We start from the raw sequence: 144,179 nt of genomic DNA on the forward strand, positions 1-144,179 counted from the left end.
AGAGAAACTGTGATCCTGTTGATTGGAGAATAGATTCAACTGAAGCGGTAGCTGAAGCGGTAGCTGAAGCCAGGCGGGCTACATGTTTGGTTCTGTTAAAAAAAAAAAAAAAAAAAAAAGAAGATGAAGAAGAAAAAAACAGTTTCATAAAAGCTTGCGGAGTAATGTTTGCATTTACCACAGAATCTTTTCCCAACTTGTATTAACACATCTCATATTGTATTTGATTACATTTTCTCTCTGTTTGGGTGTCAATTGACATTAATTTTAAATCTTTGCAAAAAAAAGTGCTCTCTGAATGTTTAAAATCATTATGTTCTCATATGAGAACAGTACACAAACAAATTTGTCCAAACTCACCCCAGGCATAATCTTTTATGGTGCCCCCATGAGTGATCTTGCAGGAGAACTTTTGTCCAGTCATGGGTGTGAAAGCCACACTTTTGGTCAGATGGAATTGCCAGTTCTGTCTGAAGGCCAGGTCAGTCTGCTTAGCACCAGGAAGTTCTTCTCCATTCTTTAAAAGCTGGATGCTGATGTCAGGGGGGTGGAATCCAGTCGCATGGCAAATCAGGGTGTTGTCGTCCCCAAACTTTCCTGGGTTACGGCTGTACACCTGAACCTTGGGTGGTGCTAGAAATAGCATAGAAGAAATGATGTTAAACTACTATGAGACAGTGTGCCTTGTTACATGCAGCTTACTGGGGGAAAGAATAAAATGCTCCTTAATATCTTTATGAGCAGCAGCCTGAGGAGGATGCTGTCACAACACTAGCCTTTTCTACAAATCTCTGATTTTCTCAAATGAACACTGAAAGGACATGGCATTGGAACACTATAGCTTGTTGTTGATACAGAAACACAACAAAAATCATACTGATTTACAATTAGTGCATTTTTTTTTGCTATTTCCTTGCATCTATAAATTGCACATTACATCACCTCAAAATATTTAATACACAATGACTCAAATTTGTTTTGGTTAAATACTAATAACCATAGTTAACTGCTCAGTAATCTTGGAAATAAGCTAAGGATAGGATAAAAACTAAGCAAATCCCAAAAATAAAATGGATAAATGAAAATGAAACTCTCAAGAAGGGGGGGGGGGGGGGGGCTCTTGACTCAGAGCAACAGAAGAAATGCTCCAAAGTATTACCTTCTTTTGCAAAACACATGATTTTATCAGTACCTCTTCCATGAAATTCAATGGATGGAGTTAATTTACTAAGCAGGAATCCTCAATACACAATTCAGTATCTCTATGTACTACGCTGAAGTCAGTGCAGTGTGCTGTAGAGCAGAGTTGGCATTGCATCAAACTGAAACTGAAATCCAGACTATTAAAGGGGAATTCCATTCAATTAAGGATATAGCAAATATGTTGTATAATGTTTCTCTTTTGTATTTGTCTCTTGGGCTTTTTAACAAACCACAAGCAAAGAACCTAAGTATTCCGTGATGTAGCCATCAAAGGATAAAGGCCAATTTACTTGAGATACAATTTTTGGTAATTCTTCAAGAGCAGGTAGATCAAAAAATAGTACTTACTGTGTTTGAGGCTGTCTGAGCAGTAGACAGCTGTGAGAGCTGCTAGACACAAAACGATCCTCATGTTTGAGTAATTCTTTTGTAGTTTCACAGAAAATCGAATGACACAGAGAACCAACCACTTCCTTTGCTGAGCTAAACTAAAGTGAAAGCATAGGGCAGAGAAGAAAAATAAGGCGCTGTAAGACAGCCTACTGCATGACACTAGCCAATCATTAATTTCCATCACACTGTTACCAGGTAAAATACAACCAAACAGGTTTGGTTCATGGCAGATATGGAAGGTTTGTGGAAAGTCCCTGAAGATCCATGTAAAAACTGCATTTGTCTTTGATATTTCTTTGTATAACAACAGTAAGAACAAGTCAATATGACTGAGATACTACTCATCTGCCCTCCTTTTTTCTTCCCAGTCTCTAGCCCCCTTCTTTCTTACAATCTTGTATTGTTTGCAAGGACGAAATTTTTATGTCAGAGGTCGGGGGACACACAAGTATTTTTAATAAAACTCTAATCATTAAAACTAATACAGTTTACAAGATTATTGAGAGCTTTGTAAACGATGAGGAGGATCTTGAAGTGAATATGCTGCTTTATTGGAGCCAGTGAAGGTGTTGCGGGATGGGTGTAACGCATTTATTTGAGTAACTTACACTGTGACTTCTAAAGAAGTCTCTTATGTCCACTTTTCTTTTTTTAGACATCCTGGCTGCGCCTAATTAACAAACACACACGCACGCACATGGACACCAATTCAAACGTTAACGTAAATGAAACCTCTGATATTACAATCCTTCTAGCTGACATGACCCAGGCCAGGCAGAACAAACTCCCAATTTACAGTAGCAGATTAACAAGGACCCCTGACCGTAGACTAACAGACCGGTGTGCAAGCAGGGTGGAGTGACAGCGGGGGCGGCCAATCACACAAGAAACAGCAGAGCCAATCGAGGAGCTTGTGGGCGGTCTAAACTAAGGGAAACAGGCTTCAGCTTGAGCGTTCGTTTTCCGCTTGGTCCTAGCGCTTGACGCGTCTCTGTTTACTATAGCGTAAAATTGTTTTTGGACGGTAAAAGTGTAAAAGTGTAGGGGACATGTCCTGCCCCCCCCCAGATTTCGTCCGTGATTGTATGTGATTGAAGTTGCCCATATTCCACATGTGTTTACATCTTTTGTAAAATCAAGTCAACGGGGCAGCATTTTTTCATGATACAAGAGGAGCGGCACGAGCGCTTAAAAAACAAAAAAACTGCGCCGCTACATGGTTTTCTATTATCTGTGATATCACTGTGTGGAGAATCGGCAAATTGGCGCCCCCTGCAGCTGCAGGCGCACCTGGTTGCTGAAAAGGTTTTATTTTTCTGATTTGTGTGAAATGACCAAATAAAAATAGGTAATACAAAACGATGATGTGGTCACCAAGGTGAATTGGTTTAGTGAGTGACAGCATTGAGAAATTTGTTGATTGTCTAGTGCCAAGTAAACGCAGAGATGGACAGAAAGGTCCAGAAAGGTCAAAGCCATCAGTTGCCCAGAAAAAAAGAAAAGAAGAAGAGGTAAAATGAGCAAAAGATAAAGGTATGCTATGTTCACTCATGTCATGAATGAAGGGCTAATGTCAAGTGGTAGTATATGTTTGTTAGCCTTCTTGATGATGCTTGCTATGCTTATACAACAGTAATCCATCTTAAAAAACACCAGATCTAATTTCACCATAAGGTTGTGCTTTGCAACAAAACTGTTACAAGTTCAGTTATTATTTATTCCCATCACGTTGGGTCCTGTAATTAGCCAACGGAATTTTCATATGTGTAGGTAGTTTCAAAGATGAACATTTGCCATTTGCTACAACTCTATTTTGTGAGAAAACATAATTTAACCAGTCATAACTAAAAGTGTGCCAAGCATAGAATTGGAGGATTGGAGAATTGGATTTTGCGTCAAGGAAGGCCAGAAAGGTCAGCTTTTAGTTTTAGTTTGTGTTTTCTGTTCTTAGTGCAATAGTGTAATGATTAGATTTTCTTTAGTGTGTTATTTGTGTGATGAAGGATTTATGCTATTTAGAATATTTATTCTATATTTTATTTGTATATTATTCTTAATATTTTATATTATTGTTTCTTTTATAGGGCTCCAGCCCCCCATGACCCTGACGGATAAGCGGTATAGAAAACTGATGGATGGATGTTTGTTTTATATATCTGATTGTATATATTTTTTGCCACATTTATGTATATAGAGTATATTTTTTTAAGTTCTGATAACTTATACTGTTTTGTGCAGAATTATGTTAATTGTCTTTTGTTTCCTGTTGTAATTGCAATAGTTGAATAACTGGACTCTCTTAAGTTTGATTTGCAGATGTTCTATTTAATTTGTGGGATTTGTGCAATTGAGATATATCCATCCATCCATCCATCCATCTTCTTCCGCTTCATTCGGGACTGGGTCGTGGGGGTAGCAGCCTGAGCAGGGATGCCCAGACTTCCCTCTCCCCAGACACTTTCTCCAGCTCTTCCGGGCAGACCCCAAGGCGTTCCCAGGCCAGCCGAGTGACATAGTCCCTCCAGCGTGTCCTGGGTGTTCCTCGGGGCCTCCTCCTGGTGGGGCATGCCCGGAACACCTCCCCAGGAAGGCGTCCAGGGGGCATCCGAAACAAATGCCCGAGCCACCTCAGCTGGCTCCTTTTGATGTGGAGGAGCAGTGGCTCTACTCTGAGCTCCTCCCGATAGACAGAGCTCCTCACCCTATCCCTAAGGGAGCGCCCCGCCACCCAGCGAAGAAAGTTCATTTCAGCCGCTTGTATCTGAGATCTCGTTCTTTCAGTCATGACCCAAAGTTCATGACCATAGGTGAGGGTAGGAACGTAGATTGACTGGTAAATTGAGATCTTCACCTTACGGCTCAGCTCTCTCTTTCCACAACCAGTGTTCCACAACCAGGACAAAAACCGCATTGTTCCTCTTGGATCTGAGGTTCGACTATCGTCCGGATTCTCCTCTCCAGTACCCTAGCATTGACTTTCCCGGGGAGGCTGAGGAGTGTGATCCCTCTGTAATTGGAGCACACCCTGAATTCAGTGTGAATGAAACTGAAACCACATTGTCACAAAACTGCTTAACAAGCTTTCACAACAGAAATAAATGAGCTCATACACAATCAGTGGTAAACTACTCTGTCTGACACAGCACTCATTGTTTTCCTATGGGGAGAGAGGTCACACCCCACACGAAGGTATTTGTTTTGACTATCAAGTAGCATACACTGTGTCAAGCTCAGCTCGAAGAAGAAGAATCAGCTTTATTGACAGTATACAGTATATATTTTTACATACACACACTGAATTCATCTTCTGCATTTGACCCATCCTTAGTTGAACACACTTGCAACACCCGGCAAATTACATGCAGTGAAACACACACAGGAGCAGTGGGCAGCATCAAGCGCCCGGGGAGCATATTGGGGGATTAAATGCCTTGCTCAAGGGCACATCAGCCAGCTAATGGAGGGGGGGAGCATTTTTCGCATTAATCACTCCATCACATCCAAATTTTTCCTGCCCGTCCGGTGGGGGAATTGAACTGGTGACCCTCCGATCACAAGCCGCTTCTCCAACCTCTAGGCCATGGCTGCCCCCAAACCAGAGTAAAAGTGCAGAAAAGTTGCATAGTTAGTTTCCACAAAATCTGGAATATTTTCCCATCAGTATGGCTTTTAACGGTCCAAGAACTACTGGAACACATTTCTATACATACAGGAGAAGCCAACAGACTTACATCAGTCACCACTTCAATCAAATGAATCGATTTGAAAGACCCAGAAAGACACTGATAACCCAAACAAAGGGAAAAAGACATCCTCCACAGACATGATGAAAAAATGGACTTGGCCATAAATACAAAACAAAACAAAACTTGATTTACAAACCAGATGAACAAGACAGGAGGAACGAAATGGTAATTAATTGGTCACAATCATATATAATATTCGCTCCACATTCATTTTCATTGTATAATTCTGTTAGTAATATGCCCAGCTTGACTGACGAGGTTTTGATGTGTAACTCTCCTTCGTTTTAGCTTTTACCTCTAGTGGACTGTGTGAAGAAATTCGCTGGACAGACTGAAGCCAAGATCGAGGAGTGCATAGAAATTAAACTTCTGCTGTCTCTATTTGTCTCAGTTGGTGAATGTTCAAAATAATTAAATGAACTGGAAATCTTTCAATCGCTTGAGGTGATCAGAAATTTCTGGGTTGATAGCAGTGTGGTTTCTCATGCTTTTGTAAACTTGTGTTCATTCTTCTTGTGTTTAAACTTTTGTTTCTTATTCTTTTTAGGTCAGCTTGTTAGCAAGAATCAAGATGCTGGACCAGCCATGAAGAAGCTCTCCGCCAGTGTTGATGAGGACAGCGCGTCTCAACAGGCACACTAAAAACAACCATTTTACACCCAACTAACCTTTGCACCATTTTTTACCCTTGTTTTATATTTATTTATTATTACCTGCTATAGTTTTTCTATTTTGCTGTTTGCATTTTGTTATATTTTATATTAAACTTTCAAGTCCTGCCAAATTTGCCTGTTCATTCATCACGAATGACCACATTCTCAGGTAAAAACCAAAAAATATCATTCTACAGAGACGCAACATTAGGGGACCATTAGGGTAATGTTCAGGGAACCAAACATGAAACCAACAAGACTAGGGGAACGTTGAGGGAACCAAACGTGTAACCAACAACATTAGGGGAACGTTGGGGGAACCAAACATGTAACTAACAACGTTAGAGGAATGTTCAGGGAATCAAACAGATAACCAACATGCAATGTTCTGAGAATGGAAACTTTCATCTGCAACCTGGCAACCAAAACCTAACCAAAAGTAATGTTCAGGGAACGCAACTGCAACTTGAAGCTAACGTTCTAACGTTAGGGTACTTTTGTCTGATTCATACATATATGAATACTTAACCAATGATGTAACGGCTTGGCTTTGGGTCTCGAGGAAAACAAAAATCAAACAAACAAACCTAATTTGACGCACATTTTAAATATTCACGAAATGTCTTATGTTCCTTCTGCACAGTGAAATCTGAAATGGTTTTTTCTTTGTTTTTCTTTGCTTTGTTTCCACTAAGAGACTGTTAGGGGTTACAGCAAGCTCAGTAAGGAAGCACATTTTATGCCTTTAATTTGTTGAAGCACACTTGCTTCCCCGAGTGGGTTTATGTGAGAGAGTTAAAACAGAGTCGTTGAATAGCCTTAAACCAAAGTTATTTATTTAGAAACAAAGACCTTTGGAGATCCCACCACAGAGTACAAGTCTGTTTCAGCCAAACGCCAAGTGGGATCTGAAGCACTTAAGGAAGTACATCATTATATATACCTTAAGATAACACTGGTTGTTCGTCTCAGCACCTTTCCACTCAAGCCAGAGGGGAGGAGTGGTGTATCTGTGTCCTCGCCTGTCAGTCAGAGTGACTGAGTTATGGTGTCCTTCTCCAGCTATGTATGATGCACCTCCCTCGGAGTGTGCAGTAGTGAGACAAACAACCAGTTTTACCTGATTATAACATTGTGAATTAGACTAAAGCATATAACAGAATAAGGCACAGTAAATGTTTATTAATTCACAAATTTAAATGGTCATATAGCTTTATTTCATGAATATGCAATTTATATGAATTATTTACCAAATAATTCATATAAAAATATATAAACAGTTGAATAAATTCAACAATTTTTTGTCATAATACATTTTTAGCAATATATTTTAAGACTCTTAAGTAACGATAAGAAAGTTGCAAATACAGTAAATTAGTGATGTCCTCTGTTATTTTAGTTAGCTTTATTATATATAGTCAATGGTTTATTCACTATGTTCTCAGCATTGTCCATTGTACCTATTCAATAAAGATTTTTTGGGAAAAAAAAGAGTAGCTTGATGACGTCAAACCTGAGCACTGTGAGCGTCCTGTCGTAGATGTGCTTCCTCTTTCAGTACCACCTAGAACCCCAGGTAGCTACATTTAAGTAACTGGCTGAGAAAACATTACAGTTACACTATGAGTAGTCAAAAATACCCCAAGTCATCTATTGAAGACGACTTTAGTTATGGCACAAATGTTGCTACAGCCAGTGTCCAGATACGTATGGGTGAGTCATTTTAATATTTCGGTCGTCTTGTTCGCAGCACCTTGCCATGTAACGTTAAGCTGTCGCTAGTTAGATAGTTAGACTGTAGTTAACATCAATTATTGTTGAAAGATAATACAGACTGAGGCAATTGTACTGATGTTAATACAGTTATCGTCAATAACTGCTTATTACACTCCCTTTACAACATTGGCTGGATAGCACTGGTTAAATCATAACATTAGGTAATAGTTGGCTCAACCTTACCGTGCTAGCATTGTTTGCTTATGGCTTAAAGATAACTTATTTGAAAAACTACCTGACGTTTAGGCTTGAAGTACCACCTATAACGGCCCTGCAACGATAAGAAGTAGTCCAAACCCGGCATTACCATGACCGGAACATATTGAGTAACCCAGCCATTACATCTCTGTTTTAGATTGAACTAGATGTTACAGTAAATGCTGGTTTATTTTCTAACACATAAATACACATTTGGTTGGTTGTGGTTTAAAAAAATGTACAAGACATCCTGCTGAAGGTTAAGCTACTGTAATGTTGTGTCTCCATTGCTGTCTTTGCTGATTAGATTTCCTAAGGAAGGTGTACACCCTTCTGAGCTTGCAGATAAGTTTGACCACAGCCACCTCTGCCATCTTCATGTTCTCTCATACCATCAAGGAGTTTGTCCTCTCCAGGTGAGGATGGTCTGATTATTGATCAAGTGTGAATGGCTAGATGTCAACATGTAAAATTATACTCTAATGACTCACTTTGCATTGAAAGCCTAGAAAACCTTAAGCTATACTTATATGAACACTTGTCCTTCAGTTTCCATACCCACCCGCCTGCCCCAAAAAAGGTGACTCTGTTTGAGCCATTGAGGAAACCACTCTATTTGTTTGTACATTTTCGACTGCTTTGTTCGGATGACTGTGAGAACTGACAGCAAATTGCATAATCTACTAGCTTGATGAATATACAACTGCAGCCAAAGGACATTTCACCCAAATCACAAAAAATATCTCCTCACTTACTACCACTGAAATCAAACAGAGACCGTGAGATATCTTAGCTAGACTACCACCCTATACTAGGGGTAAATTTTGTACTAGGGGTGAATGAAAGTATGTCCCCAAAAATAGAGACTAATATGTATGTTTTTTGGATAGTTGTATTTTGACTGTCTGATTTCTTCCTCAGCCCTGCTGTGGTTTTGATTTCGGCTCTGGGTTCTCTGGTTCTTCTTCTGGCCCTGGCCATGTACAGACACCAACATCCAGTCAACCTCTACCTGCTGCTTGTATTTGTAAGCCTTAGTTCTTGGGGTGTCACAATATACTGGAATTGGTGTTATTTTAAAGGTAAAGATTGATATTACAACCCCAATTGTAAAAAAAAGGTGGGATCCTGTGTAAAATGTAAATAAAATAGAATGCAATGATTTGCAAATCCCATAAACCCATATTTTATTCACAGTAGGACATGGAAAACATATCAAATGAGAAAAGAAAGAGGGAGACATTTTACCATTTCATGAAAAATAGCTCAAAAAAAGCTCATTTGGAATTTAATGCCAGCAACACATCTCAAAAAAGTTGGGACGGGGCAACAAAAGGCTGGAAAAATAAATGGCACTAACAAGGGACAGCTGGAAAAACATTTTGCAATTAATTAGGTTAACTGGCAACAGGTCAGTAACATGTTTGGGTATTAAAAGAGCATCTTGGAGAGTCAGAGTTTCTCAGAAGTAAAGATAGCCAGAGGTGGGCCACCTGGCTTGTTATCAGGGTTCAGTTCAAAAGCCTGCATTTTTGATGTTATGGGGGTGCATTAGAAATGGACAGCTTGTACATCTGGAAAGGCACCATCAATGCTGAAAGGCATATACAAGTTTTAGAGCAGCTTGTACATCTAGAAAGGCACCATCAATGCTGAAAGGTATATACAAGTTTTAGAGCAGCATATGCTCCCATCCAGACATTTTTTTCAGTGAAGGCCATGCATAATTCAGCAGGACAATGTTAAACAGCACATTGCCTCAGTGACAACAGCATGGCTTTGTAGTAAAAGAGTCTGGGTGCTGAACTGGCCTGCCTGCAGTCCAAGCCTTCCACCTAGTGAAAACATTTGCCTCATCCTAAAACAAGAAATACAACAAAGAAGACCTAGGACTATTGAGCAGTTAGAATCCTATATCAGACAAGAATGGGACATAAAACTCCAGCAACTGGTCTCCTCAGTTCCCAGACATTTACAAATTGTTGATAAAAGAAGATGGGATGCTAGACCGTGGTAAACATGACCCTGTCCCAACTTTTTTGAGACATGTTGCTGCTATCAAATTCAAAATGAGCTAATATTTTTCATGAACTAGTAAAATGTCTCACTCTCAACATTTGATTTGTTTTCTATGTTCCACTGTGAATAAAATATGGGTTTATGAGATTTGCAAATCATTTAATTCTAGTTACATTTGACACAGCGTTCCAATTCTTCTGGAATTGGGGATGTACAGTATATCACAAAAGTGAGTACACCCTTCACCCTTCACCCTTGGGGCAGTCGTGGATCAGCGGTTAGGGTGTCGGACCCGTAACCGGTGGATCGCTGGTTCGATTCCCCGTCCCGGTGTCCATGGCTGAGGTACCCCTGAGCAAGGTACCTAACCCCCACTGCTCCCCGGGCGCTGCACGCGGTCGCCCACTGCCCCGGGTTTGCTGTGTGTGTGTGCACGTCACTTGGGTGGGTTAAATGCAGAGAACAAATTTCGTTGGAGTGAGTTCCCTCCAATGACAAAATATGTCACTTTCTTCTTTCTTCTTCTTCTTCACATTTTTGTAAATATTTTATGATATCTTTTCATGGGAGAGCACTAAAGAAGTGAAACTTTGCTACAATGTTAAGTAATCCATGTACAGCTTGTATAACAGTGAAAATTCGCTGTCCCTTCAAAATAACTCAACACACAGCCATTAATGTCTAAACCGCTGGCAACAAAAGTGAGTACACACCTAAGTGAAAGTGTCCAAATTGGACCCAATTAGCCATTTTTCATCCCTGGTGTCATGTGACTCGTTAGTGTTGCAAGGTCTCGGGTGTAAATGGGGAATAGATGGGAAATAAATTTGGTCTTATCACTCACACTCCTCATACTGGTCAATGAAAGTTCAACATGGCACCTTGAGGTCAAGCATGGTGGTGGAAGTGTCATGGTTTGGGGCTGCATGAGTGCTGCTGGCACTGGGGAGCTACAGTTCATCGAGGGAAACATGACATAACATATACTGTGAAATACTCAAGCAAAGCATGATCTCCTCTCTTCGGAAACTGGGCCGCAGGGCAGTATTCCAGCATGATAACGACCCCAAGCACACCTCCAAGACAACCACTGCCTTGCTAAAAAGGCTGAGGGTAAAGGTGAAGGACTGGCCGAGCATGTCTCCTGACCTAAACCCTATAGAGCATCTGTGGGGCATCCTCAAACGGAAGGTGGACCAGTGCAAGGTCTCTAACATCCACCAGCTCCCTGATGTCATCATGGAGGAGTTGAAGAGGATTCCAGTGGCATCCTATGCAGCTCTGGTGAACTCCATGCCCAAGAGGGTTAAGGTGTCACGTGACACCAGGGATGAAAAATGGCTAATTGGGTCCAATTTGGACACTTTCATTTAGGGGTGTACTTGTATTTGTTGCCAGCGGTTTAGACATTAATGGCTATGCGTTGAGTTATTTTGAAGGGACAGCAAATTTTCATTATTATACAAGCTATACACAAACTACTTAACATTGTAGCAAAGTTTAATTTCTTTAGTGCTCTCCCATGAAAAGATATCATAAAATATTTACAAAAATGTGAAGGGTGTACTCACTTTTCTGACATACTATATGTTAATTATACACATTATAATATTGTGTAAATAATCCAGCACATATGTTAGACCTTGTGGACCTTTTGATTATTAATTCAGATGTTTTCCTTTTTACTATTCATTAGGTACAATTGATCTTTTTTTGTACATGATTGTACTGTTGTGGTCACCACCCTGTGCTTTCATTTCGAGTTTAATTATTTTGCCAATAAAAGAGACAAAACATATAGTAAACAAAGTTAAAGACAGACTGATATAATGTCTTTTCCAGCTTGTTAATTAGTTTACTGTTTTATTTTACCAGCTCAGTGTTTGTGAATATAACATTTAGAGTAACTGGTTGGTAGCTGTTAAGCTGGAGCCCAACAAAAAATATACTGTTCAGAACTGTACAGATGAGGAACAGTGTTTTATGTTTTCCATTTATTTCCATATTTACCATTTTGATTTTGTGATGCAAGACAAGCTGCTCAGTGACCTTAATAGTAGATGGTTATTTAATAATTCTAAGCCATTTGGAATGTAAGTGTCACTAATGTGTGTTGTTTTCAGACTGTGCTGGAAGCAGTTTCTGTGGCTACAGCTTGTAAGTAGTTTATGAAGGAGTCTGTCACTTTCCATCCTTTGATGCTTTTTGCAGATTGTCCTGACTGCAGAGTTTTTCTCTTCACAGTGACCTTCTATGAATACTCTACTGTATTACAAGCCTTATTCTTGACTTGTGCTGTGTTTGCTGGACTGACTGCCTACACCTTCCAATCCAAGAAAGACTTCAGCAAAATGGGTGCAGGGTGAGTGTTCCATGGCCATGGGTGTAAAGATACACAAAATCCACAGTTCAGTTATCAGGACTTTATATCAAGCAGGCCGGGTTTCATAATTCCCTCTGTTTGATAGTATAATTGATCATATGTTTGATCCCCTTCTCTTTGTCCTGTGCAAGTTATTGTATTACACTGAGAATTCAAACTTAGTATTAGTTACAAATAAAAAGTCCTCTAGCATTTCAGTGGACAGAAGCCATAATTTCTTAACAGGGCTTTTATTGTGAAAAAATCACCAGGTACACCATATGCATAATTTAGGAGGACTGCCACTCGGGTCTATGATATACTAGATCTATATGATGGTGCTGGAAAGCCTAAGTAAATCCAACCTGAAAGAAGAGATTTATGGACACTTAGCTCCATGGAGTGTTTCATGTTCTTCTAAAGCGAGCTTTCAGTCTATCAGACTTTCATCAAAGCATACACATCTCAACAATGAACAGGCAGGCAAGCAAAACCTATTTTGTTCCAATCATTGGCAGTATACAATACACCAATACTCACCCTGGTGATAGAAGCTTCACCTCTTGGGAATTTTTAACTACAGAATGAGTCATACAAATGAAAGCCACACTTGCAATGAAATACAACAAAGGGGTGGAACACAGTGAAAATGGAAAAAAAAAAACATATACAACCAGGAAGCACCTTCAACTACTACAAAGCAATTTTGTTACACAGTAAACTGGACTTTCTGGGGAAATAGGATTGAGCCATCATTAATCAGCGATCCCCAGATCTATGAGAAAACAAGCATCTCAAAGTAAAAATAGAACAAAGAACTAAGGAGCTGGGTGTATTGCCATATGCTACAACAACCAGATGGGGTTAAAGGACAAGAAAGCAAAACAAAATATTAAATTAAGAGTACCATCATTTTTGTCAAGGCCTGTTTCATTAGTTTGTTTTTTTAAATTATTATGTTGCATATGTCTGCATTACATTGGTTAATTTTCAGTACATTTTTAGTTATTGTTACTTTAGTCAGGTTAAAGTTATTTCAGTGACCATTGTGGGTTTTTCTTTCATTAAAAGAGGGGTACCAACAATTTTGTCCACATGTGTAGGTAGGCCTATTCCATATGGACCGATTATTTTATTCTTTTTGGAGGTCAGCCTACTAAGCTGTGAATCTTAAAGACAAATGATATTAATGTTCCATATTATTTGGATAGGATTCCTTTCATGCAGTGATTTTCAACTGGGCCTGCAGATTATTAGTGAAGGTAAATAATGTGTACATCAAATGTTCCTCACAATTGAGGCCCAGTCCGTCCTGATGGTCATCTCCACTGAGGATACTAAATTTGTGGAATAATCTTGGATGCCCATCTTGACACTGTGGTAATTGTATAGATTGTCTTTGCTGCCAGGTTGAAGATGTGTGTGAAGGTTCTGTGTTTGAGAATGTTTGTGGCAGCATACATATTTGCTGCACTGTAGTCTACCACAAGATCATTTGTATTGCTGATATTGAGATTCAGGTGATTGGTGCTGCACCGTGTGCCTAAGCCACTGTACTGTGTATGCCATCATCAGAGTTATCTATCTGTCTATGTGTTTTGTCCTTACAGACTGTTTGCGTGCCTGTGGATCCTCATCACTGCAAGCTTCATGAGGGTGAAGTAAAACTTCCTGACATTAACAGACATCATCATCAGAACTTCATTTATGTACCCCTTTTAAAGACAGAATTCAAAGTGCTTTGGCGGACAAAGTAGAAGCAGGATACTCAGGAAGACAGTATAACAACAGCCCACACTCAAGTTACAACAACTTTCTTTCATGGTGAACAATATGTTTGTTGAAAATTTACAAGCATTACTATCTAGCCTCACCAAGGTCTCTACATTTTGCTAACGACATATGAATTTCACCTGCCAGATGTAATTTGTAAAAGCAGAAGGATGGACAGTGGATTTTTAAGTTATAACAATTTCCTGTTTCAGGGCCACACCTTAAAATTTGTTGTGCCTCCATGCCAATACTGTTTAATCTAAAACACATCATTAAGGTTGTGAGGCTCTTCTGAGGTGTATTTGGTCAACCCAAGAGAAAAGAGTACACCAAAGTATTAAAAAATATAATTTCCTGTCACCAGTTGGTGGTTCTATGTGTATAAATGAATATTGATACAATATTGGGATATATATTATAGTATAAAATCGTAAAAAAAAATCGTATTAGGTATAGGTTTAATACCTATACCTAATACGATTTTTTTCACATGCACACATATCGGTGATTTGATAAAATATTTGTGAACGAGATTTTACAAGCTCAAAATCATAATGACTTTAATTTGGCTTTATGCTCTACCCTGGTCCCACTACACATTGCTCACATTGCACACACCAGTAAAGTTGCATCCTCACTCTCGTCTCTCTACAGTTCTTCTTCAACCGTGACAGCATAGAGCTGCTCATGGCTGGAGCCGGAGCTCTGGTCTTCTGTGGTTTCATCATCTATGATACCAATCTGCTGATGAAGCAGCTCTCCCATGAGGAGCATATCCTGGCCTCCATTAACCTATACCTGGACACTGTCAACCTCTTCCTGCACATCCTGCGTCTCCTTGGCTCGATGAAAAAGCACTGAAAGTTTCTGCACCACTTGAAATTGCTCCCTTCAGCTGTTACAGATTGTGGTCCTAACAGCCTCACTGTAAACCCACAGATATGATGTGATTATCCTGTGTTCATGTGAGTAAGTCCACAGATACAACTGCTGTGATTACCCTGTGTTCATGTGAGTGCTGTTGTCCTGAAGTTCACCAAAAATTATATTTTGGAGCAGAATCTTTATAAACGGAAAAAAAATGCCTGCCCAGTGAACTCTCTATACGACTAGCTGTACTGTGTGCTTGTGTTTACTTAACATAACTATTTTGTGCTTTTCTATTTACTAGTGCAGTGCCAGGTTCTTGGCCTATGCTGCTTGCAGCTTTCCCAAGAACTGACAATCCAAACTACTTTGCACTCGACACTGGCTATTTAAAGTCTTAACTGTATTAACACTTAAGTTAAAGTGTTAACACTGTAACTCAAGTTAGCTGACACCTTGTAGTTTTAACCAGCTCTGTTGAGGGAGAGGGTTTAATTGACCCTCTCTGGTTCTGGGCATAATTTAGTAGAGAGCTGCAGCTAACACTTGTTTTTTTGATCACTTGATTAAAAACTAATGAGTAATTTATTTGTTATTCTAAACATTGTTTATTACTCCATTAATATAAAAAAAATAATTTACTAAAATTAATAAATAAATAAATAATAGTATTTCATTATTTTATTCAGTCATGATCTAATTTCCATGTCACTGCTGTATTCTGATATTAATAGCAATAGACCTGATTTGTCAAATGTCTGCTCAGAAAAATAATGGCCCTCAAATTCAAAAGAATTGTGTGAAAGTGTGAAATTGATTGGGTGAATGGTTCTTGAGATATATGGAGGATATACAGAAAGATAGACAGTATGTTTTGTGTACAGAAAGATAGACAATATGTTTTGTGTATTCTGAAACCAAAATGTACTTATCAGAGTATGAAGCAGCTCAGTTAGTTAAAAGTGCAGTAAGCAGTTTTTGTGAAAGGCAGTTGATTGTTGAGTCTTAGTTTAATCTGATGCTGAAGTATCAGAATTTGACAACCTGGAATAAGACTGAACAAACAACTACCCTAAAGGATTGGTATTCGACACCTGGGAATGAGACTGAGTCAAAGTGTGACTGTGTCAAAATGAACTATAATGGAGCTCTATTGCACAAAGAAATCACATATATCAGCTTAGGTTTTTATCTTTTCACATACACACACATAAATGTTTGTATGTTTGTGTGTGTATGTATAGTATTACAGTGATACTCATACTTGTTAAAAAACATGAACTAACAATAAGAGTGAGCCTGTCAGACATGATTTGAGGCACTATTGTAAACTGTAGATATGTTTCAGATCTGTAACTCTACTAATTTATTCTCAGAATGCATTTATCTTTGAATGTATTCCATGTTATCAAAAATTAGTCCACCAGTGAGCTGTCCTAAGATGTTTTGTGATTGATGAACTATAGCAAGATTACACATTTTGTGCTAATTTTATTAAAGTTAAAGTGCATGCCTGGTTTTATTAATATATATGGCTGTATATGTTTTAGTGTGTAAATCTAACAGTCTACAGTTTATTATTTGGATTAAGAACTGAAATTATGAAACCTGCTGCAGTTAGATGAGTTGACCCTGAAAGTTTTAGAGAAGAACTATGTGGTTCTATACTCTGGGTAATCACAAGCATCAGGATGTTTAAGGCATTTGCTTTAACTGTTCTTAATTGTTTAATGAAAAGACCATATATAATGTTTTTCATTTTCAAACATCAGTGGTGCATGTCTGAAATCATATTAAACTGACGCTGGTTTTGTACTAGACTTCTAGTCTAGTAGTCTAGTCTTCTTTTGCTCTGTAACCGCTGTAAGCCGTTTTTAAGCATTCTCCATGAAGCTCCATGAAATAAAGATTTCCATAGTTTCCAAATGAAAAGGTATCAGGTGAAGGAGGTTTTGGATACATGCTTTTTTCTTTTTAGACTGTTTGTCGGAGTTCTGCTGCATCCTTTAGCTTTATACAGATTATTTTCTATGGCTGCACAATGAAGAAACAAATGACTTTATTATCAGAATTATATCATGTACATATTTAGAAATGTTAGTGTATCTCAATGCTTACTTACATTAGAAAAAATGCATAACTGGACACGTTTGAATTTTGAAATCTGTAATGACTTAAAACAATGTTGAAAAATCCAACGCACAGTACATCAGAATACCCACACTTTATGCGGACAACCCTCATCCAGAGATTTTATACAGTGTTACACTTAGAATACTTCACTAACAGACTTGTTAAATTCATTAATTTTGAATTTTTTCTATTTCAAAAAGGCTATCACAAACCCAGAAGCATAATTTCTGAAAATGTTATTAGAGTTGAACCTAGACAATTTCATTTGTGATGGTGTGGTTAAATTCATAAAAGACACTCAACAGAAGAAAAACCTTGCACAAGGAGGTTCTAAGAATCTTGAAATGAAAGAAAGATGAAAGTGACATATTTTGTCATTGGAGGGACTCCAACGAAATTCGTGCTCTGCATTTAACCCACCCAAGTGATGTGCACACACACAAAGCAAACCCGGGGCAGTGGGCGACCGGAGCAGTGGGGGTTAGGTACCTTGCTCAAGGGTACCTCAGCCATGGACACCGGGACGGGGAATCGAACCAGCGAACCACCGTTTACGGGTCCGACACCCTAACCGCTGATCCACGACTTATGCACCTTTGTAAATCTCAAATCAACTTATTGACAATACTTGCCTTGTGATTGTGATTTCCCATTATATAATCTCAATACAAATGAGGGTTTAGTTAGGAATAGAAATTAGTTAGTCTACTTAGGTCACATATATATAGATAGATAGATATATGTGTGTGTGTGTGTGTGTGTGTGTGTGTGTGAGTGTTATTTTAAGTTCATTTTATTAATACAGCCCTTGGTCTTTGATAAAGGGTCATTTCTCCATAGGTGTTTGTAAAATGGGTCACAATAAAAGTCAAAAATAATATTTTTCACCACCCCGTTTTATTTCACAGGTTTCTTCTGCCGTGTGCCATCTTGTGCTTTAGAGAAACAGCCATACTACAAGAAAATATCAGGGATAACATTAGTTCATTTCCTCAAAGAGAACAGTGTTATGTTTAGTACAAAGATTGAACCACAAATGAGCAGATATGAACAACAGAAAATGATCAAGAGTCTTAACCAGCAGGTATATGCAATATTTACAAAGTGTTCAAAAGGTAAGTTTTAAATTTAAAAGAGTCTCCAGAAAAAGCAACTAAAAGAGGGCAAGAAGGCAGATGAGCACTGTGGTCAATAAAACAGGGAAATAAAGGTCAAAATTCCAATAAAGTGTCCTTCAACAAACAAAAGGTAAATCCTGAGCAGTGACTGGATGAAACTGGCAGAGGCAGGACAGCAAACCTAAGCACAAGGAGGAAAAAGACAGGAACATTACTTGCAGCAAATAACGAGAGGGCCTGATGTACACCTCACTGAGGACGGAATAATCTGGTGAAGATATGGCTGGTATTCAGCTGCAGCAGATCAATGCCACACTCTTCCTGTTGCCATTTCACCATTGCCACATTGTCCCTACTGATTAGTGGTATCATGATTGACCTCTGAGCTTTGAAAATATCTTTCATTATCTGTTTTTTCCCTAGGTGTACCCTCTCCAACCTTACTTTTATAATTTCATACTGCAGGTGCATTAACCTTCAAGGTGAACTTTCCTGTTGTATCAAGTAGCGTATCATCATTATTGTAATGTTAATGTAATCTTAAAACAAGAAAGAGTTTTTTCATAATCTGTTGACTCTGACTTCGACTTAGGAGAAGAAATGGATGGTCTCCATCAGATATGTCATCTGTGAAAATACACTACAAAATAACAAATGTCTTTAATTGATCTCTAAACCACAGCTTAACTGTCATGCCATTCAAACTGCATTTAAGACATGTATACCCAATTCATGACACTGAAAATAATATTTTTGTATACAATTTTGAGTAGAGACCTAGTAATAGAAAAGTATTTGGAGAATATCTAGACTACCATGTAAAGCTTGGGAGGCCACTTATCTATGTTTAACACATCTTTTTTTTGTGTCCATGTTTCCCTCATAAATATGTTCCATATGCGTCAGTTGTGATGTAGTAATTGTGCAGTTAAAAGGGGTTGCGACATCCAGTCCCGCAAGAAACTTTACAGAGGAACAGATCCTGGAGTGTATGGCAAACCTGCAAGATTTAACAGTACAGTAAGATTCTGGGCTCGTGACTGAATGGAGTGAATGGAGCTAAGCGGCTTTTACACCTACTTCTGGATAAAACACCCTAATTTTATTTTAGTTATAGCTAATATAGTACCGATTATATATCAGAATTGAAAAGATAATGATAATAATGCCCATTCAGTTTTCTTACAGGGCAGAAGGTTTTGTCCATAAAGGGCTGACATTCTACTAATATATGCTGATTGGGCGGTTAAAAATTTACGATAAGCAACGCGGCACGGCGTGTAAAGCACTGTCGCCTCACAGCAACAGGGTTTCAGGTTCGAATCCCGGTCCTGGGCCTTTCTGTGTGGAGTTTGCATGTTCTCCCTGTCCCTGCGTGGGTTTTCTACCGGTACTCCAGCTTCCTCCAACAATCCCAAAAACATCCACATTAGCCTGTCTGGCTATTCTACAGTGCCCCTAGGTGTGAGTGTGTGCGGGTGTGGTTGTGTGTCTTAGTGTGTCAGTCTGCGATTGACTGGCGACCAGTCCAGGGTGTGCCCCGCCTCTCGCCCGTAGTCAGCTGAAATAAACTCAAGACCCCTCACCCCCGTTACCCTAACGGATAAGCGTATTACATTACGGTAGGCTAACTTATCATGACGTGAACATAATCACAATAAAACGTGCGTATCATAGTCGTCATGCATTTTCCTAACGATAGCAACAGCAAATATTAGAAGCGTGGTTAAAAAAACAAAAAAAACTTGGTACTTGACTAATGTGTGAAACCAAAATGGCGAATGCCGTTAGCTAATGGAACTAAATCTATTCTCGCCCATACTGAAAACATTGGCAGAAAACCCTAGCCATAAAGGTTACATTTTGGGGCTACACCAGCATAAGCCCCCGTTCATTTTGGACTACCTCGCGACCGTTCCCTAAATAACCGGAAATTCCAGAGAGTGGGAATTCTTCCTACATTACAGTTTCTTTGGTTCTACTGTAGAAAACATTGATTTTGAACGCAGCTCAGATGGTCTATTGCCACTTCACCTCTACGTCATTTCCGTTACACAACCTTCTTCGAGAGTTTTGTCCAAGATGGCGTCAACGCAGTTAACGGACGAGGAGCTTTTCTCTGAATTAAAGCGTTTTGGTTTCACTCCAGGCCCGGTAACCGAAAACACTCGCCCGGTGTATTTGAAGAAATTGAAGAAGCTTCGTGAGGAGCAACAACAGCGAAGCTCCAGACCAAGTAAAACCCGTAGCAGCGGAGCCATCAACAACACCACTGGCGGCGGCAACACTACGGGTTCCAGGCCAGTCAAGTATGACGTCACGCACCTGAGCTCTAGCAGAAGACCGGGCCGGAAGTCCTCCGTCCTCAGCTTCAGCTCTGACGAGTCTGACGCTGAATCTCCATTGAAAAGAAAGGGGTCCAATCACAGCAGCAGGACAGACCGAAGCTCTGGTTTGCAGCAACAACTAAAGATAAGTTCAGTTACGGCACCAAGTGTAGCTATCAAGAGGAAAGAGTATGGCGTTACGAGTGCGCTGAATAGCAACAATTCTTCCCCGGATCTGGACGGACAGAGAAGCGTCTCGTTGGTCTGGGGAGTTCGTGCCAGATCCAACCCTGAAGCGGAAGGGAGGGATTATGACGAATCGGGAGACGAGGGCGATTATGAGGGGGGAACTGACAAGAATTCTCACTCTTTAAATGGTCGTGGGGCGTCTCACTTGAACATTAGCGAGCTAGCTAGGGATTATTCGGATTCGGACGAGGAAGAGATTGGGGGCCTTGGTGCCGGAGACCGACAGCGGGATAGGTTGCAAACTAAACGGAGCCTCCATCACGCAACGCTTCCTTCCTACGGAGACGTCCGAGAGTCTCAGACGGTTGGGGCAGCCAGAGAGGTTAACCCGCTTGAGAGTCTCAACATGGTGGGAAGCCGGAGGGAGGAGGTGGGAGAAGACGAAGAAAAGAGAAGTAAGTTGGGCTCATCGGAAAGCTTGCGGGGCTGTAACATTCACAGGAAGTCCACCAGCGTGCCCCTTGTCGAGCACCATGGGCGAGAGGCCGACAAAAACAACCACGTCGACGAAGATCACGAAGTCTCCAGAAACAGCAGTGTGAGTGGGTTCAGCGTCGGGTTGAGACCGCGCTTTTCCAACTACAGCAGCCTGTGCCAGACCTACAGGGGCAACCACTCCAATCATGCCGCTCCCAACCATTCATACAGCCAAGCAGTTCCGAAGCAGAAAGCATCTGTCCCGGAAGATGAGCTGCTCCAGCAGTTTAAAAGAGAAGAGATGGCCTCATCTGGTAGCTTTAGCGCTAACTACCTGTCCATGCTCCTGCTCACGGCTGCCTGCCTCTTCTTTCTGCTGCTGGGTCTAATTTACCTTAGGATGAGGGGCACTGGATCGTCAGATATAAATGGAGTCAGTAAGTATCTAACAACATGCTCTTGAAGTTTTTGATTTATTATCTCCGTGGAGTGTAAAATATGTCCAGTGGCAATTTAAAACCAGTGTTTTGTGAAATTCTATCCTTTTTTTTCTTCGAACAATTTGACATCCTACCAACAGGGATTTGAAAGAGTTCTGTGTTTCATGCAAGGTGAAAAATTGATTTTTTTGTCTTTATGCCCATGCCTGGTAAATCTAAAAGAAATTACTGGCCAAATAATTTCAACCTGTCATAAAACTGGAGTGTCACAGATGTGAGCATGTGTTGCTTTTCTGTGTAATTGCTTTAGTAAGTTTAATGAATTTTTAATAATTTTGGTGTTTGGACTGTTGGTAGGGCATGCTAAATATTGTGAAGTGTCACTCTGGTCTGGTAATTATGGTGGCTTTTTTCAGTTCATCAGTTGATAGAATAACCGCCAGTTTAATCCATACTGAAACAGATACAAAATCTTGCTTTTATGAATAATGATAATCTAGTTTTATCTAATGTAATATATAAAACTAGCAGTCAGGGGATACATTTATCTCCATTGAGCGCCTGTACTTACAATCTTTGAAGTAAATTTCTCTGATTCTATTTATAAACCTTTTACATAAAAATTACATTAATTAAATTATAATTTTTTACTTTTACGTAAAAACTTTCAGTGCAGGGCTCCTTTCAGTGCAGTTGAGCATTTTTAGAATGTGGTACTTAAGGATCTGAGTACTTCTCACTGCCCCCTTTTGTCTAAGAAAGATGGCATTATAGTTAATGTGTATGTGACATAGCTCGTGGGTTTGTCGCAGGAAGTGCCTTGCCTGGTCTATGAGAGAAGCACCAACATGTTGCTGCAGTCATAGAGTGCTTCAGTTTCTTCAGTCAGCCAGAATAGGGTTTGATAATCATAATAATTACTGAAAGTGTTGTGTTCACTGCCATAGAAGAAAAATAAAAAGTCCCTGTTCATGCAGCTACTTTACTCTATTTTGGTGTCCTTCTGCATTCTTCTTAGCAGAGTTCTGTGAAAGTTGACCATGGACATGGTATATATTGCATGCTGGTAGACAGTCTACTTAAATGTTCTCGTAATGAGAGTTAAGACCTATCAGAACAAATATTACTGTTGCACACAGCCTGTTATAATTACGCATATCTAAAAAACAGCTATGAGCTGTACAAACTAAGAAGAGCTCAGATATCAACTGCAATTATTAGTTTCAGCACACTGAGGACAAAAGTATAAGAAAACAGCAGACTAACTGATCTGCTCCCGTGGCTTGTGTTCTTAACAAGACAACAATACATTTAATGGTACTTGCCCTCTAGTACTTTAACAGAAACTGCTTTTTTGTAAATCTTGTAAATGTTATTTTTTAATTGATTTCTTCCGTCCGTGTACTTTGTTTTGAACTAGCACCACTCCTTGCTGTTGTTTGCTGTGTTGTTCTTGTTTCGCATGGAGGCGGTGCACCTAAACAACACACTTGTTAAAAGACTGACCGTTTGTCATTCATACCACTCTCCATTATCAAGGCCTATTAGGTGAGGACTGCAGGAGACAGCAAATGGAAAGTACACTATGGCTAATTTTCTCCTTAAATAAATCAGCTTTTAATTTATGGGGAATTAAAAGAAGTCCTCTCACCCACTTGTGTTAGCTTCAATGCAAAGTTTTTAGATCTAGTCAATACAATGCATCTTAAAGGCTTATCCAAGGGACTCACATGCACTAACATGCAGTTAAAGCCAGACTGGCTACCAAAACGAAGACCAGAGACGCTCATATTAAAACACAACCAGAGGAAGCACAATTTTATACATTAGCTTATTCGTATGATATCTTTATATAGCTAATAGTTGTTTCCCGCTTTTGATTTGATGTTCAAAATGTAATTTTGTGGCAACCCAGGGGACTTAAAGTCAAGCCTCATAATAAATTAGGAGACTGCCTTTAAGTGTCTTTACTAAAATGATTTTAGGGGAAACGAGAAGGAAAACTTCAACTGGTGATTTCCCTTTTCCCAGTCTTTGGCTTTTAGCCTTCTTTCAGCAAAGGGCTGTTTCACTGTTCAGCCTTTTACTGGAAGTCAGAGCAATGTTAGTTACTCGCTCCTCTGTTTGAAACCAATTCACCATGCTGTTTGAAAGCTGGATGAATTCCTCCCTTGATTACCTTATGGGATGCAGGTGTGCACCTGTCACATCCCCTAACCAGTTTGGAGACGTGCCCCTCCTTGCTGGATTGGCCTTGCTATTTCATTTAACCTTTAAATTATACAAGACTTTCTATTTTTGTAGTCACTTGCTATATACCCTGTAGTATTATTCTTCACTTAAGGTCATGAACGTTGTATGTACTAGTGTCCATCACATTGAAAAGTTCAAGTTTTCTTGAATATTGTGTATGAGATATCTGTGGAGATTCTCAGTCATCCAGGTCATATTCACGCAAAGAGTTAAAGCAAGGCGTCACTTAGTCACTCCCACTGAGGGGTATATATTGGTTCCTCACCAGTCAGTTTTCAGAACTGATGAAGCTGCTTGGATTAGCAGCGAAACATCTTCAAGCCTATCTACACAGTCCAGATGCCTTGCTTTAACTCTTTGCCTGATTGTGCATGAGTAAGTCAGAATCTGAATGCTTTATTGTCATTGCATCAAAAGAAAGTATAAGATTTGTTGTGCACACCTGAAACAACAAAGTTAACATGCACACACACACACGCTCTACGTAGCAGCATGTAGATACACACACCTCTACCCACATTCAAACAAAATATAGTGATAAATAAAAATAATAAGACCATGATGTCAGGCATCATAACTGTAAAATATTGCACAGCTGTTCATAAGCATAACCAGTGTAGTGTATGAGTAAGTAGCTAACGGTTCAGTCTTTATTTTGATGCAGGTAGTTATTTCCCAGTCTGGGATCAATAAAGTATATCTATCTATCTATCTAGTGGCAGTAAAATGGGAATCTTTATTAGAGTTAAGCTAGTTGACTGCTCTGGGGAGGACGCTGTTTTCAGTGCAATGTTAGCAGCGAAAAGAGCTGATGAGAGGGGTGGGTTACATCTTTCATAATGCTACTGGCTTTGTGGAGGCAGTGTGTTCTGAAGATGTCATGAAGATGGATTTTCATGCAAGTGTTTTGTTTTCTATTGGACAGAAAACAGAATCATAGTGTGAAAACATCTTTTAACTTAAAAAAATGTGATTAGGGTCAATGTAGTGAGTGTGTGGTTGAGGTAATGAGGTTATAAGAGTTGAGTTTCTTATGCTCTGACTCACATATTATGTACTCTCCAAAATGCATTCACATCCCACAGTCTCTAAACATGCCACTGTAAAAGACCACAAGTTTTCCCTTTTGCCAATCCAGCTTGTTCCTTTTGCATATTTTTGCTTTAGGTTACAATCAAGCTCAGAGGAAGAGCACCATCCTCTGAAGCCAATTTGACATAGTGGCCAAAGCAGTCACTAGTGCACATGCTTAATGTACTTCACAGTACAAAAGCTATGTGGAGGATAGAGTTAATTTTATTCCTGGCAAGTCAGATGTTTTAGGCTTCATTTGTCACTGAGCAAATTTTATAGGAATGAAACTGGCCTTGCCATTTACACTTTTTGCAGATTTTCCCTTCATAGATCCATTGTTACAGTGGGGTTTTAGTGAGTGTGTTCTTGTTTGAATCTCCTGACTGTATCTCTTTCTTTGTTGCAGTTAAGAGTCATCCATTTGGCAGCGAGTTTGATTCTTCTTATGTAAGTATATTTTCCTCTTATCCTACCTTTACGCAGAAAGTGCAATATTGTTGACTTAACCTGGAATTAGATTGGGAACATAATGGTAAGCAGTGAACATAAAGGTGAGCTGTGAATACAGCTGAAGAGCTGTCATGGTAATGGATCGAACTCTCAGGTGTGGTGAACCGTTGCAGAGGCAGTGCTACCCTCAGGCTTCTGCTGTGATTTGTATATTGCCATGAGCTAGAGAGTACCACTTGTATTGCTTGGAAGTGTTTCAGTTAAAAGGTCCAAAAATTTGTGCGCAAAGACGGTAAGATCTGTACATGCACTGGTTGGAATTGGACTGGGCCCGTCCATTACTTGAAAGTAAGGTTGAATTGTTGTAAAATTTTCAAATTTGTTTGATGTTAAGCCACAGCCACACAGTTAATGACTGTCTCACATTTAACTCAGCAGTAACTTCCACTGAGCCAGTCAACAATAGTGTCACTGCACCACAACCCATCAGGACAGCTGTGACACATTGTTCTTTTATTTCTAACATTCATCTAAACTTTTCTTGTTGTGAAGGCTAACATCTCATTAACACTTTAGTGAGTAGCAACTTGAGTAAAGATGGCAGAATCTAATTGTTGATTGCTGAAGTTAAATGTTAAAAGTAAGAACAAAGTAAAATGTCGTTTTACAAGTTGTCAAAACAGATATTTTTGTTGTAACATTGGTAGCCTTCTGCCCTGTTCCTGACCGTGACGCATGTAATCCATCCTCCTTGTCAAGAATGTTGGTAAAGTACATCAATGATATTCCTCTCTTACTGGTTGAAAAAACATGGTATAATCTAATCCATGTTTGTGTAGATTCTCAGTCATCCAGGTCATCTTGCATAGAAGAGTTGGGGCAACTGGACTTCAGTTTAAAAGCGAAGATGTTCCACCTCTCATTCAAAAGGCTTGTTCAGCTGTGATTAACTGGTCACGAGTCCCAGGTATTAAAGCTATATGGTTGGCTCAGCCAACATATTGTTGCAAGGGAGTTGAATGGGTTGTTGTCACACACAGCCATCATGTGACTCGTTAGGCTCATGTGTCCAGGTGTGAATGACTCGCCAACCCCCCCCATAACCATAGTGTGGCTCGTTAGTAGGTCGTCAGCCCGCCCTTTCATCGTGCGATTTGTAAGGGTCACATCGTTCCTTGGGGGAATGAGGTGTAAGTTGTGGGAGGGATCTCAGGGCTGCACTGTAGGTGGTGAACAGACCACCGCCTCTATTAAGGGAAGGTTGTTCCAGGTGGACATACATGGCTTCCTTCACCCCTCTCTTAAACCCTCTGTCTTCCCTGTTCAAGATGTCAACATTATTGTCTTGAAATGAATGTCCCTTCTCCTTAAGATGTAAATAGACCACAGAATCCTGGCCAGTTGGGTTGTCCCTCCTGTTTTGTGCCATGCACTTGTGGAGTGGTTGTTTGGTCTCCCAATGTATAGATCATTGCATTCCTGGATCACATATACGACATTGCTTGGTTTGGCTTTAGGAGTTTTGTCCTTGGGAAGAACCAGTTTCTATCTGAGGGTGCTGACAGCTTTGAAGTGTGTCATGTCCTCCGTAGTCTTTCAGGCACTCCAGCCACATATGAGACAGCAATGTTTGATCAGAACTGAAGAAGTCTTTTGGATGAGAGGTGAAATATCTTTGCTTTTAAACTGAAGTCCAGTTGCCCCAATTTAAGCTCTTCTGCCCAATCTAATCTAGTTATTTAATTTAAAAAAAAACATTTCTTATCATGGTTATCAGAGTCACCTTTGCAGGGTTCTTTTGCATCTAGCATAATAGCATAGCACATAACATAATAACTACAATTATTACTTGTTTGTTACCATGGCTGATAACATTAGCAGTGCTAATTTGCTGTCATTTCTGATCTATGAGATGAGTTGAACTCTGTTCTCAGACTCTTAACCTTTCTGACTAATGGCACTCGCTTGTGCAGATCATTTGGTACGTTGTGGCCATAGATACACTCTGGATTTTGCTTGCAGTTTGTATTCTGTTACATGATCATCACCATCAGGCCATCTCGATGCAGCAGATGTTAAATAGACCCAGGACCAGCAGTAATAAAACGGGGGCTTAGGTGCTACAGTACATATTTAAATTATATACTGACATAATTTGTTCTTATACTGTCATGTCTTCAGATAGGATATTAGATAATCATTAGGAACATCCTTACTCCCTGTATACGTTTTGCTCTGCTGACGTTCTTTGTCAGCAGTATGTTCAATGAATTTGCCCAAAAAGCACAACTTGTGTTTTAGATTTTCTGATCAACAATTCTGTTTTCATGACAGCAGATGAATCACATGTGAAGCAGGCTTCATGTTAATGACTTAGCCTATCAAAAAAAAACAAAAAATAACAACAACGTGGCACTGAAATCGGCCATAAGTAGACCTGGAAGAGATGTCAATGAATTTACATGAGGGAAGTAATATCAGGGAACCTGTTGGATATACAGTGTGTTTATGTTCTGCTTTTAGTAGTTAATACATTTTATTCTACTTGTGTGTCTGTGTTGTGTTTTTAGTATTTATTCCTGTACTTATCCTGTCCTGAGTTGCTGAAATACTTGAATTTCCCCTTTGGGGATCAGTGAAGGATTATTTTATATAATCTGACTTGGTTTCAATAGATATCCAGTTTAAAAGAAGTCAGACCAGTAAAATTCCAGCTAAATTGCAATGTTCTACTTCCCTTCAGGTTTTTAATTTGTTTTTTCATACATTGCTGTAAGGGTCTACAAATGAAATAATAAATAATTGTGGTTTTGTTGATGGAGTATGTCCAATAAATATTTATTGTCTGCAGGACAAGGTGGAGAAGGACCTGATCCTAAAGTTGCTGCTCAATCTGCACAATCACCTGGCCCAGATCGCTGGTAGCTATTAACTCTCTGCAATGCACTCTGGCCACTGACTGACTGACAGACTGACTGAGAAGTGACATTTTCCTGTTAATACAGTTGCTTGCATTGTTCAGTTACATTTAGTACAGTTCAGCAGTCATTCTTTTATCTTTATTGATTATGTTTACAATCACAATTGTTTTGATGCCGTTAACATGTCTTTAGACAACATGTTGCGTATTTGTTAAGCTACTTCTACTTTTGGTTCCAGTATCAAAATACAATCCATTTTCATGGGCATTCAGATCAAACTACCTATCAAGCTAGTGGGATCAGCTGATGTAGGTTACAATATAGGTTATGATGTAGATATTAGGTCATGTCAATCGGCTGAGTGTCTCCTCTTTGGTTGGGTGAGAGTAGCACTTACGCAGCTTGAAGGCATGTTAGGCCTAGGCTATATACGGGGGTCGCAGGTCAGATGGTTGTACTTAAGATGATACAAACTAATGCACGATGTAGAGCTAAATTACCGGGCTTCCTGGCACATCTCACTGTATATTCATAAGTGCACACAATTAAGTTGGACAATATTATACATTTAAATCAGTTCATTAGGCCTAATGCCTTTGTCAAAGCTTTTAGTGATTGCTAAACAAACAGTGCATCGCCACCTAAGGTAATAATTTGCTAATGCTTATTAACATATACTCAGTTGAATACAACACAAAGACAAAATGTTTTTTACTTTATCAACTTCATTGATTTTTGACAAATATATACTTGTTGTTAATGTGATACCAGCAACACATTTAAAAAAAGTGGTGTTAGGGGCAACAAAAGACTTGGAAAATTGTGAGATGCTTAAAAATACATGTTTGGAGGATTCCTCAAAGGATGGGGCATGGTTCACCACTTTGTGAAACAGACAGTTAGTGAGGATATTACAACATGGACTCAGGAAAATTTAAATTTTTGTGTTTACCAATACATGAAAAACAGTTTGTTTGCAGATGTTTTCATTATGATTTTATTATTTTGTTATTAGTTTTTTTTAAATCGGAGTTGTACTTGGCTCTAGGCACAGATGAAATTAATGTGTGGCACCAAGATACCATATGGCTATGCGGAGTGTAGGAGTGGCAAAGTTTTACATATATAGTGTTGGGGTTAAAATATATAAAAACTATTTCCAGATCATATGTTACCAGTCTGTTATGGCTTGTTTCCATCGAGCAGTACAGTTCCGTTCGTTTCGTAACGGTTTAGTACAGTTTGTGTACCCGCTGCCAATGGTACCCTACTTGATAGGTGGGGTGATTGCTGCATCAGTTAGATAAGTAGCGTGACATAATTTAAGTGCACAAAGAACACAGTAAACAAGAAGAAGAAGGAGAACAGCATGTGAACAACAGTGAAGAATTTCATCCTGTTTTATCTTCTCGGATTGTAGGTGTTTATCACAGCAAGAAGACAGGCTTGGTTTGAGAAAAGGCTGCAGTGTATTTGTATTGTATTATTGAATGTTGTCGCACTAAAGTGACGACTCATTATTGACCAAACAGTGGATGGCAGTGGATGTGGCTTAAACCGTACCATACCGTACCACCGTACTTGGTACCCCAACAGAAGGATGCCAAAAACCAGTACGGTACCTTACACCTTATTTTGGTACACTTCGCAACTTTTCATAGTGGAAACAGAAATAATTGCAGACCGTACCGTTCAGAACTGTACAGTACTGCTTGGTGGAAACCCAGCTTTAGTTCTTTGGAATTACAGTGACAATGACTCATTTGTCTTTTATATGCATAGATTAAGCAAGGATGACATGTTCAAATGGACATGAGAGATCCTCAGACAGCTGGTGAAAGTAGCTTTTATATTGTAATAGAAACTAAAGTAATTGACTAATACCTGAGTGACATCTTTAGAGTTTCTAATCCACTCCACCCTAGTATATCCTACTGAAATCATCTAATATGTTCACTGGTTATTGCCCAGTATTTAAATCTCCTTTGATATAGACATTCATACCACCCAGTGTCTTTCTGCATGTTAAGTGAATATTAGTGGTGCAGCGGATCACCATCCGGTTCACCCTCAATGGATTGTTTGCTCGTGTACCACGAATTGCCGTGTTTTAGTCTGAAACGTTTATTGATTTATTGTACAAAAAATCTTCTTATATGTGTGTGTTCACATGAAAGGAGCATGTTTACACTGTATTCAAGTGCTCCTCGGATAATCTTAGTTTCTTAGAACTCGAAAAGTCTCCTGCATCATGTAAGTCGCTTGCATTTTCGCTTCCCTGTAAACTATAATAATGAAAGAAGGGTGGTGCACCAAACTGTTACGGTGTGTCGGCACTGTGGCGCCAGAAAGTGACATGAGCACGGTAATATTCAAATATGGCAACTTCACCCGCTGTGTCACAGAGCGAAAAAAAAAAAGAACAACAACCCTGCAACATTTAAGCAGCCCTTTTTGCAGACCCAGACCAGGCTAAAGCTGTTACTGAATCTGTTCGGATAATTGTAGCTGCAGACATGAGGCCATACTCCTTTGTGGAGAACAAAGGGTTTAAAAATATGGTGAAAGTGCTTGAGCCATGGTATGAAAATAAATCTACAAACTCATATATATCTTTTTATCTTTGCCTTATTTGTTGTTGTAGAAAGGAAAAATGAGCAGAACTGCTACTCAAAAGCCGCAATATAGTCTGAACTGTGAGTTTTGTGATCTGTTGCACCACTAGTAAATATGAGTACTAATCAATAGTTAAAAGTAGTTAGGATGTGAAGACACAGTGTGTTGATACAAGCCCTTTGCATGTTCCTCTGCATTATCCTCTTTTTCGTTGGTGATGGTTTGATATTGTGATTGCAGGCCAGCATGACTGCGGAGATCAGCAGCATCCAAACAGGAGTCTGTCCATGGATGAAGTCTCTGCATATTTGCTGGTATGCCCACACAACATCATTGCTCATTGAACAAAGCTTGTATTGGGCCCTTTCCTTGATAGTCTGCCATCTCTCTGTTGTAGTTAATACACTTACCCGACCCGACCCTTAACTTGTGCTAATACAAAATGTACTTAATACACTTAACTGGTAAACCAGATAATTGTGGTGTAACCTGGGGCTTAGAAAAATGTTTGTACAATCTTTTTATTCTTTTATTCTATTATTGTTTTTAAGCTTTTCCATTATGTAGTCTACATTGTTATACTCCTTCATACTTAATATTTTTGTACTATTTTTTTTTTTTAACTTTAATGCTTTGTAAAAGGTTGTCACTGAAATTCACCCTGCTTTATTTTCCTGAATATGTACAGTAGTTTCTTAGCTTTCTTTACCAGGGCGGAGATGTGTGAAGTCAAGGACAGGTTCTCTTTGATGTCTTTTCCCGGGAAGCTAATCTTTCCATTATGGACAGGGGTGTGTCCCCTAGCCTCCATTTTTCTAAAATCAGCATCTTGGTTTTATTTAGGCCAAGCAGTGATTTGTTCTCTGTGCACCAGAGAACAACTAACTCTGTTTTCTTCCAGATATGAACTCGAATTATTGTTGGTAAGCTGGTTGATAATGGTGATGTTGTCTGCATACTTCACAATAGCATTCTGTCAAAAGCCCCTCACAATGGCAGCTAGTGGGAATTATTTATATTTAGCACATATGTGAAATATGAGAAAACTAAACAATGTTAAGTCTGTCCTTATTTTCTTTGTTTCTTTCTCACATCACATCACTTGCTTTATCAGTTCACAGTACATGTATATGTATGTATGAGAGCGAGAAAGGGAGTTAGTTTAAATGTTTACCTCATGAACGAAAATATTGTAGATCATGTTTTAACCTAGAATTTTTTTAAAGATACAGATATAAAGTTAAAGATAGGCTTTTATTAGTCCTGCACTGGGGACATTGTCACAGCAGCACAAGGATAGCAAAATGAATGTGCAGGTCAGCCAAGTAAAAAAGATATACAAAGATACTTATACCCTTTTTTAAAGAAACTATCAAAAACATATGATACACCCACACAATATTTCCAGAACTTTTGAATAGTTAGCAGTAAAAGAAATTACTGTATTGCTCTAGGAGATGGGGGATTATTGCACAGTGATTTACTGAGATTTAGTTTGTTGTGGAGTGCATGAGGTCTGCCCGGAGCAGTGCTGGTTGTGTAGTCTCACAGCAGCACGTAGGAAAGACCTGCAGTAATGCTCCTTCACACCCTTGGGATGAAGCAGCCTTCCACTGAAGGAGCTGCCCAGTGCTGCTAGAGTCCCATGTAGAGGGTGGGAGTCATTCTCCATCAGAGAGGATAACTTGGCTATCCTCCTCCTTCACCTGCATGTGTGCTCCTTGCACTCCAAAGGACCTCAGTCTCCTCAGTGGAGTTGTCTGTATGGTCTAATTTGCTGTTGGGGTGAACATCCAGGTACTTACAGGAGTCCACTATCTCATTGTCCTTTCCCTGGATGTTCACCGGTGTTGGGGTGAGTTTCCGCGCCGGCGTAAAGTCACCTTCAGCTTTTTTTTGTTCCCCCATGTTGGTCTGGAGTTGGTTTCATTGGCACCAATCTACAAAGTCCTGGATCTGCATCATTCTCCTCAGTTATGAGGCTTACAGTTGCAGAGTCATCACAGAACTTGTAACTGTAGGTGACAGTCCGTTGAGTTGTGTCTGAAGTCCACAATGTGGAGGGTGAAAAGGAAGGGGGTCAGGACTGGTCTCCGTGGGGCCCCGTGCTGAAGACCACCATGTCACATACACAGTTCCTTTCCTCCTGTACTGTGGGCGGTTGGTGAGGTAGCCAAATACATATTTATATGTAATAATTACAATAACAACAAACATCAACAATAAACAAGTTATTCCTTACGTTTTTTTTACTCTGTGTCAGTTTACTCATTCATAAACTAATGGCCACCTTGGGCCTGCATACCTTTGACCAGGGATGTGATGTCAGGTGTGATGGTTGTGACAGCCAATCTGGTGGACATCAGGTCTGTTTCTGGCTTTTGCTTTTATTGTCACAAGGGCACTGAATGCTGAATAGGAGAATAACACTTGTTACTGGCCAGTTTGGGAGCATCAGCTTGTACTTTGACAATCCAAAAGTTTTTGTATCTGTTCTCCTGGAAATATTTTTTTGGCACAGAATCAGCTTGAAGGTCACAAAGCTCATCTTCACAGCCCAGATATTCCAAATCCTTGAGGATGGAAATGTATGTCCATCACCCATGCTTCCTTTGATAAGTACTCACCGATGTCTGCGAAGCGGTTCTTAATCTCCTCATGGAGCAGGTTCATGTGCCAGGTAAATTCGGTGCGTAAAGACGCTTGCACAGTGCCAGCAGACTGCTTCAGCAGCAGTGGAAACTGCTGTAATTCCCCCTTTGACATTTTTTCAACTCTGTAATCCAGTTTGCACACAAAAGCATCCAAGGTGTCTTTGCACTGCATGACGTTTGAGTCAGGTCCTTGCATCCACTTGTTTGGCAGAGCGTGTCTGCCAGGTATGCCGTTTTGATCCAAAATGCTTCAGTCAGCTGTTCATACAGTGGTCGATTGTGAACTTGCAAGTAGATTTTTTTTTTCCTAGCAGTTCCATAAAATGCACTTCCATAAAGTGCACACAACAACCACCGCACCTCTGTGTGTAGCAGCAGTGTTTGATGCGGTTCATCCTCACACAGTTGGGCAAAAAATCTCTTGTTAAATGGGTGAGCTTTGATGAAGTTTACAACTTTAACAACAGTTGACAGGGTGTTACTAACGTCTTCTGAAAGTTTTTTACTTGCTAGTGTCTGCTAATGTAGCATGCAGTGGAAAATCAGGCACCATGGGGCTTTTTCCTTCAGGCGGCTGTTAAACCCCCTTATTTTGCCTATCATTGGGCCGGCCCCGTCAGTGCAACATGTGGGCAGATTTTCACAGGGCAGATTGTTGGATGAGAGATATGAGGCCACAGCCATAGATATATCCTGGCCGGTTGTTGTTGTTGCTAGATTTGTAGACTTAAGAATGTATTGTTTCAGGTCCTCACCATCAATATACTGCACATAAACAATGAGCATGGACTCGTCTGACACTGTTGTTGTTTCGTCCAGCTGAATTGCAAAGTTAACATTCCACAGCTTCTCGTGCAGCTGGTTTTGGCAGTCTGCAGCCATTTTATCAATTCTGGCTTTCACACTGTTGTCAAAGAGTGGAACAGTTTTCAACTGGCAATTAATAGTGCACAGTCAAATGAGGCCTTCATGACTCTGTGTAAATTAATACCTGCTCTCTCAAAAGCTTTTCTGATGTCCTTGGATCTTCTTGACAGTGCCAATTGCTTCTTCCTCTCAAAGTATTCTCGACTTTCTCCAATAGTCTCGTGTTTGGTCTCCTGGTGTCGTTTCAGTTTGCATAGTTTCATGCTGTCATTAGCTAGCTTCTCACCACAAATAATGCATATCCTTCAACAAAGCCAAAATCAAGGTAACTCTTATTTTGCCTTGTTTTCTTCTTTGATGCAGATTAACCATCAATACTTTTACTTTTCTCAGACATTGTGTTTTATTCATAAAGTGATGCTGACAGCAGGAAAACAATGAGGGATGAGTTACCCAGGTCTAGCCTAACCTAGCTAGCTGTTTATGCATGGTCAGAGGTCAGCACGGATAAAGTTGTGCGCACCTCGTGCAATCTATGGCGCCCCCCAGTGGGTGATGTTGACCCCAGGTTGGGAATCACTGTTATAGAGGGTGGAGCACTATCTTTTTTCTGGTTTGGAGATTTGATTATGTAGCCAATACATATTCCACACATAAAACTTAAATATCCACATAGTATTATATGAAATATGCATTTTGTCACATCTGTACCTGTACATCCATGCTTTGTTTGTAAATTACTTTACATGTCTCATACTCAAGGAGGACGTTTTTACACTGTAAGATGAAGGTAAGAGAAAAGATTGCAGGAAAGCAGGGCCCTTATAAGTGGGAACTCATGGACGCTTGATATTAAGTGCCATGGTGGAAAATGATTTGTGATTTGTTCCTCTCATCAATGCCATGTGTCTTTTGTTCAGGCTCAGAATCAGGAATTTGAAGGCTTCATCCATACTTCTCTGGAGTGGATCATCCGAACAGGCCAGGACGTTGGAATAAGGTAATACGCAATAATAATGTTGATCACAAGCCTCACATGTAACGTCTGTAGTCACTGTGCATGTGTGTTTGTGTGTGTGCACAGGCTGACTGGACAGGTAGCTGATGATCCAGTGACTGACGTGTCGGAGATCTCTCGGCTGGAGTCTACACATCCCAAAATGCCCTTCACATGCCGCTTCCGCCGAGCTTTCCTTACTGTCATCAGCAGAATCTTCTTTATCACAGTTGGTGAGATAAGCCAGACCACATAAAAAAACAGGACGGCCTGAAATGTGTGATTAGTATAATAAAATATAATATGGTATCATTTTATGGATCATATAATATGATAATTATCTAATAATAATATGATTAATATCCCCCACCTATTTATAGTTGTACTGTCAGTGTTGTAATAATAACTAAAGGTAATTAACCAGAAGATAGTGTCAACCAATATACACAACATATTTTCCCTCCCAGGTTTCTCAAAAAATTTCTTGCCAGTCCGTTTGTGGTAGAACACAAGCACTTCTCTATTTTAATTAATCCAGCTGTCTAGATAGATTTGCCTCATGACTTGTATCACTAGTGCTATTTGCGTTAGCACAACATGAAACACATTGTTGTGTTCCATGTATGTAACAACAGTGATTGTGCATTGGGTTCTTTTTCTAACTTCACTCAGTGTTTAACTATGGGAAATTGCCTTGGGCATGATGAACTACAGAAGCTCCAATGACATCACAGCTGTCTGCGACAGACTTTCCCCGCCCTCTTTTATTAACATGACCAACCGACCCCTCCTACTTATTCTTGCTTTATTCCTGTGAAAAACTACTTGACTCCCTTCAGCACTTTCCAGGCTATTTGGCTAGCTGCATAACAGTTCTCAGACGTCCTGTCAAGGAGTACGTTGCAGAATGGGGTTTCCAACCTAGTCTGTACTCGGAGTAGCTGCGCAGTTGGGAGCAGTGTCCATGTCAGGACAAACTGTTCCTGTAGTTAACCAGTGTAATTACTCAGTTGTACTAGCTGTACCTGTGTAGCTGAAGCTAATGCGTCAAGGCGAGCTTATGTGGTGCCAGTTGGGTAACATTAGGTTGTTACTTAGACTGTTTACCCGAGTTAAGCTAACGTGTCACGACAAGCTAACTTGTACAGCGGCTAATAGCTAGGTTAAGCCTCACTGCTAGTGTTAACGTGGATAAAGGCTAACGTGCTGTGACAAGTGTAGTCCAATAACCTGTAGTGGCCTAACTTTCCTTTCAACTAGTATGTCTACGGCCATCACCCCCGCCAAAGGGTCGGAGCCGAAGGCTAAGGAGGTTGCATCCTGCACGTGTTCTGCGTCATGCGGTGCGACCAACTCAGGCAGGGACCAATGTGCATAGCATGCGTGGGCCCTAAACACGCTCAGTGTTCTCGGACTTGTCAGTGATATCGGTGGTGCACGTAGGGCTGCTTAAGATGTGGGATTTTCAGCGATGGTTGGCATCTGTGCATCTCTGCTTGCAGCGTCATTTGCATCACAGAGTGATGGGGGCAGTCGTGGATCAGCGGTTAGGGTGTCGGACCCGTAACCGGTGGATCGCTGGTTCGATTCCCCGTACCGGTGTCCATGGCTGAGGTACCCTTGAGCAAGGTACCTAACCCCCACTGCTCCCCGGGCGCTGCACGCAGTTGCCCACTGCCCCGGGTTTGCTGTGTGTGTGTGTGCACGTCACTTGGGTGGGTTAAATGCAGAGCACGAATTTCGTTGGAGTGAGTTCCCTCCAATGACAAAATATGTCACTTATAAAAAAAAAAAAAAAAAATAACGGCGCGGTGCATTGCGGCTCTCCAGCCGTGGAGAAACCTGACAGTGCTGACTTCTGGCGTACATCTGGGGGTGGTGTCATCCAGGTCGTGGTGTCGACCATGTCAACGGACGCCTCTCTTTCGGGTTGAGGTGCGACATTTTTGGGCAGGGCAGCTAACGGTGTGTGGTCTCAGAGGATGGTGTGACTTCCCATAAATGTGCTGGAGATGCATGCAGTGTTTTTAGCACTCAGACATTTTCTGCCTCACCTATATTGCTATCATGTGTTAGTGAAGGCAGACAACTCCACTGTTGTAGCTTATATCAACCGACAGGGTGACACTCGCTCTCTGCAGCCGCACTGGCTGACTCAGAGGTTAATTGTGTGGAGCCGTACACGGTTCCTGTCCCTCAGAGCAACTCATGTAGTGAGGACTGTGAGAAACAGTGGATAGCAGAGACAATACAGCTTCTGGCAGACAAACCATGGCCACTCCCCATACGCAGGGATCTTCTTTCCTAGGCTCGGGGTGAGATTTTTCACCCTCTCTTTGGGCTTGGCCAGTGAGAGGTGGAACTTGAATGCAGCAGGTCTGCCTCTTGAGATAACTGACACTATTCAGAATGCCAGAGCCTCCTCTACCCGCTCACTTTACAGTGGTAAGTGGTGCATTTTTGAGGAATGGTGCCAGGATAGGGTCACTATACCTTTTCAGTGTTCAGTGATGGAGGTGCTTTGTTTTCTACAGGAGTTGTTGAATAAAGGAAAGGCGTTCTCCACAATTAAGGTTTATCTGACAGCAATTTTGGCTTGTCATGTGGGTTTTGGTGGTAAGTCAGTGGGATAGCACGCGTTTTGCGTCCACTAGATGGAGCTGCGCTAAAGGGAATGTCAACAAAACAGTCAGATAAGTCAGTCAAACTTTATTAATAGAATACAAACCAGCGTTCTGACAACTCCGTTCACTCCCAAAATGAATAAACAGCTGTGTTATTATTTTTCCCGAGGTAATGTCGGCGACGTAGTATTTTCGCAACACAGTTTGTCCTTTAACAACAGCAAGGTATAACAGGTAGTGCAACATTTTTAACACGTAGTGGACAGGAACTTTTCCTCGATTCAGTAAACACGTAAAAGAGTCTGATACCGTTACGGTAACTCAAACGTAAGTGCAATAACAATATAGTAACTCTCGAAATAGTGCAAAGCAATAACCATGTAACAATAACTCAACGTTGCTTAAACGTTAATGTCCATATTCACAATATGACCAACCTTGTTCAGTTGTGAACACACAAAAGAAACACGTAAAGCTCACTTTATCGGTTCATTCCTCATCCACGAATCCCTCGAATTCTTCTTCTTCAGTGTCCGAATTGAACAGTTGGGCGAATACGGCATCCAACATGCCCGGCTCCATCTCGTCAACGTCGTCATTATCCGAGTCCGCGTCGCTGCTGTTGTCTGGTAGTTCAGCGACGATTCCAGCCTTCCTGAAAGCTCGGACCACAGTTGAGACTGATATATCAGCCCAGGCATTTACGATCCACTGGCAGATAGTGGCGTATGTCGTTCGGCGCTGTCTCCCTGTCTTGGTGAACGTGTGTTCGCCTTCCATCATCCACTGCTCCCATGCAGTTCGCAGTCTCGCTTTGAACGCCCTGTTGACACCAATATCTAGCGGCTGGAGTTCTTTTGTCAATCCACCCGGAATGACGGCAAGCACTGAATTAGTGTGCTGGAGGCAGGTGTTACTGATCTAAGGTAAAGGTCTCTCTTTAGTTGTCAAGGGTCACGGCATCAGGAAGCTGGTGCAATTCGGGAATGGGCTATATCTCCCATAGTGAAACACTGAGCAAAAGCAAAGTAAACTCTGTTATCAAAGAACCAGTGGTTACGCAAGTAACCCTACATTCTGAGTCCTGGCAAAACACGGATTATTTATAATTAATTCAAGTCTTTCAATACTGAATGCATCTTATGTCAATACTGAACAATACTGAAGTGGCTGTTCTGCTAAAGTTCTGCTTTCACTATGCAGGCTGTCCATTTTCTGAAGCGTTTGTCCTGATCAAGGTCTATGGGTCAAATGCTTCAAAAAATGGATAATGGAGAGAATTTTTTTAATAGTACCACTATGATCCATCTTGTTGAAATCCTGGGGATTTTACATAAAAACATATTTGTGTTTTGTCAAAACAGTTTTTAAGTTGTTTTTTTTAATCTGTGAATCCTGTGTATACTGCTGTGTGCAGTGGTATGCTGTGTGTGGAGTGTGGTCTGCTACATGAAGTATCGTTGGAGGAAAGAAGAAGAGGAGACCAGGCAGATGTATGACATGGTGGAGAGGATTGTTGGTAAGGATGTAGTTTTGTGTGCCCAGCATCTACATGATCCCCAGTAGGCTTGCAAACAGAATACAGCAGCAGCAGATGCAGCTCAGTCTGTATAACCTATGTCTTATAAACACAAGAAGAATTTTAAGAGCCTTTATCACATACAGTGCAACTCTGTACAACCTGAATCTTGTTCTCTGCATAGAACCCATCTATGAGGAGCCACCATATGACACCCATGTTCATACTGACTGGAGAATTTACCTGATGTTGTGCCTCACCAACAGTCCTAAAACAAAGGAGGCCTACTCTTGCCTGTATTCAGAAAACAAAGCCTGGGAAGCCATGTTTTGTCTGCCAAAACAGACAAAGTTTGAAATTACTTCCCAGTGTGCCCCCCCGCCAGCTAACTTGCTGAGCCACCTCAGATTCACAGCTGCCATTGGGAGATCTGTCAAAGCCAATCCTTCACTATGAAGACACCCAAGGTGATAAAAATTTGTATTAATGTGCATAAAGAAGCCAAGGAAAGGTGGAAAAATCTCCAAAAGGCATCAAATTACAGATGAGACATTCTTATAATATGTCAAAAAAAAGTTAGATTTTATTTCCAGCATTTACACTTTCAAAATAACAGAAAACAAAATAATGGCGTTGGCAAAAGTTTGGGCACCCTGCAGAGTTAATACCTTGTACTGCCCCCTTTGGCAAGTATTACAGCTTGTAAACGCTTTTTTTTAAGCCAGCCAAGAGTATTCCAATTCTTGTTTGAGGTATCTTCGCCCATTCTTCCTTACAAAAGTTTTCCAGTTCTTTGAGATTTCTGGGCTGTCTGTCACGCACTGCTCTTTTAAGGTCTATCCATAGATTTTCAATTGTGTTGAGGTCAGGAGATTGTGAAGGCCATGGCAAAACCTTCAGTTTACACCTCTTGATGTAATCCACCATGGATTTTGAGGTGTGTTTAGGATCATTATCCATTTGTAGAAGCCATCCTCTCTTTAACTTCAGCTTTTTCACAGAAGGCATCAAGTTAGCATCCAAAATTTGCTGAAATTTTTTTGAATCCATTTTTCCTTCTACTCGTGAAATGTTCCCTGTGCCACTGGCTGCAATACAACCCCAAAGTTTGATTGATCCACCTCCATGCTTAACAGTTGGACAGAGGTTCTTTTCATTAAATTCTGTGCCCTTTCTTCTCCAGACGTACCTTTGCTCATTCCGGCCAAAAAGTTCTATTTTAACCTCATCGGTCCACGGAACTTGTTTCCAAAATGCATCATGTTCATTTGCAACATATAGACAAGCATGGATGTAGAAGAGGTTTTCTTCTGATGACTCTTCCATGAAGACCATATTTGTAAAAGTGTCTCTTTATAGTGGAATAGTGTACCACAACTCCAGTGTCTGGCAGGTCTTTCTGGATAGATTGTCCAGTCAAACGTGGGCTTTCACTTGCTTTTCTCACAATCCTGTTCTGTCTGATACTTTTCTTGGTCTTCCAGATCTTGCTTTAACTTCCACTGTACCTGATGACTGCCATTTCTTAATTACATTCCGGATGGAGGATATTGGCATCTGAAAATGCTTTGCTATCTTCTTATAGCCTTATCCTGCTTTGTGAGCGTTAAGTATTTTCAGTTTCAGTGTTCTAGACAACTGCTTAGAAGAACCCATGGTGCTGATTGTTGGGGCAAGGTCAGATGAGTCTGGGGCATTTAAAACCTATGAGATTGACATCACCTGATCTTTCCAGACGATGATTGTGAACAATCCATGAAACTGTCAGGTCTCAGCTTTGGAAAGGGGGCGATGCATGCTATAAACTCTGCAGGGTGCCCAAACTTTTACAGATGCTTTTTTCCCTTTTCTGTTATTTTCAGAGTGTAAACAAATGAGAGAAGATCTGCCTTTTTTTAATGTTATAAGAATGTTTAATCTGTAATTTCATGCCTTTTAGAGATATTTTCCATCTTTCCTTGCCTTCTTTTTGCACATTAAAATAAATTTTAACCAGGGGTGCCCAAACTTTCGATCCCCACTGTATTTAAAGTATCAAGTGCTAAAAGGTAGAGTACAAAGAAGTATAAAAATACAGAATATGGAAAGAATTGAAGACAACACTGTATTTAAAGAATAAAACAGTCCAGTGGTGTGCAAAGCAATTAAAGTTGAGCTAAATAACTTCTACGTCTAGTCATACTGACCACTCAGCGGTTTTACACTATTGTCGCGTTGACCCATCAAAAAGCATTGCTCTAACCATTTGCACGCATTCATATGCCGATGGCGCAGCATCGGGAACAATTCAGGGTACAGTGTCTTGCTCAAGGACCAGGGCAATATTTCCTGTCTGTATTTTGTGCCCATTTATGCACATAATATTAATAATAATAATTGTTGTTGTTATTACTATTTTTATCATTATTATTATCTCCTCATATTTAAATTCTTGTTCATTTCATTCTTGTCAATTGTCTTATTATTCAGATGTGTTGAGGAGCCACTCTGAGGCTTGCCAAGAGAACCAGGACCTGCAGCCCTACCTGCCCATTCCCCATGTTAGAGACTCCTTGGTGCTGCCTCAGGACCGGTCAGTACAAAAAATGTTGTCACAGCTTATTTTCCTTTCCATTCAAGTGGCTGCATTAATGTTGCAAGTCAGATTGCTGTTGTGACTTCTATGGAGAAGTCACTGAGCTCAAACCTAAAACTGTGAACTGTAAAATTACTAGCACTTTGACAGATGTCTGAAAGAGGCTTTGGATACTGTGTCCATTTATGGTGTGTTTGCGGTGCAACATGTTTTTTAAGGTAAATTTAGATGTACTGGCAAACTAGAGGAACTGTACATCTGTTAATCTGTCAGTTGAGGGACCTGTGTCAGTAGTTGTGATATTTTACAGGAAGAAAATGAAGAACATTTGGGAGCGGGCTGTGAGTTTCCTCTCTGCCAATGAGTCCAGGATTCGAACAGAGACTCAGAGGATTGGTGGAGCGGACTTTCTGGTCTGGAGGTGGATCCAGCCGTCTCTCAGTTGTGACAAGACCTCTTTGATGCCCTCCAAAGTCTGGCAGGGAAAAGGTAACATACACTAAAAATATTTTTGTGCTTCCAGATAGATTTCGCACAAACGGTAACAATGACTATTTCCAAAACCAAAGGAGCATGTTAACATTGACAAACAAACATTTATAGCTGATACACAACAACACAAAGCTGCCACACCAAATTTCCCGGAAGCGAATCTCAGTATGCTCCGTCTGGTGACCAAAGCGTGACCTTCCCTGTGTATGTGTGTACAATGTCCACAACCTGTGCAGCACATACATGCCCGCTAGAATCAACCTCTTGTCCATGTGCAAACCTCAAGAAGAAGAAGAAGCATGAAGCACAAGAAGCATGCAGCCAGCTTGGGTCCACATATCTTATTGCTCGTCATCATGTAGTGTAAACTTAAACAAAACTTGTTCAGATTGGAAAAAAAAACATGCTCTCCCTGTGATTCCACCATAACTGCCAGTTAACACAGGCTGTACTGAAAAAACTGTGTTGAGTTTTTGTCTCTCCTCTTCAGCTTTCCCTTTAGACCGGAGGAATTCACCTCCTAACAGCCTCACTCCATGTCTGAAGATCAGAAACATGTTTGACCCAGTAATGTGAGTACCTTTCTCTGCTGCAATGTCATGGGCTACCATATTTAATTTTTCCCCTGGTATGACTTTCTGGTTGTAACTTCTTAGTATCTATATGTTCAGGGAGGTTGGGGAGAACTGGGATTTAGCCATTCATGAGGCCATCCTGGAGAAGTGCAGTGACAACGACGGCATCGTCCACATTGCTGTTGACAAGAACTCTCGCGAGGTATGTACTGACCTGTGAGTGAGGAGCAAACTTAGCTGCAGTGATATAACATTATGACTCCTGCTCTCTCCACAGGGCTGTGTCTATGTGAAGTGTCTCTCTGCAGAGCACTCAGGAAAAGCCTTCAAGGCACTTCATGGCTCCTGGTTTGATGGTAAATTACACATTTAATAATGCTTATGTTTAGAGCAAATCAGAAGTCACAAAAAGAAAAAAATCAAGATTTACAGGTGTGTTGCTGCAAGTATGGATGAAAATATTATGTACCATCTTGGAGGTCCAGTTCAATTCCAGTTCAGTTTATATAACGCCATCACAACAGAAGCTATCTTGTGACTCTGCAAATAGGGAGGACTAGTCCATATTCTTTAATATAGTCTATAATATACAGAGACCCAACATTCTCCTGTGAGCAAGAACTTGGTGACGGTGATGAGGAAAAACTCTCTTTTAGCAAACAGAAACCCCAGAGCAGACCCAGGTTCCGGGTGTATGGCAAAAACAACAATAATAATAATGATAATCAGAACCAAAACAGGATCAACCTGTTTTCAACCTACTTTTTCATAGTACAAAGACTCTGGGAAAGATGCCGAGTTAGTAACACTCATTAAACAACCTTTGTAGGAGAAACCAATATGAGAGAGATATGATCTCTTATACTAGATCTTGTCAGTACACGTGCAGCAGCATTCTAGATTAGCTGGAGAATCTTTAGAGACTTACTGATAAGTATAATTATGTGTCATCTGCATAGCAATAAAAATGTGTGGATTGTTTCCTCTTAAGGGGACGTTTGGGTTGAACACAAAAAAAAGAGTTGGTGACGAATGTCAGCATTCTGCCTGTAGTTTTTGCCTGAGATCTGAAGTTTTCCTGAATGGCAGGGGAAACTGTAAGACTTAAAGAATAGCACTAGTTAATGCTCAGGTATAGGCTTTTGTTTTGACAGGTAAGCTGGTGACTGTGAAGTATCTGCGTTTGGACCGATACCACCAGCGCTTCCCACAGGCTCAGGGTTGCTGCACACCCCTGAAGGCCTCCAGCCTCCACCTGAACACCACAAGCACCATCAACACTACACCCCGCCTGCAGCATCGCGGCTCAGTGAACTTTTCAGGCTTCTCATGAGATTGACATCAACTTGAGCATTAGCGTTCTCCCGTGTGCCCTCCCTGCATGACGGACATGTCTGCTGCCACACCATCACTGCATCATATGTCATCTGTCTGTGTCACGGGAGAGTGTTTTCATTTGTTAGTTTTTCCTTTCTTAACACAGCCTCTTTGCAAAAGAAGCTGTTCAGCAGTGCAGCGTTTGTTTTTTATAACCTTTCTACTAGACATGTCATTAATTTATCAGGGAAGCAAAATTCTTATGGATTATGTAAGATGTGTGCAGTAGGGCTGTAAAATTACTCTTAATTTTGACAGTCAAATTGGTTTTGGCTGTTCAGTACTTCATTATGAAGATTTGACTGTTTGTTCCTTTTTTTTTCTTTCAGTTAAGCACCACTCTAAACACCTGTGTCAGCCTAGATTAATTTTAAGGCTTGTGCTTCAAAGCCTTTTCACACAGTCAGAGAAATTAAAAAGTGTCTGTCCTACTCATGGTTCAGTTAATAAATCCCAGTGCTTCGGGCTTACCTGCTTGGCTACTGACAGAGATATCAGCTGAAGAGTCAGTCATGGTGAATGTCAGCAGCGGAGGTTGTACCATAATCAGGTGCAAAAGTGGTTAAGCCAATTTCACAGACAGCCATCTCAAGCAGTCATCTGTGCAGCCAAACAAACTTGAGTTGCCTGCCTCAAGCCATCCGGTGTCAACTCTTTATCTATCACTCTTTTTTGCTTCCATCACAGTAAGTTTTGTATTTTGGTCGATTTGAGATTGAGTTTGTCAAGTTTACAGCATGCCATGCTCCTACTTTTGTGATGAATGACACAGTGCAAGTTGTCTTCTTGAATGACGACTCAAACCAATGACTTTTAGTGGCCAGCCTGAAGTTTGAGACCAATAACCCACACTCCTTCTCTTACACAGTCTAACCGATGTTATGATGGAGTTCATTTTGGAAATTGCTACATGTATTAGAGTATGCCTCTATGTAAGCTTTCAATACAGCACAGTGTGGGTATTAATTTCCTGAGGATGTTTGGTGTACTCCTTGTTGTAATCATTATTATTTAGTCAAACGAGGAAGGCAGTAACAAACTTGTAGAGAGTGTGCTGTAAATACATGTGAATGTTGGCACAAGTGTAATTACATCCTCTGTATTAAAAGCTAACGGCAACCTCAGAATTTTCTTACTACTCACGTACCATGGTAGTGTACGTATATAACCAGAGACAAACACTTCCTGAGATATGTCCTCTTGTAGCCTTTCAGGGGGTATTTGCCTCAGCTGATTGTACAGGGCAATAGGATTTTGACACCCACTGTGTTTGTTGTTTGCTTCACATGTTGATTCTTTGTCATTGTCCTTGATTTTGTTATAGCAGCCAGCAGTGCTCCCAAAATCTAAACTTTTGAGTGATATAACAGAATCAGAGAGTGTACCTTTAACAGTCACCTGAAGTTTTCTTCTTCAGATATAAGCCAGTATATTTCCTATTATTGTTTTTATTATTTACCTCTTTCAAGTTGGGTCATTTTCACTGTTGGTGTCACCCTCAACTGGTGGTGAGTATAGTCTTCCCTGACCTGTCCTGTCTGCATGACGAACAGACCAGAGGAGCACATATGTATCATGTCCAAATTGTGTTCATCTCACTTGAGACTAGAGTTTCTTGTTAGGATGGAATGTTACTTTGTCAGTGCTTGATCATATCAGCCTCTTGCAATGATGCTACCACTATTTTTTGGTCATTAAGTGTTCAGTCGGGATGCTGACAGTTTGTAATACTCAATTCCAAATATTCCAGCCCATGTAAAGAGACTGTATAAAATTTAGGGGTTCCTGTGTGCTTGTTTTTTTTTGTTGTTGTTTGTTTGTTTGGGTTTTTTTGTTTGTTTGTTTTTTTTTTACAGCATCTAGGTTATTCCGAAAAAGGCTACAAATCCTGGAGTTGCCCAACATAATTTTGAAATGAATTACAAGTTGGATTCAGTTTCTGCAGTGTGAAATTGTACAAATGATGCACATTTCAAATGTTCAAAGCCTGCTACAGCAAGCAACCCAACTGTGCCTTAAATTTGTGCTTTTTTGAAACTGGCACTGCATTACTGGAGAATGTTATGGATTAAAGAAATGTTGAAACAGTTTAAAGAGTAAGACCTGCCATAGATGTAGTTTTGATAGAGTTTGACATTCTTCCTTTTTTTGGTAGCAGTTTCCTTTGATATTAAGCCAAATGTTTCTCTATTTATTTTTTTTAAATCAGCTTTGCTGTTCTATGTTAATGTTTGTAGACTTGTTACATGTGTCATAACTTTTCTTCATGAAGACATTGAATCATCAACCTTACATCTGGTTCGAAACAATTGTCAGGATGTCCAAAACAACAAAATAAAACACTTTTCAGTAATAAGCCAGTTGATAGTGCATCACTGAAATTTAGTTTTCCGTTTCTCTAACAGACTTGTGCACCTGCATTATCTCTGCCTACACTGGCAGAAATGAGCCTGCATGTCAGTGTTGGTTTGATGTGATGGCACTTCTTAGGCTTGTGCTCAACCTTTAAAAAATCCTCATGGATGCAATCTTGGTGGATTTTATGTATACACTGTACATTGATGTAACTGTAATAAGTACTGTTATGTTTGGAATTACCAGTATCCCTAACCTGGGGGGGGGGGTGTCACTTGTCAACTGTACAAATAATTAAGATTAAACGTTTATTAGGTTTTTTAAGTTTGTTTTTATTGTGGTTTTGTGGCATTTGCACAGATGATAGAGAAACTTTAGATAATCATCCTTCTGTCTTTTTTGCTAAGCTTTTCATCCATATTGATGCTCTTTTAATTGAACTCCATAATTTATTTCTCATGGTTTCTCAGATGAACTTATCCATCAAGCTCCCCTCCCCTTTTTTCCATCTCACCGAAGCTTCACTGTTTAATGACTCTGATATTTTTGTATTCTGTTCTCCCATGCATACCGTTTTCTCATAGAAACATACATTTAACTAAACATAAGAGATAATTTTACACTGAAAGAACAAAGTACTGTTATGAGTAGTATTCAGGTGTTGTTGGTTGTAAAAAACTGCTTTATTTACAAGCTGTTTATCTGCGTAGTTTATTCATGTAAATAAATGCATTCAAAATTCATCATAACCTCTACAAAATATAATTAGCTGTGTCCATACGCCTGGTGAAGGTTACACTGTCATTCAATTCTGCTTCGTTACCTTCAGCCAAGGCTTCGTTGTTTTAGTTGCTTCCGTTTTGGAGATAACATTTTGTTGCTCGAATGAAAAGAGTTTGGGTTGGCTCTTTGGTTTGTAGTCCAGTTGCATCATGCTGTGACGAAGCTGCTGCCCGTCAGCAAAACGGAAACTGAGAGGGGTCCTGGCCATTTCAGGAGATGTGCAGGACCCGTGTCACTATGAGCTTATACACACGTACCTTGTTTACTTTTAAGCCTGTGTCTGATCGAGGTCGAGGATAACGTTGCTTTATTACCTTGAGCGTCCCTTTTCTGCTGCTGCTTTTCGCTGGTATGAAAACATCTTTTGTATTTTTGTCGAATAATTAAACAAGTGAACCGGGATGAATTTCATTAAGTTTAGCTACCTTTCAGACATACAGACAAATACTATGACGGAATGCGTAAAGTTACTTAGTTTATGCAAACACAAATTAGATATTGATAGGCGGAAGGGTGGTAAACGTAAGAAAGTAATTCGTACGGTGACTTCGACATGTCATCACGTTAAGTATATGTAGACAACCAAACCAGACCAGTTTGTCTGTTTTCATTTGTGTGTCAGTAACAATTTTTACCATTTATCTTCATGAGGTTATGTCAAAAACCCACTAAATTAAGTGGTGTTTATTTAATGGTTGTTCAAAACAAGGCATTCTAAACTGGCACACGGACATCTAGTGGCAGTTGCTGTCACCGGCAGCTTTGGTTAAAGGTTTAGCCTACCATGCAGAATTTGTCAGTTGTTTCGTAAACAAATTATTCAACAGTGCAGGAGACAATAAAGATAGTTTAGAACAGGGTGTAATATTAATATACATTTACAATGCAGACCCTTTAAGTCTTTGTTTTACTTAGGTGGTGATGGTTAACAGTTCAGGAATTTTCATACTTAAAGAACATTGTTGTAATTGTTCAGTCATAAATTACCAAAGCACTGTGGATAGCCCCTCCTGACCCTTACTGAACTCCTGCTAGTAGGGGAGACCGGGGACAGTTGCAACAATTTTTCCATTTGACTCTGTTAAAGTTTGGATTAGACAAACCAAATTTTTATACAATAAACTTACATCTGTCTGTTAATAGTCAACCATTTAAAGATGAAAGTACATTCTTCACAATTTCTGTTTGAATGTAAGGAGTCAGATGTTGCAACTGACCCCGGGCCCAGGTAATTTGTGGGTGGTGCAGTGGTTAGCGCTGTCACCTCATAGCAAGAGGGTTCCAGGTTTGTTGAATCCTGGTCTGGCCCTTCTATGAGGAGTGGGTAAGCAGTATAGAAAATTAATGGATGGATGGAACAGTTTATGAGGCAGTTAACTTTTATTCTGCCTATTGTCAGTATACATTCATTATGCAAAATTGACATTTGAGAAAACTGGACTGTAATATGTGAAACTTCAGAAAACTTGTAAATTATGTGGTCTATTTTTATATTAATACATTGTTTGACAGTTGCAAGTTGCAACAGTTGTTCCAACTGTCCCCCTTCCTGTCAGCCATGATAAAACCTCATGTGCTAGGTGACCTGATACATGCTAACCAATATTAGCTAAAAGTTAACATATCACTTGTTTAAACCATATAAGTTTGAGCTGAATCACAAAAACAGTGACAACAGTTTAACAAAAACAAAGCTCAAGAAAAAAATACTTTCATGCCTCAAAAACATTTTTTTGCCAATAAATCCTGGAGCAGCTCTTGTGCTTGCTTTTTCTCTGCAAGGGAGGGCATCCAACTAAGCATGTGCAGTGTGAGTGTTATCACTCTAGCTTGTTTCTGATTGGAGAAAAATGACATGTTGCAACCATCCCCTGTTACAACTGTCCCCGGTCTCAGCAGAAAACGTCGGTGAGAGTACAAATAGGTGTAACCTAAAATATAGTGTCAACAGTGTTAAATCAAGAGGAAAAAATTAGAGGAATTAGAATAAGAGGAACATTTCCACCTGTAATACATGTCTAAATGCTAGAGTCTTGACACCAAACAATCACATTGGTCATTTAAACAGATTCAAATTTATGTGAAAATGTAATTTGTCTTTCTTTGATATTTTATACTACAGACTACTACGGGACTGAAAACATTAATTTAATTGGCATAAATGGGTTTGTTTGTTGGTTGTTATTCAGTGAATCTGTATGTACTATATTTTTTTTTCAACAATATTTTATTGAACTTTTATATATATATATATATATATACATATATCACTTATACAGATAGACAACAATCAAAACAATCACAAATAATAAACCACAAACACTCAACTACACATGTCAACACGGCAGTTTCACATTGATTGTGCATTTAAACGTTTGAGAAACTCTTTTAATGGTTTCCACACATTCTCAAACTCTGCAGTTTTTCCCCTGGTTATGTAAGTCAGCCTTTCCAACACAATACAAGATGCCATCTCCTTTATCCACACGTATAGAGGGCACATCCATTTTTTTCCAAGACAGAGCGATCATCCTCGCCTGCAAGAGTCCAAAGTCAATTAAAGTTGACTTTTTAGGACTGACAATAAAGTTTTTTGGATATATACCGAGTATACATATTTTTGCCTGGTGAGGTACCTTCACTCCAGCAATCTCAGATAAAATCAGAACAACTTCTTTAGAATATTTTTTTTATTTTTGGGCAATCACATATGCAGTGGTACAGAGTACCCTTTGCTTCCAAGCATTTAATGCATTTGTCTGGCACATCAGGTTACCATTGGTTTAACTTAATCGGCGTAATGTATGTTCTCATCAACCATTTGTATTGTGATAATTACATTCTAGTACTGATAGATTGTCTTTGGGCTCTAAAACAAGCCTCTTCCCAATCAGCCTTTTGTATGTCTTCCTAAGTATCCAGCCTCCATGCCTCTAGCCTGTCGATGATGGACTCTTTATTATAAGACATCAAAGCTGTATAGAATAAGATGAACTTTATTGATCCCGCAGCGGGGAAATTTATTTGTCATGGCAGCTCACAAGAACAGAAAAAGAGTGCAAATTGCAAAAAGTGTGCAAAAACAGTTGCAAAAAATTATAGAGGTAATAAATTAAATTAACAATTTACAGTACAGTAAACCCACTATAATGTACAGCTATATACAAGTCCTCATAAGGGAGGGAAAGAGGACTAGATCATTGAATTATGTAGTCTAACCGCAGTGGGAATGAAGGACCTGCGGTAGCGCTCCTTCCTACACTGAGGGTGTAGCAGTCTGCCGCTGAAGGAGCTGCTCAGAGCCTCCACTGTCTGATGCAGAGGGTGAGAGGTGTTGTCCATAATGGATGTCAGCTTGGCTAACATCCTCCTCTCACCCACCTCCTCCACGGAGTCCAGTGGGCAGCCCAGGACAGAGCTGGCCCTCCTGACCAGCTTATTTAGTCTCTTCCTGTCCCGGTCCATGCTGCCTAGTCCCCAACAGACCATAGCGTAGTCATAAAAAGTCTTTAGGAGGGGCCTGCACACTCCAGAGGAGTGTCTCCTCAGAAGGTCAGAAGGCAGTCGTGGATCAGCGGTTAGGGTGTCGGACCCGTAACCGGTGGATCGCTGGTTCGATTCCCCGTACCGGTGTCCACCCTGTGAGTTGCTCCACAGTGCAGTGACCAGGATGCAGACACAGCACCCACAGTCCCTCCTACCCTTGAGCAAGGTACCTAACCCCCACTGCTCCCCGGGCGCTGCACGCGGTCGCCCACTGCCCCGGGTTTGCTGTTTGTGTGTGCACGTCACTTGGGTGGGTTAAATGCAGAGCACGAATTTCGTTGGAGTGAGTTCCCTCCAATGACAAAATATGTCACTTTAAGGTGGAGGCAACTTTGGCCCTTGTTGTACAGAGCACCGGTGTTATGTGACCAGTTCAGTTTATGGTTGAGGTGAACACCCAGATACTCAAAACTGTCTACCATCTCAGCCCTGGATGTTCACTGGTGTAAGTGGTAGTGTCCTTCTCCGGAAGTCAATCACCATCTCCTTTGTTTTACTGGTGTTTTTACTGGTGGTTGTGTTCACACCAGTCCACAATGACTGACCTGTTCCCCTCAGACACACTCCCCTCAGAGTAGTCAGAGAACTTCTGGAGGTGACACATGCTGCAGACCACCACCTCAGACACACAGTTACGCAGTCTCACATACTGTGGCCTGTTGGTAAGGGGTTGTCGATGATCCAAGCAGCCAAATGTCCATCCACTCCTGCTCTCTCCAAGTGAGTCAGCGCCCAGTGCAGCAGGTAGGTGACAGCCATCCACCCTGGGGGCAGTCGTGGATCAGCGGTTAGGGTGTCGGACCCGTAACCGGTGGATCGCTGGTTGGATTCCCCGTACCGGTGTCCATGGCTGAGGTACCCTTGAGCAAGGTACCTAACCCCCACTGCTCCCCGGGCGCTGGACGCGGTCGCCCACTGCCCCGGGTTTGCTGTGTGTGTGCACGTCACTTGGGTGGGTTAAATGCAGAGCACGAATTTCGTTGGAGTGAGTTCCCTTGAATGACAAAATATGTCACTTTCACTTTCACTGATGTTTGGCCTGTAGGCAAACTGCAGCGTGTCCATCGCTATACTCACCACAGAGCAAAGGTGACTGAGGATGAGCCTCTCCATGGTCTTCATCAGATAGGAGGTCAAGGCGACAGTAGCCTGTAGTGGTTTGGCTCCTTGGGATGTGCAGTCTGAGGAACTGGAACCACAGGACAGGGACCTTCTTGAAACTGAGGCTCAGGTTGAAGATGTACATGACCACCTCACAGAGCTGGTGAGCACAGTCCCTAAGCAGTCTGGGGCTGATCTCATCTGGTCCTGCAGCTTTCCTGCTCTTCAACCGCCTCAGTTCTCTCCTCACCTGGTCCGATGTTGAGAAGAGGGGGTGAGGGGTGAGGGAGGGGCGTGGGGAGGGGGAAGGGGTAGACAGTAGGGGATGGGGTGCTGATAGTGGAAGGGGGGCTGATGTGAAGTGGTGTGAAGACAGGGGGGTGATGGGAGGAGGAGTAGAAGACAGTGATGGTCGGGTGATGGTGGTAGTGTCTGCTGGTCTGGAGATGTGTGAAGAGGGGAGAGGATGGGTGGCAGAGGGGGTGGGGTTGGGCTTGCCCAGTGCTGGTTGCCTTCAGCTGTCCCTTTGGCTCCACTCTGACCATGTCCTGAGATGGTCTTCAGGCCCCTCCACACATCTCGTGTGTCGTTCTGCTCCAGCCGCTCCGAGGAGCGGCTTCTTGCTTATTGTGTACTTGAGTTCACACTGTTCTCTCTTCTGCTCCACTCTGTCCCCAGAAAAGAAAGCCCTCATCTTCTGGATCAACAGGGCTTTCAGCTCAGGGGTCATCCAGGGCTTGTTGTTGGAGAAACACCGTACCCTCCGGGTTGGCAAAGTGTTCTCCACAAAGAAGTTAATGTAGTCTGTGATGCAGTCGGTCAGGCCATTGATGTCATCAGCATGAGAGCTGTAAAGTGTCCCAACAGTCTCAGTCTCTTACTGGCCTCATCAGTCCACACTTTGACAGACTTCTTCTGTGCAGGCTCTCACGAGACAGTGATCAGAGCGTCCAAGCGGGGGGAGGGGGCAGAGGTATGCGTCTTTTACATTTACATACAAAAGGTCCAGCATCTTGTTGTCCCTGGTGTGGCACTTCACATATTGTGTGAATGTGGGGAGAATGGAAGATAGAGAGGCTCTATTGAAGTCTCCACTGATAAGCAGGAGGGACTGTGGGTGCTGTGTCTGCATCCTGGTCACTGCACTGTGGAGCAACTCACAGGCAGCTGCTGCATCGGCCGAGGGAGAGATGTACACATTAAACACAATAACGTGCAACAACTCCCTTGGAATGTATTAAGGCTGAATGCCAACAGCAGGTAACTCGATGTCTTTAGTGCTGACTTGTTTCTTAACAGAGATGTGCCCCGGGTTGCACCACCATTAATAAACACAGCCAGCCCCCCGCCTTTCTGCTTACCACAGTCCTCCACTCTCCAGTCAGCACGCACAAGTTTAAAACCATCCAGGAAAACCACTGAGTCCGGTATCAGTCCATTCAGCCATGTCTCAGTGAAACACATAAGACTGCACTCCCTGTACTCCCTCTGGAGCCGGATCAGTGCCGTAACCTCATCGATCTTATTGGAAAGGGAACGGACATTTCCCATAATAACGGAGGGTAAATATGGTCTGTACCTCCATTTCCTCTCCTGGATCTTTCGTCCCACTCTGCAGCCTCTCTTTCTACTCCGTATTTCTGCAGGACTCTCTGGTTTCTCCGGGTGGAGAAGAGCAGGGCCGCATAGAGCTAACAGCTGATCCCTGGTGTAAACAATAGAGCCATGGCTGAAGCTGAAGGGGGGAGTGCCGGAAAGGTCAAAAAACAGCAAAAAACAGAAAACAAAACTAATAAAAGTGGTGTCCCTGTGTGCGCATTTGCGACAGGAATCAACCACATTAAACCAAACAGGTAAAACACGCCTAAAAAACAGTAGAAAAACTAAAAAGAAGAGGAGGGGGCAAGAGGTGCTTCTAAGTGTAAGGTCTTTAAAATGTGATAGTGGTGGTTCAGTTACTACATTCTTATATTTAGATAGAATAAAATGTTTCAATTGCAGATACTTAAAAAATGTTTTCTAGGAATATAGTATGACCTGATCAAATGTAAGAAAATTACCATCCATATAAAGGTCCTCTATTTTTTGCGCACCATTATCTGCCCAAATTTTCAATCCACCGTCTGCCCTTCGTGCTTTGAAATATGTATTGCCCCATATGTGGCAGAAACGAGAGATGGGAGGAGTGTCTCCAATATGCTGATGTGCTTTGTACCAATATTTCTGAGGAAAGGGTTCTTTGTTAATCTTTTTAGCTTCTTTGGGTCTGCAGAATATACAATCTTAAAATGAGGTTTGGTGCTGATGCCTGCTCAATATTCACCCAGGCTGGAGGGGCCTCCAGTGAGAAATAAAACATTGCAGAACATAACTGGACAGACCAATAATACAATTTCAGATTTGGGAGCCGTGGGCAAACCCTCTCATATGGCAAGTATAGCAATCTGGGCCTCAGTCTAGACATTTTGTTGTTCCAGATGACTTTACCAAAAGTACTATTAAGCTTATCAAAAAATGAACCTGGCAGCGGGAGTGAGAGTGATTGAAACAGGTATAAAAATTTGTATAATATGCTAATTTTAATCAGATTTATACAACTAAACATTGATATGGGCAACGTCAACCATCAAGCCAATGTCTTATTTATTTCATCTGTCAGTGGATCATAGTTTGCTGGGATGATCATTTTAATTTCAGGTGTAATTTTGACCCCAAAGTAGGTGAATCCTTTCTTTGCATTAAAAAAGGGTTTTTATAACCAGGTTTAATCTCTCTTTTTTAAAAAAACAGCATAGATGATTTTGCATTATTAATGTTATGCTCAGAGAACCGCCCAAACAGTTCAATCTGTTGTAGAACGTGTGGGACACCAATTGATAGTGTAGTTAAAAACACAGTCATGTCATCAGCATATAAGGATATTTTATGTTCCTGTTCTAGTAAACAATGATATGATCATCTATGTCCTTATTACCATAGCTAGTGGCTCTATGACTAATATAAATAACATAGGTGACAGGGGGCGACTAGATTGCTCCAAGGTGACTGGTTTAGAGACTATACTATTTGTCAAGACACTGACTGTTGGGTATATAAAATCTGAATCCATTTAAGACATTTCTGTCCAAATCCATAGCACAACAACATCAGCTCGCTCCAGAACATGCACCCGCAGGCTTTTTACGTGGTTGCAGGAGATTTCAACCACGTAAACCTGACAGACACTCTGCCTAAGTTTTACCAGCATGTCACCATACCAACACGTGGAAATAACATGCTGGACTGTGTTTACACAAACAAACGACAGCACAGAGCTGTCCCCCACCCCCACCTCGGCTTTTCCGACCACATCTCCATCATGCTGGTTCCTGCCTACCGTCCGCTGCTCAAACGCCACACGCCAACACAGAAGACCATCACCGTGTGGCCCAGCGATGCTGTCCCTGTACTGCAGGACTGTTTCCAGCGCACGGACTGGCAGGTCTTCAGGGAAGCAGCTGTCCATGAGGGAGAGGTGGACCTGGAGGACTATACATCTGCTGTCCTCAGTTACATCTACAAGTGTGCAGAGGATGTTACCAGTACCAGGACTGTAACCACCTACCCAAACCAAAAACCCTGGCTGAACACAGAGGTCTGGTCTCTGCTGAAAGCCAGGGATGCTGTGTTTAGGTCAGGTGACAGACTGAGCTGACAGCAGGAGTTAAGAGGGCCAAGACCGCATACATCCAGAGGATCCAGGGACACTTTGTATCCAACGATCCACGGAGCATGTGGAGGGGCATAAAGTGAATCACAGACTATAACACCAGAGATGCACAATGCCCCAGGAACCCCTCTCTGCCTGATGCTCTCAACAACTTCTTTGCCTGCTTTGAGGACGTGGACACCCCCCTCAGCACCAGACTCACCCCTCCCCACCTGGTGAAGAGCCCCTCCGCATGACCCCAGCAGAAGTGAGGAGGACCCTCCAGAGGATAAACTCACACAAAGCTGCAGGTCCCGATAACATCCCGGGGCGGGTGCTGAAGGGCTGTGCACATCAGCTGACAGAGGTATTGACGGACATCTTCAACACGCGTCTGAAGACCGCCACGATCATTCCCATCCCCAAGACCTCCACAGTGATGAGCCTGAATATCTATCGGCCAGTAGCCCTCATCCCGATAGTCATGAAGTGCTTTGAGAGACTGGTCATGGCCTGCATCAAAGACTGCATCGATGTCACTGTGGACCCACACCAGTACACATATAGGAAGAACCGATCCACAGAGGATGCCGTATCTTCCGTGGTCCACACAGCTCTCGCCCTCCTAGAGAATAAAGACTCCTATGTCCGCCTGCTCTTCGTGGATTTTACATCAGCCTTTAATACAGTCATTCCACAGACACTGATCCACAAGCTTAGTACTCTCGGACTGAGCTCCACCCTCTGCAATTGGGTCCTGGACTTCCTGACGGACAGGCCGCAGACTGTGAAGATCCACGACATCTCCTCCTCCCCCATCACCCTCAGCACCGGCTCTCCCCAGGGCTGTGTGCTGAGCCCCCTCCTGTTCACCCTGCTCACACACGACTGTTCAGCGCAACATCCGAGCTGCCTGATCGTGAAGTTTGCGGATGATACAGTTGTGATTGCACGCATCGTCAATGAGTCCGACTACAGGCAGGAGGTGGAACACCTGGAGGCTTGGTGCAGAGAGAACAACCTCTGCATTAACGTGAAAAAGACCAAGGACATGATCGTGGATTTCAGAAGGGGCAGACATCACCTTCCTCCCCTGTACATCGGAGGGACAGCAGTGGAAGTGGTCTCCAGCTTCAGGTACCTGGGTGTCCACATAACGGACGACCTCATCTGGAGCAACAACACTTCCTGCCTCATCAGGAAGGCACACCTCTACTTTCTCAGGAGGCTGAGGCATGCCGGACTGGGGAGCTCAGTCCTGACATCTTTTTACAGATGTGTGGTGGAGAGCGTCCTGTGCTCCTGCATCACTGTGTGGCACAGCAGCTGCTCTGCGGGAGAGAAGAAGGCTCTGCAGAGGGTGGTGAAAGCTGCCCAGAAGACTGTGGGACACAACCTATCCACAACCACAGACATTTACACCTCCAGATGCAGGAAAAGGGCATCATGAAGGACCCCACCCACCCCTCACACAAACTGTTTGCCCCTCTCCCCTCAGACAGGATGCTACGGAGCATTAAGAGCAGGATCACCAGACTGAGATTTATCTTTAATCTTTTATGAGATTTATAACTGGATTTATGCATAACATGAATATTCTATTTTAAACTTCAACCAAATTTATGTCATCTATATATTGCTTTAGTAATTTTCTTGTCTGTGCCTTCCGAGTTTAAACTACAATTAAACTCTCTTCCAATAATGTAGAAGCCCCGTAAAGTAGACAGAGCAAGGAAAAGATTTTCAAAAAATTTAGGATTATCCTCATTTGGGCCATATATACTAACTAAATTTAATGTAAGGGAGAGAATGGTACCATGCGTAATGACGAATCTCCCAGCTGGGTCCTGGATTGTTTTTATAGGTTAAAATGGTATGCTTCTATGAATTAAAATAAGTACACCTATAGCATAATTATTGTATGATGCGTGTGTCACTCTACCTGGCCATCTATTCTGTATTGGTTTAATGTCAGAAGCTTCTTGAAGAAAAATTATTTTAGACTTAAGCTGTTTGATCTGGTTTATAACCTGTTTCACTTTAATCAATTTCCGTAGCCCCCTAATCTTCCAACACATAACTTTTATATCAGAGATATGAGATATTCTGAGTGACTGAGTGTTCCATACACAATGTGGTATATGTCAGTTGTACAGGGAAAAGGAGTAAGAAATGTTTCAGCTGTGCACTGAGTGCACGACATACAAAAATACCATATACACTTACATATATGTCTATATATGTAAGTGTATTATGGTGTTTAAACACCTTGTTTCCCCTCCCTTACTCAAAACAGAACCTGGAGGGCTTATGGTGATCCACTCTATAGAGGACATGAATAGTTAGACTTTCGGAAAGTGCCAGCTCCATCGCTCCCCCTCACCCCGACAGACACCCCCATCTCCATGGTGGACTCCTTCCGCTTCCTGGGTACCACCATCACCCGGGACCCTCATCAAAAAGGCCCAGCAGAGGCTGTTCTTCCTGCTGCAGCTGAGGAAACTCAAGGTGCCAGTAAAGATGATGGTTCAGTTCTACACAGCCATCACTGAGTCCATTGTCACCTCCTCCGTCACCGTGTGGTACGCTGGGGCCACTGCCAGGGACAAGCACAGAGCGCAGCGTGCAGCGTGCTGTGCGCTCTGCTGAGAAGGTGATTGGCTGCAGCCTTCCATCTCTCCGAGACCTGTACATCTCCAGGACTCTGAGGGGTGCAGGTCAGATCACAGCTGACCCTTCTCACCCTGGACATGGACTCTCTCTATGATCCATCTACTGACCATTTGCACTGTTTACCTCACCTACTTGCACTACTTTCACTCTGTACTACCTCCAGAACCATATTTATTTTACTTATGTTATATTTTTTTGTTTTACCTTGTTTTATTTTATTTTATTCTATTATTATATGTTACTTGTTATTATGTTCTGTGTATGCACCAATCACCAAGACAAATTCCTAGTAACGTGAAACCTCTTCTGATTCTGAGAAGAGGTTTCTGATTCTGAACTAACTCCATAAGCGACCAGAGGAGTCCGCCAACCACGCACCTTATATTTTCAACAATATATATAGTCAACTTACAATGTAAAATAATTATATGTATGTGTGTATATACACACACATATATATATATATATATAAATAAATAAATAAAGTAGACACTGAGTATGTATGTCAGTGTTGCCTGTTATAAATTCTCATTCAGGTCCATACATTTCCAAAGTCTGTAAGAGAATAATTAAATAAAGCGGGGAAAAAAACCCAAAAAAACTCCTCGGACTCATTGCAGGATTACACCATACCTCTTAAAACAAGCAGCTGGTTTCCGTGGTGAAGGAAGTAAACGGGTCTCACATCTCAGCGCTGGCTTCATCCAGTCTCTCAAACATGTTTACTGTGGAAGTCCTCTGCCTCTTATGCTGATGAAAACGAGTGTATCCTCCCATTATGGAGGACTCTCATTTTGCACGGGTTAAGCTGAAACCCACGAAAAATTCCCTTTTCATTGAATATTTTCTTTATTGTGTTGAATCCAAAGCTCTGTCGCATGGTCTTGAGTGAAAGATTCCGGACGAAGAAAAGTTTGTTTTCCTCACGCATGATGTCGTGCTGTTTAACGGAGCGAAAAACGAATTCCTGGTCTTGAAATTTCAGGAACCGAATGAGAACCGCTCTATTCTGGTTTGCTTTTGGTGGCGCTAGGGTTCAGTGAGCTCTCTCTAGGATGAAGGTCCTGTCAGTGTCCAGTTACAGCCAGCGAGGCAGTATGTTCTGTATGAAATCGATTTGAAATCGTTTGGCTGTCTTCAGCGCCCTCCCATAGGCCGAACAACCGCAGGTTATTCCTTCAACTGAGATTTTCAAGGTCCTTGGTCTCGGTTTCCAGATAGGACCCAGACCCAGGCAGTCATCGATACAGTCTAGTTTAGATCCGAACTCAGAGCGAAATGTCTATATTTTATCTATCTCCTTACCTAGAAGATAAGACATGAGTTGCTCTTCTTTTACACAAATCTCTTTCATTAGTGCTATCTCTGATTTTACTGGTAGATTTATTATCCTTACTGTACAGATTTAAAACATTATAGTGCTAGCAGCTGTAAATGTTCCCATTTTTTGAGACTGCTTTTTTAAGTGTTATTTATCCTCATGCCACTTATTATTGGAAGGAGATTTTAATTGGTTGAATAGTCTAAAAATGAAGTGTGCATGCTTTTAACAGACACTCCCAAATTTATTTACTGTGTTGTTATTTTACAATACTTCTTTTACTTGATAACTTTTAGACAACATTTTCCTTCCTTCCTACCACACACCAAGGAAATTTGTGGGTCTTTCAGTGTTTTGTTCATCACTGAACAACTCCTTTCAGTGTGGCGATGCTCCACACTGCCTGCATTGTTTAGGGATCAGGGATCAGCTGATGGACCTGAAGCTTGCCACTGCTCCAGAGAAAACACAAAGAGGACATTAAAGCCATCCTAAATCAAAGGAAGAGGGCTTTAGAGCGGACAACAAGGAAGAGATGTGAGCTATACGGAGAGACCTGAGATCAAGAATGTGATGGTCACACCAAAGTATTTAAAAATGTCCACCCTCTCCACTTCAGACCCACTGATGCAGTAAATGGATGTCCTTCTGCTGCTTCTTCCTGTAGTCCACAATCAGCTCCTTAGTTTTGCTGATATTCAACAGGAGGTTATTCTCCTGGCACCAGCTCTTCAGGTGGGTGACCTCCTACCTGTAGGCCTCCTCCTTGTTGTGGGAGATTAACCCCACGATGGCTGTGTTGTCAGCAAACTTTATAATGATGTTGCTGTCTGATGTGGACACTCAGTCATGTGTGTACAGGGAGTACAGCAGGGGAATCAGCACGCAGCCTTGGGGGGATCCAGTGTTGAGGGTGAGGGGGGATAAGCTATAGGGGCCCATACGTACCACCTGTTGTCTGCCGGTAAGGAAGCTGTGAATCCACCTGCACAGGGAGGAGTTCAGTCCAAGATAACACAGCTTACTGACCAGATTGGAGGGGACTATGGTATTGAATGCTGAGCTGTAGTCCACAAACAGCACTCTCACATAGTTCCCCATCCTAATGTCTAAGTGGGAAAGTGTCTTGTGCGGCATGAAGGTTATGATGTCGTCTGTGGATCTGTCTGGGCGGTATGCAAACTGAAGGGGATCCAGGGTGGAGGGCAGAGAGGAGATGGTGAATGTTTTGACCAGCGTCTCAAAACATTTCATCACCACAGATGTGAGGGCTATGGGGCGATAGTCATTACGGTTACTGGGCTAGGCTGTCTTCGGGATGGGGACTACAACAGACTTTTTAAAGCAGGTGGGAATCACACACTGTGAGAGGGAGAGGTTGAATATCGTTGTAAACACCGGTGCGAGCTGTTCAGCGCAGGCTTTGAGGACCCGACGGCTAATGCCGTCAGACCCTGCTGCTTTCCTGGTGTTTACACTTCTAAACATCCTCCTTGCCTCCAGCTCCGTCACAATGAGCGTCACCTGTCCACTGGCTGGGAGCGCAGCTTCTTGCCTGCTGTCCGACTCGAAACGTGCAAAGAAGTTGTTGATCTCATCAGCTAGAGAAGCATCGACTCTCATCGTGGGTGGATGTGTAGCTTTGTAGTCTGTGATGGTGCGTAGTCCCTGCCACAGCGCCCTCCATCTGCAGTCTTTCTGCGTAGTGGCGTTTAGCCTCCTTCACCGTCCTACAGACAGCGTAGGTCGCTGCCCTGTACAGCGTTGTGTCACCGGTGGCGGGGAGTCACAAGTTGTAGGCAGTGGTGTGGGCCCTCAGCGCATCGCGGACCGTTTTGTCCACCCACGGCTTCTGCTTCTGGGAAAAGTTCTGATGGTGGCTGTTGCTGTTATGTCTTCCACCATTTTCCCGATAAATCCCACAACCACTTCCGTGAACTCGTTGATGTCACCGCCCGAGCTGCACCGAAACATGTTCCAGTCCGCTGAATCCAGTGCACCCCGCAGAGCGACCTCTGATACTTCTCTGACTGCAGGAGATTCCTGCTTCAGCCGTTGTTTATATTTCGGCATGAGAAGGACTGCACTGTGGTCCGAAAGGCCAAACGGAGGCAGATATTTGGCCTTGTAACCATCCTTGAAAGGAGAGTAACAGTGGTCCAGAGTCCTCTCTCCTCTGGTGGGGCAGTCGATGTGTTGTTTAAACACCGGTATCACCTCAGGTTAGCACGGTTAAAGTCCCCGGCCACAATGAGGGCTGCATCAGGCTGGTTAGCTCGATAGGTATATATTGCCTCAGGTAGCTCGGTGAGAGCAATGTCCGTGTTCGCCTGAGTTGGGATGTAAACCGCGCTGATGATGACCGTAAATGATGATGATGAAGTAAACTCGCGGGCAGGTAGAAAGGACAGCACTGGAGCTACAGGTCAGGGATGCATGAGTGTTTGAGAGACACAACATTCCTGTTGTCACACCAGTTGTTGTTCACCATCAGACACATACCACCTCCCCTTGATTTACCAGACTCGCCCGTCCTGTCCTTGCGGTGAACTGAGAAGAACTCCGCTGGTTGAACGGTGTGGTCCGGAGTCGGGGGTCAGCCATGTCTCAGTGAGGCAGATGACATTACAGTCTTGTATATCCCTCTGGAACTTTATTCTGGCCCTGAGTTCATCAAGCTTGTTTTCCAGTGACTGGACATTGGCGAGTAGGATGCTGGGCAGAGGTGAATGGTGTGCTCTGCGTCTCAGTCTGTTCCCAACGCCTAACACAGATGCTTTACAGATGCTTTACTGGATTGAGATCTGGAGAATTTGGAAGCCAGTTTGGAGGCCACCTCAAACTTTTTGTTGCATTCCTCAAACCATTCTTGAACCGTTTTTGCAGTGTGGCAGGGTGCTGCTGAAAGAGGTCACTAGCACCAGGGAATAGTTTCCATGAATGGGTGTACTTGCTCAGCAGCAATGTTTATGTTCCGCCAGCTTGCCCCCTTCCCATAGGTGCCATGTCCTCCCCAAGTAAGTGACGCACACTCACCCGGCCACACAGGATGGAAAAGAAAATGAGATTCATTAGGTCAGGCCACCTTCTTCTTCTTCCATTTCACCGTGGTCTAGTTCTGATGCTCATTTGCCTATTGTAGGCACTATTGGGGGTGGACACAGATTAGCATGGGCACCCTGACTGGTATTCGCAGCCTCACACACGACAAACTGCAATGCACTGTGTTCTGACAACTTTCTGTCAGAACCAGCTGAAACTTCAGCCATTGAGCTACGGTAGCTCTTCATGAGAATTTTACTGACTCCGCTATTGTGTGGTGATCCGCGAGACTCTAAAGAATTGGAGTGGATTCTTTTATTGGGTTGTGTTTCTTGTATTTTCATTTCTATCTTTCCTCACACTCTTCTTCTCTGAACAGTGAGGCGAAGGTCTCTGTAATATTGTAATAATTAATTGTATATAAATGTAATAAGATTGTAATAAAGGAATTAATCACATGTGCAGTTAATGTTATTTGTTTTTCTGTGTGTGTTTGTGTCAACCAAACCCAACTCCACACTCCCACCAATTGCCTTCTTGAAATAAAATCCTGGTTCAGCTCAAACTTCCTCAAATTGAACAGCAATAAAACAGAACTTCTTCTAATAGACACTAAATCCAACTGGTCCTTATCATCATCCATCCCCCCCCCCCCACCACCACACACACACACACACACACACACACACACACAGGGGAGCAGAGCAGCTGAATGCTCTGGAACTCACTCAAACCTGACCTCCACAACACTGACTCACTCCCACCCATCTGTTTAGGCTAGCCTACTCCCTCAATCCACAACTGCATTGTCTATTTCAAATTGTATTTTTTTGTTATTAATATTGTGTCAGTTTATATGTTGAATCAAGTAAGGTGACCTTGAGTGTCTAGAAAGACGCCTATAAATAAAATGCATTTATATCATTATTTATTATTATGATTGTCATGCTTGTTAACAATGTACTTTGCATGAACAGTGGGAATCCCAAGCAATGTTGATGACTGGTGCTTTTATTAAAGGTCTTGCCTCTAATGCTGTTCAGTATCTTGAGCTGCATTGTCTCATGTTGTTCCTCTGTCTCTCTGTTCCCCTTCATCCAGCAGAGTCCTTGGTTATAACCCTTGGTTCTTGTAGTGGGTGGAGTACCTCTCAAGCAGTCATGTCAGGCTTCAATCTGCTGCATCTAATAACCAGGAGCCAGCCTGTAGCTCTGAGGTCCTGCAGTCTTCCCTCAGGTCCACTGACTGGGTGCTGTGTGCTTGCTGTGTTCTGCCTCTCTAAAAGCCTTAACACCTGGCTGGTGTGTCAGCATGTCTTTACTGTTCCAATCTGCTTGTGTTTAATATGATATAAGCTGCTGTCAGTTATTTTCTTGAGTTTGATCAGTCCTCTCATGCAATGATGAACAAATTTTTGCAGTGAACAATACATCAGAGCTCCCTAATTGGACCAAATCTAAACAGGGATGGCTATTGTGGAAGATATTTTCTGGTCACAATTCAAATTAAAAGTCCAAGTAGGAAATTAACATACATACAGTTTTTTTTTTGGGGGGGGGGGTTAACATAGATAAACAAAAGAAGAAGAAGAAGAAAAACAATGAAACAACAAGACTTAACACTTATTTATGTTCAAAAGGAGTGGGAAGAAGCCAAAGCTTATTCAATCTCACCCCTTCTCCCTAATTACTTCAGTATATACAGTGGCTTGCGAAACTATTTGGCCCCCTTGAACTTTGTGACCTTTTTCCACATTTCAGGCTTCAAACATAAAGATATAAAACTGTAATTTTTTGTGAAGAAACAACAACAAGTGGGACACAATCATGAAGTGGAACAAAATTTATTGGATATTTTTAACTTTTTTAACAAATAAAAAATGAAAAATTGGGTGTGCAAAATCATTCAGCCCCATTGAGTTAATACTTTGTAGCGCCACCTTTTGCTGCGATTACAGCTGCAAGTCGCTTGGGGTATGTCTCTATCAGTTTTGCACATCGAGAAACTGATATTTTTGCCCATTCCTCCTTGCAAAACAGCTCGAGCTCAGTGAGGTTGGATGGAGAGCGTTTGTGAACAGCAGTTTTCAGTTCTTTCCACAGATTCTCAATTGGATTGAGGTCTGGACTTTGACTTGGCCATTCTAACACCTTGATATGTTTTTTGGTGAACCATTCCATTGTAGCTTTTGCTTTATGTTTTGGATCATTGTCTTGTTGGAAGACAAATCTCCGTCCCAGTCTCAGGTCTTTTGCGGACTCCATCAGGTTTTCTTCCAGAATGGTCCTGTATTTGGCTCCATCCATCTTCCCATCAATTTTAACCATCTTCCCTGTCCCTGCTGAAGAAAAGCAGGCCCAAACCATGATGCTGCCACCACCATGTTTGACAGTGGGGATGGTGTGTTGAGGGTGATGAGCTGTGCTGCTTTTACGCCAAACATAACGTCTTGCATTGTTGCCAAAAAGTTCGATTTTGGTCTCATCTGACCAGAGCACCTTCTTCCACATGTTTGGTGTGTCTCCCAGGTGGCTTGTGGCAAACTTTAAACGACACTTTATATGGATATCTTTAAGAAATGGCTTCCTTCTTGCCACTCTTCCATAAAGGCCAGATTTGTGCAGTATACGACTGATTGTTGTCCTATGGACAGATTCTCCCACCTCAGCTGTAGACCTCTGCAGTTCATCCAGAGTGATCATGGGCCTCTTGGCTGCATCTCTGATCAGTCTTCTCCTTGTATGAGCTGAAAGTTTAGGGGGACGGCCAGATCTTGGTAGATTTGCAGTGGTCTGATACTCCTTCCATTTCAATATTATTGCTTGCACAGTGCTCCTTGGGATGTTTAAAGCTTGGGAAATCTTTTTGTATCCAAATCCAGCTTTAAACTTCTCCACAACAGTATCTCGGACCTGCCTGGTGTGTTCCTTGTTCTTCATGATGCTCTCTGCGCTTTAAACAGACCTCTGAGACTATCACAGTGCAGGTGCATTTATACAGAGACTTGATTACACACAGGTGGATTCCATTTATCATCGTTAGTCATTTAGGTCAACATTGAATCATTCAGAGATCCTCACTGAACTTCTGGACAGAGTTTGCTGCACTGAAAGTAAAGGGGCTGAATAATTTTGCACGCCCAATTTTTCGTTTTTTCATTTGTTAAAAAAGTTTAAAATATCCAATAAAGTGTGTTCCACTTCATGATTGTGTCCCACTTGTTGTTGATTCTTCACAAGAAATTACAGTTTTATATCTTTATGTTTGAAGCCTGAAATGTGGAAAAAGGTCACAAAGTTCAAGGGGGCCAAATAGTTTCGCAAGCCACTGTACTATACTAATAATTTAGAAAATAGTGATATATATATATATATATATATATATACACACATATATACATCGATACACATACGTTCATCATACAATAATGTATAATTTATAAGCATATGCATACATAAACAGATACACACATATATATATATAGACATACATAAGCACATGCACATACATACCACAATACAGAGAAGAAATAAATAAAGAAATAAATAGAATAACTAAACAAGTACAGCCATATTTCTTGAGAACACCTAATTGTTAAAGCCCTTCTTCAAGCCTGTACCCTGTGAGAACCATATGCTTGTACTGCTTTTTAAACTGGGTCATGCTTGGACATTGCTTTAACTCCACACCCAATCTGTTCCACAACCTCACTCCACAAACAGAAACACAAAAACCTTTTAATGTTGTACGGACCTTCTGATGTTTTAAATTGAACTCTCCCCTCAGATTATAACTCCCATCTCTGTTATAAAAACATTTTTGTATATTTCCAGGAAGTAGATTATGTATAGTTTTGTACATGACTTGTACTGTTTGAAAATTAACCAGTTCAGTGAATTTGAATAATACTGATTGTAAAAATAATGAATTGGTGTGATCCCTATAACCAGCATTATGAATTATTCTTATGGCTCTTTTTGCAGTATGGATAGTGGTTGTATTGTACATTTGTAAGTATTGCCCCAAACCACTGCACAGTAATGTAAATATGGTAAAAGCATTGAGCAGTAGAGAATGTGGAGTGACATGTGGTTAAAAAGATTAGTTTAGTTTAGTTTAGAAAAGTTTTACTGTTAGCAATAGAAGGAATAATCAGGTCATAATTAAACTTATGAAAAGGAAATTGAAATAAAGCAAATAGAAAATGATCACCTGAAAATGTTTTATGACAGTGAAGAATGTTAAATTTAAAATGCAAAAGCTTAAATGGAAATGCTCTAACTGAAAGCTTACATTTTAAAGATAAAAGTTAAAATGGCAAAAGACAACAGGGGCTGAATACAAGAAAAAATGAAGGAAATGAATAAAATCTCCAGACTGCTTTCTTATGCTGCTCCAGAAGAACACAGCTACAGTACAAGTACATCTCAGAAACTTAGAATATCATGAAAAAGTTCAGTACTTTTTGTCACTCATTTCAGAAAGTGAAACCCATCATTACACTTCAAAGCAACCTGGGCTTCCATTACACCTGATCAGTGCCACAGGCTGATTGCCTTCATGCCACGCCACACTGATGCAGTAATTCATGTAAAAGGAGTCCCAATCAAGTATTAAGTCCATACAAATGAACATACTTTTCATAAACCTGACATTTCTGTTTAAAATATCCTTTTGGGTGAATTTTGGGTTTTCATTATCTTTAAGCCAGAATCATCAAAATTACAAGAAATAAAGGCTTGAAATATTTCACTATGTGTAATGAATATATATAATATATGGGTTTCACTTATCTTTATTTTCTGCCGATTAATGACATCCTTCCTCCAATGTTCCCACCATGGTCTCAGTTGTTCAAGCAGTAGATCATCCCAGCTAGTTCCTTGACAACACATTTCCTGCTAAATTTTTCTTCTGTTGAAAGGATAGATAGCGGGTGACAAATCCCAGAGGGTTGTAGGTACAGGTCCATCTATAATATTGTGGAAGTTTTTTCTGTAGTTTTAATTCAGAAAATGAAACTTTCATATATTCTGTATTCATTGCACATAAAGTAAAATATTTCAAACCTTATTTTTGTTTTCACTTCAATAATTACAACTAACAGCTCAAGAAAATCAAAATCTAGTATCTTAAAATAGAATATTGAACTTAGAGTTTGATTAAATTATCATTCATACAGTTTAACTGAGTATCTCTGACTAGTTCAGCACATGTAGCCACAGTCATGGAGAGGACTGCTTTTCTGACACTTGTCCAGAAGATGATCATCAACGCCCTTCACACAGGAAGTCATCACTGAAAAGGCTGGCTGTTCTCAGAGTGCTGTATCAAAGCATATTCATGGAAAGTTGACTGGAAGGGAATAGTGCAGTAGGAAAAGGTGCAGGGGTGGCTGCAGCCTTGAGAGGATTGTCAAACAAAGCCAACTTAAGAACATGGGAGAGCTTCACAAGGAGTGTATTAGGAGCCACCATGCATAAACATCTTCAAGAAATGGGCTAAAACTGTTACATTTCTAGTACCAAGCCACTCCTAAATCAGACACATCAGAACTGTTTGATCTAGGCTAAGGAGAGAAAGTACTGGACTGTTCAATGGTCTTAAGTCCTCTTCTCAGATGTTCAGTAAATTTTGCATTTCAGTTGGAAATCGAGATCCTAGAGTCTAGAGGAAGAGTGGAGATGCACAAAATCCAATGTGCATAAAGTCCAGAGTGAGATTTCCACAGCTGGTGATGATTCATGATGCCATATCGTCTGCTGGTGTTGGTCCACTGTGTTATGTCAAGTCCAAAGTCAACATGGCCATCTACCAGGAGATTTTAGAGTATTAGTTAGCGCCTGCCCATAGTGCCAAAAACTACTACTAACTGGTTGGCTGACCAACATTACTGTGTTTGATTGGCCAGACAACGCATCTGACCTAAACTCTATAGAGAATATATGGGGCGTTGTCTTAGGAAGATGGGAAACCCCTAACCCAATAATACAAATGAGCCGTACAGATGAGCTGAAAGCTGCTATGAAAGCAACCTGACCTTCAATAATGCATCAAATGATGCAGTGTCACAGCTACGTATCACTGCATCAGCCTGTGGCATGTGCCTTGACCAATTGAGTGCATAAAATATCACCATACCTTTTAGAACTTGAAAATCTATTTATTGTAAAACCTTTTCTGATTGATCTTAGGAAATACTTTTATATTTTGAGTAACTGGATTTTTTTATTTTTTATGGGCATCATAGTGGTGTGGTGGTCAGCTCACAAACACAAACGCAAAACTCCTTAAGTGCTGAAACACAGCCAAAGTGGATGCACAGTGTTTTTCTTAAAATTTTAATGTTAGGATGTTGAGCATAGCACAGTGGTACAGTCCAGGTCTGGGCCCTTCTGTGGAGTTTGAATGTTTTCCCTGTGCCAGCGTGGGTTTTCTCCAAGTGTACAGATGTATCCATCCATCTTCTATACAGCTTATCCGTCAGGGTCGCGGGGGAGCTGGAGTCTATCCCAGCTGACTACGGGCGAGAGGCAGGGTACACCCTGGGCTGGTCGCCAGTCAATCGCAGGGCCAACACACAAAGACAAACAACCACACACTCTCACAGTCACACCTAGGGGCAATTTAAAGTAGCCAATTAACCTAATGAGCATGTTTTTGGGATTGTAGGAGGAAGCCGGAGTACCCGGAGAAAACCCACGCAGGCACAGGGAGAACATGCAAACTCCACATAGAAGGGCCCAGACCGGGATTCGAACCTGGAACCCTCTTGCTATGAGGCGACAGTGCTAACCACTGCACCACTGTGCCGCCCACAGATGTATCTGTGGATAATATTCCACATTTTTTTGAAAGTGAAGGAGGTGTCACTTTGAGAGTCTAATAAAGCCCAGAGTTTTTCTTTGTGTGGGTTTGCAACAGATAGATTGGCTCACCACTTAAAACTGTTGGTCCTCCGACATGAATGAAGAAAAAAAAAAAAAAGCAAAAGGTGTGTGCAAAAACAGTTACAGAAAATACAGAGATAATAAATTTTAATTTACAATTAAACAAAGTACAGTATACAGCTATATACAAGTGCTCATAAGGGAGGAAAAAGAGGACTAGACTGTTGAGTTGTACAGTATAACAGCAGTGGGAATGAATCATGAATCAGAATCAGAATCAGAATTCCTTTATTTATCCCCGAGGGGAAATTCTTTTTTTGTACAGACATTGCACTTGCAGTTTTCCCGACCAAGAAAAAACGTGAAAGATATAAGATAGGATAAAAAACAAGATAAGTATAAATCTAAAAATACAGGTATTTACATGTGTACATATATGCATTGTATATATAAAGGTATGTGTGTCCGTCACAGTGCAGAGTTTAATAGTTTGATCGCGACAGGCAGGAATGATTTCCTGTGTCGCTCTGTGGTGCATCGTGGGAGTAAGAGTCTGTTGCTGAACGAGCTCCTGTATCTGATCAGCGCATTGTGGAGAAGGTGAGAGGAAAAGTCCAGTATAGTGCTTATTTTGGACAATATCCTCCTCTCAGACAGAAACAGAGTTTCCTTATTTTATGAAGAAGAATTTAATTTAATTCAAAGCGTATGCTTTTATTGTCCTGTTAGGTTTATTTCAAGTTTTTTTGGTTGATTTATATGCCTATCAACTTTATTTTATTGTTATTGGTCGAACTACACAGTAACGAAATGCGATAGGCAGGTGGAAGCAAGTCCCACCCCTTTCACGTAGCAGTTGCGGTAAAGAAAAAAAACACACCCAAGTAGCGAGAGAAGCAGCAAGAGAGCACGGGTAAATGATTGAGAAATGAAGAGTAAATTTCTGTCTGTTATTGCATACAAGTTGGTTGTAACCATTTAAACGTGTTTGGAGTGATACTAGAGACGACTGAGATGACCCTGAAGCCTGTTGACTTGGGTTTATTGTGAACAGACCGTCTTGGTGAGTTATTTTCAGCTAGGCTAATGTAGCAAATGGCGGCCTGGGTCAGTTCATCATGCTGCGTCTTAGAGTGTGTGCCGTCACTGTCAGGCTAATGTGCTACATGCAAAATGTGATGGTTATGACTGTGTTATGTTAAAGATTTCTTGTGGATTAAAGGAAGCATATTTCTGTGTTTAGTGAGAAAAATGAGTGTGAACCGTAGCTGTATTTTCATTTTGTAACTAGTATTGTTGAGTATATTTAACACTATTAGTATCCTGCAAAACAAGGTTGGAGAATACTATAAATGTGTGAAGATACAAACTATAACCTTAATTCTGATTTTAAGGTGTAATATTAGGTTTCATGTTGAATTGTATCTCAGTTCATAATTTGGAGAAAAGACAAGCATATAAAAATTCATGGTTAAAATTTGTGATGGTTAAAAGAATTCATTCATAATTCATTTAACTTGGAATAAAAACATTCCTTAAAATGATGTGAGCTGAATATATTGCTAACACAGAACTATGTTACAAATGCAGTGTTACCGTGTTTTCCTGAGGATGTAGATTTACTTTCTTCCTGTTCTTCTTCTTCTTTGCTGTTCAAGTTCAGCGGTGTGGTAGGATTTGACATGACATCATCCAGGTGTTGACTTGTTACTAATAAGGTGCACCCAGAAGAATACAAGACACTTACCAGAACTTGAATGAACTCTCAGATAACAAGACATTTTCAGCTTAAAGGATCCAACTGACGTACGACTTGACTTAACGACTGTGCAGACTAAAAACTGTTCAAGCATTTTTTTTATTTATTTATTTATTTTTTTATCTGCAAGGTTCAATACAACCCTGAACTTGAGCACATCCCCAAGTCTGTGAAAGACACACCATTGAAACTTGATGACCTCATGTAGTGTAATGTAGTGGAGCTCAGAGTATCCCAACTCTCATTGCACAGGATTTAAGTCCCCCAGAAGTGCAACGCGTTGTAGTGGAGCACATTGTAAAAAGGGATGACAGTGCACTGCAGATGCAGTCCTCATTACGACTTCATGCTTTCTCAGGCAAAGACCCTCGACCGTCCCATGAACCAGACTATGATGCGTGGCGTTCCAGTGTTGAACTAATCATGAATGATCCTTCTATATCCAACCTCCAGCGATCTAGGAAAATTCTTGAAAACATCTTACCTCCAGCAGCTGATGTGGTGAGACATTTGAGCCCTTATAGCTTACCAGCTGATTACCTCCACTTGTTAGGTTCTGCTTATGGAGCGGTCCAAGATGAGCTCTACGCTAAGTTCCTTGACACGTTCCAGGATGCAGGTGAGAAACCCTCTGCATACTTGCAGCGCCTTCAAGTAGCTTTCAATCTAGCTGTGAAGAGAGGCGGAGCCTCAAGTGATGACTTTGAAAAACATCTCACTCAATTCTGCAGGGGATGTTGGGACAGTCATCTTCTTACTGAGCTTCAATTAAAGCAAAAGAGATCAAACCCACTCTCATTTCCTCAGTTGCTATTGCTATTGCGCACAGAGGAAAATCAACATGCAGCAAAAGCTATGCGCATGTGACGTCTTGGCACGAAACAGAAAGTGACATCACATGTGCAGTCTGTTCATAGCCATGAGGAAGGAAAAGATGCATATGCTGCCTTGAATACAGTCGCTGAAGAACTCACTAAACAAGTAGCAGCTATTCAAAGCCAGTTAGCAATAATAACTACAAAGTAACAGAAAAAGAAAGCCCCCAATGGAGCCTACAGTAACAAACCGAGAGAGAAACAGAAATCTGAGAAACAGGAGAAAGTGTCTGTAGATCGGATAACCAACTCAAAGAGAGCAAGGCGTCTGGACTTGTGAAGATTTGGCTTGCAGACGTTTGGCTGCTAATCCAAGCAGCATCACCAGTTCTGAAAAAACTGTCTGGTGGGGAACAAATATATACACCTCAGTGACTAAGTGAAACTAAATAAAACAAAGGATCTGATAGTCCTGCAAATTTGTCTATGTAGTTTGACACACAGGACTACCACTCCAAAGTGGCCACCTTCCTCAGCGACACAGCCACATATGAGAAGCTGAAGAGAGATCCCACCAGGAAATACAAACAACAGCTAATTAGTTATCTGCAAAAACTGGAAAAGATCAAATAATCAACTGCAAGTTCTACTTCCAGCTCTACCCCGGAGAGACCATTCCACACTTGTGTGGACTCCCGAAAATACACAAAGAAGGAGTCCCCCTCAGACCCATCGTCAGCAGCACTAACTCGGTCACATACAAGGTGGCCAAACACCTGGCCAACATCTTGGCGCCACTAGTGGAACACACTCCTCATCACATCCACAACTCCCAGGATTTTGTGAACAAAGTTAAGGAAATCATCATGGACACAGAGGACACCGTGGTCTCCTTTGATGTCACCTCTTTGTTTACTTACATTCCCCACCTCAGAAGCCACACAGATGGTAAAAAGACGCCTTTCACAGGATAACACACTTTAGGACGGAACCAATCTCTCTCCAGACCACATCTGTGATTTATTGGACCTTTGCCTGAACACTACTTACTTTCAGTATAAGGAGAATTTGGGATCACCTGTGTCTCCCATTGTGGCCAACCTTTATATGGAAGTAGTAGAAAGAAGAGCTTTGATGTCCTTTCCTGGAACACCTCCCTCCTTCCACTGGTTCAGATATGTGGATGACACTTGGGTCAAGATCAAGACCCAGGAAGTGAAACAATGCACAGATCACATTAACGCAGTGGACCACTACATCAAGTTCACACGGGAGGACACCAGTGATAACAATCTAGCCTTCTTGGACTGTACCGTTCACATTGAGGATGACAGAAGCCTTAATGTGGAAGTATACAGGAAACCACCCACACAGACCAATACCTACTGTTTGACTCACACCATGCACTGGAACACAAGATGGGAGTCATCAGAACCCTGCATCACAGAGCTGAGACAGTCCCCACCAGCTCAGCAGGACAGATGAAGGAACAACAACACCTCATGTCAGCCCTAAAAACATGTGGCTACCCCAACTGGGCACTCACAAAAGTCACAAAAAAGAAGACCCACCAACAATAAAAAGGACAATAACAGAAAGAGGAGTAACATTGTCATTCCTTATGTGTCAGGATTATCAGAAAAAACTAGGAAGAATTTTCAACAACCATGACATCCCGGTCCATTTCAAACCGATGATTACACTGAGACAGAAACTGGTCCACCCCAAGGACAAAATCCCCAGGGAAAAACAGAGCAATATCATATATGCAGTCCAGTACAGTGAAGAATGCTCTGATCTTTACATTGGTGAAACAAAACAGCCAATCCACAGAAGAATGGCACAACACAGGAGAGCCACCTCCACAGGACAAGACTCAGCAGTCCACTTACATCTTAAGGAAAAGGGTCATTCCTTTGATGAGAAAGATGTCCACATTCTTGACAGAGAGGACAGGTGGTGCGAAAGAGGGGTCAAGGAAGCCATCTATGTTGGAAAAACCTTCACTTAACAGAGGTGGTGGACTTGGACATCATCTCTCTTGCACTTACAATGCTGTCCTCCCATTCATACCTGGGAAGTTTCACCCCAATTCACATGAAAGAACAATAGGTCGTTAATCGGTCATACCGGAATTCATTAACAGTCTCACAGCCATTAGCCAGTCGTTAGACACAGAGGGTCATCACTGGCAGTCAAACTACATAGACAAATTTGCAGGATCCTTTGTTTTATTTAGTTTCACTTAGTCAGAACTGATGAAGCTGTTTGGATTAGCAGATATTGGATAACCAACAACCAAAGTTCCAGACCTAAACCATGGTACTGTTTTTGTTGTGGCGAAGATGGTCACATTAAACCTGACTGTGAAAATGATGCAAATCCAGCTCTGGTCTCAGAGAAAAGGAAGCTGTTTAGAGAGAAGCTAAGGAAGTGGGAGTTGGAAAACCCCACTGCTGCAACTGAACAGTTAAACTAGAGACAGTCTCGGTTGTGGGGCGAACGGGGACTGTAGCAGGTCGATCTTGTCCCGCTGAAGATAAGCAAACAGTGTGCTAACCTTAATAAGTCCTTCACCAGAAAAACTACCTACGAACTGCCTAAAGGTTTAGTAGGATCCAAATGCACAGCTTCAGTCAGAATAGCTGATGCGGCCTGCAACTGTATATTTGGATAGTGGTTCACAAGTAACTACAGTTTCGGAGTCATTTTATAAATACAGGTTTCCTGATCAAGACATTAAACCACTTCATGATCTATTAGAGGTAGAAGGTGCAGCTGGTCAGTCTGTCCCTTACCTGGGCTACATAGAGATGTCATTCTCTATGATGTGACATTCCCAAAAGACTTTCTTGAAACTGACATTGAAATCCCAACACTTGCTCTTGTTGTTCCAGATGTCCATCCTGATAGCCAAACACCTGTGTTGATTGGAACCAACACACTGGATGTGCTCTATGAGAAATACTTAGGCCTCAAAAGCCCTAACTACTTACCTGGTCCTTACAGTTTGAGAGCCGTGCTGTACACACTCCAACTAAGATACAAATAGAACAAAGATGGCAAGGCAGGTTTAGTCACTTTGCTGTGCAAGACTATCATCCCAGCCAAAATTCATCAGCCTACAACAGAGAAATGTGCTATTGTTGAGCACCCCACCCAGTCCTCCTTGTCCGGTGGCCTCTGTGTCAAGAGTTGCTTGATCACTCTTCCTGCTCGCCCTATTTTACAGCTGCTGCACCTTACGCTTACAAGAAACAACTTCATGTTCAATAACCAGCACTATCTCCAGCTGTGCGGCTGCGCCATGGGCCGTAAATATGCACCTGCATATGCTGACATCTACCTGGCCCATTGGGAGGAAACGGTATTCACAAAGTTATCCATCAAACCCCTTCTCTATCTCCGGTACCTGAACGACATCTTTGGCCTCTGGGACAGTACACTGGAAAACTTCAGCACATTTATGGATATACTGAATTCACACCACCCAAAAATAAAACTTAAACACAATCTACAACCAGTAACAGTGGAGTTCCTTGATACATGCATCTTCTTCCGCAGCTCCAGTGACCAGACAAAAACACTGGCCACTAAAGTTTTTTTCCTTCACAAAACCAGCTATCACCCCAAACATACGTACAGAGGCCTGATAAAATCCCAGCTGATACGCTTCCACAGAATCTGTTCTTTTCCAGAGCACGTGGAGGAGGCCACCAGGACCCTTTTTAGTGCGCTGAGGACCTGGGGCTACTCGAGGCGCTTCCTTAGGACCATTAAGGCAGAGACCAGCCGGACATTTAAAGAAAAATACAACAACTACCCTCGGCCGCCCGGACCCGAACTCGTCCCCTTGGTAATGACATATTCAGAGAATAAGGCTTACTATCTACTCTGAGGGCTAATTTTGAGGGGGTGAGGGAGAGCTGTGGCGTGCTGAGGGACTGCCTGCTTATTTCTGCCTATAGAAGGAACAAAAATTTGAAAGACCACTCAGACATTAACAAAAATCAACAGAACAGGGAAGCGTCTCGAGGCTCGGGGATTGGTTTTATTCGTCTCCCCCACATTTTTAACCTCTTTGCTAAGACGGGCATCAACCCGTGGCAGGCTTTGAACCCCACAACCAGAAATACAGTACAGTGAACCCTCGTTTATCGCGGGGGTTGCGTTCCAAAAATAACCCGCAATAAGTGAAATCCGCGAAGTAGATATCTTTATTTTTACTATTATTTTACAATGCAATATTGTACTATAGAATGAAACAAAACATCAAAACTTGTTTTCAGGCCTAAAATGTGTTTAAGAAATACAAATATTAACGTTTTTTTTTACAAAAACTATGATATAAAACTGGATTTATTCTCACACACGCGTATTTCACAGTCCGTCCAGCTGTGCCTCGCCCGTCCTGACTCCACTGCGCTGTAGCGTCTTTTTCCACTGAAGGCTGCGCAGGAGTCTTTCCCCGAGAGAAGAACATCGTTATGGGTAGTTGTCGGCACTCTTTCTTTTTCTGAGCAAGAAGATTTTTAGAAACGGACATGCCACCTTCAATTATATTTGAGAACTGCAATGAACGACTCATCAAAGGGTCCCATTCTTTTGCCGCACGCTGAAGTTCAGTGGCCATTCTCACCATGGTTGCTAAACGACCAAGTGTTAGTCCTTCCTCCTCTTCTTTATCAACACTTGTGTCTTCTTCTTCCTCTTGTCCCTCATCCTCGCTTGGTGGCTTTGTCATCTCTGCCAGGTCTTGGTCCATTAGTGGTTGTGCGTGTGCATCAATCAGGTTATTAACATTCATCAGCCGTCATGTCATTAAAGCCGTCTCCTCCGAGCTGTTTCGCTAGTTTCACAGCTGAATCCACTGCAGAGTGATGGAGCTCGTCAAGAGAGACTCTGGTCTCGTTTTGCACTGCCTCTGGCCACAGTTTTTTCCAGCAGGAATTCAAAGTTTCAGTTTTCATCTCCTGAATGGCCCTCTGAATATTTTGGAGACACGATGCAATGGTGTATCCGCGCCAGTAGTCCTTTAGTGCGAAATCTGGATCCAAGTCCACGGACTCAACAAGATGCTGCAGCGTATTGCGCGTATACAGAGCCTTGAAAGCGCGGATGATGCCTTGGTCCATGGGCTGAATCAGTGATGTAGTGTTCGGTGGCAGAAATTCTATTTTCACACCATCGTATGAGAAATCATCAGCGTGACCCCCGGCGTTGTCAGCGAGCAAAAGCACTTTAAAGTCTAGTCCTTTTCCTCTCAAATAACGCTTGACCTCCGGGATGAAACAGTGTTTGAACCAGTCCTGATTGAGCTCTTTTGTCATCCAAGCCTTTGAATTGAACATCCAGTAAACGGGCAAAGCATCCTTATTTTTGTGTTTCAGGGCTCTGGGATTTTTAGACCTATAAATGAGCCCTGGCTTTATCATAAAGCCTGCAGCATTTCCACACATAACCAGAGTCACGCGATCTTTTTGGGCCTTAAATCCCGGAGCCTTTGCTTCTTCTTGCATGATAAAAGTGCGGGAGGGCATTTTTTTCCCAAAATAAGCCTGTTTCATCCATGTTGAACACTTGTTCAGGCTTGTATCCTCCTTCCTCGATGATGGCTTTAAATTTGTTGCTCACGTATTCCTCTGCGCCAACTGTATCCGCAGAAGCGGCCTCTCCGTGCAGAGAAACATTTTTGAGTCCAAAGCGTTTCTGAAATTTCTCAAACCAGCCCTTGCTGGCATTAAATGTGCTTCAGACGGCGTGAACAGCACTAGTTGAAGGCCCTGGATCTGCATCCTCCTCCCCTTCGCTGTCATGAAGGGCATCACTGTCAGCAAAAGTTTCATAAAGTTTTTTAGCTTTTGTACGGATAACGTTGGTATCCAGCGTAATGCTCTTTTTCCTGCAGTCATTAATCCACAAAGCTAAAGCAAACTCCATCCTTACGACGGCCTTGTTGCGGACTGTCACAGCTCTTTTTGCATCCGTGTTAAAGTTTATTGCTGCTGTCGTCCTGATGTTATTTTCCTCCTTCTTTATGTAACGAACCGAAGATTCATTTATTCCGTAATGGCGCCCTACAGCCGCATAGCTTTTGCCTTCCTTCAGCATGTCCAGAAGTTTAACTTTTTCTGCAATAGTTAGCATCTTCTTCGGCCTCTTCGGTGCGTCTGGAGGCCCCTTTGTCGGCGCAGAATGCTTCTTCGACATTGTGGGTTTTGTCACGGAGAAAAATTGCGAACGTAAATTTGGCAGAATGTGCAGAAACGAAAACTGTTGGCATGGGTCTAAGTGAAAAAACAATATCAACTTTTTCACTTCTATACAATAAAGCCCCGGAGCCAATTAGGATTCAGAGCACAATGCACTGTAAAAAAAAAGCGCGGAAAATATAAGCACTGTAAAAAAAAAACGCAAAGCCGCGATAAGTGAAGCACGATATAGCGAGGGTTCACTGTATATGCAATCCGATGCAAGGCCTGCCACAAACTTTATGTGGGGGAGACCAGACATGAAATAGTCTTTTTTAATTTTGTACTAGATTTTATGCATGTGTTTCTTTGGTTTTATGAATTGAACTGAGCACTTAATTTGATGTTTGTGTGGCACTTTTATATTAAGCACTTACTTTTATGTCTTATTTTATTATAAGTGTGCAAGTTTTTGTTCTTGATTTTATAGGGGAGGTGAGACCCCTCCACTTTTATTTTTTTATTCATTTTATGATTTTAATTAAAAAACTTTTATTCATTTATTTATTCCCCCCTCTTCTCTTTTGTAATAATATATATGTTTGTGTGTATATATGTAAATATGTATATATATATATATATATATATATATATATATGTGGGTGTGGGTGTATATGTATGGGTATATGTACATATAGATACGGGGGGGTGTGTATGTATATATATATAGATATATATATATATATATATGTGGATGGATGTTTTATTTTAACACAACAAATATAATTTTTTTTTAAAAGAAGCCAACATGGTCCCTGGAACTCCGAGAGCCCGTGCCCCTCGGAGCACCCCTCATTTGCAGGGTGCTGCGTCCAAACCTAACCTAACCCTAGCCCTTCCTGTGCCGTATAAAGTTTCTGTTGTTATAACCAATGAGTCAAAACAGGACATCACCATTCCACCTACCTGTGTCATTGCAGAGCTTAGAGTCTTTCATTTCCCATATTATCGCCGCTTCATTAAAGGCTATTCTGCCATAGTGCAGCCACTCAATGAACTGATCCGTGGATACCCACCAGTCTGCAAAAGTACAAAGGTCAAAGTGAAATCTGACGAGTATTTTGACCCCAGACGACCTTTTGAGGAACGATGGACTCATGATCATCAATAAACTTACCTCTGCCCCGGTTCTTGGGTTTGCAGATCCAAAGGAACCATATATCCTGCATACAGACGCAGTACTACTGGTCTGGGAGCAGCATTATGCGATTCATATAAGAGCAGGATGGGCAACTTCGAGCCATTTCTTTTGCCAGCCAAGGGTTGTCACAAAGTGAGTCACGGTACCCAGCCCACAAACTGGAGTATCTTGTTTTGAAATGGTCTGTGACTGAGAAGTTTCACGACTATTTATATGGAAGCCAGTTCACTGTTGTAACAGACAGTAATCCTTTGACTTACATACTCACCTCTGCTAAATTAGATGCCACCAGTTATCAATGGCTTGCAGGTTTGTCTAACTACTACTTTACACTCCGGTACAGGGCAGGCAAACAAAATTGGGATGCTGATGGCCTCTCTAGGTGACCGCATGGGGAAGTGCTAAATGATGCTCAGTCAAAGAAGGAGCAAGAGCGCATAAGCCGCTTTACTCAACGGCACCTAGCTGACATGGAACCCACAGAGTTTGTTAACCAGGATGTTGCTCAAGCAGTCTGCCAGAGTCAGCTTGTTAAAATACCTGAGCTCTGTTCAGATGATTGTGGCATCACACTTGTTGAGTCCCTAGCCGTCTCAGCAGATGCTATCCCTGAAAGCTATATTTCAGAGAACCACCATGGCTTACTAACCATCCCTTCTTTGTCCCATGCTGAGCTGAAGGACAAAGAACTGATCCAACAATTAGAAAAGTGATAGCCTCAGTGGAACTTGGAGTGACACCTCCTCTTACTTTTCGCAAGGAACTTCCTGACCTTCCACTTCTGTCAAGGGAGCTAAATCGCTTGGAGCTACAGGATAAGGTGTTGTATCGGAAGAGACAAGATGCTGATCAAGTCACATATCAGTTGGTGCTTCCCAAAGAACTAAGAACATCAGTGCTACACAGCTTGCACAATGAAATGGGGCATATGGGCATTGATAGGACTCTAGATCTTGTCAGAGCTAGCTTCTATTGGCTGAGAATGTCTTGTGATGTGGAACAAAAGGTGAAAATGTGAGCGGTACACGCAGGGAAACTGCTCCTGAAAAAGCAGCCTCCCTTGTCAACATCAGGACTTCAAGGCCATTGGAGCTAGTATGCGTGGATTTTCTGAGTCTTGAACCTGATAGCAGTAACACCAAAGACATTCTTGTAATGACGGATCATTTTACCAAATATGCAGTTGCCATGCCTACATCCAATCAGAAAGCTAAAACTGTTGCCAAATGCCTATGGGACAACTTCATGGTCCAATACGGCATACCGGAGCAACTACACAGTGACCAAGGTCCTGATTTTGAATCTAAGCTAATCAGCGAGCTATGTGAAGTTTCAGGGATCAAGAAAATCAGAACCACCCCGTACCATCCAAGGGGTAACCCGGTGGAAAGATTCAACAGAACCTTGTTGAGCATGCTAGGCACTCTCGAGAGAGAAAGTCACATTGGCAAGATTTTGTGAAGCCCTTGCTACATGCTTACAATTGCACTCGCAATGATGTTATAGGGTTCACTCCATATGAACTTATGTTTGGATGCAAGTCAAGATTGCCTGTAGACTTAGCTTTTGGATTACCCTTGAAAAGAGACCAGCAAATATCTCATTCACAATATGTGCAGAATTGCAGATCCCGCTTAGAAGAAAGCTACTTAGCTTCCAGAAATGCACAGAAAGTCACTGACAAGAACACGGCCTGATATGACAAGAAGGTGACAGTCTCTGATCTTGAACGTGGAGATTCAATTCAGTTTATTTCAATTCAGTTTATTTATATAGCGCCAATTCACAACAAAAGTTATCTCATGACACTTTCCAATTTGAGCAGGTCTAGACCAAACTCTTTAATTAAATTGTAAAATAGAGAGAGCCCAACATTCCCCCTTGAGCAAGCACTTGGCGACAGTGGCGAGGAAAAACTGCCTTTTAAAAGGCAGAAACCTCGGAGCAGACCCCGGCTCAAGATGGGCGGCCATCTGCCTTGACCGGTTGGGTTGAGAGAGAAGGAGAGAGAGAGAGAGAGAGAGAGCAGGAGAGCGAGAGAGAGAGCAAAGGAGAGAGGCAGAGGGGGTGGGGTGTGAGAGAAGGAGCACGCAAGCAGAGATGCATAGCAGCAGTAATAATGCCAGAAGTATCGGAATGTAGATAATGATAATGACATTGAAGTATACAGAAGGTATTATGGTGATTTTGATAACAATGGTAGTAACAATAATGGTAGTAGCTGTACAGAGTCGTAACAGATTTAAATCAGATTATGACTAAACAGTAGTAATTGCAGTAGGTTTTGAGCAGGACGACAGCAGGACCGCAGCAGGAGGTTCAGTCATGATCGATAGGAATCTGCGGGACAAGAAAGCACAGGGACTCCAGGGAAGAAGTTGAGTTAGTAATATGCATTAATGGGACATGAATGTGTGCAGAAGGAGAGGGAGAGGAAGAAAGAGCTCAGTGCGTCATGGGAGGGCCCCCGGCAGTCTAAGCCTATAGCAGCATAACTAGGGGCCGGCCTAGGCCAGCCCTAACTATAAGCTTTATCAAAGAGGAAAGTTTTTAGTCTACTCTTAAATATAGAGAGGGTGTCCGCCTCCCGGACCGAAACCGGAAGATGGTTCCATAGTAGAGGAGCTTGATAACTAAAGGCTCTGGTTCCCAATCTACTTTTGAGGACTCTAGGAACCACAAGTAGCCCTGCATTTTGGGAACGCAAAGTTCCCAAAATGCAGGGCTACTTGTGGACTGAGATGTGCCTAATCTTTGCGATATTGCGGAGGTGAAAGAATGCAGTCTTTGAAATATTTGCTATGTGCGAGTTAAAGGACATGTCCTGGTCAAAGATGACTCCTAAATTTCTTACATTGGAGCTTGAGGCCACGGCTAAGCCATCTATCAATGCAATATCACTGCATAATTTATTTCTAAGGTGTTCGGGGCCCAGAACAATAACTTCAGTTTTGTCTGAATTTAGAAGTAGGAAGTTGCTGGTCAACCAGGTTTTTATGTCTTTAAGACATGCCTGACGCTTGACTAGCTGATTTGTTTCATCTGGTTTCATTGATAAGTACAATTGTGTGTCATCCGCATAACAATGAAAATGTATGGAGTGTTTCCTAATAATATCACCAATGGGGAGCATATACAGGCTGAATAATATTGGCCCAAGGACAGAACCTTGGGGAACTCCATGACTAACCTTTGTGAGTGTGGACGATGTATCATTAACATCAACAAATTGAAATCGATCTGATAAATAAGACTGAAACCAGCTTAATGCAGTTCCTTTGATGCCAATTAGGTGTTCCAGTCTGTGCAGTAATATAGAGTGGTCAATGGTGTCAAATGCAGCACTAAGGTCTAACAGTACAAGGACAGAGATAAATCCCTTGTCTGATGCCAGGAGGAGGTCATTTGTGACTTTGACCAATGCTGTTTCTGTGCTATGATGAGCTAAAAAGCCAGATTGAAAAGTTTCAAATAAGTTATTATTTTGAAGAAAGTCATATAACTGATTGGCGACTGTTCTTTCAAGGATCTTGGAAAGGAATGGAAGATTAGATATCGGTCTATAGTTGCTTAAAACCTCTGGATCAAGTGTGTGTTTTTTAAGGAGAGGTTTGACTACAGCTACTTTAAAGGACTGGGGTACACAGCCTGTTATCAGGGACAGATTGATCATGTCTAATAGACAGGTGCTAAGTAAGGGTAAAGCTTCTTTGAGAAGTTTGGTAGGGATGGGGTCTAAGAGGCATGTTGTTGGCTTGGATGAATATACGAGTGAGTATAGCTGATGGGGATCGATAGGTGAAAAGCAGTCAAGATGATTATCTGTTTTTACTGTTGGTTCTAAGACACTAGTGTTTGATGTTACATCAGGATCAGCTGAGGTCAGTAGGTGCTGAATTTTGTCTCTAATGATTAAGATCTTGTCGTTAAAAAAGGTTATAAAGTCATTGCTGCTAAGGGTCACAGGGGTACAAGGCTCGATAGGACTATGGCTCTCTGTCAGCCTGGCTACAGTGCTGAAAAGAAACCTGGGATTATGCTTGTTATCCTCAATTAATTTTGAGTAATAGGCTGCTCTGGCAGTCCGTAGGGCCTTCCTATATAATCTAAGACTGTCTTGCCAGATTGAGCGAGATTCAATAAGTTTGGAAGAACGCCATTTCCTCTCAAGTTTTTGCACATTTTGCTTTAATTTGCGAACCTCTGTATTATACCAGGGTGCAAGTTTCTTTTGCTTTATGAGTTTCTTTTTTACTGGAGCAACAGAGTCTAAAGTTGTCCTTAGTAAACCTGCAGCACTGTTCACGAAATGGTCGATTTCAGAGGGATTATTGTATTGTTCACTTATATTGGGACATGATACTGAAGTTAATGACAATAGAACTGTTTCTTTAAATTTAGCCACAGCACTATCAGACAGGTATCTAGTGTAGGAGTTTTTTCTTGGTGGTATGAAATCAAATAATATAAACTCAAAAGTTATTAAACAATGGTCAGACAGAAGAGGATTTTGTTCAGAGACAGTTAAATGTTCTACATCTATACCATATGTCAGAACAAGGTCAAGAGTGTGATTGAAGCAGTGAGTGGGTTCATGTACACACTGACAGAAGCCGATTGAATCTAAGAGAGAGATAAATGCTGCGCGAAGGCTATCATTACTATCGTCCACATGGATGTTGAAATCACCCATAATAATGACTTTATTAGTTTTAAGGACCAGACTCGATAGGAACTCTGGAAATTCCAGTAAAAATATGTATGGGCCAGGAGCGCGGTACACTACAACAATAAAAATTGGTTGTATTGTTTTCCAGGTAGGGTGTGAGAGAGTAAGAATAAGGCTTTCGAATGAATGGTAGTTGACTTTGGGCTTTGGACTAAATGATAGGTTTGGGTCAAAAAAGATAAGGTGTTAGTAAGAAATGTGCGATTACGTGGCAAGCACAAGCTTGCGGATAAGTGGGATACTGACATCCATGTAGTGACCAAACATGTTGGAGACCTGCCAGTCTACACGGTTAAGCCAGTGGGCCCTGCCTGTATATTGTATAGGGATCTCTTGCTCCCATGTAACTTCCTTCCCGCTGAAACGGGAAACCCCCTGACACCTAAACCTGATCCCAAGCCTCGAACAGGCCGAACAAGCTCCGTTGAGAGCCCTGATGCTGTTGACACGAGTGACGTTGAGGATGAGTATTTAGTCTCTTGGACTGAGGAGCCCCCATCCCAGGATACTACTAGATTGACCACTAGGGGACCCAGATCTTTGAGCAACCAGAGGTTCTACAAGGTGATGAACCCATCACGTTTCAACCTTTGAGGAGGTCAGAAAGAAACCGCAACCTCCACAAAGACTTGACTATCCAGATCTTGGAAATCCCTTAATCACTGTATTGAAGTCCTTGTTTCAAGGCTTAAGTACAGCCTTCATTGACTCTTTGAGTAATGATAACAAAGCCTTTGACACACCACTTTTGCTATAAACATATGGTAAAATGCAACGGGACGTGCATGGTATTTAAAGGGGGAGGGTGTAACCCAGTAGAAACAGAGTTTCCTTATTTTATGAAGAAGAATTTAATTTAATTCAAAGCGTATGCTTTTATTAAGTTTGTTTGGTTGATTTATATGCCCATCAACTTCATTTTATTGTTATTGGTCGAATTACGCAGTAGCAAAATGCGATAGGCAGATGGAAGCAAGTCCCACCCCTTTCATGTAGTAGTTGCGGTAAAGAAAGTAAATACACCCAAGTAGCGAGAGAAGCAGCAAGAGAGCATGGGTAAATGAGTGAGAAATGAAGATTAAATTCCTGTCTGTTATTGCATACAAGTTGGTTGTAACCATTTAAACGTATTAGGAGTGATACTAGAGACGACTGAGATGACCCTGAAGCCTGTTGACTTGGGTTTATTGTGAACAGACCATCTTGGTGTGTTATTTTCAGCTAGGCTAATGTAGCAAATGGCGGCCTGGGTCGGTACATCATAGAGTGTGTGCCGTCACTGTCTGGCTAATGTGCTACATGCAAAATGTGATGGTTATGACTGTGTTATGTTAAAAATTTAATGTGCATTAAAGGACGCATATTTCTATGTTTAGTGTGAACCGTAGCTGTATTTTCATTTTGTAACTAATATATGTGTTGTTGAGTATATTTAACACTATTAGTATCCTGCAAAACGAGGTTGGAGAATACTATAAATGTGTGAAGATACAAACTATAACCTTAATTCTGATTTTAAGGTGTAATATTAGGTTTCATGTTGAATTGTATCTCAGTTCATAATGTGGAGAAAAGACAAGCATATAAAAATTCATGGTTAAAATTTGTGATGATAATTGATGGTTAAAAGAATTTGTAATCATAATGTCATGGTTGCAAGGAATAAAAACATTCCTTAAAATGATGTGAGCTGAATATATTGCTATCACAGAACTATGTTACAAATGCAGTGTTACCGTGTTTTCCTGAGGATGTGGATTTACTTTGAGATATGGCCATAAGTGATTGAAATATTATGACTGTAAACAATAAGGATTTTATATTGGTATGCAGGCTAGGTTTTTGATACTACCAAACCGTTTTGGGAAACTGGAAACCGGATGTTCTTCCTGACGAGGGAGATGGTGAGCCACCAGGAAATCAGATTGCTGTGATCATCAGGGAATATCATCACCAATCTTCTTCTTTGCTGTTCAAGTTCACCGGTGTGGTAGGATTTGACATGACATCATCCAGGTGTTGACTTGTTACTAATAGGGAGCACCCAGAAGAATACAAGACACACAGAACTTGAATGAACTCTCAGATAACAAGACATTTTCAATTTAAAGGATCCAACTGACGTACGACTTGACTTTACGACTGTGCAGACTAAAAAGAGACTAGTAAGAGGAACTGGAATTTATTGAGTTTTGCTCACCCATTTGAGTCGATTTTCTGTTGGACTGAGTTTTATGCTCATGATAATTATTTTGTTGTTTCATAATGTAGGAACTTATGTATTGCCAGCTGCTAGGTTGTAAAATTTTATTTTATATTTTTTTTTCTGCAAGGTTCAATACAACCCTGAACTTGAGCACATCCCCAGGTCTGTGGGTTTTCTTTCTGACTATTACACAGCACAGCATTTACCTCCTAGAACCTAGACACTGGTCCACTATTCAGCTAACTGGTTAGAACTTACTTTTGGGTCCTCAACCACTAAAGGTACATTAGCAGGGTTACACACCACTGTCAGGGAGTCCAGTTCCTCTCCCGTAACATGCCTGGCCTTTGTCACTGAATTTTCAGTCGTCCTCAGGTCCACCACCAGTTCTTTGGTCTTTGTCACATTGAGCTGTAGGTGGTTTTTCATGCTCCATGTGACAAAGTCATCCACTACAGTCCTGTACTCTCTCTCATCCCCCCATTAATACACCCAACCACTGCAGAGTCATCAGAAAATCTCTGAAGATGGCAGGTCTCTGTGCAGTGCTTAAAGTCTGTGGTGTAAATGGTGAAGAGGAAGGGAGAGAGGACGGTCCCCTGTGGAGCCCCGGTGTTGCTGAAGGGGACCTGCGGTAGTGCTCCTTCCTACACTGAGGGTGTAGCAGTCTGCCGCTGAAGGAGCTGCTCAGAGCCTACACTGTCTGATGCAGAGGGTGAGAGGCGTTGTCCATGATGGATGTCAGCTTGGCGAACATCCTCCTATCACCCACCTGCTCCACGGAGTCCAGTGGGCAGCCCAGGACAGAGCTGGCTCTCCTGACCAGCTTTTTTAGTGTCTTTCTGTCTCGGTCCATGCTGCCCGGTCCCCAGCAGACCACAGCGTAGTGGATAGCAGAGTAATAAAAAGTCCTTAGGAGGGACCTGCACACTTCAAAGGACCTCAGTCTCCTCAGAAGGTGGAGGCGACTTTGGTCCTTCTTGTACAGGGCATTGGTGTTATGTAACCAGTCCAGTTTATGGTTTGGGTAGACACCCAGATACTTAAAACTGTCCACCATCTCAATGTCCAAGCCCTGGATGTTCACTGGTGTAAGTGATAATGTCCTTCTCCAGAAGTCAATTACCATCTCCTTTGTTCTACTGGTTCCACGCTGACTGACCTGTACTCTGTCTCATTCCCCTCAGACAGAGTTTTCGGACAACTTCTGGAGGTGACATCTGCTGGTGTTGTAGGTGAAGTAGTCTGAAGTGTAAAGGGTGAAGAGGAAAAGTGAGAGCACTGTTCTCTGGGGCCCCATGCTGCAGACCACCACCTCAGACACACAGTTACACAGTCTCACATATTGTGGCCTGTTGGTGAGGTAGTCGATGATCCAAGCAGCCATATCACTTTTTTTTATTGGCAGCATATATATTTTTACATACACACACTGAATTTGTCTTCTGCATTTGACCCATCCTTAGTTGAACACACATTCAACACCCGATGTCCATCCACTCCTATTCTCTCCAGCTTCCCTCTCAGCAGCACTGGTTGAAGCCTCAGATTTAGACAGAAGATTTACAGTACAGAGAAAAAACATTGAAGTGGAAAATGGAACGGCTAAATTTCAAGCTTGTTATTTAAGTTATTAGGGTTAGCAACACACCTATTAACGTTCGTTTGAAACGGTTATCAATATTAACAGACTGAACTGGACTTAATAACAGGAGTGCATATAATTTTAGTAAATTATTCTGGTGAATATCAGCTACGCTGGGTATGTAAATTGGGCCATCCAGCTGCGGTGCTGATCCGACACCACTCGTGCCAAAAATCCGGACAAATTCACTTGATCAAGGAGCAAATCTTCATCAGATGAGATCAGCTGACTTTGCGTGTGCAGTGTGTGCGCTGTGCACAGCGGTGTGTACTCTGTGTGTTAACAAGAAAAACGCATATAATAAAGTGGTGCGCAAAAGCAGGGTAGCGACAGAATTGATGCGCATTATTGATATTTGTTGCACATGCATGCTAACACACGGGTACTGTGGAATACATTTTACTCACCTAAAGTGGGAACGGCATTGCACTCAGTGGGAGCAGTGATGCTGCGCTTTGGATCGAAGGATGGCTGGCAGGTCTGGAGTAAACTTAGTGGTTGAGATGCGAAGGACATGGACATGGCTGTCGGTCACTCATGAGTTCTAATTGCAGATTCTCTTTCACTTCTTCGGCATCCACCAAGAAAGGAGTCGCGAATAACTTGATTTCTTTTTCAATGACAGAAAAATCCTGGAAGCGCTGTCTGAATTCTGTTTTGAGACATGTAATCACAGACACATATTTCCCTTTTTTAGCAGAAAGGTTGGCCTGTGGATAAGCAGTTCTGATCTCGGACAGTGTGGGGAAGTGCACAACGTTGAAGCTGCGCAGTTGTGTCTTAAAGGGATTGAGCTTCACACAAAATGCTTTCATGTGCGCATAAAGTTGTGGTACCAGCTGCTCTTTCCCTTGTAGGCTCTTGTTCAGGGTGGTTAAATGATTAGTAACATCAACTAAAAATGCTAGGTCTGCCAACCACAGAGGGTCATTCAGCTCATGAAGTGGTCAGTCCTTCTCTTTCAAAAACTGGTCAATTTCTGACCTCAGGGAGTAAAAACGCTTCAGCACGGCGCCGAGGCTTAGCCAGCGCACATCTGAGTGGTAGAGTAGATCCCCATACTCAGCATCCACATCAGAGAGGAAAGCCTGAAATTCTCTGTGGTACAGTCCTCTTGCACGAATTATATTGACAGTTTTCACAACTGTGTTCATTACATCTCCGAGATTGACTGTCTTGGCACAAAGAACTTCTTGGTGAACAATACAGTGCATTTTAACTGCCTCTCCTCCAGTCTCTTTCACCTTGGCACACATCATAGATGCCATTCCTTTGTGTGCACCTGCCATAGCTGGAGCCCCGTCTGTGGTAACTCCATACAGCAAGTCCCATTTTGTCAATTGAGTCTGACACAGCTTCAAAAATATCCATACCCGTTGTTGTGCCTTTTAGACTTTTAAGATCGAGCAGCTCCTCTGTAACTCCGAAATTGTCGTCCACTCCCCGCAAAAAAATTAGCAGCTGTGCGGTGTCTCTGGCATCAGTGCTGTCATCGCATGCGATGGAGTAAAAATCAAAAGCACAAGCTTTATCAGACAGTTGCAGTTTAATGTTGGCTGACAAGTCTTCAATGCGTCGCACAATTGTATTTCTGGACATGCTAACGTTGTTGAACTCCTGCACTTTTTCCGGGCACATAGTTTCGGCGACTTTAACGAGACAGTGTTTTATTAAGTCTCCATCTGAAAAAGGCTTGCCATGTCTTGCGATGAGTTGGGCGACCTCATAGCTGGCTATTGTAGCCTTTTCCTGGACTTTTTGAGCACGAAAAAAATACTGTTGCTGACCCTGCAGGTTAGCTACCATTTGCTTTACTTTCTGCTCTCCCACCGTGTCTGAAATTTTCTGCACTCACTCTCTACCTTTCGCTTCTTTGGTTCTGCCATGTTGAGTAATTTGGGATAAATTTCTTCTCTGATTAGTGTCTTTTTTGCTGGAGCAACTGCCTTGAAGGCCCTTGATCAACAGTAGCTCCCCCTGGTGTTAAAATGGAGAAGTGCAATACACTCAGGCAAAAATTGAAGTGTGGGCCATATTCTATTCTATTTAAAAGAATTCTTGCGGGCCAATTAAAAATGGACCGTAGTCCATAGTAGGCCGTAGTTTGGACATCCCTGCCATAGATTCTCTTTGGGATTCAGGTCAGTCGAGTTTGCTGACCAATCAAGCACAGTAACACCATGGTCATTGAACCAGCTTTTGGTACCTTTGGCAGTGTGGGCAGGTGCCAAGTCCTGCTGGAAAATGAAATAAGCATCTCCATGAAGTTTGTCAGCAGAAGGAAGCATGAAGTGCTCTAAAATTTCCTGGTAGATAGCTGCATTGACTGTGGACTTCCGAAAACAGCGGACCAAAACCAGAAGAGGACATGGCAGTCCAAATCAATTCAATTCAATTCAGTTTATTTATATAGCGCCAATTCACAACAAAAGTTGTCTCATGACATTTTCCAATTTGAGCAGGTCTAGACCAAACTCTTTAATTAAATTGTAAATAGAGAAAGCCCAACATTCCCCCTTGAGCAAGCACTTGGCGACAGTGGCGAGGAAAAACTGCCTTTTAGAAGGCAGAAACCTCGGAGCAGACCCCAGCTCAAGATGGGCGGCCATCTGCCTTGACTGGTTGGGTTGAGAGAGAGAGAGAGAGCAAGGGAGAGAGGCAGAGGGGGTGGGGTGTGAGAGAAGGAGCACACAAGCAGAGATGCATAGCAGTAATAATACCAGAAGTATCGGAAATGTAGATAATGATAATGACAATGAAGTATACAGAAGGTATTATGGTGATTTTGGTAACAATAGTAGTAACAATAATGGTAGTAGCTGTACTGAGTCGTAACAGATTTAAATCAGATTAAACAGACTAAACAGTAGTAATTGCAGTAGGTTTTGAGCAGGACGACAGCAGGACCGCAGCAGGAGGTCCAGTCATGATCGATAGGAATCTGCGGGACAAGAAAGCACAGGGACCCCAGGGAAGAAGTTGAGTAATATGCATTAATGGGACATGAATGTGTGCAGAAGGAGAGGGAGAGGAAGAAAGAGCTCAGTGCGTCATGGGAGGGCCCCCGGTAGTCTAAGCCTGTAGCAGCATAACTAGGGGCCGGCCTAGGCCAGCCCTAACTATAAGCTTTATCTAAGAGGAAAGTTTTTAGTCTACTCTTAAATATAGAGAGGGTGTCCGCCTCCTGGACCGAAACCAGAAGATGGTTCCATAGTAGAGGAGCTTGATAACTAAAGGCTCTGGTTCCCAATCTACTTTTGAGGACTCTAGGAACCACAAGTAGCCCTGCATTTTGGGAACGCAAAGTTCTGGTGGGATAATAGGGTACTATTAACTCTTTAAGATAGGATGGTGCCTGACCGTTCAGGGCTTTATAAGTGAGGAGGAGAATTTTAAAATCTATCCTGAATTTTACAGGTAGCCAATGTAGAGAAGCCAGAACAGGAGAAATATGATCTCTCATGCTGGTTCTTGTCAGTAGTCGTGCTGCAGCCTTCTGGATTAGCTGGAGAGTCTTTATGGATTTATTGGGGCAGCCTGATAGAAGGGAGTTACAGTAATCCAGTCTAGAGGTAATGAATGCATGGACTAATTTTTCAGCATCTTTCTGACTCAGGATGTGCCTAATCTTTGCGATATTGCGGGGATGAAAGAATGCAGTCTTTGAAATATTTAAGTTAAAGGGCATGTCCTGGTCAAAGATGACTCCTAAATTTCTTACAGTGGAGCTTGAGGCCACGGCTAAGCCATCTGGCAATGCAATATCACTGCATAATTTGTTTCTAAGGTGTTCGGGGCCCAGAACAATAACTTCAGTTTTGTCTGAATTTAGAAGTAGGAAGTTGCTGGTCAACCAGGTTTTTATGTCTTTAAGACATGCCTGAAGCTTGACTAGCTGATTTGTTTCATCTGGTTTCATTGATAAGTACAATTGTGTGTCATCCGCATAACAATGAAAATGTATGGAGTGTTTCCTAATAATATCACCAATGAATAATATAAGTATTAATTACAACAACACTAAAACAAGCACATTACCGGTAACAGTCACTCAAACCCATTGAAGTCCTCATCCTCTGTGTCGGAATTGAACAGCTGCGCTAAATCACACATGGCAGGTTCACGTTCCTCACTGTCAGAGTCAGAGTCCGTGCCGTGCGGCTCCCGCCGACTTTAGCAAAAGCTCGAACAACAGTGCCAGCAGACACGTTAGCCCAAGCAGCTACAATCCAGTCACAAACTGTGGCGTAACTCGCCCGGCGCTGCCTTCCAGTCTTTGTGAAACTGTGGTCTCCTTCGGTCATCCACCGCTCCCACGCCGCTCGCAGCCTCACTTTGAACGGCCGGTTCACGCCGATGTCCAGCGGTTGGAGTTCCTTCGTCAGACCTCCCGGAATCACAGCAAGCGTAGCGTTCATCTGCTTCACTTGCTTTTTGACGTCGGCGGTGAGATGGGCACGCATGGAATCACAAACCAGCAGCGATTGTGATGTGTGGAAAAAACCACCCGGTCTCCGTACATACACCTGCCTCAGCCAATCCTTCATCATTTCCTCGTCCATCCAGCCCTTTTCGTTTGCCTTAATAATGACGCCTGCTGGAAACGTCTCTTTAGGCAAAGTCTTTCTCTTAAAAATCACCATCGGCGGCAGTTTCTGTCCGTTAGCATGGCAGCCGAGCACAACGGTAAACGAAGCCTTTTCGTACCCCGTTGTGCGTATCGCTACCGTGCTGGTTCCCTTCTTTTCCACCGTGTGACTCACCGGGATGTCGAACGTCAGCGGCACCTCGTCCATGTTGGTGATGTGGCTCGGCTGGATGTTTTTGTCGGCGATGTGTCTGCTGCAGAAAGAGCGGAAGTTCGCCAGCTTCTCACAATAATCCGCCGGACGCTGCTGCGCTACCGTCGTCCTGCTCCGGATGGAGAAATGGCACCGCTTCATGAACCGGAAGCACCAAGACGGACCTCCGTGGAAATGTTGAATTTTCATTTCCTCCGCTAACTTTACTGCTCTAAGCCGAATGGTGACCGTCGAAACGCTCCTCCCACCCGCTCTTTGCTCGACGATCCATTGCTCCAGTCTTTCCTCCAGCTCTGGCCACCTTGCCAACTACGTCCGCACACAGATAGGGCGCTCTGGACGATAGGGCGCGCTGCACATTTTGAAAAAAATCTAAGACGTTTATATGCGCCTTATAGTCGTGAAAATACGGTAGGTGAAGTAGTGACCTACTTCAATAGACTCAGGTGAACTATGATCAAGACCTATGTGGAGACTTGGAAGAAAATGTAACTTGTGTGCTCTTTTTTCTTCCTGGTGCCTTTAGAAGATAATTAATACTGCATAGTTAATGTTTGTGTCCTCCCTGCCTCATCCCACACCAGCAGGTATGACGAAGAAGATGTGGCCAGTGAACTTTTCCCAGGAGGAGCTGAGGAATCGCCTCACACAGCTGCAGTACCATGTTACACAAGAGAGAGGAACTGAGAGGTAGGATCAACCACTGTAATCATCTGCCTTATATTTCTGTGCTCTTGTTATTTAACATCCTGACATTTGTCCTGGAATTGAACCTTGCATTAAATTTACAGTTTTATAAGGTCTCAAAATCTATGTATTAATGTTGGAAACATGCTTTGTACCACTCCTCTGTAAAACACAAGACTCTGTAAATGCTGAAACACAGCCAAAGTGGATGCAAGGTGTTTACCTTAAGTAAAGATTTTAAAGTTAATATGTTGACTATAGCACAGTGATGCAGTGGTTAGCACTGTTGCCTCACAGCAAGAGGGTTCTGGGTTTGAGTCCAGGCCTGGGCTCTTCTGAGCAGAGTTTTCATGCTCTCCCTGTGCCCGTGTGGACTTAATCCACGTACTCCAGCTTTCTCCTACAATCCCAAAAACATGGACATTAGGTTAATTGGCTACTCTACATTGCCCCTAGGTATGAGTGTGTATGTGTGTGTGATTGTCTGTCTTTGTGTGTTGGGCCTGCCATTGACTGGCAACCAGTCCAGTGTGTGCCCCACCTCTTGCCCATTTCCAGCTGGGATAGGGTCCAGCCCCGAAAGACCAAAAGCGGATATAGAGGTAAAGTGGAGACATCAGCAGAGACTAGAGAGATACCTCAACACCAACAACACCAAGTATATGTGGCATCTGTAAAAAATGTCAGGACTGAGCTCCCCAGTCCAGCACACCTCAGCCTCCTGAGAAAGTAGAGGCGCTGGAGTGTCTTCCTATTGAGGCAGGAAGTGTTGTTGCTCCAGGTGAGGTCGTCCGTTATGTGAACACCCAGGTACCTGAAGCTGGAGACATCGGAGTTGTCCCTCCGATGTACAGGGGAGGAAGGGGGAGATGTCTGCCCCTTCTGAAATCCACGATCATGTCCTTGGTCTTTTTGACGTTGATACAGAGCTTGTTTTCTCTGCACCAGTCCTCCAGGTGTTCCACCTCCTGCCTGTAGTCAGACTCGTCGCTTTTGACGATGCGTCCAACCACAGCTGTAGCATCCGCAAACTTCACGATCAGGCAGCTCTTTTTTCTTTATTTTTACTACTTTCTACATTGTAGATACATACTGAAGACATCAAATATATGAAGCAGGATATATGAATGAAAGAGAAACAATAGTCTATATATACAGTATGCATATGTATGTATACACAGCCATGCAGAATTGAGCATTAATCAGGAATGTTGGGTCTCTACGTCTAATCCTATATTAAAGGGTAGGGTGTAGACCTGCTCTATTTGGAAAATGTCATGCGATAACCTTTGTTGTGATTGTGATTTGATGTTATATAAATAAATACATTTTATTTAATGTTAAGTTTAAATTCATTGATTTAAGTGCTTTATACTGCCAAAGAAAGAGGCAACATGCTACTAAAATGCATGCTAATAATCAATTAGTTAATGGTCATATGTGTTCACTCATCTATACTGTTATACGGTATATGGCCTGGGATCTCAGGCCATGTGCTGAGATTAACAACAGAGAGGCCTGTGTGTCATCCCAGAGACCGAAGCCAGGGTTTTAGGTCGAGACAACAGTTAGCCTAGTTAAAGCCTTCCTGAAACTTATTGTGTGACACCCTGGGGTGGTATGCTATCATGTTGAAGTGAAACAGGTCACTGTCAACAGGGCGTTTCCTTTTAATTGCACTCTGAAAACCGAGAACAAATCTGATGATATATGGGATTTTGGGTGGCCTTTATTTTGAAATGCTACCTCATTTCCCGGACACTGCTTTTATTGTGAAACTGGTTCGAACTCACTATTACCATAGTGTCTCATATACGGAGGCACTTGAAAACACTGGGGAGGCTGGCTTGACCGTGTTTTGGAATCGCATCCTGGCTTGCCTGATCAGGTGGTGGGGTCATAGGAGATGCAGGCAAGGCATAGCCATGATCCTAGTAGAAAGAGGGATGGACATGGTTTGATTGTCTCACTTCACACACATCAATTTGACACCACTACAGTATGACCCACATTCTTTCTCATAGTCATTGCCTTTCAAACCCACTGCCAGCACTGCCAGCACTGTGTATGTGTGTGTATATGTGCCATGGATGGAATAACACCATCTCTGAATCGTACAATCTGACCTGTCCTATCAAAATCTCCCTGCTTAAAATGTTCACTGCAAAGCATGGATGAATCACTTGAAGTGAATCTTTCCCTCCTAAAGCCACTTCGCACTTCTTCCTAATGTCTTTGGTTTTGGGAAACCTTCAAAATTAAAATGGGAAATTTGGGAGAAACATTTTACAAAAAAAGTCAAGCTTATTTTCTACCTTCTTTTTCCTATTTTTCTATATCCTATCTTCCTATTCCCTATTATTCCTATTTACTTCTTCTTCCTATTTTCTTCCTTCAAATGTCTTAGAACCTTTCTTCAACAAAACTCCTATTTTGATGTTGATAATGAACCAAAGCTGCTGAAATTGTGCGTAAGCTAGTTTGCAAACTATTCTACAGTCAGATGTTCTGTTGTCTGATTTTGCGGGTGAACATAAATACAGTACAGTAATATTCTATTCACAAACTACAACCAATAATAATGTTCAATCTTACTTGTGAAAAGTAATCCCCTGAGCCCTGTTTTCAATAGTCCGCTGATTTTGACAGCAATACGCAGCACTATGCTCTGGCATATTGCTTCTTTGGTAGTTTTCGGTAGAATGACTGTTCCAAGATAGCGGCCGCAATTGAATTGGCATGACCATTATGTGACAGACAGCAGGAGTTTATCCAAAGATGTTTTTTCTCTGTTCGGCTGTATTCAGGGTGTCAACCAAACCCTTGGCCATCATCAGAAGCCCAGCTCTACTTGACAATTGATGACTTTTTCTTTAAAAAAATGTGGCATATGACAGGTTGTTTTCACAGTTATTTTATGTGGGACAGTGTGTAAATGGGTGGTGTCAAAACCAATTCATTGTGATTTTTTACCAGTATCAGAATCAGAATTCCTTTATTCTGACACTGAATTGCAGCACTTACACCATGTATTTGCTTTCTGGCTTGGAACGGTTTAACTGTCTTTCTGATCACCTCACCCTCAACATAGATTTGAAGTCACTTATGATGTGGATTCCTCAAGGCTCCTGGGGGGAGGCACCTTTGAACATGTACCAGTCTGTGCACTCAAAATAGTCCTGTAGAGTCACTGTAGCTTGATCTGTTCACACCTGAACTATTTTCTTTTTATCAGCTTGGAGTAAGTAGACAGGAGAAATAGGGAAATGTGGCTACTAGAACAAAATGGGGACAGAGGATTGCAGCCAAGATAGATATAATCTATAGTTTGTATAGAGACTATGTCTACACAAATTATCCTGGCAGAATATGTCTCCCTTTTGTCTTTCTTTAACCTTCCACCAACCACAATTTAAAATATCATGTATCATGTCACAGCTGATGAGCAGTTTGCCTCAACAGCACAACAGCAACAAAAAACACTGGTGAATTATCTGGGCAGATGATATGTCCAGCATCTTAAAAATGAAAAATTAACATCTGGAATACATGCCCATCAATTATACAATAATTAGGTGGCATTGATGTTAACACAGAATGTACCTCCGTTTGTCTTTATTTGTCAAACATCTTGATCTAGGATGTTATGATGGAGTCTGGATCTGAGTCTCATTTCATCCATTTTATTTCGGTGGTTCATTTTCTGGTGTTTTTTAAGGGCAGTTGAACCATCCCTCTCAAACAAGTGGATGGCAAAGTGGTACTGACCAGCTGAGTCACTCAGACTTAATGCTGATGGCTATGGGAGAGAATTGTCTGGAGAATTGAGATAAGATAATTATTTCATTGCATAGAAAAGCACAAGGGTATAAGAGGATGGGCAAACCAGTGTTAATATGTCAGAACACAGTAAAAAAAAATGGAATCATCCAGGTCAATAGTCTTTTCACTTTTTCACTTTTCACTTTGTGCCTGAAAAATGAAAAATGCTGTGGAAAGCCAAACTGCAGTGACTGTTTCATTTCACACAGTAAGATGCACTCTACATAGAAGTAGAATGCATGGTTGTCATCCATGCAGAAAGCCATTGTTGAAGCACAAAAAGCCAGTTGAGTCTATCTTTGTCAATATGACAAAGATATTGAACGTTGACTCTTGAGAATCCATATTTTGGTGTTGCAAATGGAAGGGGCACAATGAGACATGCACAGTTCCCACAGTATGGGAAGTATGGCAGTGGCTTATATGGGAAGAAGAAGAAGAATCAGCTTTATTGACAGTATATTTTACACACACACATTGAATTCGTCTTCTGTGTTTGATACATCCTTAGTTGAACACACACATGCAACACCCGGCAAATTACATGCAGTGAAACACACAGGAGCAGTGGGCAGCATCATGCGCCCAGGGAGCATATTGGGGGGTTAAGTGCCTTGCTCAAGGGCACATCAGCCGGATAATGGAGGGGGGGAGCATTTTTCGCATTAATCACTCCACCACACCCAAATTTTTCCTGCTGTCCGGTTGGGGAATCGAACCGGTGATCCTCCGATCACAAGTCGCTTCTCCAACCTCTAGGTCACGGATGAATAAGTGCTGAGGGTGTGGGAAAATTGTATTTCCTGGGCATCATAAATTTGCAGATGTATTGTAAAATCTTGAAAAAGAAAAGACCGACATCTTTCCACACCCTGGGTACTTTTTCTACATTACAGTGCATCCGGAAAGTATTCACACCGCTTCGCTTTTTCCACATTTTGTTATGTTACAGTCTCATTCCAAAATGGATTAAATCAAATTTCTCCCTCAAAATTCTACACAAAATACCTCATAATGACAAAGTGAAACAAGTTTGCTTGAATGTTTTGCAAATTTATTAAAAATGAAAAACAACAAATGTAACATATACATACGTATTTACACCCTTTGCCATGACACTCAAAATTGAGCTCAGATGCATCCTGGTTCCATTGATCATCCTTCAGAGGTTTCTTCAACTTCCCAAGTAAACTGAGTGATGAAATGCATATGAAAGCCTTCCTGGAGTTTGCCAAAAGGTACCTGAAGAACTCTAAGACCACGAGAAACAAAATTATCTGGTCTGATGAAACAAAGATTGAACTCTTTGGCATGAGTGAAAAGCGTCATGTCTGGAGAAAACCAGGTACTGCTCATCACTTGGCCAATACCATTCCTACTGTGAAGCATGGTAGTGGTAGCGTCATGCTGTGGGGATGTTTTGCAGCAGCAGGAACTGGGAAACTAGTAAGGGTAGAGGGAAAGATGACTGCAGCAATGTTCAGATACATCCTTGGTGACAACCTGCTCCAGAGTGCACTCGACCTCACACTGGGGTGAAGGTTTATCTTCCAACAGGACAACGACCCTAAGCATACACCCAACATCACAAAGAAATGGCTTCGGGACAACTCTGTGAATGTCCTTGAGTGGCCCAGCCAGAGCCCAGACTTGAACCCTATTGAGCATCTCTGGAGAGATCTGAAAATGACTATGCACCGTTGTTTTTTATTTTTAATAAACTTGCCAAAAAATTCAAGCAAACCTGTTTCACTTTGTCATTATGTGGTATTTAGTGTAGAATTGTGTTGTGAATACTTTCCGGATGCACTGTATGTGTCATCCACATATATATGCACTGAAACAATCCTTATGGTATTTGTTGTTGCACACTGAGGGAACCATAACAATTTCTTATTTGGTCATCATGTCGAGCTCTTCAGCTTTACTAAAACAGCAATTTTCCACAGTGCCTTTACTGGAGAATTCACACTCAAAAAGGATGAGGGGACCTACACTTGTGTTGTCTGTGGGACTCTGCTGTTCAGGTAAGAGCTGCACTGTTGCTGTGAGTCAACAAATTTCTAACTCTCCACTGTATGTGTGAATTAGCAGCTATATTACAATCAGAATGAAAACCTTAAGATTATGAACAGTAAATTCTGGTTGTATAACGTTATGTTTAATTAAAAACCAAAAGACATCATAGTCATAATACTCCTATACAATATAAAGACTAATAAAAGAAGAAAGATAAGGTAGTATGTTTAAAACATGAATTTAACATTTTTTTCTAATTAACATTGTTCTTGTCTTTAATAGCTCAAATGCTAAATTTGACTCATCATCAGGTAAGTTCAACCACTTAAACCTCATCGTCCATTTTTTTCCCCTGCATCTCTTCTGCAGTTATATTTTTCCCAAGCTGGTTACATCTCTAAAGCCTTTTTTATGAAGTCTTTTTTGAATGTAGATATTAAATGCTGATATTTGCTGATTGTTGACTTAATATTATAGACTTTATATACACTACCAGTCAAACGTTTAGACATACATTCTCATTCAGTGTTTTTTTCTCTATTTTTACTACTTTCTACATTGTAGATACATACTGAAGACATCAAATACATGAAGCAGGATATATGGAATTATGTAGAAAAGAAAAAAATGCTAAATAATATGTTTTATATTTTTAGATTACTCAAAAGTAGCAACCATTTGCTTTGTTGACAGCACTGCAAACTCTTGGCCTTCTCTTAATGAGCTTCATGATGTAGTCACCTGAAATGGTTTTCACTTCACAGGTGTACTTTGAATTCAAATTATGGCAAGAACCAATCAGCTAAGTAAAGAGAAACAACAGTCCATCATTATTTTATTAACTGAAGGCCAGTCAGTCCACAAAATTGCTTGACTTTGAATGTGTCCCCAAGTGCAATCGCAAAAAGCGCTATGACAAAACTGGCTCACATGAGGACCACCCCAGGAAAGGAAGACCAAGAGTCACCTCTACAGCTGAGGATAAGTTCATCTGAATCACCAGCCTCAGATATCACAAGTTAATAGCACCTCAGATTAGAGCCCAGATAAATGCCACCCAGAGTTCTAGTAGCAGACACATCTCTACATAAGCTGTTCAAAGGAGACGCGAATCAGTCCTTTATGGTCAAATAGCTGCTAAGAAACCACTGCTAAGAAAATGCAACAAGCAGAAGAGATTTATTTGGGCCAAGAAGCACAAGGAATGGACATTAGATCAGTGGAAATCTGTGCTTTGGTCTGATGAGTCCATTTGAGATCTCTGGTTCCACCCGCCGTGTCTTTGTGCAACGCAGAAAAGGTGAACGGATTCTCTGTACATTCATGGTTCCCACTGTGAAGCATGGAGGAGTGGGTGTGGGGGTGCTTTGCTGGTGACACTGTTGGGGATTTATTCAAAATTGAAGGCACACTGAACCAGCACGGCTACCACAGCATCCTGCAGCGACATGCCATCCCATCCGGTTTGCATTTAGTTGGACCATCATTTATTTTTTAACAGGACAATGACCCCAAACACACCTCCAGGCTGTGTAAGGGTTATTTGACCAAGAAAGACAGTGATGGAGTGCTGCGCCAGATGACCTGGCCTCCACATTCACCTGACCTAAAGCCAATCGAGATGGTTTGGGATGAGATGGACCGCAGAGTGAAGGCAAAGGGGCCAACAAGTGCTCTCTGGGAACTCCTTCAAGACTGTTGGAAAGCCATTTCAGGTGACTACCTCATGAAGCTCATTGTGAGAATGCCAAGAGTGTTTAAAGCAGTAATCAAAGCAAAGGGTGGCTATTTTGAGGAATAAGATAAAATAAGATAAGAACTTTATTGATCCCGCAGGAAATTGTTGTGCCAGGGTTGCAATACAAAGAGACAAACAAAAGTATCAAGTAATCACGCAAGATATAAAATAACAGAGTAATATAAAAAAAATTAATATTATAAAAAACAGTGTATATACATGACATAGATAACGGCAGATAAGGTGCAGAATGGAGTGGATAAGGTGCAAATACAATCTTAAAGTGTTGATAGTAGTGCAGGATAAATGTCCATTCCTTGTGCTTCTTGGCCCTGAGGTGCCCCTGTGCAGCTCATTATGGTGTCCGAGGTGGTATTCTGCAGCCTCACGTACTGTGGCCAGCCAGTGAGGTAGTTCCCAATCCAGGTGACCAGGGAGTCATTCACCTGAAGCTTACTGCAGAGTAGAGCAGGTCTTATGGTTTTAAAAGCACTGGAAAAGTCAAAGAACATGACTCTCACAGTGCTGCCTGCCCTGTCCAGGTGCGTGTAGGCTCTGTGCAGCAGGTAGATGATGGCGTCATCAGCTCCAATACGTGGCTGGTATGCGAATTGTAGGGGGTCCAGGTATGGTTCCACCACTGATCATACGTGCTTTAGGACCAGCCTCTGCAGTGACTTCATGGCAAGTGATGTCAAGGCCACGGGTCTGTAGTCACTGTGTGAGTTCTTCGGTACTTCGGCACCGGAACCAGGCATGTTGAAAGATGAAAGTGACATATTTTGTCATTGGAGGGAACTCACTCCAACGAAATTCGTGCTCTGCATTTAACCCACCCAAGTGACGTGCACACACACACAGCAAACCCGGGGCAGTGGGCGACCGCGTGCAGCGCCCGGGGAGCAGTGGGGGTTAGGTACCTTGCTCAAGGGTACCTCAGCACACCGGTACGGGGAATCGAACCAGCGATCCACCGGTTACGGGTCCGACACCCTAACCGCTGATCCACGACTGATCCACAAAGCAGGAACAACCATCACACAGCTGGGCCGCACATCCTTTCAGGAGTTTGGGGCTTGAGCCATCTGGGCGTGCAGACTTGGCCGGCAGTTGGATGGAGTCCTGCCGCCAGCAGTTCGATATCCGGACTGCAAACTCGCTCCAAACTCGTGATGTGTTGGGGGTTGTGCCATTTGTTGTTAACGCAGATAGCGATGTCTCTTCCTGCTCTCTTGCTGCTCTCTCTGCAACTCCTGTCCACCCGCACACAGTGAAAGTCGGGTAAACTCACAGTAGAGTCTGGTATATTGTCACAGAGCCAAATCTCAGTGAATCACCGAGGCCTCCCAAAACACATGCTGACTCCTCATGCCGCTAACTCGTCCATTTTATTTGCCAGTGACCGAACATTCCCCATGATAATAGCTGGAAGGTATGGTCTATACCTCCTCCTCGCCAGTCGCCGTCTCTTCCCTGCATCTGCATCCCCAACGTTTCCTTCTGAGCTCCCCAGGGATTTCGTGTTTTTTGCCAAAAATACCGCTGTGTTGGAGGCCAATCAGCTGATCCCTGCTTGTTTTTCTGTTTGTCACTTCTCTTCCAAAGTCTGTGGACTAGAAAAATGTTAGTATTGTCCTCATAATATACACTTTTTATGAAATGCAAAACAGCAAGAAAACCGAAAATAAGATAATGCAATCATTAAAAACTAGTGAAGTACAGCAGCAAAATATGTGTTACTGCATCAGTCATCACACAGTAAATGTTTTCAATCTGATTGAAAAGCTTCTTTTGAAGAACAAGCTGTAGGATGACCCTTCAAATTTGAAACATCCTATGTACATATGCCACAACCAACATAGCCGCCTGAATAGCATGTCATTTAAGTTGACACTGATGCAAAGCCATGCCAACATACTGGTTATGTTGATGGACTGACTGGTGTATAACCCAGTAGCTGGTCCATCAACACGAGTTGATCACGAGTGTGAAGAGATGTTTGCAGTGTGTCTTAGTTTTTTTGGGGGGGAGGGATTTTTTTGGATTCAATGCATCATGGTCGGTAAGGAACTGCAGATATCAGTGGCTGCATCTTTGGTAATTGTTGCCACTCTTGCAAGCAGGTGCCCAAAAGACCTATCCAGGGAAATGTCTGGAAGGTCACTCGGACACCCACAGCTTGTAACCACAGGTGAAGGTTGGGACCTAGACTGACTTCAATCTAGATTGTGGCTTCACCACAACAGGCTGGAGCAACATCCGCTTTACAGGTGTCCATAGCTGCCTATCTATACCCCACTCCATTTTTCCATCACTTGTGAACAAGACCCTGAGATAGTGGAACTCCACTATGTGTAGCAGCAACTTTCCCTTCCTTTTCCAGCTAAGAACCATGGCCTCAGACTTAGAGGCGCTGATCTTCATCCCAGCCACTTCACACTTGATAGCAAACCATCCCAGTGTGAGATGGTTATTGTTCAATGATGCCAATAGGAGCATATCATCTGCAAAAATGGAGAGACAGAATTCTAAGGCCACCAAACCTGAAACTCTCCGCCACTTGGCTGCGCGTAGAAATTATGTTCAAATATGATGTTAGTTTTCAAAAAACACTGGCTAGCACAGAAGTTCAGTAACTGCACACCGCTTGGGTTCATATTGGGCAGGACGTTCCTCTCAGTCACATCCTCCTGGTCACACTATTATTACCCACATGAGTCCCCCAGTAGAACAGTGGAGTCCCCATTAGGAGCATCTTCCAGCACCAAGCCCAAGGATTCCCAAAAGGTTCCCCAACCCAGAGGGAAGCAACACTCCTCCCACTCACTCTTTTCCAGATCTTCTGGACAACAAGGGGAACCGACTGCTAAAACACACCATGCATTTAGCGGAGAAATATGAGTCCAAACCATGGATCTGTTCCATTGTGCTGGCAAGGGTGCATTCAGCAGCTATACTGCAACAAACAAACACGCAAACGGAGAAGCCGCAATTTTAATGTGATTGTCACAGTGAGTTTACTGATACAATACTAAATTGTCAACCCATTATTGTCACATCATTGTCAGAATCAGAATCAGCTTTATTTGCCAAGTACGTGTGACCATACAAGGAATTTGACTCCGTATTTTTCTCTCTCCTGTGCACTATACAAAATACAAAAAATAAATAATAGTAATAAAAATAAAGTATTTACAAAAACAAAAAATAAGATGCTCCCCACCCTCACCTGCTGCCTCCTGTCAGTGAGGAAGTTGTAGATCCAGGCCGGCACTGTGAGCTGTGAGAGCTTCTGGTGGAGGGTTTCTGGAATGATGGTGTTGAACGCAGAGCTGAAGTCCACGAACAGGATCCTAGTGTACATCCCTGGGGTGTCAAGGTGAGGGAGGACTAAGTGCAGTCCCATGTTGACTGTGTCATCAACCGACCAGTTTGCCCGGTAGGCAAACTGCAGGGGGTCGAGCAGGGGGCCTGTGATGAGCTTCAGGGGGTTCAGCACCAGCCTCTTGAAGGATTTCATGACCACAGACGTCAGGGCGACCGGTCTGTTGTCATTCAACCCTGTGATGTTTTTTGGAGACCGGGATGATGGTGGAATGTTTGAAACAGGAGGGTACTTCACACAGCTCCAGAGATCTGTTGAAGATCTGGGTGAAGATGGTTTCAGATTCAGATTCTCAGGCAGGAGGGGGACACTCCATCAGGTCCTGGAGCCTTCCTGGTTGTCTGCCTCTGGAAGAGCTGGGGGTGGTGTCATGTATGACACAGAGGTTGAGTGTTGTGGATTGGGCGGGTGATGGATGTGAAAACCGGCCAGTATCTTGTTACTCGTGTAGTTGGTGATGTCTCTCAGGCCCTTCCACACTGAAGTAAGGTCGTTGGCTGAAAACTTGTTTTTTAGCTTCTCAGAGTAGCACCTCTTTGCAGCTCTGATCTCCCTCGTTAGTGTGTTCCTGGCCTGTGTGTACAGGGCCCTGTTCCCACTCCTTTTTAGCCTGGCGCACCTTCCTGAGTTTGTTGGTGAATCATGGTTTATTGTTTTTGTGTGTGCAGAAGATTTTGGTCTGCACACGAGTCCTCACAAAAACTGATGTAGGATGTCACAGTGTCAGTCAGTTCGTCCAGGTCTGTGGCAGCAGCCTCGAAGACACTCCAGTGAGTGCAGTCAAAGCAGGCCTGTAACTCCAGCTTTGACTCAGCTGTCCATCTCTTAATTGTCCTCACTACAGGCTTTGCTGATTTTAAATTCTGCCTGTAGGTTGGGATGAGATGGACCATGCAGTGGTCAGAGAGTGCCAAGGCAGCACGGGAAACAGAGCGATAGGAGTCCTTTAAAACAGTATGACAGTGGTTCAGTGTGTTAGCATCCCTGGTGGGACACTTTATCTGTTGTCTGTATTTTGGGAGTTCTTGGCTGAGGTTTGCTCTGTTAAAATCCCCAAGAATCATGAGCAGGGAGTCTGGATGTTTTTCCTCCATGTCTGATACCTGGTCAGCCAGGTGTTGTAACGCCTCTGTTACACAGGCCTGAGGTGGAATGTAAACACTGACCAGGATGAACGAGGAGAACTCCCGCTGTGAATAAAACTGTGCCACACGGTGATGCAGGAGCACAGGACGCTCTCCACCACACATCTGTAAAAAATGTCAGGACTGAGCTCCCCAGTCCGGCACGCCTCATGCTATTGAGGAAGTAGAGGCGCTAGTGTGCCTTCCTGATGAGGCAGGAAGTGTTGTTGCTCCAGGTGAGGTCGTCTGTTATGTGGACACCCAGGTACCTGAAACTGGAGACCACTTCCACTGCTGTCCCTCCGATGTACAGGGGAGGATGGGGGAGATGTCTGCCCCTTCTGAAGATTAAGATTAAAGATTAAAGTGACATATTTTGTCATTGGAGGGAACTCACTCCAACGAAATTTGTTCTCTGCATTTAACCCACCCAAGTGACGTGCACACACACAGCAAACCCGGGGCAGTGGGCGACCGCGTGCAGCGCCCGGGGAGCAGTGGGGGTTAGGTACCTTGCTCAAGGGTACCTCAGCCATGGACACCGGGACGGGGAATCGAACCAGCGATCCACCGGTTACGGGTCCGACACCCTAACCGACTGCCACGACACGACTGATGATAGTGAAGTCCACTATCATCTCCTTGGTCTTCTTCACGTTGATGCAGAGGTTGTTTACCCTGCACCAACCCTCCAGGTGTTCCACCTCTTGCCTGTAGTCGGACTCGTCGCTGTTGAAGATGCGTCCAACCACAGCTGTAGCATCCGCAAACTTCACGATCAGGCAGCTCGGATGTTGCGCTGAGCAGTCGTGTGTGAACAGGGTGAACAGGAGGGGGCTCAGCACACCTCACACACACACAGCCTGGGGAGAGCTGGTGATGGGGGAGGAGGAGATGTCATGGATCTTCACGGACTGCGGCCTGTCCGTCAGGAAATCCAGGACCCAGTTGCAGAGGGTGGAGCTCAGTCCGAGAGTACTAAGCTTGTGGATCAGTGTCTGTGGAATGATTGTATTAAAGGCAGATGTGAAATCCACGAAGAGAAGGCGAACATAGGAGTCTTTATTCTCTAGGTCGGTGAGAGTTGTGTGGACCACAGAAGATATGGCATCCTCTGTGGCATTCTCTGGTTCTTCCTGTAAGCGTACTGGTGTGGGTCCACAGTGACGTCAATGCAGTCTTTGATGCAGCCATTACCAGTCTCTCATAGCACTTCATGACTATCGGAGTGAGCGCTACTGTCCAATAGTCATTCAGGCTCAATAGTCATTCAGGCTTCAGGGTCACTGTGGAGGTCTTGGGAATGGGGATGATTGTGGGGGTCTTCAGACATGTGGGGACCACCGCCTGTTGGAGAGAGGTGTTGAAGAGGTCCGTCAGTACCTCTGTGAGCTGATGTGCACAGCCCTTCAGCACCTGCCCTGGGATATTATCGGGACCTGCAGCTTTGTGTGAGTTTATCCTCTGGAGGGTCCTCCTCACTTCTGCAGGGGTCACACTGAGGGGCTCTTCACCAGGTGGGGGTGGGGTGGGAGGGGGGGTGAGTCTGGTGCTGAGGGGGGTGTCTGGGTCCTCAAAGCGGGTGAAGAAGTTGTTGAGAGCATCAGGCAGAGAGGGGTCCCTGGGGCATTGTGCATCTCTGGTGTTATAGTCTGTGATGCACTTTATGCCCCTCCATATGTTCCGTGGATCGTTGGATGCAAAGTGTCCCTGGATCCTCTGGGCGTATGCGGTCTTGGCCTTCTTCACTCCTGCTGTCAGCTCTCTTCTCGCCGCCCTGAGTGCCAGTCTGTCACCTGACCTAAACGCAGCATCCCTGGCTTTCAGCAGAGATCGAACCTCTGCGTTCAGCCACTGTTTCTGGTTTGGGTAGGTGGTTACGGTCCTGGTACTGGTAACATCCTCTGCACACTTGTAGATGTAACTGAGGACCGCAGATGTGTAGTCCTCCAGGTCCACCTCTCCCTCACGGACAGCTGCTTCCCTGGAGACCTGCCAGTCTGTGCGCTGGAAACAGTCCTGCAGTACTGGGACAGCATCGGTGGGCCACGCGGTGATGGTCCTCTGTGTGCGGACGGTAGGCAGGAACCAGCATGATGGAGATGTGGTCGGAAAAGCCGAGGTGGGGGACAGCTCTATATGCGTCTTGTTTGCTTGTGTATACACGGTCCAGGGGGTTATTTCCCTGTGTCGGTATGGTGACATGTTGGTAAAACTTAGGCAGAGTGTCTGTCAGGTTTACGTGGTTGAAATCTCCCGCAACCACGTAAAAAGCCTCCGGGTGCTTGTTCTAGAGCGACCTGATGTTATTGTGTAGCTCCCGTAGCACTTCATTAGCATTAGCACCCGGCGCGATGTAAACAGCCATAACAAACACCACCGTAAACTCCGAGGCAGATAGTGTGGCCGGCATTTCAGTCATATACTCTATCGCCTCAGAGCAGTGGCTGTTAACCTTTGCGCAGTTTGTACACCAACCTTTATTAATGTAGGCGCATAGTCCGCCCCCGCAAACTTTCCCCAACAGCTGGTTGCGGTCCGCTCAGAAGAGAAGCCAGCCGTCGATCTGGAAGGCTGGGTCCGGCATGTTCTCGTTTAGCCATGTTTCCGTCAGACAAAGCACAGCACAGTTCCTCATCTCACGTGAAACCCCCAGCCTCAGTCGAAGTAGGTCCATCTTGTTGTCCAGAGAGCGAACATTGGACAGGAACAGGGACGGGATCGGTGTTCTCCCGACGTTAGCCTTTAGCCTAGCTAACAGGCCGCCCCGTTTGCCCCTCTTCTGCTTCCGCGCACACCACTTCCTCCTGCTCTCCGTCTGGTGTAGCCTGCTACGCCACTAGCTCTGGAACAGGAGTGCCACCAGGTGTCGAATGAGTGCCTTTACTGTGGTCGGAAGGGACATTTGTTGAGCCAGATTGAACCCAATCAACCCTCACGTTTTCGGATTGCGGCAACTCTGACCTATCGACAGTTATCTGTACCACTGCTAGCTCTAGCTGCTGAACACAACTTTACTTATTAAGATCTAGTTCATCAATGTTTGTTAGAGTCAGAGGAGTTATCTACTTTCCTTTCAGCAATTGCCCTGAATGGCAGCTTAAGTGACACATCAAACTGTTCACCTACTTCATAACCCTCAAATGGGTTAGGCCACACTCACCTCTTCCGTGATCCCTTTTGGTCAAAAAGAAGTGGACCAAGCTTTCAAACGTCCTAAATCTCTTTTCTCTCCCTGTTTTAGTGCATGGTAGTTCATGTGTTTCACCTCGTCAGTATACCTCTGGACATAGTCTCTGACCAAGGACCCCAGTTCACCTCCCAAGGGCAGAGCATTTTCTTTCTTGGGTTACTCCCTTGGGTTACTTAGTTAATCTGTCTTCTGGTTTTCAATCCCAGACCAATGGTCAGACAGAGTGAACCAACGAGGGCCTGGAAGTGGCTCTTTGTTGTTGCTTCATTATATCCAACTTTCTGGAGTTAACATCTGCCATGGATCGAGTATGCCCACACCTCCCAGACCAGTTCAGCTACTGGACTGTCACCCTTTAAGGCCTCCTCAGATACCTTCTCCCTCTCTTTCCTTCCCAGGAGCCTGATTTGACAGTTCCCTCGACCCAACACCACCTTCGGCATTCCTACAGACCGTCGAGACCAACCACAAACTGGCAGATCCTTAGAGGGTTCCTTCTCCTGAATATCTGTCAGGTCTCTCACTGTCTGACTTCCTGTTTTATTTTTTAGGATTCCTTCATTTCCTGTTTGTGTTCGTTGTTGGTGTTTTTACTTTCATTTGATTGTCTGTTGTTTTCACGTGTGTCTCGTTAGCCCTTCCCTTGTGTGTATTTATAAACCTGCCCTTCCCATTGTTTGTTGTCAGATCGTCTGCGTCCTTGTGAGTAGCTTTCCGGCAATTTCTCCTCGCGTATTTACCTTCGGTCTAGGCTTTTATGACTCAAGAGCAGCGACTTCGCTGGCAGGTGGTATCAGATGGTATCTCTGAGGCAGGAATTAGTTGACTCCAGCAAACATCAAGAAGCGGCGCTCTCCATGCTCGCATTCCAACTCAGTGGTTTGAGGGTCAAGCAGCCACAATGGGGCACCACGCAACCTCCCAGCGAGAGCGCTGTCGCCCAGGCTTCTCATGCTGACTCTGCTCGCCTACGGCTGTCTAGCCCTGAGAGGTTTTCTGGGGAGTCCGGTGATTGTAGACAATTTATCACTCAATGTGAGCTTCATTTTGAGTTTCACGCCACAGCTTTCCTCTCAGACCGTAGCAAGATTGCTTATATGATTTCATTCATGTCTGGTTGAGCAAATGCCTGGTGGTGGAACTGCCGTTCAGCTGTCTGCAATTCTCTGCCTCTTTTTGTGGAAACTCTTACTCAGATTTTTCACACCATTGCTCCTGGTTGAGAGGCCGTTAAAGCGTAGTATTATGGTGTATTATGGACGCACTCAGCTCTCTCCTGAGGAACGCCTGCGCAGACGCAATGAGGGCCGATGCATCTACTGTGCTCAGATGGGCCATTTTCTGGTTAATTGCCCTATACACCGCAGCAGTTCTGCCCGTCGGGCTCCTGTGCAGGTTTGTACCTCCTCCACTAGGAACAGATCTTGCCGGCAGTTCTCGCTGGTGACTCTTTCCACAGAATCTCTGTCGCTCCCTATCTCCGCTCTCATTGATTCTGGGGCATGAGTTTGGCTAAGCAATTTAACCTCTCCTTTGTTCTACTAGACTCCCCCGTGCCTCCCTCCACCTTAGACAGCCATGTGATGTATCTGGTAACTCACTACACTTCGCCAGTTACACTGTCTTTTCCTGACTCACATTCTGAGCAAATATCTTTCCACCTTATTGACGCACCTAAACACACTCTTGTCCTGGGTTATCCATGGTTAGTTTTGCACAATCCTCATGTGGACTTGTCCTCCGGCAAGGTTCTGTCATGGGGGTGGAGGACTGTAAGACGCAGTGGCTGGCGGGCTCCTCTGTCACCACTCTGCAGAGAGTTTTCACCATACCCGAGGAGGTCGACGACGAGGAGTTTCCTGACCTGTCCTCTGTAGCACCCTGCTACCTGGACCTTAAGCAGGTATTCAGTAAGGCTAAGGCTACTTCACTTCCCCCTCACCGTCCTTATGACTGTGCCATTGATTTACTCCCTGGTACCTCGCCCCCTCGTGGACGTCTGTACTCTCTGTCGGGACCAGAACGTCAGGCCATGGAGGACTACATGGGAGCTTCCCTCAGGGCTGGGATCATCAGGCCTTCTTCTTCACCTACTGGAGCAGGATTCTTCTTTGTGGGGAAGAAGGACAAGACTCTTCAACCCTGCATTGACTATCGGAGACTTAACAAGATCATGGTAAAGAACAGATATCCTCTCCCACTCATCGCCTCTGGGTTTGAGCTTCTCCAGAGGTCCAAGGTATTTACTTCCTTGGATTTACGCAACACCTATCATTTGGTCCATATCGGAGAGGGGGACGAGTGGAAGATGGCATTTAATACACCTACAGGACATTATGAATATCTGGTCATGCCTTTTGGACTCACTAATGCTTCTGCAGTGTTTCAGTGTCTAGTAAATGATGTTCTTCGTGAGTACTTGAATAAGTTTGTTTTTGTTTATCTTGATGATATCCTGATCTTCTCTCCTGATTTAGAAACTCATAAGCAGCATGTCAGACTGGTTCTGGATCAGCTACTACGAAACCAACTGTTTGTCAAGGCTAAGAAGTGTAAATGTCATGTTTCAAATGCACTGAAGTATGAGTCCACCTCAGACTCTCTGAACGTGATACCAGTGCAGTATGCCTAATCATATCAAAGACATCTTGGAGAGATTGTGAGGTCTGCTGAGTGAAAGGCAAAAAGGGAGCAACACCAGGTTGACGTTCAAGCTCTAAAGCTGTAATTGTAAGGTGCATGGCCTGTACCTTTAACTCCTAATTTCTCAGTGAAGTGTCAGGTGGAGCTCCTCAGCCAACATCCCTGGCATAATGGGAGGGCATGATGGTCAGGACAGAATCTCAAAGCTCCATGTCAGCTTTCTTGGTCCGTCTGCAGCTGCCTGATCCACAAACAAACCTCTCTCTCCCAGCTTCTCCACCAAGAGCAAGAGGCATTTGCACAATAAACAAATTAGTGATCAGCATCAAATCAATCTTCCTTATTTAGTTGCTCCAAGGAGGGAATCCTAGCAAAATTATCAAGAGCAAACTCCTTAGTGCCGTTTCAGGAACAATCATCAACCAAAAATATGACAGATTGCAGACAAAACAAGTATTGAAAATGAACAAAAAATAACATAGTGTAGCATAAAATGAACTCGCCTTTTTCCCCAGCTCCCATGGATGGGAGCAAAATGCAGTCCAAAGCAAAGTAGATATATTTGTATTGCAATAAACGAAGTAGGCATTAGGGTGAGCATGGCCCAAAATATCAAAACAATCTAGTTTAAAGAAATAAAACAAAAAAAGGCTTCCCACCCCTACAGTTACCTGATCTGCTTGTTCAGATTAGAAACTATATTATTTACACCTGAAACAAATCTCTAAAACAATCAACAGCAATGAACAGCAGAAAGAGAGCAATATACAGGGTCAGGTTTGGAGCCAGGGAGAAAAAGGAGTCCACCAGACTGTCATGTGTTTCACCTCATCAGTATACCTCTGGACATTGTCTCTGACCAAGGACCAGAGGCAATGATTCTAAGAACAAAAAAATCACTCCAACCGGAGGAAAATCTAAACTATCAATACTAGAGAACGCTGGCACAATCTCACTAAGGATGAAACACACTAGCACAAGACAAGGATAACGCAGACTATTTCAAACACGAGGGTAATGGGAAACAGGTGGATACAATCAGGTAATCGGGGAGACATGAGGAAGGGCAAGTGACCTGAAACGAGAGGAGAGTTACTTTTCAAAATAAAACAGGAAATGACGAGACATAAACCCAAAACAAGACAAAACCTCACCGTGGTGTGACACTGACATGGACAGTACCATTTTAAAAGTGCGTTCATTAGTCCTCCCACCAATCAGCAGTCGCTTACTGCAGCTCAGAGACTAGACAAGAAAACACAATAGCACCACTTCCAGGCAGGGGGGAGAGCAAGAACAGCTTACAAAAATATGCTATATAAATTAGGTCATAAGATTTACTTTTGCTGTGTTTACCTCACTTTCATAACACAATACCATCATGTGTTTAGGTTGGCCATCCTTCTTCGATGTTGTGAAGGAGGAGTCCATAACTCAGTCAGATGATTTCTCCTGTGGGATGCACAGAGTGGAGACTTCATGCAGCCAGGTACAGTATAAACACTGGATTATACCGTAATAGTATCTGTTATTTACCAGTGGGACACATTTCACATGCAACTGAAAAATAACAAGACTAGTTAAAAAACTATAAATGGGCCTGGGACTGCGTTAACGCAGTAGAGACAGGTTAGGGCAGTAACAGAGTTGACCCTGTTACTGTGTCAAAATATTTTTTTTAACTTTGACTTATACATACAAATTGTGTCTTAGAGGCAGTTTGGAGAATCATTGTTGTAGATTTTTTGTGGGTTAAGTCACCTGTGCCCAGTACCACACTTCATTTTTATATATATTATACAGTGGTATGAAAAAGTTTGGGCACCCCTGATCATTTTCAGGATTTTCCTTTATAAATCATTGGTTGTTCGGATCAGCAATTTCAGTTAAATATATCATATAGCAGACAAACACAGTGATATTTCAGAAGTGAAATGAAGTTTATAGGATTAACAGAAAGTGTGCAACTATTACTTAAACAACATTAGGCAGGTGCATAAATTTGGGCACCCTTGTTGTTTTATTGATTTGAGTACCTTTAGCACTAATTATTGGAACACAAAGTTTGTTTGGTAAGCTCATTGACCCTTGACCTACATACACAGGTGAATCCGATCATGAGAAAGGGTATTTCAGGTGGCCAGTAGCAAGTTGTTCTCCCTTTTGCATCTTCTCTGAGGAGTGGCAACATGGGAGCCTCAAAACAACTCTCAAATGACCTGAAAACAAAGATTGTCCAACATCATGGTTTAGGGGAAGGATACAAAAAGCTGGCTCAGAGATTTAAGCTGTCAGTTTCCACTGTGAGGAACATAGTGAGGAAATGGAAGACCACAGGCACAGTCCTAGTTAAGGCCCGGAGTGGCAGGCCAAGAAAAATCTCTGATAAGCAGAGGCGAGGAATGGTGAGAACGGTCAAACTCAACCCACAGACCAGCTCCAAAGACCTACAACATGATCTTGCTGCAGATGGTGTCACTGTGCATCGTTCAACTATTCAGCGCACTTTGCACAAGGAGATGCTGTATGGGAGAGTAATGCGGCGGAAGCCTTTTCTACGCACATGCCACAAACAGAGTCGCTTGAGGTATGCTAAAGCACATTTGGACAAGCCAGCTTCCTTTTGGAATAAGGTGCTGTGGACTGATGAATGTAAAATTGAGTTATTTGGACATAACAAGGGGCGGTATGCATGGCGGAAGAAGAACACAGCATTCCAAGACAAACACTTGCTACCCACAGTAAAATTTGGTGGTGGTTCCATCATGCTGTGGGGCTGTGTGGCCAGTGCAGGTACTGGCAATCTTGTAAAAGTTGATGGTCGCATGGATTCCAGTCAGTATCAGCAGATTCTTGCCAACAATGTTCAAGAATCAGTGACAAAGTTGAAGTTGCGCCGGGGCTGGATACTTCAACAAGACAACGACCCCAAACACTGCTCAAACTCTACAAAGGCATTCATGCAGAGGAACAACTACAACGTTCTGGAATGGCCATCTCAGTCCCCAGACCTGAACATTATTGAAAATCTGTGGTGTGATTTAAAGCGGGCTGTCCATGCTCGGAAACCATCAAACCTGACTGAACTGGAGATTTTTTGTAAAGAAGAATGGTCAAAAATACCTTCAACCAGACTCCAGACCCTCATTGGAAGCTATAGGAAGTGTTTAGAGGCTGTTATTTCTGCAAAAGGAAGATCTACGAAATATTGATGTCATTTTTCTGTTGGGGTGCCCAAATTTATGCACCTGCCTAATGTTGTTTAAGTAATTATTGCACACTTTCTGTTAATCCTATAAACTTCATTTCACTTCTGAAATATCACTGTGTTTGTCTGCTATATGATATATTTAACTGAAATTGCTGATCCGAACAACCAATGATTTATAAAGGAAAATCCTGAAAATGATCAGGGGTGCCCAAACTTTTTCATACCACTGTATATAGATGTATCTATGACTGTTCAAACACTAGTCCTGTTTGAAAAATATGCCAATACAGAGAGCTCAGGAAAAAAGACAGCGTAATAAACTGAAACCTGAATTTGACTCAACTTTTACCACAATAATGTTATCAAGCAACACCTTGTGTTAGCAAATCAAATATGTGCAAATGCGTGCAAGTAACAGTCAATTTTATTGACTGTTTTGCTGTTTTTGTTTCAACTATGTTTATGCATGCTTACTTTGGATTACAATAGTGTATATTACCCAGGAACAGTGAAATTGAGCTGTTTCTTTGTTATACAACAAAACTTAAGTCATACAACTCATTGGAATGATACTGAAGTGCATTCCATTCCTCTGTTGTCAACACTCTTGCCTAAAAAAGCACAAACATCTTATTTACAAATGTACTTATGCAACTTGTTACTAAAATCCAAAAAGACTGCATATGAAATTTTCCTTTTGTGTTTCAGTGTGGAGCTCATCTGGGACACCTGTTTGATGATGGACCAAGACCTACAGGAAAACGCTATTGCATAAACTCTGCCTCATTGGCTTTCAAGCCCAAACCCTCGCTCTCCAGCTCTGTGGCTGAGGGTGGAGCTCCCAGCACTTCAATGAGTGATGAGAACACAGAGCTCTAAAGAGAAACTCAAAGACCACTACATTATGACTGTGCCTGTGTAGGGGGTTTAACAGTTCACATCATAAAATAGTTAGGTTTTGGGTTTTTGATTCACCGGTTTTGATTCACTGGTTTCTGGTTTCCTTGCAAAGTGGTTATATTGCGAAAGGAAGGAGGGTGTCCAGGTCTTCCCCTGTGCCCATGTATCAACTGTGTGTCTCCAGTGTAACTACAATAACAAAGTGTTCATTTCACTTCATACTATTTTTTTTTTTCAACAATACACTGCATCTGGAAAGTATTCACACCGCTAAGTGAAACATGTTTGCTTGAATTTTGTGCAAATTTATTAAAAATGAAAAACAATAAATATAACATGTACATAAATATTCACACCCTGTGATCAATACTTTGTTCAAGCCCCTTTGGCAGCAATTACAGCCTCAAGTCTTTTTGAGTATGATCCTATGAAGCTTGGCACACTTATTTTGGACAGTTTCTCCCACTCTTCAATGCAAAACCTCTCAAGCTCCATCAGGTTGGATAGGGAGCATCGGTGCATAGCCATTTTCAGATCTCTTCAGAGATGCTCAATAGGGTTCAAGTCTGGGCTCTGGCTGGGCCATGCAAGGACATTCACAGAGTTGTCCCGAAGCCACACATTTGTGATGTTGGCTGTATGCTTAGGGTTGTTGTCCTGTTGGGAGATAAATCTTGACCCCAGTCTGAGGTCCAGTGCACTCTAGAGCAGTTTGTCAGCAAGGATGTCTATACTTTTCACTCGATAAGCCTGTGAATATTCTCATTCATCCAGGTCATGGTTATCTCAAGGAAATTCAATCGAATGCAACTGGACTTAGTTATTTGTCTTTGAAGATGTTTCACCTCTCATCCAAGAGGCTTCATTAGTTCATGCTCGCTTGACTAGGCTGGGACTCACTCGATTTTCTCTTTGGGTTGGTGGGGGGCGTGGGCCAGTGGGCGGGGTTGAGGTGTGTTATGTGTGTGTGTGTGTGTGTGTGCTGTTTGCCCAGGATGCCATTCAAGCTGGGATCACTGAACTCAAGTTAACTCACTGAAACAGGCCATAAAGTACTTCCTCTGTGATCAACTGGAAATTGTGAGAACCAAAGGTCAAACCATGTTTTCTGTCTAATTTAGTTACATCTGACTAGTAAAGCCAAAAACTTGATTTTTCACAGCCATCTGAAAAAAATGCACTCAAAATGGTGAAACCCGTGTTTACTCACTGAAAACAGGTTTTAAAGTGCTTCTCGTGAAATCAGCTGGACTTTAGTTTAGAGCCCTCTGTGAAAACTGTATTCAAAATGGTGAAACTCATGTTTCCTCACTGAAAACATTTAAAGAAAACCACAGCTCAGTTCATGTTTTCTGTCTTATTCGGTCACATCTGACCACATCTAAGCCAAAACCTTGATTGTGTACAGTTCTGTAAGACAACTGCACTCAAAATACTGAAACTCATGTTTACTCACTGAAAACAGGTTTTAAAGTGCTTCTTCTGAGCTTGGCTGGAAATTGAGAGAAACAGAGCTCAAATCGTGTTATATGTCTAACTCAATCACGTCTAAGGAATACCGAGCCAACAAGTTGATTGTGCAACAATTTGTGAGAAAACGTCATTCAAAATGGAAAAAGTCATGTTTCCTCACTGAAAACAGGCTTTAAAGTACTTCTTTTAAGATACATTGGAACTGGAGAGAAACACAGTTCAATCCATCTTTTCTGTCTAATTCAGAATTAAGCAAAAAAATTAATTGTTTGCACCACTGTGAGAGACGTGTACTCAACATGGTGAAACTCAGTCACATTTAACTATTTGTACAACCAAAACTCGATTGTGCACAGTTCTGTGAAGAAACTGCACTAAAAATGCTGAAACTCAAGTGAACTCACCGAAAAAATGCGATTTTTTGAAGAAACATACAGGCATGTGAAAAAATTAGGACATCTTATGAAATCCTGTGTATTTTAAAATATATTTGGACATATGGGTAGTTAATGTCAATTTTAATTAAACTCAGGGATCCAAGTAATATAACTAAACAATAAAAAAATAAGAAAAGCCTTTTTAAAACTTTCTGTAAAATTTAATTAAAAAATAATGCAATTTCTGGTGAGGAATAAATTAGGACACCCCCTATATTATCCCTCTTAAAATGTTGAAAATCCCAAACAGGTGCATCACGTCAGGTGCACATGATTAGTACATCGTTACCCAGCATTTGAATGAAGCCTTGCCCTATTTAAACCTCACATTTAGTTTGGTGTGGCCCTGACAGTTGAGATGTTGAGGTGAGCGCCATGGTGAGGTCTAAAGAGCTTCCTGATGCCCTCAGAAAGAAGATTGTGGCCGCTTACGAGTCTGGTAAAGGATTTAAAAAGATTTCAAAAGAATTTAACATCAGCCATTCCACCATTCGCAAAATTATTTACAAGTGGAGGACATTCAAAACAACTGCCACCATGCCAAGATCTGGCCGTCCGGGCAAGTTTACCCCCAGAGCAGAACGCAAGATGCTCAAAGAGGTCCTGAAAAATCCTAAAGTGTCATCAAGGGAATTACAGCAGGTTCTGGCAACTATCGATGTGAAAGTGCATGACTCTACGATCAGAAAGAGACTGCACAAGTGTGACTTGCATGGGAGGTGTGCAAGGAAGAAACCTTTGCTCTCTAAAAAAAACATCAAGGCCAGACTGAAGTTTGCCAGAGAGAACATAGACAAAGACCACGACTTCTGGAATAAGGTTCTTTGGACAGATGACTCTAAAATTGAATTATTTGGACACCAGAACAGAAGACATGTTTGGCGTAAACCAAATACAGCCTTCCAAGAAAAGAACCTCATACCAACTGTAAAGCATGGAGGGGGCAGTGTCATGGTTTGGGGTTGCTTTGCTGCAGCAGGACCTGGCCAGCTCACCATCATAGAATCTACCATGAATTCTACTGTGTATCAGAGGGTGCTTTGAAGAAAATGTGAAACCATCTGTCAAAAAATTAAAGCTGAAGCGTAACTGGATACTGCAACAAGACAATGACCCAAAGCATACCAGCAAATCCACCAAGGACTGGCTAAAAAAGAAGAAGTGGAGAGTCCTGGAATGGCCAAGTCAAAGCCCTGATCTTAATCCCATCGAAATGCTGTGGGGTGACTTGAAACGGGCTGCACATGCAAGACACCCCTCAAACATCTCACAGCTAAAAGAATTCTGCATTGAGGAGTGGGCCAAACTTTCTCCTGATCGATGTCAGAGACTGGTAAAAGGCTGCAAAAAGCGTCTCGTTGAAGTTATATCAGCCAAAGGGGGCAACACTAGCTATTAGGGGGTAGGGTGTCCTAACTTTTTCCTCCATTAAAATACATACTTTATTTTTTTTCTTTTTTTGGATTTGTCAAACAATGTTCATTTTTGTTGTTAAATTGCAATCAAATCACTTTCTTTTTGAAAAATACATATAAACATGACTGGATATTGGTATGTGAACCATTTCTAAATAAAGAGCTGATTATTTAATGGGGTGTCCTAATTTTCTCACATGCCTGTAGGTGAAACTATTTTGTCTGTCTAATTCAGTCATATTTGACTACGTCTAAGCCAAAACTTTGATTGTTCACAGTTCTGTGAAGAAACTGTACTCAAAATGCTGAAACTCATGTTTACTCAATGAAAGCCAGGTTTAAAGTGCTTCTTGTGAGATACGCGGAATTTGACAGAAACTGATGTCAATCCATGTTTTCTGTCTAATACAGTCACATTTGACAAATATTAAGCCCATAACTCAATTGTTTACAACTTTTTTAAAAGTGTAGTCAAAATGCTGAAAATCAAATGAACTCACTGAAAACAGGCCATAAAGTGCTTGCTCTGTGATGAGGTGGAATGTCAGAGAAAGAGAGGTCAAACCATGTTTTCTGTCTATTTCGTTCACATTTGACTACATCTAAGCCAAAACCTCGATTGTGCACAATTCTCAGAGGAGACTGCACTCAAAATGCTGAAACTCAAGTTACCTCACTGAACACAGGCCATAAAGTACAGTACTTGCTCTGTGATCAGCTGGACTGTGAGAATCAGAGGTCAAACCATGTTGTCTGTTAAATTCAGTCACATTTCAGTACATTTAAGAGAAAAACTTGATTGTGCACAGTTCTGTTAAGAAACTGTACTGAATATACTGAGCCTCAAGTTTACTCACTGAAAACAGATTTCAGTGAAAGTTAATTGTGAGATCAACTGTAATTTAAGAGAAACAACGGTCAAACCATGTTTTCTGTCTAATTCAGTCACACTTGACTAAATCTAAGCCAAAAACGTCATTATGCGCAGTTCTGTGAAGAAACTGTACTTAACGTGCTAGGACTCATGGTTCCTCACTGAAAACAGGCCAAATAGTACTTGCTCTGTGATTAGCTGGAATTTGAATGAAACAGAGGTCAATCGTGTTTTCTGTCAAATTCAATCATATTTGACTACATTTAAGAGAAAACTTGATTGTGCATTATTCTGTGAAGAAACTGTACTGAATACACTGAGCCTCAAGTTTACTCACTGAAAACAGATTTTAGTGAAAGTTTCTTGTGAGATCAACTGTAATTTAAGAGAAACAACGGTCAAACTATGTTTTCTGTCTAATTCAGTCACATATGACTAATACTAAGCCAAAAACGTCATTTTGCACGGGTCTACACTGACTACACTGAAAATGCTGAAACTCATGTATACTCACTGACAACAGGTTTTAAAGTGCTCGTCTTGAGATCAGCTGGAATTTGAGAGAAACAGAGGTAAAACCATGTTCTTTGTCTAATTCAATAACATTTGAATGTTATTGAACATTGAACATTTGAATTTTGTACAATTTTGTGAGAAAACTGCACTCAATATGCTGAAACTGATGTTAACTCACTGAACGCAAGTCATAAAGTACTTGCTCTGTGATCACATGGATGTTGAGAGAAACAGGGGTCAACCCATGTTTTCTGTCAAATTCAACATTTCAGCAATTCAACATTTGACTGATACTAAGCCAAAAACTTCAATGTTTTCAGGTCTGTGAGAAAACTGCCCTCACAATGCTGAAACTCAAGTTAACTCACTGAAAACAGTCCATGAAATACTTGCTGTGTGATTGTCAGGCTCCGGCTCAATAGGACTCAGATGCAGAGCAAGTTGCGCAACAGCAGTCTTTATTTAAATGCTCCGTCAAGAGATATACAAACAGAGTGAAAAAAACAAGTGGTTACAAGCTATCAAAACAAGCTATAAAATTACCTGAGTATCGTCCTGAGACGACGCGCGACTATGAAAACTTGCCAGGGGTAGAAACAAAAGAGCTATCAAACTTACCGAGGTGAATATCTGCTCTGTCTACAAAAGAAAGCGCTCCCATAGGAGGAATGAATATCTAAAGGAAAAGATCTTTCTGAGAAACAAAAAATCACTTGCAAGGAGGAAAAACTACTGTCGAACTAAAATCACTCTTCTAGAGGAAAAAGAAAGCAGAACACAAAAAACCCTGTCTCAAAACTATGGGCGAAAAACTCTATGCTATGAAACTATCAACGAAAAGTCACTCTGTACAGAGGATAGAACCAAAAGGCAAACAAAGAATACTATCTAGGCTGTGGCTGTGGCTGTGGTGAGAAAAGAGCTAGGGTGAACGTACGAGGACGATAACACACTGGCACAAGACAAGGGAAACGCAGACTATTTGAACACAGGGGATAATAGGGAACAGGTGGACACAATCAGGTAATCGGGTAGACAATCAGACCGGAGACACAAGAGGAAGGGCAAGTGACCTGAAACGAGAGGAGAGTTACTTTTCAAAATAAAACAGGAAATGACGAGACATAAAACCAAAATGAGACAATACCTCACTGCTGTGTGACAGTACCCCCCCCTCTAGGGCTGACACCTGACGGCCCAGGCTGACCAGGATGGTCTCGGTGAAAGTCCATGATAAGAGTCTTGTCCACAATGTGGCGAGAGGGGACCCATTGGCGATCTTCCGGGCCATAGCCCTCCCAATCCACCAAATACTGTTTACCACGGCCCCGGTTCCGTACGGCCAGCAACCGCTTCACCTTGTACACTGGCCCCCCATCCACCATCTCCGGAGGAGGAGGCCGAGGGGCCGCAGGGACGAAGGGACTCTCCCGGACGGGTTTGACCTGGCTGACATGGAACGTGGGGTGAAGCAGGCGAAGACGAACAGCGGCGGGATTCACGACCTGGGTGATAGGAAAAGGACCCACGAACCGCGGTGCCAGCTTCCTAGAGGAGTCCTTGAGGTTGAGGTCCTTGGCAGATAGCCAGACCCTCTGGCCTGGCTGGTAGACCGGAGCTGGTCTCCTCCTGCGGTCAGCAGCCTTCTTGACCCGATTCCCCTGGCGGATCAAAACTTGCTTGGCGGCTCCCCAGATCCGCCGGCAGCAGCGTAGCAGAGCAAATGCGGAAGGAACCGAGCTCTCTGGTTCACTGTCTGGGAAGAGAGGGGTCATAGCCAAACACACATTTAAAGGGCGTCAGACCAGTAGCCGATGTAGGAAGGGAATTGTGGGCATACTCTACCCAGACCAGGTGTTTGCTCCATGTTGACGGGTTCTGGGACACCAGGCAGCGGAGGCCGGTTTCCAGCTCCTGGTTAAGGCGCTCGGTCTGGCCGTTAGCCTCCGGGTGGTATCCAGAGGTCAGACTGGCTGTAGCTCCGATGAGCTGGCAAAACTCCCTCCAAAAACTAGACACAAACTGGGGCCCCCGGTCAGAAACTATGTCCTGTGGGAACCCGTGGACCCTAAAGACATTTGCCATCATAGTTTCAGCCGTTTCCTTAGCTGAAGGAAGCTTGGGCAAAGCAATGAACCTGACCATCTTAGAAAACCTGTCAACTACTGTGAGTACGGTGGTGTTGCCTTGGGAGAGCGGGAGTCCTGTGACAAAGTCTAATGATGTTTCCGCCCATGGTCTTGAAGGGATAGGTAAAGGCTGTAGTAGCACCATTCGAGGTCCGGTTGAAGATTTGTTGCGAGCGCAGACCGAGCAGGCTCCCACGTACTCCCGGACCTCCGCCCCCATGGATGGCCACCAGAACCTCTGGGAGATGACAAACAACGTCCGTCGAACTCCTGGGTGGCAGGAGAGCAAAGAGGTGTGAGCCCAATGAATCACCCGTGATCGTAGTTCTGCTGGGACAAACAGCTTGTTCTCAGGACAATCACTAGGTGGCGGAGCTACACTATTAGCCTGCTCTACCTCCTTTTCTATCTGCCAAGTCACCGATCCAACCACACAGGAACGCGGAAGGATGGAGTCTGGTTCCTTGGCAACAGGTTCGGGGTCGTATAGCCGAGACAAGGCGTCAGGTTTGATGTTTTGGGACCCCGGCCTGTAAGACAGAGAAAAGTTAAACCTGTTAAAAAACAGCGCCCACCTGGCCTGGCGGGAATTAAGCCTCTTGGCTTTGCGAATATATTCCAAATTCTTATGGTCCGTCCAAACGATGAACGGGTGGCTGGCTCCCTTCAACCAATGCCTCCACTCCTCCAACGCCAGCTTGACCGCCACCAGTTCCCTGTTGCCCACGTCGTAATTCCTCTCCGCATTGGACAGCCGCCGGGAAAGGAACGCGCAAGGATGCATCTTGTCGTCATGCTCGGACCTCTGGGAGAGCACTGCCCCAATGCCTTCATTGGAGGCATCCACCTCCACCACGAACTGTCGTTGCGGGTCTGGCAGGGTGAGGATGGGTGCTGAGGTAAAGCGCCGCTTGAGGAGCTGGAAAGCCGACTCCGCTTCCGGAGTCCACTGGAAGTGAGCTTTGGGGGATGTCAGCGCATGAAGCGGAGCGGCTATGGCGCTGAAGCCTCTGATAAACCGCCGGTAGAAGTTCGCAAAGCCGAGGAATTGCTGAACCTTCTTGCGGCTATCGGGTGAGGGCCAGTCAGCGACCGCGCTAATCTTAGCCGGATCCATCTGCACCTTACCAGGGGCTACAATGAAGCCCAGGAAGGAGATTATGTCGGCGTGAAACTCACTCTTCTCTGCTTTGACAAATAATTTATTCTCTAGGAGTCTCTTCAATACTTTTGACACATGAACCTTATGTGTTTCCAGATCAGCTGAATAAATCAGGATGTCGTCTAAATATACAAAAACGAATTGGTCAAGAAAGTCACGAAGAACATCGTTTATCATAGCCTGAAATACTGCTGGAGCGTTGGTTAGCCCAAATGGCATGACCAGGTACTCGTAATGACCACTGGGTGTATTGAAGCCTGTCTTCCACTCGTCACCCTCTTTGATCCTGATCAAATGATAGGCATTTCGTAGGTCTAGCTTTGTGAATATGCTTGCCTGTTGAATTTGATCAAACACAGAGGTCATCAGAGGTAGGGGATACCGGTTCTTTATTGTTATATCATTTAAAGGGCTATAGTCAACACATGGCCTTAACGATCCATCTTTCTTCTCTACAAAGAAAAAACCAGCTCCAGCTGGAGAAGAGGATAGGCTGATGAGACCAGCCTTAAGAGAGGTCTGGATATAATCTTTCATCGCAGCTCTTTGCGGCCCAGATACGGAGTATAGACGTCCCTTGGGGATAGTGAATCCCGGAACCAAGTCTATGGAACAATCGTAGGGTCGATGCGGAGGTAGTGACAGCGCCTTAGACTTATTGAACACCTCCTTGAGGTGGTGGTAACAGGTGGGCACGGATCCTAGGTCTGGGTACTCAGGGTCTGTGGCGGAATCAGAGGAAACAACATTAGTCATAGTCTCAGTGGTCTTAGGCTCCTGCGGGACCAAACATATTCCCTCACAATCTTTCCCCCAACTCCGAATCTGTCCAGATCTCCAATCTACATGCGGGTTGTGTTTTTTCAGCCAGGGATAGCCTAAAACCAGAGCCTGAGAAGGAGACTTGAACACATAAAAAGTCAAGAGTTCTCTATGCCCCTGGATTATTAGTTCCAGAGGCTCTGTTCTATGCGTGATGGTGAATAGTTCCTTTCCATCCAGAGCACTGGCCCTGAATGGTCTAGCCAGAAGTTCAGTTTGGAGACCAACCTTGTTAACCAGATCTACATCCATCAAGCTCTCGTCAGCCCCTGAATCAACGAGAGCGGGGAGCTTCGAATTAAAGTCGTGGTGTACTAACCTGACTGGCGTGAGGATGCGTTGAACAGGACCAACAGCCGAAACATGACTCACCGCTGTGGGTTTCTTTGCCCGACAGGCAGCAATCAGATGACCCAACTCTCCGCAGTAAAAGCAACGGCTCTCCTGCTGCCGACGTAGCCGCTCCTCCTGCATGAGTTTAGCTCGGCCTAGCTGCATGGGTTCATCGCCTTCCTTAGCGGGGGAGAGGGAATAGGAGTGCGAAGGCGGTCGGCGGTCGAAACGACCATCAGCAGGCTGTAAGGGAGGGACGCTCATTCTCTCCGTGAATCCGCACCGATGCTGAGATCTTAATTCCCGGAGACGGTTATCGGTATGGATGGCGAGAGCGATGAGCGAGTCCAGATCAGGGGGCAGGTCCAGCGGAATCATTTTCTCCTGAATGGGAGCCGCTAGACCCTTCAGGAACACGTCGTACAGCGTGGTGCTGTTCCATCCACTCTCCGCTGCCAGGGTACGGAAGCGGGTGGCATAATCGCTCACTGGTTCGGCACCTTGTCTAACGTTGCTCAGCTCTCGAGCCTTTTCGCGATCTCCGGAGACGGGGTCGAAGATTTTCAGAAGAGCGTCCTGGAAGTCAGAGAGAGAACTGCAGAGCGCTGAGTCCCGTGCCCACTCCGCCGTAGCCCAAGCCCTAGCGCGCCCCGCCAGGTGGGAGATCATGAACGCGATCTTAGATCTGTCAGTGGGAAAAGCGTAAGGAGAATGTTCAAAATGAATCGAACAGTCAATAAGAAACGGCTTACACTTCTTAGCTTCTCCCGAGTATCGCTCTGGAGAAGCCAGACTGGCACCCGTTCCCACTGTAGGAAAGGCCGGAGCAGGTGTGGTGACTGCAGGAGGGACAGGAGCCTGCGGAGGAGCCGATGGCTTGGCCATTTGGTCGAGGAGATCCTGTACACGGTTAGCTAGGTTGTTTACGTGAGAAGCCATCGCTATCTGGAACTCCTCCTGGCGACTTAATCGAGCCTCCTGTTCCCGCAGAGCAGCTGCCATCGGCGGCATTTCCGAGCGATCGGGCGGGGTCTCTGCTGAGTCCATGCTGACCAGTGTGTACTGTCAGGCTCCGGCTCAATAGGACTCAGATGCAGAGCAAGTTGCACAACAGCAGTCTTTATTTAAATGCTCAGAGTGAAAAAAACAAGTGCTATCAAATTACCTGAGTATTGTCCTGAGACGACGCGCGACTATGAGGTCGGTAGCAGTGGCTAAAAACAAACAAGATGGCGGTTAGCAAGGTAGCGGCTAACGAGATAGCAGCTAACAACAACAAGCTAGTGGCTGACTACAATTAAGATGGCGGACGGCCACATGAGTGGGGAAACTACAACCAAAATGGTGGAGGACTACAGGAGGGGGAGTCAGCACACGAGATGAACAACCACATAAAGGATGACTCAGCAAACACAACAACTAGTCACACGCAAGTGATGACTCAGCAAAACCCAAAATGACTACAGAAGAATACGCCGGCTGTATTATTCAGAGCCAAGATGGTGATAGCCAACGTGAGGTTGCTTATGTGATCACAGAAGAGAACAATGGGCGGAAGCCTTTGAGCGCCGCGTACCCCTTGGTTACGGTTCGTGATCGTGTGCTCGGACTTTCGCCTCACTGTTCAGAAAGAAGAGTGTGAGGAAAGATAGAAATGAAAATACAAGAAACACAACCCAATAAAATAATCCACTCTAATTCTTTAGAAACTTGCGTGTCACCACACAATAGCGGAGTCAGTAAACCGGAGCTTATCTGCTCAGCTATTGGTCCTTTAACTGGTGACGCGCGGTCTCGCTGAAACGCCGGAAATGACCGACCGGAAACCAAAATCAATAAATGCAGCACTTAAAAGTTACAAAGCATGTGTAAACAAACTCTATTTTACGCTATCTCTGCCCAGACATAAGCCTCTTACTTTGCGTTGCTCCGATCTTTCGGAGTTTGAAATAATGATCCGCTTAAACGTTTGCAGCGTCGTCCTCGGCGGGATGCTGGCGGTCCGTTATTCAGAAGATGCGGAGTGTTGATCTCTCGGCGGCAGCGGAGAAAATCACCGGTGAAAAAGTTGACAAACTTTGTTTCGTCCTTAACAAAGTCGGCGCACGGCTCGTTAACGTGCGATCAGCTGATTGTCCAGCGATCCACGTCGGATGAAGAAAAAAAGGAAAAGCTACGGAAAAAATACAGCAGTCTGTTTCTCGGCCTGCGAGTTGCAGAACTGTGACCCGGGATCTAAAATGATGTTAATCAAACGTCTGATTTTTGCTCCCTTTTGGCGGTTTGGACATTTGGAGAGCCTGGAGAAGCTCTCACTGTCACAGCACACACGGGAAAAAGCCGCGTGTGATGGTTGCAGTGACCTTTTATTACCTGAGTGACGTCACCGTAGATTCCTTAGGGATGGCTGGCACATAGCCAATGTCCGTGCTCGTTCGGGGTTCGAACTCAGGAATTTATGACTAGGCGTACGCCATAAAATAGATTTCTAACGGTTAGTCACTCTAAGTCAGGCTTTATGGGTCACATGTAGGCCTCTCTATTGTTCTCCAGAGCACATGACCAGAGATCCCAACAATGCTGAGACTCAAGTTGACTCACTGAAAGCAGGCCATAAAGTTCTTACTCGTGTGATGAGCTGGAATTTGAATGAAACAGAGGTGAAACCCTGTTTTCTGTCTACTTCAGTCACATTTCACTACATCAAAGGCAGAATCTCGATTGTGCACAGTTCTGTGTGGAAACTGTACTCAAAATACTGAGATTCAAGTTTAAGCTCAAGCTTTAAGTACATTTTCCTAACAGAACTGTACAGAATCAAGTTTTTTGCCCAGAAATCATCAAATGTGACTGAGTTTCACCATTTTGAGTACGCGTTTTTCAGAAGGCTGTGAACAACTGAGTTTTTGGCTTAATATTAGTCAAACTTGACTGAATTAAACAGAAAACATGGTTTGACTTCTTTTTTCTCTCAAGCTCAGTTTGAACAATATATGATTTCTATATTGTTGATTTACAATTATTAGTAAGCAGGTTATTATAACGTTGAAGCTAGTAAAGGTGTAGTTACTTGCAATATAGCCCACTTGTGGTTAGCACGTGAATTTCATAACAGGAATCATCTTATCCTGAGTTCTTAAAATGTTACGTCCTCATTTATGCAATTATCCATCCATCCACCCTCACCGCTTGTCGGTCGTGGTGGCAGAAAGCAAAGCAGGGAATTCAAAGATCCTTTTATCTCGTAACGTTTTTTTCCTCCTCTGAGTTGAACGTGCTAGACATAATAAAAGAAGTTGGCAGAGGTTTGTTTATCAATATTGTGAGCCTGGCAGCAAACTCAAAGAGTGTCGCAAGTTTTTATTCAATAGCGTGTTGCTTTGAAATAGCAGCTGCAAAGGCTAGAAGGGACAAAGTTCGACTGAGTGCAATGGGCATGATCAGAGGGCTGTCCCACAGTATGGAAATACAGGTGCAGAATTGCCTAAAAGGTCAAGTTTTGAATACATATTTTATTCTTTTTTTTACAAGGAGCTGAGAAACTGCAGAGAAAGTGGAAGAAGGAACGGGATTAAGAGAAAGCTAACCAGAGGTATGTGTAGCCTAATTATTCCATAAATATAGTCAAGACAAACGTTCTGTTCATGCATATAACATCTAGCTAACGTTGCCGTCTTTTTCCCTGGCCATTCCATATCGCTTTCATTCAAGTCATCCCGTTTCCCCACTGTCATGATTATTATGCAATAAGTTTAATAGTCGAATATATGGGGTCGATTGAACTTTCCATAGCGAGCGTTGCTTCAGTCCCGTTCACAGTATGAAGAGTTAGGCTCTTCTACATATTTCACTATGAGATGGAGAAAGCCACTGCTGATGAATCTGCGATCTTGAGAATTTGTTATTATCAGTTTACCTCTCTCTTTTGTGATGAATTAAAATGAGTAATGCATGCAATATAACTTTTGGTATAGGGCAAACAAGGATTAGTTAAAAAATTATATAACTATATGGTATTGTTTCATGTGATTTGAATAAATGTCCAGTGAGACAATTCAAAAGACTGTGTATTGGCCACTTGTATACGCTATCACATTCCTTCGGTCACTACAGTACATAGGAAGAGGAAATGCAAATACGAGTACCTGACAATTCTAAGTACAGCATTTCTGTAAATGCTGACACAAAACATGGTTTGATTTCTTTTTCTCTCAAGCTAAGTTTGAACATTATTGCTATATTGTTGAATTACAGTTATTATTAAGCATGTTATTATAATGTTGAAGCTAGTAAAGGTGTAGTTACTTACAATATAGCCCCCTTGCGGTTAGCACATGAATTTCATACGAGGAATCATCTTATCCTCAGTTCTCAAAATATTACGTCCTCATTTTTGTCTTTATTCATCCATCCATCCTGACCTCTTGTCGGGCGTTGTGGCAGAAAGCAAAGCAGGGAATTCAAAGATCATTTTATTTTGTACGTTGTAACCTCCTCTGAGTTGAACGTGCTAGACGTAATAAAAGAAGTTGGCAGAGGTTTGTTTTTTCAATAGCGTGTTGCTTTGAAATAGAAAAGTTCGACTGAGTGCAATGGACATGATCAGAGGGCTGTCCCACAGTATGGGAATGCAGGTGCAGAATAGCCTAATACATCAAGTTTTGAAGCTGTCTTTTCTTCTTTTCCAAAAGGAGCTGAGAAACTGCAGAGAAAGCAGAAGAAGGAAGGTGATGAAGAGAAAGCTAATCAGAGGTATGTGTAGCCTAATTATGCCATAAATATTTTCAAGACAAACTTCCTATTCATGGATAGTTATCTAGCTAACGGTGCCGTCTTTTTCCCTGGCCATTCCATATTGCCTTTATCCAAGTCGCCCTGTTTCCCCACTGATGTGATGATTGTTATGCCACAAGTTGACTTCGAATATATGGGGTCGATAAAAATTAAACTTTTAGAAATGCATTGATTTATATAAACATTAAATACTTTATGGTTTCATGGGTTTTTAAAGTCTGTTTAACACAGTGGACCATTTGGTCACTTTGAATTGTGTGATCTTGCACTGAACTCCTCCCTGTGCAGGTGGATCCACAGCTTCCTTACTGGCAGACAACAGGTGGTACGCGTGGGCCCCCATAGCTCATCCCCTCTCACCCTCAACAATGGATCTCCCCAAGGCTGCGTGCTGAGTCCCCTGCTGTACTCCCTGTATACACATGACTGTGTGTCCACATCAGACAGTAACACCATCATAAAGTTTGCTGACGACACAGGCATCGTGGGGTTAATCTCCCACAACAAGGAGGAGGCCTGCAGGAAGGAAGTCACCCTCCTGGAGAGCTGGTGCCAGGAGAATAACCTCCTGCTGAACGTCAGCAAAACTAAGGAGCTGATTGTGGACTACAGGAAGAAGCAGCAGAATGACATCCGTCCCTCTGCATCGGCGGGTCTGAGGTGGAGAGGGTGGACAGTTTTAAATACCTCGGTGTGACCATCACACGGGACCTGTCCTGGTCACTGCACATTAACAGGACTGTTAAGAAGGCCAGGCAGCGTCTCTTCCACCTCAGACGCCTCAGAGACTTCAGGCTCCCCCTCAAGGTGCTCAGGAACTTTTACACCTGCACCACTGAGAGCATCTTGAGTGGGAGCATCACCACATGGATGGGCAGCTGCACAAAGCAGGACCTCTCGGCCCTTAGGAGTCAGAACAACAATCAGAACAACCTTACCCGACCTGCAGGACATTTACATCAAACGATGCAGGTCGAGAGCTGAGAAGATCCTCAGGCAGCCCCATCACCCCGGACACTCACTCTTCTCCCTGTTGCCATCAGGCCGTCAGTTCCGCTGCCTGAGAACCAACACTGAGAGGATGAGGAAAAGCTTCTTCCCCCAGGCCATCCGTCTGCTCAACAGTGAGCGTTAATCTGAACAATCTCACTCCCACCTGCACTACATGCACTAGTTGTAAATACCACTGATGTAAATAATGCACATTTTCACTTTTTTTTTTTTTTTATTTAATTTTAATTTTATTATTTTTTTCTTTAAATTAAAAATTTTTTATTTACCTATTTTTTGGTAGCAGGGACACAAAGAATTTCACTGCACATTGTACCATGTATGATTGTGTATGTGACAAATAAACCTATCTTGTATCTTGTATCTCTTGAATAATTTTCTTCTTCAGAAAAGTGCAGAATTTTAGAAGAAGTTTAGCAGCTACACACACTACTTGTTCATTTTGTCCTTATCTCAGCGAGAGAAAGCTGTTTTTGCAATGTGATTGCAGTTCACGTCTAAACATGTTTACAAACTACTTTCTTCTTCAGACATATGCAAAATTGAGAAAATATGAAGTACTTAATGGTTTGATGTGTTTATTGTGAAGTTTAGCAGTTACACACACTACTCGTTCATTTTGGCCTTATCTCAGCGAGTTTCCTGGCCTCACTGATTTTTCCCCCTTCAGTTATCCAGCAAGTTAAACACGTCCATATACAGTGGTATGAAAAAGTATCTGAACCTTTTGGAATTTCTCACATTTCTGCATAAAATCACCATCAAATGTGATCTGATCTTTGTCAAAATCACACAAATGAAAAAACAGTGTCTGCTTTAAATAAAACCACCCAAACATTTATAGGTTTTCATATTTTAATGAGAATAGCATGCAAACAATAACAGTAGGGGGAGGAATAAGTAACTGAACCATCACATTTAATATTTTGTGGCCCCCCCTTTGGCAGCAATAACTTCAACCAGACGCTTCCTGTAGCTGCAGATCAGTCTGGCACATCGATCAGGGCTAATCTTGGCCCATTCTTCTTTACAAAACTGTTGTAGTTCAGTCAGATTCCTTGGATGTCTGGCATGAATCGCTGTCTTGAGGTCATGCCACAGCATCTCAATGGGGTTCAAGTCTGGACTTTGACTTGGCCACTCTAGAATGTGTATTTTGTTCTTCTGAAACCATTCTGAAGTTGATTTACTTTTGTGTTTTGGATCATTGTCTTGTTGCAGCATCCATCCTCTTTTTAACTTCAACTGTCTGACAGACGGCCTCAGGTTTTCCTGCAAAACATCCTGATAAACTTTTGAATTCATTTTTCCATTGATGATTGCAAGTTGTCCAGGCCCTGAGGCAGCAAAACAGCCCCAAACCATGATGCACCCTCCACCATGCTTCACGGTGGGGATGAGGTGTTGATGTTGGTGAGCCGTTCCATTTCTCCTCCACACATGACGTTGTGTATTCCTCCCAAACAATTCAACTTTGGTTTCATCAGTCCACAAAATATTTTGCCAAAACTTCAGTGGAGTGTCCAAGTGCCTTTTTGCGAACATTAAACGAGCATCAATGTTTTTCTTAGAAAGCAGTGGCTTCCTCCGTGGAGTCCTCCCATGAATACCATTCTTGGCCAGTGTTTTACATATAGTTGATGTGTGCACAGAGATATTGGACTGTGCCAGTGATTCCTTCAAGTCTTTAGCAGACACTCTCGGGTTCTTTTTTACCTCTCTGAGTAGTCTGCGCTGAACTCTTGGCGTCATCTTTGGTGGACGGCCACTCCTTAGGAGAGAAGCAACAGTTCCAAACTCTCTCCATTTGTAGACAACTTCTCTGACTGTCGATGGATGAACATCCAGACTTTTAGAGCTGGTTTTGTATCCTTTCCCTGCTTTATACAGATCAACAATTCTTGATCGCAGGTCTTCAGACAGCTCTTTTGAGCGAACCATGGTGCACATCAGACAATGCTTCTCATCAAGACAATTCTTACCAGGTGTGTTTTTTATAGTGGGCAGGGCAGCTTTAAGCAATTCATCAGTGATTGGGCACACACCTGACTTCAATAGTTTGGTAAAAATTGGTTTCAATTGCCCTTTAAGTCTCCTTAGGCAGAGGGTTCAGTTACTTATTCCTCCCCCTTCTGTTATTGTTTGCATGCTATTCTCCTTAAAATATGAAAACCTATAAATGATTGGGTGGTTTTAGTTAAAGCAGACACTGTTTTTTCATCTGTGTGATTTTGACAAAGATCAGATCACATTTGATGGTGATTTTATGTAGGAATGTTAGGATTTCCAAAAGGTTCAGATACTTTTTCATACCACTGTAGTAACTCTCAGGATGTGATGTTGAGATGCTTTACTTGTATGAGCAGTGTGAAACTGAAAAATACATAAACAACAATATTGGTAAATTTCACTTACATCATATCATATAACATGAGCATGACCAGCAAGTAAGTATTAAACAAAGTAAGTGTTACAGGATTAATGGAGCATTAATTCACTAATCTGTTAGTACATAATATATACATAAACCAAAAAAGGCTACCCCAAGTAAATCACTAAATTCACAGACATCGTAACATAAATGTGGTCAAGAAAATGTGCTCATATCAAAGATACATCATTTCACAGTGTATGACCTTACAAGTAATACCTTCTCAAGGGCTATGAACGAAGGATGGCAACAGATGAACACACATCAGCTTCACAAGAGCACACAGGCCATTTTCAGTTTGCTTGGACTAATTTCCTGTTACACAGGAAATACAAAATCGGTCACTGAATATCAATCAAACACTGAATAACTGGCAAGGCCAGAACACTCCCCGTCTGGTATCTTAAAGATACCACTACCACATTCAAGTAAACAGCTTGATCTGATGATAAGAGGTAAACCAGTTCTGAAATGGGCCTTAAGAAGACCTTCGTCGCTCCTTCATGCTGATATCACCCTGAGGGGCCAACAATGAAGTTGCCTTTTGAGTTAAGAGCATGGACGGTGTCAGAATGTGAGGATGTTCGGGGTCTGATGAAACTGGAATGAGTGGCCGTGCATTAATGATGACTGTAATTTCAGCCATAAGGGTGGTTAAGACTTCGTGAGTGAGTCGTGCCTTCCCAGACTGGAGAAGCATTGAATCTATGGAACCATCTTCCGGTTTTGGTCCGGGAGGCGGACACCCTCTCTATATTTAAGAGTAGACTAAAAACTTTCCTCTTTGATAAAGCTTATAGTTAGGGCTGGCCTAGGGCGGCTCCTAGTTATGCTGCTATAGGCTTAGACTACCGGGGGCCCTCCCATGACGCACTGAGCTCTTTCTTCCTCTCCCTCTTCTTCTGCACACATTCATGTCCCATTAATGCATATTACTAACTCAACATCTTCCAAAGAGTTTGGTCTAGACCTGCTCAAATTGGAAAGTGTCATGAGATAACTTTTGTTGTGAATTGGCGCTATATAAATAAACTGAATTGAAACTGAATTGAATCGAGTATACGCCGCGTCACTCCGATCATGCGTTCCCAGGTGCCACCCATATGTGAAGAATGTGGTGGATTGAAGATCCAGGTACACCTCTGGTCTTCTAAGTACCCCTGTACTTTGATATGTTTTGAGGTATCCAGCTTCAGCTTCCTACATGCGCCAATAAAGTTGGTGCCACGGTTGAACCGTAGTTGTTTGGCAGGACCACGGATTGCAAAGAACCTTCTAAGTGCATTTATGAAACTTGATGAGCTCATTTCCTCAATGACCTCAATGTGCACTGCCCTTGTACACATGCAGGTGAACAGCACTGCCCATCTCTTGCTGTTTGCCTGTCCACCTCTTGTGGTCACTTGTGGTCACTTCCCATGGGCCAAACACATCTAGGCCAACATAGAAGGGAGGATCAATTTGCAATCTCTCTGCTGGCAGATCTGCAATTTGCTGCTCCTCAACCTTGCCTCTGAGCTTCCAGCACATAATACACTTTTGAATTACACTGCTAATGCGCCGTTTACCACCAACTATCCACAACCCGCTTTCCCTTATAGCTCCTTCCGTAAAGTGCCTTCCCTGATGCTGCACTCTTTCATGGTGATGCCTTATGAGAAGAGTTGTGACATGGTGGCTTCCTGGGATTATGAGAGGGTTTGTTTCTCGCACCTCAAACCCTGTCTGATTGATGCACCCACCAACTCGGAGTAGACCACTGCTGTCAATACTGGGTTTAAGCTTCAGAAGTGAACTGTGTGATGGGAGATCACGTTTTGCAGTAATGCACTTTAACTCCTCTGAATACGCATCGTGCTGCATATCTCTGAAAATGATGTATTCAGCTCTCTCTAGGACATCCTTGGATGCACCTTTGCTACAGATGTGCCATCCAACACAGTTACCAACATCTGCTGACTGGGTGAAGCAATGAGCAATGTGATGCAGATAAGCCACTGCCTTAATGAGAACTTTCCAGTTGGAGAAACGCTCCAGGCGCATTGTGCTCTCAGAGACAATGGTGGAAAGGGCCTTCACCTCTGGGCGAATCTCCATGTCACTGTCAGGGTCAATCAATTCAAATGCATCTGGTCCATCTAGGAGCTGTTTGGGAGGACGATGAAGGAAAGAAGGTCCAGTTAGCCATGTGGTGCTGTTGAGCTTGGAGGCTGGGACAGATCGTGAGCCATGGTCAGCAGGATTCTGTTCCATTGGTACATAATGCCATTGCTGGGGTTGAGTGGACTGCCTAATGTGCTGTACTCTATTACTCACAAAGACATAGAAGCGTTTTGACTGATTGTGGATATAGCCCAACACAACCTTGCTGTCGGTGTAGAACCTAACTGAGTCGAGTTTCAAGTCTATCTCTTCAACAATGATCTCAGCGATCTCAACAGCTAAAACAGCAGCACATAGTTCCAACCTGGGGATTTTGACGATTTGAGTTCTGACTGTGGGGCCAGTCTTGCCTGGCCGAGTATGAAACCTACTTCAGTGTGCCCATTGTGATCAGTGACCTTGAGATAAGCAACAGCTGAGATGGCTTTAACAGAAGCGTCTGAGAACACGCACAACTCAGTATGTAGAGCTTTGGAGGGGGGGCGACGGTTGTGCGTGGAACATGCAACTCTTTTAGATCTTGGAGTGAGTCTCGCCACTTTATCCACTCGCCACACATACCCTCAGGAAGGGGCAGATCCCATTCACTGACTTGTGTTGAGAGCTCTCTGAGGAGCAGTCGTCCCTGGGTAGTTACCGGTGCCAGGAAGCCCAAGGGGTCAAAGAGACTATTCACAGTTGAAAGCACACCTCTACGTATGTACGGTCTCTCAATTTCAGGAACGTGAAATGTGAATGAGTCTGACATGATGTTCCATCTCACCCCAAGACTGCATTGATCAGGCAATTCATCTACAGCAAGGTCAAGGTTTTGAATGTCCTTGGCTCGGTCCTCAACTGGAAAGGCATCCATCACTTTAGCTCTGTTGGAGGCTACCTTGTGGAGCCTGAGGTTTGAGACTGCTAACATCTCTTGTGCTTGTTGGAGGACTGTGACTGCTTCCTCCTCTGTAGGGAATGATTTCAAGGCATCGTCCACATAAAAATCTCTCTCCACAAACTGTCAGACCTCATTATCATACTCCCTCTCCTCTTCATGTCTGAGCCCATAAGTGGCCACAGCTGGCGATGGGCTGTTTCCAAAGACATGCACCCTCATTCTGAAATCAACGACCTCTTTGCTCAGGTCATTGTCACGATGCCAAAGGAAATGTAGAAAATCCCTGCAGTTTTCACGTACCAGAAAGCAGTGAAACATTTACTGGATGTCTGCTGTGATGGCTACAGGATCCTTTCTGAACCTCATGAGGCCACCTAACAGGCTGTTGTTCAGATCGGGTCCAGAGAGCAGCACATAATTTAGAGAGACCCCATCGAACTGGGCACTGGAGTGAAAGACAACACGAATCTGCCCGGGCTTCTGGGGATGATATATGCCGAATGAGGGCAGATACCAGCACTCTTTGCCTTCCTGCAGAGGAGGTGCCAACTCTGCATGATGGTTATTACCATCTTTTGCATGAACTCAGTGAAGTGAGACTTCATCTCTGGGCACTTCTCTAGGGTGCGGCGTAGTGACTTAAAGTGGCTCATGGCATACTCCCTGTTATTGGGCAGTCGCCTTCGTGGGTTGCGAAAGGGCAGTGGTGCAACCCAGCTGTTTGTGGAATCCTTGAAGAACTCCTTTTCCATCATGCTGAGGAAACATAGGTCTTCCATTGATGGTGCAAGTTTATTGTCATCTTTAGTTTGACAAAAAACTGACTGGCCCAAGGTCTCATCTCTTGTGCTGTGTGAGTGACTTCTCCCTGAGAAGTGGGCAAAGAGTTGGTGCTGGTTTGAGGAAAACTTCTCCTTGACTTTCATGTGGTTCTCACATGGACTGAAATGGCTTGGCCTGCCATTCTCTGAGACGAATGTCTTCATACTGGTTACCTCTGTCGACCTGTGTGCTCTACCAAGGCACACATCTCCGATTATTACCCAGCCCAGATCTAGCTTTTGGGCATAGGGGGCATCGTTGGGGCCATTGCATTGCTTGCGGACTTTATGCACTCTCAATATGTCTCTCCCCAATAGCAACAAGATCTCAGCATTGGGGTCTAGTGGCGGTATTTCATGAGCTATTGCTTTTAGATGGTGGTGGTTGTGAGCAGCTGCAGGGGTAGGTATTTCATCTCTATTGTTTGGAACCACATTGCACTCTATTAAAGTGAGCAGCGGAAGGCTTGTCTTACCATCCGCAGACTCTATAATAAAGCCAGTTGCTCTCCTCTCTGTGGTTTCAATTTGTCCAGAGCATGTTCTCAGTGTGTATGGGGATGATGTACTTTCTATGCCAAATGTGTCGAAAAACTCAGACTGTGCCAATGACCTATTACTCTGGTCATCTAATATGGCATACATTTTTCAGCTCTCGTTGCATCTGCCAGTTGGATATACATTCACAAGGCATATTTTGGAACATGATTTCTCACTGAAACCCTTCCCGCACACTTCTGTGCATTTTGATGTGACATCTAGGTTGGTAGGATTTTGCTCCTCCCCGCCATGCTGTGATGGAGGAGGAGATGGCTTGGTGAGCCATGGAGCTGGGCCTGGATGGAGAGCAGCTTGATGTCTCTCACTGTCACATTCAGTGCATTTAATAGTCACCTCGCAGTTCCTCGCTACGTGCCTTGTGGATGCACAACACTTATAGCAGATAGAATGCTCTTTCAGAATCTTCTTCTTATTTTCCAGGGGCATTTCTCTGAAACCCCTACATTTCTTTAGTGGGTGGGTTTTGCGATGTATTGGGCATTGTCTATCTGGATCTTCAGTATTTTGACACTGGCGATTGGCAAAAGGGGGACTGGAAGAGGATGAGACATTTGTTTGATGAACAGAGACTGGCCTACTTAGATTACCATGACTCTCAAGTCTGTCTTTCCTATTTGGGGTCATGAAGGATAATGTGAGATTAAAACTGGGGTCATTACGTGCCTGGGCTTCTGTATGCACAAACTCTGCAAAAAAGGAGAAGGGAGGAAAGGCAACCTGGAATTCCCTTTTATAGTGAGAGCCCTTCATCATCCACTTTTCCTGGAGCGCATACGGCAGTTCTCCACAATGGGGTTTACGCCCCTTGCAGTGTCGAGATAGGAAAGGCCCGGAAGATAGCCATCTTGTTTTGCAGCTTCGAGTTCAGTCAGCAGGTCACCTAATTCACTGAGCCTTTGGTTGTCTTTGACTGTTATTTTGGGAAAGTTTTCTATCCTTGTGAAAAGGGCATTTTCTATAGCCTCTGGTGACCCATAAGTCTCCTCTAACCTCTCCCATATCAGGTCCAGTCCAGCAGACAGATTTCTTACATTCACTGACGATTCACTATACGGCGTGCATGTTCTGCTGATTCTCTCCCTAGCCATTTGATTAGATCTAATTCTTCTCCAGGTGTGAGATCTAAGCGTGTGATGGTATTAAGAAATGACGATTTCCAAGCCAAATAATTCTCAGGCCGATCATCAAACCTTATGAGCCCTGATGACACCAGCTGGCTTCGCGCCGAATATTTGGCGAGATCAAATGAGGCATCATTGTCACTGAAGTAGTGTGATGTAGAGGGCTTGTTTTCATTATAATGATCAGAGTAGCTTGGGTTGTTGGTCTTATTGGAGAGGTGATGTTACAAGTGGGTCTTGGGAGTTGGAATCTGTTCTTTCTTTATTCGAGGGGCAATGTTTTCTGGGTAGCTGGACAGAACACGATACTCCGGCCCTGGAGATTTCTCTCCTAACTTATCACTTGATGCTTGGGGTTGAGAGTGTGTTTGTAAAATGCCATGTAGATCCAGCATCAGAGAGATAGCACTTGGTTGCGGTGTACCTTTTCACTTTACTGGCCTCAATGAAATTTTCCCCCTTCAGTTATCCAGCAAGTTAAACACGTCCATACAGTAACTCTCAGGACCATGAAGTGATGTTGAGATGCTTTACTTGTATGAGCAGTGTGAAAATACATCAAAAAAAAAATACATAAACAACAATATTGGTAAATTTCACTTACATCATATCATATAACATGAGCATGACCAGCAAGTAAGTATTAAACAAAATAAGTGTTACAGGATTAATGGAGCATTAATTCACTAATCTGTTAGTACATAATATATACATAAACTAAAAAAGGCTACCCCAAGTAAATCACTAAATTCACAGACATCGTAACATAAATGTGGTCAAGAAAATGTGCTCATATCAAAGATACATCATTTCACAGTGTATGACCTTACAAGTAATACCTTCTCAAGGGCTATGAACAAAGGATGGCAATAGATGAACAAACATCAGCTTCACAAGAGCACACAGGCCATTTTCAGTTTGCTTGGACTATCTTCCTCTTACACAGGAAATACAAAATCAGTGCTCAAACACTACACTACAGTAAATGACCAACAGGAGTCACTAGAGAACACTGAATAACTGGCAAGGCCAGAACAGGGAGAGATGAAGATGATGAAGATGAAAGTGACATATTTTGTCATTGGAGGGAACTCACTCCAACAAAATTCATGCTTTGCATTTAACCCACCCAAGTGACATGCACACACACACAGCAAACCCGGGGCAGTGGGCGACCGTGTGCAGCGCCCGGGGAGCAGTGGGGGTTAGGTACCTTGCTCAAGGGTACCTCAGCCATGGACACCGGTACGGGGAATCGAACCAGCGATCCACCGGTTACGGGGCCGACACCCTAACCGCTGATCCACGACTGCCCGAAAAGCTTCCTGGCAGCGGTGGGATTCGAACCCACGCCCCCGAAGAGACTGGAGCCTTAATCCAGCGCCTTAGACCGCCTTAGACCTTAGAGCGCCTTAAACCGCTCGGCCACGCTACCTTCTAGGAAGCTACCTTCTAGAAAGCTGTTTTTATAAATCTGACTGTAATTCAAATGGAAACATGTTTGCAAAGTACTTTCTTCATCAGACATGTGCAGAATTGAGAAAATATGAAGTTGTTAATGGTTTGATGTGTTTATTCTGAAGTTTAGCAGCTACACACACTACTTGTTCATTTTGGCCTTATCTCAGCGAAAGAAAGCTGTTTTTGTAAATCTGACTGTAATTCAAATGGAAACATGTTTGCAAAGCACTTTCTTCATCAAACATATGCAGAATTGAGAAAATATCAAGTTATTAATGGCTTGATGTGTTTATTCTGAAGTTTAGCAGCTACGGGGGTCCCGCCGACCCCGAGGGGAGTGCGTCTGCGTTGGGGTCCCGCTGACCCCGAGGGGAGCACGTCCGCGGGGGGTCCCGTGCGAAGTGTGAGGAATATACACATCAAATACTTCAAGTTTTCACATGTGTTTATTCTGAAGTTTAGCAAGTACACACAAAACTTGTTCCTTTTGTCACTATCTCAATGACAGAAAGCTATTCTTGCAAATCTGACTGTAATTCAAATGGAAACATGTTTGACCCTTTTCATACTTGTTTAGAAATGCTCACTTTGTATACATAGCACCTACTGGCTGTGTTTGCTGCGTTCTCGGATCGAAGCGAAGGAAACAAGCAAGTGTTGCTTGCATTGTTTCAGGCTGTCAGCTGAACCTGCGGCAGAGCCGTACATGTGCCAGGGCAAGCAGTAGTCCACAATGCAGTGAGCCACGAGCTTCCCGGAACGATTGATCAAGTCGCGGTCAGCCCTGTGAGCTAACAGTACTCTGGAGTTCAAAAAGCACTTGCTGAAGGGCTGGTAGGGGTGAGAGATCGGCTCCGCTGAGTCGCGACTGTTATCGAGTGCCTTGATCCCTTCTTTGGTCCGCGGGACCACCTTGTCTCCGCGCTTCAACGAACAAGTGCTGAGACAAGTGAGCGCTCAGATCGACTGAGAACGGCCTGCTCGCCCCAAAGCATGTGGTTCATGCAATACGCGCTGTCCTGATACAAAGACCTCACCACAGTGAGGTCCTCGGGGCCCGAGTCCTCGGTCTCCGAAGCTTCGTCGTGTCCACAGAGCCTCGCGAGCGTCACTGGGACCGCCGAAAACCCGTTGTCCAGCTGCAGCTCCAACACGCGCTGCACTTTGTGGGCCACGAGAAGGGAAGCTGCTCGATCCAGCTGTAGCCACGGTGAGCTTGTGCTTGGGATACAGTATCGCGTCTCCCACAGCGAGGCGATGCCATGGGCAGGTGGAGAAACAGGACACTGCACGGGGATCAAGCTTCACTCAGTCCCCTCTCATCGCGGTTTCGAACTGGAAAAAAGGCGCCATGTCTTCCGACAGGCTTCTGGTCACAAAGAGCCCATGCCAGGCGTCTACGCGCTTGGTGTAGTTTGACTCAGCATAGAAACGCACCCGTTGCGTGGTGATGGAGTAGCGCGATAGTTTTCTCGAGTTCACCCCAACACGGGTAGAACGTGATCCTGGACGCATTCTCGAGCCCAGAACCCATGGCTAGGTCATGGTCGACCTCGGGGTGGAGCTCATGGTTTACCTTGCATTTGTTATAGATCACTATCAGTTTCTTTCTGTGACGCCATGGCAATGGCTTGGACAGGTGCGAGTTGATGATCACGACAGATACACACGTGATTTTGTGCTCTTGCCCCAGCATATCTGCAGCGAGAGCCGGGATGGATACTCGGGCAGCTTGCTTGCACAACTCTTTTTTATCTTCGCTCATAATCTTCATCAATCTGCCACGATACGTGGTCATCTCTGTGACCGCTCGCTCCGTGCAGTAAGGGAACCTGTGGGCGAAATACTCACACCTCAAGGACGGGTCCCGGTAGGACTCGTTGACCACGGTCTCTATGTCCAGGCACGCGACCCTATAGAAGTACGGAGCGTGCTTGGTGTCGAATAGCCTGGCCTCGGCTTCCGACCTTTCGTGATCATACACGAGCTCGTGGGGGGACAGGGTCCCGTTTGCCTTATTCTCGGGTACGAAATACATACGGCCAAACATAACGTCACAGCACAGGGCCGGCGTGTTGCTGTCGTGAGCCACGTAGTATCCAGTGTCAGCGCAAAAATCCCCGAATGTCAGCGCTCCCTTTATGCTTTGCATGTATCTTCTTGCCAAGGCAATTCTCCTGAGCGGGAAAACCCTAACATTTACTTTCCTTTTGATATCATCATGGAGGACGCTGATGTCCGCGAACTCTTTAACGAAGTGCCTGGACCACACCTCGCTCACCCGACTCCAGCTCTCTTCGGCATCGCCTTGATCACGGACCAGATCCAGGTCATAGCCCACCACGGGCGCGATGTCCGCAACCTTGAAACACACCATGGTGTAGACGCTGTCCCCATCACAGGCGTACAGGAGTGCCTCCTCTGTCCTGTGGAACATAACAGATTTGATCATAACTCCAATCAAGCCCTTTTCCAGCTCTGCGCTTCAGATATATGTCAGGGAACAGGTTCATGAATGGCATAGGGCCGTCCATGATGCTTGGTTTGCTTAGTTGAACCTTTCCTTTTAGGATAGTGGAATGTCAGCACCGTGGTGGTTGACAGGGTTGAGGTGCCATCCAAGAGAAGAGCCCTGTTTCTCGCGGTGGAAACGGACGCTTTGTACGACAGATCGTTGAACGAGGTGTTGTTCGGCGCCTTGGAGCCTCACGAGAGAGCGTTATTTCAACTGCTTTCTCGCGGTGGAAATGGACGCTTTGTACGACAGATCGTTGAACGAGGTGTCGTTCGGCGCCTTGGAGCCTCACGAGAGAACGTTATTCCAACTGCTCCTTTATCTCACATATTGTTGCAAAGGACAGGTTTTCCAGGTTACCCTGGAAAGCCCCAATTTCACTAGCATGTCCCTTCCAGTCTAAGCCTCAAGGCCATGGACAACGCCATAGGCCGGATAACCGACACAGAGAGCAGAGGGGAAGGCAAGGTCCTGTTTGCTTGGCTGGTCTCGAAACTCACCGAGGCCAAATGGCACAAACACAAAGTTATGCAAAGGTACAACGCAAATATCACGAGCGACTCCAGATTCGTGGACAAAGTGAAAACGTTTACATGCGCACTCGACTCTTCTTCTCCGTGGGAGATCTGCTCATGTTCAAGTACACCCTGGACAAGCTGATAGACCGAGAGATGCCCAATCTGTTCCTGAGCACCATGATACACCGGCACATGCCCGTGACAAGGCCTCGTATCTCAAAAGCGCTGTGCGAGATAAAGAGCAAGCGCAAGACCCGCGCACTCGCATCTCTGCTGAGCGGTGCCCGCTGTCGCTGTCCTCCGACACGGGACCGGTCACACGGGTGGGACGGAGAGTCCCAGGGAGACTGCCAGACCGCCTACGTGTGTTTTTACAACGCGTCCGATTGACATCCGTTTCTCGTGAGCAAAGACGATTACAGACACTACTTCACGCATCTGTACCCTCATTTGGGCAAGCTGTAACGTCTGAGCAAGGAGATGAAAACGAAATACAGAGGACGCAGACAGTTCAAGAGCATAGCCGACATGGTGTTCAACATCTTGACGAAACACCGGGCTTTGGACGGTGACTCGCTGTACGCGGGACTCTCAGACCTGATGGA

At 43.0% G+C, this 144,179-nt stretch overlaps 4 protein-coding genes and 1 non-coding gene across 15 annotated transcripts in view; 3 read left to right on the forward strand and 2 right to left on the reverse strand.

The window, feature by feature from the left end:
* The window catches only part of LOC124053526 (beta-2-microglobulin-like), a 1,765-nt gene extending 54 nt beyond the window's left edge, over positions 1–1,711 (reverse strand). The window contains exons 1-3 of the mRNA XM_046378766.1: positions 1,552–1,711; positions 361–633; positions 1–92 (exon numbers count right to left, since the gene is read on the reverse strand). The exon at positions 1–92 is cut by the window's left edge and continues 54 nt beyond it. Coding sequence (XP_046234722.1) covers positions 79–92; positions 361–633; positions 1,552–1,615 — 351 coding nt within the window. The 5' untranslated portion in view covers positions 1,616–1,711 and the 3' untranslated portion in view covers positions 1–78. The remainder of the gene's footprint in view (positions 93–360; positions 634–1,551) is intronic.
* A 5,797-nt stretch (positions 1,712–7,508) lies between these two features.
* On the forward strand, positions 7,509–15,196 carry tmbim4 (transmembrane BAX inhibitor motif containing 4). Of its 2 annotated transcripts, none has more exons than XR_006842230.1 (7): positions 7,509–7,708; positions 8,277–8,385; positions 8,891–8,996; positions 12,112–12,145; positions 12,233–12,350; positions 13,961–14,174; positions 14,778–14,915. XR_006842230.1 is itself a non-coding variant. In XM_046379284.1 (7 exons), the coding sequence occupies exons 1-7, from the start codon at positions 7,618–7,620 to the stop codon at positions 14,982–14,984; spliced, it is 711 nt and encodes a 236-aa protein (XP_046235240.1). In that variant the 5' UTR covers positions 7,510–7,617; the 3' UTR covers positions 14,985–15,196. The 2 variants fall into 2 exon arrangements, 1 of the variants encoding a protein (XP_046235240.1); XM_046379284.1 differs by having other exon boundaries at positions 7,510–7,708; positions 13,961–14,006; positions 14,778–15,196.
* Positions 15,197–20,072: 4,876 nt separating this feature from the next.
* Positions 20,073–47,345, forward strand: lemd3 (LEM domain containing 3). The gene is made up of 13 exons (XM_046379272.1): positions 20,073–21,671; positions 25,408–25,448; positions 28,303–28,372; positions 31,229–31,302; positions 35,430–35,509; positions 35,594–35,739; positions 39,548–39,649; positions 42,119–42,221; positions 42,535–42,713; positions 43,207–43,288; positions 43,388–43,493; positions 43,569–43,647; positions 44,446–47,345. Exons 1-13 carry the CDS (start codon positions 20,324–20,326, stop codon positions 44,622–44,624), a joined length of 2,589 nt encoding a protein of 862 aa, XP_046235228.1. The 5' UTR covers positions 20,073–20,323; the 3' UTR covers positions 44,625–47,345.
* A 132-nt stretch (positions 47,346–47,477) lies between these two features.
* msrb3 (methionine sulfoxide reductase B3) lies at positions 47,478–116,484 on the forward strand. Of its 10 annotated transcripts, none has more exons than XM_046379274.1 (7): positions 47,478–48,155; positions 64,279–64,413; positions 94,000–94,105; positions 99,874–99,951; positions 100,226–100,254; positions 113,418–113,515; positions 115,946–116,484. In XM_046379274.1, the coding sequence occupies exons 2-7, from the start codon at positions 64,338–64,340 to the stop codon at positions 116,114–116,116; spliced, it is 558 nt and encodes a 185-aa protein (XP_046235230.1). In that variant the 5' UTR covers positions 47,478–48,155; positions 64,279–64,337; the 3' UTR covers positions 116,117–116,484. The 10 variants fall into 10 exon arrangements, with proteins under 10 accessions (XP_046235230.1, XP_046235233.1, XP_046235231.1 ...); XM_046379277.1 differs by having other exon boundaries at positions 94,003–94,105; XM_046379275.1 differs by having other exon boundaries at positions 64,282–64,413.
* A 23,922-nt stretch (positions 116,485–140,406) lies between these two features.
* Positions 140,407–140,515, reverse strand: trnal-aag. The gene has a single exon. It is a non-coding gene; the product is annotated as a tRNA-Leu (tRNA).
* Positions 140,516–144,179: the final 3,664 nt, after the last annotated feature.

This window comes from Scatophagus argus, chromosome 22 (genome assembly GCF_020382885.2).
Source record: "Scatophagus argus isolate fScaArg1 chromosome 22, fScaArg1.pri, whole genome shotgun sequence".
NCBI classification, from domain to species: Eukaryota; Metazoa; Chordata; class Actinopteri; family Scatophagidae; genus Scatophagus; species Scatophagus argus.

Bases quoted from the DNA above. Each gene is read 5' to 3' on its own strand.
- tmbim4 (XM_046379284.1), top strand. From the start codon at position 7,618: ATGAGTAGTCAAAAATACCCCAAGTCATCTATTGAAGACGACTTTAGT. The intron at 8,997-12,111 runs GTAAGCCTTAGT...TGTTGTTTTCAG, and splicing joins TCTACCTGCTGCTTGTATTT to ACTGTGCTGGAAGCAGTTTC. The intron at 14,007-14,777 runs GTGAAGTAAAAC...GTCTCTCTACAG, and splicing joins TCACTGCAAGCTTCATGAGG to TTCTTCTTCAACCGTGACAG.
- msrb3 (XM_046379273.1), top strand. From the start codon at position 111,086: ATGGTTAGTTTTGCACAATCCTCATGTGGACTTGTCCTCCGGCAAGGT. The intron at 111,936-113,417 runs GTAAATGTCATG...TCATGTGTTTAG, and splicing joins GTTTGTCAAGGCTAAGAAGT to GTTGGCCATCCTTCTTCGAT. The intron at 113,516-115,945 runs GTACAGTATAAA...TTTGTGTTTCAG, and splicing joins TGGAGACTTCATGCAGCCAG to TGTGGAGCTCATCTGGGACA.
- lemd3 (XM_046379272.1), top strand. From the start codon at position 20,324: ATGGCGTCAACGCAGTTAACGGACGAGGAGCTTTTCTCTGAATTAAAG. The intron at 35,740-39,547 runs GTGAGATAAGCC...TGCTGTGTGCAG, and splicing joins AATCTTCTTTATCACAGTTG to TGGTATGCTGTGTGTGGAGT. The intron at 42,222-42,534 runs GTCAGTACAAAA...GATATTTTACAG, and splicing joins TTGGTGCTGCCTCAGGACCG to GAAGAAAATGAAGAACATTT.